The 129,519-nt window shown below is 46.1% G+C and overlaps 35 protein-coding genes across 35 annotated transcripts in view; 18 read left to right on the top strand and 17 right to left on the bottom strand.

The window, feature by feature from the left end:
• F5Y00DRAFT_254932 (MFS general substrate transporter) overlaps positions 1-1,701 on the top strand; it is a gene marked incomplete at both ends in the record, with an annotated part of 2,059 nt that extends 358 nt beyond the window's left edge. Inside the window, 7 exons of the mRNA XM_048010230.1 lie at position 1; positions 129-217; positions 289-393; positions 448-472; positions 611-972; positions 1,025-1,303; positions 1,357-1,701. The exon at position 1 is cut by the window's left edge and continues 82 nt beyond it. Of these exons, the coding sequence (XP_047861913.1) occupies position 1; positions 129-217; positions 289-393; positions 448-472; positions 611-972; positions 1,025-1,303; positions 1,357-1,701 (1,206 nt within the window). The remainder of the gene's footprint in view (positions 2-128; positions 218-288; positions 394-447; positions 473-610; positions 973-1,024; positions 1,304-1,356) is intronic.
• A 720-nt stretch (positions 1,702-2,421) lies between these two features.
• F5Y00DRAFT_245059 (uncharacterized protein) lies at positions 2,422-3,358 on the top strand. Its single transcript, XM_048008914.1, has 2 exons — positions 2,422-2,596; positions 2,790-3,358. Exon 2 carries the CDS (start codon positions 2,912-2,914, stop codon positions 3,104-3,106), a length of 195 nt encoding a protein of 64 aa, XP_047861912.1. The 5' UTR covers positions 2,422-2,596; positions 2,790-2,911; the 3' UTR covers positions 3,107-3,358.
• Positions 3,359-5,133: 1,775 nt separating this feature from the next.
• Positions 5,134-9,438, top strand: F5Y00DRAFT_272347 (SNF2 family N-terminal domain-containing protein; the record flags this gene model as incomplete). The annotated part of the gene is made up of 5 exons (XM_048012956.1): positions 5,134-5,299; positions 5,366-5,604; positions 5,664-7,011; positions 7,142-7,890; positions 7,951-9,438. 5 exons carry the CDS (start codon positions 5,134-5,136, stop codon positions 9,412-9,414), a joined length of 3,966 nt encoding a protein of 1,321 aa, XP_047861911.1. The 3' UTR covers positions 9,415-9,438.
• A 2,505-nt stretch (positions 9,439-11,943) lies between these two features.
• On the top strand, positions 11,944-13,487 carry F5Y00DRAFT_152942 (autophagy protein Apg5-domain-containing protein). The gene is made up of 4 exons (XM_048004558.1): positions 11,944-12,482; positions 12,594-12,681; positions 12,734-12,907; positions 12,987-13,487. The coding sequence occupies exons 1-4, from the start codon at positions 12,147-12,149 to the stop codon at positions 13,181-13,183; spliced, it is 795 nt and encodes a 264-aa protein (XP_047861910.1). The 5' UTR covers positions 11,944-12,146; the 3' UTR covers positions 13,184-13,487.
• A 2,367-nt stretch (positions 13,488-15,854) lies between these two features.
• On the bottom strand, positions 15,855-18,950 carry F5Y00DRAFT_254929 (uncharacterized protein; the record flags this gene model as incomplete). Its single annotated transcript, XM_048010229.1, has 6 exons — positions 15,855-16,206; positions 16,262-16,888; positions 16,943-17,050; positions 17,122-18,660; positions 18,730-18,839; positions 18,894-18,950. The coding sequence occupies 6 exons, from the start codon at positions 18,948-18,950 to the stop codon at positions 15,855-15,857; spliced, it is 2,793 nt and encodes a 930-aa protein (XP_047861909.1).
• Positions 18,951-22,108: 3,158 nt separating this feature from the next.
• On the top strand, positions 22,109-23,094 carry F5Y00DRAFT_245048 (uncharacterized protein). The gene has a single exon (XM_048008913.1). It carries the CDS (start codon positions 22,704-22,706, stop codon positions 22,884-22,886), a length of 183 nt encoding a protein of 60 aa, XP_047861908.1. The 5' UTR covers positions 22,109-22,703; the 3' UTR covers positions 22,887-23,094.
• Positions 23,095-32,147: 9,053 nt separating this feature from the next.
• On the bottom strand, positions 32,148-32,900 carry F5Y00DRAFT_265023 (uncharacterized protein; the record flags this gene model as incomplete). Its single annotated transcript, XM_048011745.1, has 2 exons — positions 32,148-32,650; positions 32,753-32,900. The coding sequence occupies 2 exons, from the start codon at positions 32,898-32,900 to the stop codon at positions 32,148-32,150; spliced, it is 651 nt and encodes a 216-aa protein (XP_047861907.1).
• Positions 32,901-33,289: 389 nt separating this feature from the next.
• Positions 33,290-35,423, top strand: F5Y00DRAFT_152802 (WD40 repeat-like protein). Its single transcript, XM_048004557.1, has 2 exons — positions 33,290-33,754; positions 33,848-35,423. Exons 1-2 carry the CDS (start codon positions 33,510-33,512, stop codon positions 35,040-35,042), a joined length of 1,440 nt encoding a protein of 479 aa, XP_047861906.1. The 5' UTR covers positions 33,290-33,509; the 3' UTR covers positions 35,043-35,423.
• A 12,755-nt stretch (positions 35,424-48,178) lies between these two features.
• On the bottom strand, positions 48,179-49,162 carry F5Y00DRAFT_152784 (uncharacterized protein). Its single transcript, XM_048004556.1, has 2 exons — positions 48,863-49,162; positions 48,179-48,811 (listed from the first exon to the last, which is right to left on the bottom strand). The coding sequence occupies exons 1-2, from the start codon at positions 49,026-49,028 to the stop codon at positions 48,213-48,215; spliced, it is 765 nt and encodes a 254-aa protein (XP_047861905.1). The 5' UTR covers positions 49,029-49,162; the 3' UTR covers positions 48,179-48,212.
• Positions 49,163-50,141: 979 nt separating this feature from the next.
• F5Y00DRAFT_152756 (uncharacterized protein) lies at positions 50,142-52,054 on the bottom strand. The gene is made up of 2 exons (XM_048004555.1): positions 51,252-52,054; positions 50,142-51,198 (listed from the first exon to the last, which is right to left on the bottom strand). The coding sequence occupies exons 1-2, from the start codon at positions 51,409-51,411 to the stop codon at positions 50,489-50,491; spliced, it is 870 nt and encodes a 289-aa protein (XP_047861904.1). The 5' UTR covers positions 51,412-52,054; the 3' UTR covers positions 50,142-50,488.
• A 3,764-nt stretch (positions 52,055-55,818) lies between these two features.
• On the top strand, positions 55,819-56,780 carry F5Y00DRAFT_265019 (uncharacterized protein; the record flags this gene model as incomplete). The annotated part of the gene is made up of 2 exons (XM_048011744.1): positions 55,819-56,008; positions 56,467-56,780. The coding sequence occupies 2 exons, from the start codon at positions 55,819-55,821 to the stop codon at positions 56,778-56,780; spliced, it is 504 nt and encodes a 167-aa protein (XP_047861903.1).
• Positions 56,781-57,590: 810 nt separating this feature from the next.
• On the bottom strand, positions 57,591-59,388 carry F5Y00DRAFT_245024 (Snf7-domain-containing protein). Its single transcript, XM_048008912.1, has 4 exons — positions 58,812-59,388; positions 58,545-58,749; positions 58,271-58,479; positions 57,591-58,198 (listed from the first exon to the last, which is right to left on the bottom strand). The coding sequence occupies exons 1-4, from the start codon at positions 58,993-58,995 to the stop codon at positions 58,119-58,121; spliced, it is 678 nt and encodes a 225-aa protein (XP_047861902.1). The 5' UTR covers positions 58,996-59,388; the 3' UTR covers positions 57,591-58,118.
• Positions 59,389-59,536: 148 nt separating this feature from the next.
• On the top strand, positions 59,537-60,791 carry F5Y00DRAFT_152710 (telomere capping, CST complex subunit-domain-containing protein). The gene has a single exon (XM_048004554.1). It carries the CDS (start codon positions 59,969-59,971, stop codon positions 60,356-60,358), a length of 390 nt encoding a protein of 129 aa, XP_047861901.1. The 5' UTR covers positions 59,537-59,968; the 3' UTR covers positions 60,359-60,791.
• Positions 60,792-61,348: 557 nt separating this feature from the next.
• On the bottom strand, positions 61,349-62,093 carry F5Y00DRAFT_152703 (uncharacterized protein). The gene is made up of 3 exons (XM_048004553.1): positions 61,860-62,093; positions 61,759-61,806; positions 61,349-61,708 (listed from the first exon to the last, which is right to left on the bottom strand). Exons 1-3 carry the CDS (start codon positions 61,980-61,982, stop codon positions 61,481-61,483), a joined length of 399 nt encoding a protein of 132 aa, XP_047861900.1. The 5' UTR covers positions 61,983-62,093; the 3' UTR covers positions 61,349-61,480.
• Positions 62,094-66,091: 3,998 nt separating this feature from the next.
• F5Y00DRAFT_245016 (marvel domain-containing protein) lies at positions 66,092-67,546 on the top strand. Its single transcript, XM_048008911.1, has 2 exons — positions 66,092-66,944; positions 67,004-67,546. The coding sequence occupies exons 1-2, from the start codon at positions 66,672-66,674 to the stop codon at positions 67,211-67,213; spliced, it is 483 nt and encodes a 160-aa protein (XP_047861899.1). The 5' UTR covers positions 66,092-66,671; the 3' UTR covers positions 67,214-67,546.
• Positions 67,547-68,732: 1,186 nt separating this feature from the next.
• F5Y00DRAFT_152639 (uncharacterized protein) lies at positions 68,733-70,497 on the top strand. The gene is made up of 3 exons (XM_048004552.1): positions 68,733-69,190; positions 69,254-70,133; positions 70,209-70,497. The coding sequence occupies exons 1-3, from the start codon at positions 69,046-69,048 to the stop codon at positions 70,363-70,365; spliced, it is 1,182 nt and encodes a 393-aa protein (XP_047861898.1). The 5' UTR covers positions 68,733-69,045; the 3' UTR covers positions 70,366-70,497.
• A 361-nt stretch (positions 70,498-70,858) lies between these two features.
• On the bottom strand, positions 70,859-72,051 carry F5Y00DRAFT_152604 (S-adenosyl-L-methionine-dependent methyltransferase). Its single transcript, XM_048004551.1, has 2 exons — positions 71,226-72,051; positions 70,859-71,135 (listed from the first exon to the last, which is right to left on the bottom strand). Exons 1-2 carry the CDS (start codon positions 71,971-71,973, stop codon positions 70,966-70,968), a joined length of 918 nt encoding a protein of 305 aa, XP_047861897.1. The 5' UTR covers positions 71,974-72,051; the 3' UTR covers positions 70,859-70,965.
• Positions 72,052-72,230: 179 nt separating this feature from the next.
• On the bottom strand, positions 72,231-74,055 carry F5Y00DRAFT_245012 (DnaJ-domain-containing protein). The gene is made up of 3 exons (XM_048008910.1): positions 73,650-74,055; positions 73,505-73,593; positions 72,231-73,443 (listed from the first exon to the last, which is right to left on the bottom strand). Exons 1-3 carry the CDS (start codon positions 73,728-73,730, stop codon positions 72,363-72,365), a joined length of 1,251 nt encoding a protein of 416 aa, XP_047861896.1. The 5' UTR covers positions 73,731-74,055; the 3' UTR covers positions 72,231-72,362.
• A 3,552-nt stretch (positions 74,056-77,607) lies between these two features.
• On the bottom strand, positions 77,608-78,255 carry F5Y00DRAFT_245010 (uncharacterized protein). The gene is made up of 2 exons (XM_048008909.1): positions 78,062-78,255; positions 77,608-77,969 (listed from the first exon to the last, which is right to left on the bottom strand). Exons 1-2 carry the CDS (start codon positions 78,189-78,191, stop codon positions 77,773-77,775), a joined length of 327 nt encoding a protein of 108 aa, XP_047861895.1. The 5' UTR covers positions 78,192-78,255; the 3' UTR covers positions 77,608-77,772.
• Positions 78,256-78,512: 257 nt separating this feature from the next.
• On the bottom strand, positions 78,513-79,760 carry F5Y00DRAFT_245007 (3-beta-hydroxysteroid-Delta(8),Delta(7)-isomerase). Its single transcript, XM_048008908.1, has 2 exons — positions 79,224-79,760; positions 78,513-79,169 (listed from the first exon to the last, which is right to left on the bottom strand). Exons 1-2 carry the CDS (start codon positions 79,486-79,488, stop codon positions 78,715-78,717), a joined length of 720 nt encoding a protein of 239 aa, XP_047861894.1. The 5' UTR covers positions 79,489-79,760; the 3' UTR covers positions 78,513-78,714.
• A 796-nt stretch (positions 79,761-80,556) lies between these two features.
• On the bottom strand, positions 80,557-81,626 carry F5Y00DRAFT_272339 (Metallo-dependent phosphatase; the record flags this gene model as incomplete). Its single annotated transcript, XM_048012955.1, has 1 exon — positions 80,557-81,626. The coding sequence occupies exon 1, from the start codon at positions 81,442-81,444 to the stop codon at positions 80,557-80,559; it is 888 nt and encodes a 295-aa protein (XP_047861893.1). The 5' UTR covers positions 81,445-81,626.
• A 268-nt stretch (positions 81,627-81,894) lies between these two features.
• Positions 81,895-87,176, bottom strand: F5Y00DRAFT_254920 (uncharacterized protein; the record flags this gene model as incomplete). The annotated part of the gene is made up of 8 exons (XM_048010228.1): positions 81,895-81,924; positions 82,178-82,819; positions 82,859-83,275; positions 83,357-83,635; positions 83,688-83,904; positions 83,935-84,702; positions 84,733-85,361; positions 85,416-87,176. 8 exons carry the CDS (start codon positions 87,174-87,176, stop codon positions 81,895-81,897), a joined length of 4,743 nt encoding a protein of 1,580 aa, XP_047861892.1.
• A 4,850-nt stretch (positions 87,177-92,026) lies between these two features.
• On the top strand, positions 92,027-95,877 carry F5Y00DRAFT_272334 (uncharacterized protein; the record flags this gene model as incomplete). Its single annotated transcript, XM_048012954.1, has 6 exons — positions 92,027-93,286; positions 93,344-93,540; positions 93,654-93,730; positions 93,782-94,345; positions 94,404-94,790; positions 94,882-95,877. The coding sequence occupies 6 exons, from the start codon at positions 92,027-92,029 to the stop codon at positions 95,439-95,441; spliced, it is 3,045 nt and encodes a 1,014-aa protein (XP_047861891.1). The 3' UTR covers positions 95,442-95,877.
• A 617-nt stretch (positions 95,878-96,494) lies between these two features.
• F5Y00DRAFT_254919 (carbohydrate esterase family 1 protein) lies at positions 96,495-97,829 on the top strand (the record flags this gene model as incomplete). The annotated part of the gene is made up of 1 exon (XM_048010227.1): positions 96,495-97,829. One exon carries the CDS (start codon positions 96,495-96,497, stop codon positions 97,827-97,829), a length of 1,335 nt encoding a protein of 444 aa, XP_047861890.1.
• A 1,563-nt stretch (positions 97,830-99,392) lies between these two features.
• On the top strand, positions 99,393-100,945 carry F5Y00DRAFT_244957 (uncharacterized protein). The gene has a single exon (XM_048008906.1). The coding sequence runs from the start codon at positions 100,058-100,060 to the stop codon at positions 100,319-100,321; it is 264 nt and encodes an 87-aa protein (XP_047861889.1). The 5' UTR covers positions 99,393-100,057; the 3' UTR covers positions 100,322-100,945.
• A 384-nt stretch (positions 100,946-101,329) lies between these two features.
• On the bottom strand, positions 101,330-103,958 carry F5Y00DRAFT_152070 (ABC1-domain-containing protein). The gene is made up of 3 exons (XM_048004549.1): positions 103,451-103,958; positions 103,229-103,379; positions 101,330-103,170 (listed from the first exon to the last, which is right to left on the bottom strand). The coding sequence occupies exons 1-3, from the start codon at positions 103,768-103,770 to the stop codon at positions 101,854-101,856; spliced, it is 1,788 nt and encodes a 595-aa protein (XP_047861888.1). The 5' UTR covers positions 103,771-103,958; the 3' UTR covers positions 101,330-101,853.
• A 552-nt stretch (positions 103,959-104,510) lies between these two features.
• F5Y00DRAFT_265001 (uncharacterized protein) lies at positions 104,511-105,244 on the top strand (the record flags this gene model as incomplete). Its single annotated transcript, XM_048011743.1, has 2 exons — positions 104,511-104,825; positions 104,888-105,244. The coding sequence occupies 2 exons, from the start codon at positions 104,511-104,513 to the stop codon at positions 105,242-105,244; spliced, it is 672 nt and encodes a 223-aa protein (XP_047861887.1).
• Positions 105,245-105,353: 109 nt separating this feature from the next.
• F5Y00DRAFT_152000 (Pex19 protein family-domain-containing protein) lies at positions 105,354-106,728 on the bottom strand. The gene is made up of 3 exons (XM_048004548.1): positions 106,215-106,728; positions 105,613-106,161; positions 105,354-105,561 (listed from the first exon to the last, which is right to left on the bottom strand). The coding sequence occupies exons 1-3, from the start codon at positions 106,575-106,577 to the stop codon at positions 105,463-105,465; spliced, it is 1,011 nt and encodes a 336-aa protein (XP_047861886.1). The 5' UTR covers positions 106,578-106,728; the 3' UTR covers positions 105,354-105,462.
• Positions 106,729-107,498: 770 nt separating this feature from the next.
• On the top strand, positions 107,499-108,182 carry F5Y00DRAFT_264999 (ubiquitin carrier protein; the record flags this gene model as incomplete). The annotated part of the gene is made up of 4 exons (XM_048011742.1): positions 107,499-107,533; positions 107,622-107,782; positions 107,846-107,869; positions 107,929-108,182. The coding sequence occupies 4 exons, from the start codon at positions 107,499-107,501 to the stop codon at positions 108,180-108,182; spliced, it is 474 nt and encodes a 157-aa protein (XP_047861885.1).
• A 981-nt stretch (positions 108,183-109,163) lies between these two features.
• F5Y00DRAFT_244946 (asparagine synthase) lies at positions 109,164-112,206 on the top strand. Its single transcript, XM_048008905.1, has 10 exons — positions 109,164-109,502; positions 109,659-109,709; positions 109,764-109,789; positions 109,856-109,882; positions 109,944-109,979; positions 110,046-110,194; positions 110,253-111,251; positions 111,315-111,598; positions 111,653-111,757; positions 111,818-112,206. Exons 1-10 carry the CDS (start codon positions 109,477-109,479, stop codon positions 111,858-111,860), a joined length of 1,746 nt encoding a protein of 581 aa, XP_047861884.1. The 5' UTR covers positions 109,164-109,476; the 3' UTR covers positions 111,861-112,206.
• Positions 112,207-112,267: 61 nt separating this feature from the next.
• Positions 112,268-114,261, top strand: F5Y00DRAFT_151876 (uncharacterized protein). The gene is made up of 5 exons (XM_048004547.1): positions 112,268-112,718; positions 112,869-112,991; positions 113,115-113,825; positions 113,891-114,010; positions 114,063-114,261. The coding sequence occupies exons 1-5, from the start codon at positions 112,674-112,676 to the stop codon at positions 114,090-114,092; spliced, it is 1,029 nt and encodes a 342-aa protein (XP_047861883.1). The 5' UTR covers positions 112,268-112,673; the 3' UTR covers positions 114,093-114,261.
• On the bottom strand, positions 113,804-115,702 carry F5Y00DRAFT_244939 (DnaJ-domain-containing protein). The gene is made up of 3 exons (XM_048008904.1): positions 115,258-115,702; positions 114,063-115,142; positions 113,804-114,010 (listed from the first exon to the last, which is right to left on the bottom strand). The coding sequence occupies exons 1-2, from the start codon at positions 115,503-115,505 to the stop codon at positions 114,431-114,433; spliced, it is 960 nt and encodes a 319-aa protein (XP_047861882.1). The 5' UTR covers positions 115,506-115,702; the 3' UTR covers positions 113,804-114,010; positions 114,063-114,430.
• A 172-nt stretch (positions 115,703-115,874) lies between these two features.
• F5Y00DRAFT_151866 (NAD(P)-binding protein) lies at positions 115,875-116,836 on the bottom strand. The gene has a single exon (XM_048004546.1). It carries the CDS (start codon positions 116,801-116,803, stop codon positions 116,075-116,077), a length of 729 nt encoding a protein of 242 aa, XP_047861881.1. The 5' UTR covers positions 116,804-116,836; the 3' UTR covers positions 115,875-116,074.
• Positions 116,837-117,344: 508 nt separating this feature from the next.
• Positions 117,345-120,175, top strand: F5Y00DRAFT_272325 (fungal-specific transcription factor domain-containing protein; the record flags this gene model as incomplete). The annotated part of the gene is made up of 3 exons (XM_048012953.1): positions 117,345-117,971; positions 118,039-118,422; positions 118,487-120,175. 3 exons carry the CDS (start codon positions 117,345-117,347, stop codon positions 120,173-120,175), a joined length of 2,700 nt encoding a protein of 899 aa, XP_047861880.1.
• Positions 120,176-124,720: 4,545 nt separating this feature from the next.
• F5Y00DRAFT_244932 (uncharacterized protein) lies at positions 124,721-126,173 on the bottom strand. Its single transcript, XM_048008903.1, has 4 exons — positions 125,741-126,173; positions 125,087-125,683; positions 124,923-125,034; positions 124,721-124,862 (listed from the first exon to the last, which is right to left on the bottom strand). Exons 1-3 carry the CDS (start codon positions 126,123-126,125, stop codon positions 124,952-124,954), a joined length of 1,065 nt encoding a protein of 354 aa, XP_047861879.1. The 5' UTR covers positions 126,126-126,173; the 3' UTR covers positions 124,721-124,862; positions 124,923-124,951.
• Positions 126,174-129,519: the final 3,346 nt, after the last annotated feature.

Here is a 129,519-nt window from a genome sequence, read left to right as displayed (position 1 = left end):
AGTACGTAATTTGGTGCGAAGACGAAGATATTAACGTTATTATATAGACCGCTGTGAGCATCTTATTCGTCGGGTTAGTATAAGGCCTCTCCATAGCGAGGAACGAAGCGTAGAATGAAAACTGACAGGGCTGGTTTTTAGCTATTTGCTCATGCAGATACCATCGAATATATTCCTGAACAAGATCGGCAAGCCGGCTATCTACCTCCCAGCATGTGTATGTTCCTAGTCGATTTCGATGTACCTAATACTTAAGTGGGCTTGTGATGAACTGACCAGCTATGATAGATGATGGTATGGGGTGTTATTTCGGCCGCTACAGCCGCAGTGACCAACTTCGGCGGGCTTATTGCCGTTCGTTTCTTTCTAGGTTTCGTTGAGGCGGCTTATTTTGTGAGCATTAAAGACTCTCGTTAAGGTTGGAAACTCCATCTAACAATCTTCTAGCCCGGTTGCCTCTATTATTTGAGCTGTTGGTGGTATGTTTATAGATCATTATGAGTTTCGCTCTATACAGCTGCTAACTTCTTTGTAGTACGTAATTTATTCCGCAACCATTCGATATAACGCCCTAGGATGTCATCCGTCAGATCTTACTAACATGTCTTAGATACGCGTAAAGAGCTAGGACTGCGCACGGCGTTTCTCTATTCGGGGGCGCTGATTTCAGGCGCGTTTTCTGGGTTAATATCAGCGGGAATAACGCAGAACATGAACGGCACAAGAGGCTTAGGCGCGTGGCAGTGGCTTTTCATCATCGAAGGCGTTATCACCGTCGGTATTGCATTCGCTGCCTTTTGGATCCTGCCTAACTTCCCTCGGACGACTACGTGGCTAAGCGAAGAGGAGAAGGCCCTCGCTGTTTGGCGTTTAGAAGAGGATATTGGCGAGGATGACTGGATCGACAGCGAGCATCAATCCCTATGGACTGGTGCTAGGCTAGCCTTTGCGGATTTGAAAACTTGGGTCTTGGTCAGTTGCAACGAGAGGGGTTCGAGTGTATAGATTTACTAACTGAGTCTAGTTGGTTCTCCTTTTCGGTATTGTTGCGAGCGGCTCTGTTACGAACTTCTTCCCGGCCGTGGTCAAGACTCTGGGTTACAGCAACGTGATTACGCTTCTCCTGACATGCCCCCCGTATGTGCTTACCGTTATAACAACCTTTATCAACGCGTGGCATGCGGATAGGACCGGTGAGCGCTACTGGCATATCATGCTGCCACTCGCTGTCGCCATGGCGGCGTTCATTCTTGCGGCGGCAACCACCAGTCTGGCACCCCGATATGTGGCCATGATGCTTATGGTAAATTAGCTTCACCCTTGTAACTTGATGATATCTCCCCTAACATTCAAAAGGTCCCGGGAGTCTACTGTGCCTTCGTCGTAGCTCTTGCTTGGATTAGCAACACGCTTCCTCGACCGCCAGCTAAACGTGCAGCCGCGCTCGCTTTCATCAACGCCGTTTCCAACTCATCGAGTATCTACGCTTCGTACATGTACGAGGACAGGATGGCACCTCGTTACATCATCGCGATGTCGGTTAACTGCGGTACTATATTTCTCTCCATGATCGCGGCCACCGTCATGCGAATCATACTCGTCCGGCTGAATAGGAAACTCGACCAGGGCATTTATGTCAAGGGAGCCATCAACGCACTTCCGGGAGCGGCGGCACAGCATGGGTTTAGGTTTAAGGTCTAAGGTTGTTATATCGAGATTTTTGATATATAAGGTGGAAAGCGTGAATGGGTGATAGCGTTGTCGTTCTACAGCATTTTTGAACCCGGATACTCCCGTGAAGCTTGTATATACTTCTCTTGAATGTGGCATACTTGGCAGGGGAGTGTAAAGCTCAAGGTCTATGTTACTGTTTCGTTCGCATAGCGAAATATTAAAATTAGGCCTGATATAAGTATTTCCCTGTGACCCTGTCCTATTGTAAGAACATAATACATTACCGCGCCAGGGTCGGAGGGGGACATGATCTCAGGGATTATATCACCTTATAAGATTATTTTAAAAATTTAAATATTATTATAATATCCCGACATTGTTACCAGGATAATATCGCACATCGAATCATCTTGAGTCTCCGTGACGATGTTTAATGAAAATAGCCTCATCTTTCCGAAGGACTATTGCGCTCAAACTTTTTTTATTATGTAAGGAAACTGATAAGGAAACTGATAAGGAAACTGATAAGGAAATATATCGCGAAATACCTCAGTAATTACGTAAGTACCTAATAAGCTGATAAGCACCCACATTTACAATTTTGATTGGCTAACTGACGATAGTATAATGGTATGCCTCCTGACGATATGCCTCCCCAAAAGGTAAGTATCTTATTTCTTAAAACCCTTGTATTTTACATATAATCTCGGAACTTCGTGACCTTATCTTTTTGAATATAATGTATTTTTTACATAATCGTCTCTAATTCGAAAGAATTGCCAAATCGCATGAGGGTCTCGTCAAGAACATTACTCATTTATAGGATCGTCAAAAGCTGTTCACCTAATTGAAATCATTTCGAATCGTCAGGATCATCCCTGAGATCATGTCCGCCTCCCACGCTGGCGCGCTAAAGTTTCTGGTAGCTCCACGTCCTTTCTCCACTCCTCTCATTCTCATCAACCTTCACTCCATCTCGACGACCTTGCCCATCCGGCGAGGACGTTTCTCCCCAAACTTTGCCCAACAGGCGAAGCAATTCATCAATTCTCATCCATCAACATTAGCCGAAAGATATCCATTTCCAATTGCTCGATTGCTTATACCATCTAGAGACCAAAGATGCCCCTGCCCCAATGTCAGAAGACAATACGAACATAGCGAATTGTTGTCCAGTAGCCGCTTTTCTCCACGAACATTATAATCTTCCCTGAGTAAAGAAGATATCATATTCCAGATGGTGCACGACGCTAAGCATCACTTCGGGCCCAAGAGAATGGCGCATGACCTGGACGCCTTCAGTATAAGAAGAATGGCAGCAAAGTTGGCGCAATACCTAGCGCACTGTCCAGAATGCCAGACAATGCAGACCGATCGGCGAAAACTCCTCGACGAGGTAGTTAAGAATTGGTGTATTCTCCGAGTTGTATGAAGTAGCTGCGTCGTCGACTCGAAACAAATCGGATAGCTGCCTCTTAACCAATTCGATTGGACGAGAAGTATCCCGGCTTCTTTAGCGTATTCTAACCTGGTTTGACACTTATCTGATGTATCATATTATGATATATATACCTTAATAGAAGCATGGACAGGCACATACTATTGGATAGCAGGCCTAGAAAGCTATCTGATATATGACTAGATCGAACAGGGAGAGACAGCGACTACCCAATCAAACTTTCTCAAAGACAAATGGCAAGTAATCTGATCGTCGAAGTTACCGATACCGACCAACGACATGCATGAACCAGGTTTTACCTTCACCGTGAACTTTTTACCAGATGATGGTTTTTATCTTTGTGACTTTCACCATTAATAGCATGTTCCCTCGAGACTCAATACACCTTAATATTCCTCCACAGGCATTCAATATTGGCCCATTAAAGAAACTTAACGGGGAGGCAGGTATTAGATCGGATGCAGTATGAATTCTATGCAACAACTCTTGTCTTTGATCGTCTACAAATATTTCTACCGTTCCATCATATATCACGGCCTCAAATACATGAATCTTTACCTAATCTTAACGAAACAGTTCTAGTATCTCCCAGCTTAAGGAATAGGACACGATGCTAAACGTATAATATAACCTAACGTGACTGACAACTCTGGTAAGTTGAGTTAAAGGTCCTACAACATTTCCATAGATTCCTATTTTACCTCGACATCGACGTCGCCGTTACTCTCTATCTTACCCATGCCTTCCTTTCCTTTACATTTTCGGTTATACTTGCCAGTATACTCGCCAAAAACAAGTCTTTTACACCACTTACCTTACAACTTACCTTACAACTGAACACCCGCACCTCATTTATCATTTATCCTGCTATACTTCCTAAGCTATCAAGAAGACACCTTAACACTAGCTTTCCTCTCATCTCAATATACAATTTCACACCTTCCATCTTTCATAAGCAAGCACAGCCTCTCCTTACTATGCACATACCAAGGTGACTGGACCGTGCAGTTCAACTGCAGCATCAACCCAAGAAGCAGCTCCAAGCTAATCAGGGAGTTTATAAACTTGCATCCTCATCTATTTCCTATTTTCCATTTCCTTGAACTTAAAAGGCAAGCCCTAGTTCTTCAAACCCTATCGTATTCTATTCACTTATCCAAGCTGTAAGTACACTTCCTCCCCGGTCCCTTTTGTGATTCCCGACCTCGTATCGTTATCATGTGAATCTTCATACCATTTCCCTTATTTATGAATTACCTATCCGCACTGCTTCGATCACTACTGGTCCCTCTCGTGTTAGAACTCAACTTAGTAGAGCATTCTACTCAACTACAGCTTGTGTGCCTTGATTCCTCCCTTCCAATACTGCTATGAGATTTCCAACTTATTCTCTTCCTGCCTTGGGAAACTTGCCAAGTCTACTAATAGCAGGTTCCAAGAAGTTTTCACGGCAAGAACGAGGAGATCTGCACTCGTCTCTTTAGACTGTCCCCATTCACATCATTTCTATCCTCCCTCCCAACACCCATACAGACTCGTCAATTTTCACACACTAACTATTGGACTATACTCATTTTATTAACAGTATTATTATATTCTTCATCGAAGAATTATAATTCCTCCCTTGATCTCCCCAACCAGTCCTCCAACCTAGAAAACACCTTGGCAAAGGTAAAAACTAGGTATAGGTATTAACGGTGCCAATATTTAAGAGTGATCGTTTACAATCGAATACAAACTTCGTCCGCTTTCCAATAGAAGGCCACCCTACAGTGAAGCCCCTTGCCTCATTTATTATACCGAATTAATGGCGTTTGCTAGTTCATTCCAACTTTTCTGATCATATCACACCTACCTTTCTACTTATCATACCTACCTTTCTAGTTTTATTATTCCCATATATTGCACAGACGACTTATAGTCCCGCGATATCGTGATATTGTTACATTGTGAGGTTGCGATATTACTCCTCATACCTGCTATCTCAACACTCCGTGACTATGGCTGAAGAAGATAAACCAGGGCAGCCCAGCCCGGGATCATCCCGACCTACGGTGCGTGGCTCGTCCATTTGGAGAAAACTTATCCAGCGAAACCTTCGGCGGACCCATGAGAAAGTTTTAGACCATGGAAGGCTGGACCCGTTTAGATTTTTGAAAGAGGAGGGTACGAGTATATGACCCTAAAGCTATATAAGGAAGCTTGCTAACATTCTCATTGCAAAATTCGCAGAAATAAAGGTCTTTTACTCCAACCACTCACCCCATCCTGATCGGATGATAGACAATCAGATCTTTGCCAGATGGGCTATCGAGGAAGCCCTGCGTGAATATTTGGCCGATACCCCATTCGAAATAACTGGTGGAATTATGCTGGGAAAATCTGTCAAGATGAATACCGGTAAACAAAAGGCCCTCCAGGAAATTACCGAGACCATCAAAGCCGAAAGCCAGCGTGAAATCGATGCTGAGGTAGGTGCTTTCGACCTGAGGCTGACCTCCCAGTTTGGCTCTAACATGTTAATCTCTAGGACCCGAACGGCCCCAAAGAGACCGACAGTGAGGTTGTTCAGGGAGTTGGAACGATAGCGCAATGCATAATTGCAGCATCTCCCAATAGTCTTGGGCCCCCGGTCGAAGCGAGCGCCATGTATCTACGAATGAAGAAATGCGGCGAATACGGCCGGAACAAGTTGGCAATATGGCAATCGCCTCTATTCCCTAAACTGGATGGCCAGGAGGGACGTAGAGGATTTCTCGACAACCAAATCACAGCAATCGTCTGGATATTATCGAGGTTCTTAGGAGAACTCCCGCGACTTAAGATAAAGCGTAAAGAGCTTTGGGATGCAACCAAGAAAAGATATATCCAAGAACCCGAAACACAGATCGAGAAGGAGAACAGAGAGAAGCTGCGCGGTCCCAAGTATTTCGGTGGCATCCTCGCGGATTCAATGGGCCTTGGGAAGACCTTAACTACCATTGCTACCTTAGACATCCTAGCAAGTCAGAGGTTGAACGTGCCAATAGAAGATGGCAAAGCGCGATACCGCCCAATCCTAATCCTGACGCCAAATACCACTGTTGCCACACAGTGGATGGACGAAATCAACCTGATTGGAAGCGAACGTGGGATCAAGCAAATCATAATATCCGGTCATGGCTTTCAGAAGAGAGAAGACCAGAAGAGAGACAGTCGGGAGAGAGGCGGCCAGGATCGGGTTTGCAGCCTCACTCGGAATGAATTTGACACGGCTTGGCCATCTTCGTTAAGTTATGTCTGGGATGAGGATAACTTTTTGGCGGCCAAGACTGTGATTATCATGTCAATTGATACGTTCTCTGGGAGAACGTGCTCCGTCCTGAAGGATGAAAATGGCAACGAAACATGGACTTCTACCTATGCAGACATGCGCCGACGGTTTTCGGTTGTAGTTATCGACGAAGCCTACAAGGTCCGGAACACGGCTACAAGGAACTGGAAGTCTGTGGCTCTCCTTAAACGCCAATTTACACTTTTAATAACAGCTACCCCGTGCCAGAACCATATAACGGACCTCCTAGGTCCCATCCAGATGCTTTGGGATAACCCGCAAGGGCACTTAAGCGAGAAAGGGGTGTTAGAAGACATCCAAGCAATATTTACGGATCCTCATGATTTACGATGTCTTGACAACTTATCACCTAGAGATGACCGCTACCTCATCGCGGGAAGCCCGGCTTTACTAGCAAAGTTGATCTACAAATTCAGGGGATCTTCTCCTATTGACATCCAGGAGACTCGAAAGTTTTTGAAATACTTTGAATCATTAGCGATTTTGCGAAGGGCGCCCAGTTCGCGATTGAATGTCGACTGGGAGAGTACTAAACAAATTTCTTGTGAGTAGCGCCTATATGGCTCTTCTTCCAGCATTCTAGAAGCCTTTTCACTTGCTATAAAGTCGTATGCTCCTAAAATATCGTTATTGCTAATTCATTAAGTAATGACTGCTGACTTCTAATTCTATAGTGGAAGGATTATTACCTACCGTCGATAACTATACAGTCAATATCCAACGCGACGAAGCTATAGAGAAGGAATACCAGGAAATACATATCAACTTACTGATTGATTACCTGAAAGCAGTCAGTAACTGGAGAAAAACCAAGAAAGACGCAGATGTGAAACCTGTACTCTGCTTGCACCGTCTATTCCAGCTCGCTGCCGCTTCTCTTGATGTGCATCGGCTTGATAAGCTCTTTGCACGCAACGGATTTGGCACTCTCTCCCAGGATGTCCATGCCATGCGTAAAGCAAATGTCAACTTCATGCATCTCTCCCCGTTTCTCCTCGAGAAGCATGATTCGAAGCCCAAAGTAGCCCTGGATTATATCAAGTTGGCGGTGCGCAAGTCGCCAATTTTGCGATACATCCTTTATTATATTAAGGAGAACCTCTTAGGTAGGGGACCGAACGGCAAGATCAAGAAGCTCTTGATTACCGAAGCAAGTCCTATGTTAGCATACTACTATGAGCTTGTTCTCCAGTTCCTCCTCATCCATTGTCGTACCCTTCATGCTGGTCTATCATCTGAGGAACGTAGAGAGCTTATCGCCGACTTCAACAGCGATTCAGACCATTCATGCCAGGTTCTGATACAGATGTACACCGTCGGCTTCGCGGGGTCAAACCTGCACAAAAGCTGTTCACAAGTCATAGTCGCATCGCAGGCTTTTAGTCTGTCTGTTCAATCTCAGGCTGTACACCGCGTCATTCGAGTAAGTGCTTATTGATTACTGGAATTACTTGAATATACTTTAGCAGCTAACGAAGATTAGGTCGGTCAAGAATCCGACGTAACGGTACATAGATTGAAGGTCAACAATTCATTCCATTCATTCCGCGAGAGTCGACAGGTCGAGAAGATTCTTCCTGAGCTAGGAACTCGAGCACAGGGGTCAATGAACGACGTCCTAGTGCAGGTGCTTAACCTCTTTCAATCTGAGATAGACGAAGTGTGGAAGACACCAGAGGCTCAGAAGCTCATAGCGGACGAGGACTTAATCTCCAGTCCTATGGCAAATTACGAGGAGCCGGACTCTAAGCGGATCAAACTGGAGGATGGAAGCGCTGTACAGACCGAAGCGGCCCGGGAACAACACATTGTGCGTATTAAACTACCCCTTAAGAGAAAGCGCGAGAGAGATGAACATGATATCTCGACTACCGGTCTGTTTAGGAGACGACGGGGGGATTTTCTCGCCCTCAAGTCTCGCTCTGACTATTACAAGGAATTCAAAGAATTTCCCATGGAGGTGAGGGGCTACTTCTGTCACAAGAAGAATAATCTTCGCAGGATGCTATCGTACGGCAGTGAAGACAATAACGCGACTACACGCGTATGGGCAGTCGAGGATCTTAATGACTCTCCTGTACTCGAGAGAGCTATGGAACTTATACTACGCATTCGGCTCGGGGCGAACAATATTGAGATGTTACCTCTGCCGCAAATCGACTTCTCGCTGGCCCCTCCGAGAAAGCTAAAGGAACTCGCGGGCCTACTAAGCGAAACTAAGGCCATAGAGCAGGATATTCAAGTCGCACAAGACGCGGACGCAAAGAAGTCAAAGAAAGATAAGGGCTTAGCCGTTCTAAAAGTAATGAACGACAGGATGCCCATGCATGAACTTGAGCAGATGCTTAAGGACAACGCTTTTGGCAATAAGTATAGCAAAACTCCTTCGAGCACATCTACGGCGCCTAGAATAATGAATGAGGATTCAGAGGCAGAGGAAGAAGATGATGATGAGAAGGAGGATTTTACCCGGGATGGATCGTCTCAGCCTAGGAAATTCTATGCTGACGACGATGAGAAAGATGACTTGTGGGAACGACTTGGAGCTGCGTCCGGTAGTGGCCAGGTCAAGACCACAATAGAAGACTCAGATGAGCTTACATTTTTGAGTTCCCAGCCGGTCCGCAAGGCCAAAGACCCATCTCATAACCCAAGTGACCTCGTAAATGATGAATCCACCAGGACCAAGATCAAACGAGAAGATTCGGTCGATAGCATGACGACATTTCCGAACGATGGCGCGTCCAGGCGCAAAATCAAGGAAGAGAGCCCTGAGAGAGGCGTAAGCAACGTGGCCAGACCGTCGGATAGCCTCACTACCGATACTCACGAATCGATCGTGATCGAGATTAGCGACGACGACGACGACTGGGTTCGTCCCGTATACCGTCGTATCATGGGATACACACGTTCGGCCGTTGGTTATCTCACGCCAGGATCATCTTGAGGGTTGACAGGCCCACATGGTGGCTATTCTCCCGGTTGGCTGCTGGATAACTAGTGCATGTTATGAACCTTGCGCCGCGCTGCCGCGGGCAAAGGGCAACAAGGGAGGCTAGATCTAGGTGGTTACTTGAGCACTGGTACATATATGCTTTAACTACGGAGAAGGGATGATACCTATAGGGAGTTTATGGTGGGTTGAATGTAACTTCTGATACACCTAGTTGCAGTAACTACCTACCTAATCTAACCTAGATGAATGTAGAGAGTCTGGGAGAATCAAGGAATCTCTAACTACCTACATCTAACTGATCTAGTTCGTCCTCAGTAGATTTGACATATGATACTAGCCACACATACTCTAGATACCTAATGTAACTACCGCACCTAACTGCCGCGTAGGGTAGCAGTCTGCCTCCGGCATAGAATACCGGCCTACGTGCCGTAACATAAGTGGGTTCGAATCCCACTGTGGTCAAACTAAACTGGTCCGACTTAGGTTTTTCCTTGGGCATGTTGGGCGCTGAGGGTGGTTCTATTTCCGTTAGTTATAAGAAAGCGTGCTCGACGGGGTTCCCCCTGATTAAGTTGGCTACTTGGCGCCGGCGTTAACCAGGTAGAGTAATGTTGTAGGCAGGTAGGGGCTGGGGATGCTATAGGTATAGTAGGAAGTGGAGGATTTCTTATGTTAGGCGAAACTCTAGCTCTGTTCCCTTAAGGGAGTATTCTAGAATTCTAAACGTCTAAAGCGCCATAGATGCGCCTGCTGTAGCTACCTACCTAGCTTATAGCAACTAATAACGAGATGTTAATGTTCTTATTATTATTATTATTATTATCCGGCATAGAATACCGTAGCGATCCTAAAGATAGTCCATACGTCAAAAAGACCCATCGAACCGATCACCATATTAGATACATGCAAGGTTATACATAGCAAACATACATACCCGCCTTATGCTTACAACCTGGAAGTTACTCGCATGCGGCATGCCCACTCGCCAAGCATACGATAAAAGGGGGGCTTTAACCAGACTTTTCGAACCCGCTCGGACGTCTTTAATTTGGTACCTAACCTAACCTAATCCTAACCTAATGTAAGATATAAATAAGTCTTAAACACTAGTATAATATAGCACCGCCAATAAGAATCGCACGATGGGTATTTTATAATATGTAGCGTGATTAGTAACAATAGAATAAGCAAATCAAGGCAAAACCAAGATTTCACTTTTGTCTTTACTTTTTTTTTCAACGATGTTTGCTTCGCACGGCAACATAAGTGCGATGCAGATATATGAATAATGACTTCAGTTTCTAATTCGGGTATGTATATCGAGATTGAGACGACAGCTCATTTATAATATATGCAAGGGACGAAATATCGGACGACCTACTAAGCTTGTATGTAAGTATGTAAAAGGACGTTGAAAAAGGTGGCGTACTTGTGGATATACTTGCCAGGATAATTGGTCTGTATGTATGTATGTACCTACCTAGGTATGTATGTAGTAGAGGTGCGCCAGGTATTTTGACTATTAGCTTGTCGCAAGTTTTCTTTCGCCATTGGAGCGGAAGCTTAGCTCGTACGTATGTACGTATTCGCTTTGCCTTATACACTAATTCCAACGTTGCGGTAGATGCGACGTCGCGTTATCCGTACCACGGTTCGGCGTATAAATAGTACAGAAAATGCCGGCCCGAAGGTGTGGAACCGAGATTGCGATAGGGCCGACGGGGATTATTGAAGGCCTAAGGATATAGGTTTATGTTTATGGATTATATGTTAATGTTAATGTTCATGTTCATGTTAATTGTTGATTTGTATACAAGGAAATACGAAATACGTTGGGCATGTGGCTTTGAGACAGACCATTGCATCATCACATGGTTTGCTCTGCATGTGTGTGATGTTTTAAGGGGACTCGATTTAAATATGTATACATGGACCATGTGGCTTCTACCTGGGTATTACGTATCTAACGTTAAGTACTTCCTACGTAGGATACTTGGTATTAACCTCCGATGTATCCGTAATTCGGAAGTAATAACAACAATAGCGGGTCGGGGACGGAGATACACCACGCTAGAAAGAAATCCTAAGACATAAGTAGAATAGCGAGGTAGGTACGGAATACACTAGTTAGTTAATGTATAGTTACCTAACCTTAGGTACCTAATGTTAAGTGGTACTGTACGAAGCAAAGCGGTAGTTAATAAAAAACCCCTGGACCAAACTCCGAACCGCGTACCTAAGTTGCACAATTTATGGTGTGGGCTCCGGAGTTGGCGGGGCCCGAACCAGAAGTTGGCTAGGAAGCACAACGCTAATCTTCTTTCGGATAGCTTAAAAGCTACCCCGCTCTTTCTTTTCAGCCTTACTTTTCGGTATATAGGTACCTCCAGACCTTTGGTATCCACCCTGCATGCAACGCCGATCGGCCGTCTTGGCCGGGGTGTCAAACGTTAGCAGGTTAGGTTACCTAAGGTACTCGGTAGGTAATGTTTCGTTTCGTTTCATTGCTTTAGTAGTCAGCATTACCTTAACGTTATTATCATTCGTCATCCATCATCCACCATTCACCATCCACCATTTACCACAAAGTTGCCAAAACACCATTCTATATACGTCTTAGACTAGTTAGACTAATAAACTAGGGTCGTCGCAAAGATGAGGTAGTAATTTAATTACTTACCTAACCAACCGCAGCATATACATACGGAACACCTAGAAACATGGCTTCGGCAGCGGCATCTTCTCCGTCCCCGTCCGCCATCCCACAGACCCTCTGGGATCTGCAGGTTCCAGTCCTCGTGACCCATGCGAGCGCGCCTAATGCGCCCTTTGTCGCATCGGTGCCGCGCTTCAGTTACCTAGCCCTGCTGCTGCCGCGCCTGTCCGCTTACTTCGGCTTGCCGTGCTCCAGCTTCCATTACGAGGACGTACTGCTGCGCAATCTTGCCGTCGGTTTGCTCGTCGACCTGTACCAGCCCACCTTGCCATGGCGTCTCACCGTTGCCGATGGCCTAAGTTGGGATATCGGTGATACTTTTCTAAATAGCGCCAAAGAGGCAAGTCTTGCTTTTCGTATTCGCCTTCGTACCCCCCTGTTTAGCTTCTTTTGCGGAGAGCTAGAAGATGCAAAGCAATAGACGGACAAGGGGTAAGCTAACTGGAACCAGGCCGACTTTATACGAAACGGCAATGCGCACCAGATCATGTCGCTATCCAAAGAGCATACCACCGCCCTATGGAACGCGGTGCAAGATAGTAAGGCTGTGACAACGCCCCACGGGAGCGGAGCTGACTCGTACGTCGCCAGATGACTACGCCTCCTTCGCCAAAGTCAACGCGCGCCTCCTCAACACCTCGCGCGGCCTGCGTAACGTGCCTATCCGCGTGTACATCCCGCACTCCCCCGACGACCCGGCCGCCGACAGCCAAGCCGGGTCGTTCAAGGTCGTGCAATCGCTCGTGCAGCCGCGCGTCAGCGAGCGTATGTTCCTCTTTACCCCTTTACCCCTATTAACCTCTTACTCGTAGCCAGTCTCACTAATATGCATAACCCGCACCAGGCCATCCCCAGACCCTCGGCGCTGCTCTCCGCAGCCTACTACCCAGCCTGTTCCCCAGCAGCCGGGACCCCGTGCTCGCGGACGCGGTCCTACACGGCGTTCGCGTGCCCTTTGGGGCTCCGCTTGAGGAGCTCATGCGCGAGGCGGCGTATCCGGATGGATGGCTGTGCCTCGTCGTCAAGCCGTTAGACGTGTAGTGACTTTTCCTAATGAACTAACTATCTAGGTAGATAGGGCCCTTAATATAGCGTATGCGTACGTGCTTTTTCGGTCATAGGGAGGTTTAGACGGTTTGCTATGTAAGGGGTAGGGCGCAACGGGTTGGAGGAACATTGCTACGATACCTTAGGTATTTAGAAGCGCGGGGACGAGTTATGTAGTACGAGCGGCACGGCTACGTTCCTGAGCAAGGCTATATAGCATGGCGTTATGCTGATCGGCTTGTTCCTACTTAGAATGTACTTTCATCGTGATATTACTTATTAAGGATATCTATCTTCATGACTTGTGACTTACAACTACTCTATAACGACATACATCGTGGTGTACATAATATATCAACCAAGGCTACCTTTGACACTGGTACTTAATCAAAGCCACTATCACCATACGCCCACCCCTATCCAGCTGGTCCATCCAGCAATTAGCCAGGCACTTTATCTAACCTAACCTAACCTATCCTATCCAGGTAATCAACCTAACGGCCGCGTTTCTCGCCACCGTTATATTGTCCCCATGTCCCACGTACCACGAAACCAGCCACACCAGCACATCCATGCATCCGGCGCAAGGAGATAAACACAAAAAGGTACCTTTAGGTAAGTATGCAAACAGCAGCAAATACTTACTTATAATTCTCCCGCACGTAAAGTAGATACTTGCGCGCATAAGTTCTGCTCCCTCTTCCGCACTTACGTACGATAGCCGTAGCGGTTTGCTTTCCTTTGCTTTGCTTTCTCGGCATACATACATAGGTACATATATGCCTCCATATCAAAACACATAATACAGTGTAATATACCCTCCCCAGCCGGGCGTCGGAATATCCCGTCAAGCCCGTCCCACCCTCCCCCGTCTCCACGTACTCCGTTTCGCAGACTCGAGAACCGATCGCGCACGTACCTACCGACCTATCTTCCACCTATCAACGTCCACTATGTATTATAACTAACCTTAGGTATTATACCTAAGCATGTATGTAACCAGGTAGGTTAGGTTATGTATGCATATGCTAGGAATCCCCAAATGCACCTCATTCCATCACCCATATATCTTGCTTGACTGCACGGATCGCGAAGTTAGGAGCCTGGTTTGTTTGTCGGTACGACCCGGTGCGATGCGATGCTATGCCTCTTTTTATTTTTTATTTTTTATTTTTAATTTGCTCCGCATTACCCCGGCTGCACATTAAATATTCATATATGTATAATTAAATGGATATAGCGAGTAACAGTATCTGGAGCTGGCTCCAAACGCTTGGCTATAGTCACACCAGAGTCCGGTGACAGACAAAGTCACAAATCATCTTCGATACGACAAATCTTCGATGCGCGCAATATTTTCTTTCCTTTGGCGGCGCCAACGCTATAACCTATCTCGCTGCTTAATAAGTACTTAGATAGGGAGATAGATTGTGATGTATGCTTATGGCCAAGCTCCGACGCCCCTTATTCCCCTAGCCGCCTATTCCTTCTCTCCTGACAACTTGCTATTATGCACAAAAGGAACGTGTAACCAAAACTCGGACGCAAATGCAACAGCGTGGAAAAAACGGCAAACCCAAAATAGCATATGTCGCACCTGTATAAGGCACATATATATATATATATATTTGAACGCATGATGCCTTTGTATTGATTGTATTGGTGTGCCTCGTCAAACCCGAGTAATCCATGTAAACCCACCGAATCCTGAATAACAAAACCGATGTGATATTCCCTCGATTCCCTGCGGGAGAACTAGGCCAATGTAGAAAAAGCGAACTCGTTTGTTCGTTTATCTTGCTGCCCGTATCAACGGGAGAGACGAAGACATGCTGGCCGCTCCAGGTACCGGGACTAGTAATAAATTCGCTCGACAGATGACGGAAAAGGGGTGACAATACATATGCAACCAGTCGAAAAGGGAAAGATAACCTAAGTGTCACGGACCGAACGGCCTTTTATCGCGGAGTGGCTCTTCTCCCGATAGGTATTAAGGGCGGGTGTCGCACGTAAACGCCGCACTATGCTATATTCTCAGACCTCCTCGAGCTATTTCTATCAGTAAGATGTACAGTATAACGTCGAGATAACCAAAATATGCGCAGTAAGCCTAGGATTCAAATTCAAAAAATATATACTCGTCGATGTTGATATATAAATGTATGTGCAAAGCAAGGGGTATCCTCAGCTTTCGAGTTCCGTAAACTTTTTTTCACAAGGGATCTTCCAATGCTGCCTCGATAAAAACGCCGGTATTGTATGCTCCAGTGGGCTGGTGCCACGAATGATGACGAAATGGAAATGAAAATTTGCCGGAGACCATGCACAGTTGTGTTTCTGTAGTGCGTAAAAATTGGTACCATAGAGCCAAACATGGTGTCGCGTCGGACAACCCAAAACGCCGTTGCCAGGTGCGAAAACCGCCAAAACTAGATTATTCTCTTCATATCTGCCGTATAGGCACCCCGTGCAAATCATCTAAGTGATAGTCCGTGCTCCAAAACTAGTATCGAAAATGTAGCCGTCGGAATCCGAACAGAAGTAGGTCCCATGACTGTTGAGACGACTTCTCGGAGACGGGACGGAAGAGCCCATAACACCATAACATCACTGGTCGATATCGTTTACGCATTCCATTTTTGTACAGTCCACCAAATCAAGTTACTCAAGGGATCGAATGTGACGGTGGCGGTAAATGCGGAGGCCGTCCAAGTGCGGATGATGGAGGAATATGATAGTTGTCGCCAGGATTGTGCATAGGAGGAAGAGGACCACCGCTCGAAAGGCTCGAAAAGCTCGAACTTGTAACCTCGTATTCATCCCGAATAAACCCCAGGTCTTTAGCTAGGCCGATCAAGATGTTCATATCAGCCCTTAGCGCGCTCGTGGGTTGGGCAATCGATTGAAAGAAGGAGATCGTCCGAGAGAAGAGGTTGCTTAATGTCTCCGCGTCGATAAACTTGTGTAGATACCTATCTCTGTAACATGCTGCTAGGGTTAGAAGATTTCCCCATTGACTGGAAATATGTTAGCGGCCGGGTACTATCATCTATATTAGCTGATTGAACTTACGCGTGAGCTGTTCCGAATACGTTGGTGATAATGATGCGTTGACTACTAGGTATGCCATGGAATGCTCGAGTGCTCTCGACGAGGGCATAGATTGCTAGGCTGGCATATTTGACGATCCTACTGTCTACTCCCTGGGGTACCTCCGCATATTCGGGAGTCTGTTGAGCGTCTGGAGACCCCGCTTGGTTGTGATACGGCCAAGGTTCTCGTTCAAGAATGGCCCTCAGAAAAGGTCGGTAGAGAATAACTTGCGAGCCCCAATACTTTGCACGAAGACGGGCTCCTAATATGTCGCTTGCTGGAGGGTCATTATCGTTCCATCGGTAGCTGTTTGGCACCCAACGGTTTCTCGAGTTCCTAAGCATCTCCTCGATCCGCTTAATACCTTCTTCGATCGCAGGGTCGTCTAACGTAATTCCGTTCTTGTGCTTGTTCTGCTTATCCGAATCGTAGAGCAGGGTATGCACTTGGTTAAGTTGTTTCCGAAGATACAACTGTGCAATGTAACCCGTTACTATGTGCTCTGAAAAACCTTGATTGACAGCATACTCCGAGTTTGGATATGGCATCCTATCTTCATATTGCAAGATACCTGACTGAGGAAGAGGTAGCTCGGCGAGGATGTCGCTATCATCTTAAGTGTTAGCGTATAATGACAGAAGCAATATTTGATAATATTACCTTTCTAATTGCAGGCATGTCCAGAAGGCAAACGCCAGCTGATTGTCCCTGCGTGACTGTCCGATGCTTCTACCTTGGTCGTGCCATTTCGATAGGCGGTCGAGGCTCCTAATCCATTTGTGTTAGTTACGCCAGGCATTTATAAAGTATCTCCCACACCCATAGTCTCTCCCACTTACGGTCTGAGTATGACTTGCAGATTTCGACTTGCAAGCGAGATGTATGACCAGCTCTCGAGTACACGGCCAAGTTGACCGTAATAAAGCCCTGCCAAAATATGCACATAAACGTGTTTTAAATTAAATCCTCCCATGTGGCTACCCATGATATCCATGGCAAGAGCAAAATACTCAAGGCCAGGTATCACGTCTAGATTTCGCCTGTGTGAATGTGGTCCCTTCGAAGCCGACGTATTTCCTTGGAAAGAGGGCCTTCGGCTCATAGGAACCCTCTCACCATCCTTAGGAGACGCCATATTAGATTGAGACTGAGATAAAAGTCCCGGGGGTGATCCTTGCAAAGGTGATGCTAGAACGCCGTTGCGAACAGAAGGTGAATGATGCATTGGCGAGTCCGACTCGTGAACCGGGTCTGGTATCCTGTCCTTGTGCAAGCAAATCTTGCCTAGAGCAAAAACCATCAAGACAAGAGCGCTATGGACACTTCGGAAAGGTCGGCCAGGCTTCACGAACGACGTCGATGGGGTTTGCTCGTCCGCAGCTGGTGATCGCTTCCTCTTCGTCCCCGCTTCAGAAAAAGACGGAGGTATTGCGCTCGGCTGGTTGACGAATCTCGCACTCGCACCGAGTTTGCTGTTCTGGTAACTTTGCGACTTCGGTAAAGACTCGAGAAATATTTTAACCATTGCGGTGAGCTCCCTCGGAATGATTATGGGATGCATATTAAGAATATTGTCCTTGAAACTCTGTACGTATTTCCAGATCTTGGTCGAATCCCACTCTGGATTTCCATCAACGTTAACAACACCTCCCCTATACTCGACACCGGGAGGAGGGGTTAGACTGCCCACTTGGCCCCATGCTTCTCCCATTGGCGAAGGAGACGCAACATCGGAACAGTCGTCTAGCACGTCAGTCATTGTATGGTCTGGTGGCGTTTCTTTGTCGGAAGCCCGAATGTCCTGGTCGAACCCCTCGCCTCTCCCAAAAACGCGGAGTATACCACGCTGCTGTTCCTGGCGGATTGGGTATTCGTCCGGATGAGATATTTTCTCGGCCTCCATCAGATGATGAACCATTCTCTTAATCGATGGCCACTTCAAAAGTAAACCAGCTAACGTGGTGTGATTTGGGGGCATAGCAGGTTTGCCAGGCGTTACGACCGGCCCCGGATTAGCTTCCATGTCGTCATCTTCTGTCGCTTGCAGCGTAAGTTGGGCCTCTTCTATAGTTAGACTGGGTTCTACAACAGTTCCCCCCGGCGATGACAATGTTTCCTCGGGCTGTGCTTTACTAGGCGTAGGGGAGGGAGAATTATGAAACTCTGCGCGCTCTTCTTCCTCGATCGACTCGACTTTCAAATCAGTCCCAGGATTAAGCTGCATGATTTTCGTTTCTAAATTAGCCACCCGTTGATTTTGACTCAGGTTGGCCTGTGTCAATCCGGCAAGTTGACTATTAATATTCGTAAGTTTATTATTTATTTCCTCCCTCATCGAGGCCAACATCTCTATTAAGTCCGCGGTAACCTTATCTGGCCTACAAAATGGTAAGTACCTTGTTCGCTTTTCATATTATTAGGTATGCATATATATATGTTTCACTCACTGTTTTGCAGGGGGATCTCGGTATTTACAGTCGATATTCTTCTCCCGGCAATTCTTACAAGGTTTAGTCTCATCGCATTTAGCTTTGAGCTGCCTACAACTATCGCAAGCCTAACACGCATCCCATATTAGTTGATATGTAACAACTTGCTTAGGGAGTACTACCTGTGAGGCACGCTGAGCTTTCCGCTTAGCGCTAGTCGCAATTTCTAATGGGTACATAGAAGCTGGGGGGCCGAAGACATGAGGACTATCGTATTGAGGATGCTGGGCGACTGGTGTTGGTGGAGGAGGGTGGTAGTTCTGCGGTGGTGGCCTATACATGGCTGGCGAGTGTGGCATCGAGGGACCACTATCGTAGCTCATATGCCGTCGCGGGTCGTCTTGATGATTCGGATGCGGAGGACCATGAGGGCCAGGCGGGAGATTATCTGTAACGTTGCCGGTCGAGTTCGGTCGGCGCAGCTGGGGGAGAGAATTATCCTCGCCAGGATCTCGCTTTACGACCGGTTCCCGCGGTCCATAGGGCGGAAAAGACGGATGCGCTGACGAGGGAGGCGGAGGAGGCTGTCTGTGAGGATCATGCATTGGCGGATATGGCTCATGTTCATGATGGCGACGGTCGTCAAGATGGTGATGAGCTGGTGGTAAAGAGGGCTCTGGAGGTCGCGAGAAGGGAGGCGGATGTTGATATGGCGGCGGCGCAGGATGGTGAGGGCCTGGTGCTGACGGGTGGTGTACGGCGGTAGGATGAGGGAGTGATACGGCCTGATGCGAAGACCACGACGGTCCGGTCTGCAAGAGCCGGGGACGTTTGGTCTCAGGCGGCCCAGGTTCCATGCTTGGGGTGTTATATGGGTAGAGTCATAGGCGGCGGGTAGATGCAAGCACAGGTCAGGCAAAAAAAAGGAACAACGGGGAATTTGGTCATGAGAAAGGCGATCAGGAAGGAGACCAAAAGGCCCCGAAGCAGGATGGAGCAATCGGCTCGTCGAGCGCCAAGCCCCCAAAGCTCAGACTGCGCGCTGGTCAGTTGGTGTGTGGAGGAGGGAACTCTGATGATGTCGCAGCTCTTATTGGTGTAGGTATGATGACATTGAAGGGTCGGTGTAATCGAGTAGGGGACAGGCTGCGAGCTCGTCAGTTCTCGAACGAGGCGCGTGGAGGCGGTCCCGGGTCCCTGGGTGAAGCTTTACGGTCCGGAGGAGCCCAAATCCAAAGATCAGCAGTTGGGCAGAGACGGAGCTACTACTAACTACTACTGTACAGTACAGGTTCCCGTCGAGGGGATTTCCAAGGATTTCTCGAGGGGCGTAAGGCAAAAAAAAAGGAACGACGTCGTCAAAAAACCTCAGGAGACGACGAGGTTTTGGTGGATTGTCAAACAAGGAAAACCGCGAGAGACAGCGTGAAGTAACCAAAGTGGGTAAAGAGGGTCATCAGCAACAAGCTTAGGTTATTTCGGCGTCCAAGAGGCGTTTTCCATGGGCAGCAAGAAGCCCTGCAAAGCTGGGGTGAGTATGTACACGCAGGATTGATACTGTACGGTAGCATGTACTATAGCATTGTACCGCGTAAGGTAGTCGAACCCTTGTCTTCATATAGTAATGAGCGCGCGTATCAACTAGGGTAAGCTACCTCCTAGGGCCTAGTCGTAGAGCAGGGGTCTTGGGTGGATGATGGATGATGGGGGACCGACGGGCAGGCGATCGATAAGTATTGTACAGTACTATGTCAGTACTATGTTTATTGCACCTTTATTACACCTCTTGGCAGAGTGGATGGCCAAATGTAGTAGACCGTCAGGTAGGAGGTAGGTAGTAGGTACCTACAGCTAGCAATGTAGGTAGCAGTGATTAGGTAGGTATGGTAACGGAGTATGCTGACACGTCTACTGCGCAGGCTCGTGATTGTTGCTGCTGTGGTTTTTGTTTCTATCGAGTGCTGGGTACGGCGAAGAAGCGTCCGTGTTGCTCAGAACCGAGGATATAACACATACGACCCATAACATATATATGTTAGGTACTATATGTACGTATGTACGTCTGTAAGTACGTACGTAGTGTATGTACGCTGCTGGAGAACGACAGCGGACTATTATGTACGTGTGTATTGCGCATACATGCCCAAGGTTGGTAGGTAGGCAGGTAGGTAAGTAGGCAGTTAGTTAGTTACCTTTACCTAAGTTAGTATTTCAGTCAAGTTAAGTAGTAAGTAGTAATAATAGTAATAACAGAGCGGTGAGAGAGACGACCGACAGAATTATGTATGTATGTAATAGCGAACTTGTTGCGATGGCCTCTTTTTTTTGGAGCCCGCTTTTCTGTGGAGGACTTCCCAAACCAAGGTTCTAATTGACGAATAACGGTTACTTCTACGCTTTTCAGCGAACCTACTATGTAACTGAATAGGAGCTAATGTTGATAGCGTCGTGGGTTCGGTGGAATTTAGCGACTCTGCTATTTCATAAGTATAGTATTAGGTATATAAGGTAGTGTAGAGCTATACGTACGAAGTATAGAGCTAAGAGCAGGACGAGCTACGAATTTGAACTCGTGCTACAAAACAGACATGGTAGGTAGTGTGTAGGTGGTATATTATGAATATTATAACAGCGCACAAGACAGTGGTCCAATCACAATGGAGAGCCAACGTGTGTCTTGTCTGGACGAAGGAGGGGAGCTCTATCGGTATCTGTATCTGCGGCGTGAGGGATGAGAGAGATATGCGAAAATGATCGGAAGCCGACCTGGAGCACGTAGATGGCACGTAGATTGTAGATGGTCCCGTTTGTGTTTGTGTTACTACAGGCTTAACATACAGATACAGGCTCTAACTACAGCGTGTTACCATACGTACACTAGAGGTACTAAACGTAGTGCCTTACATTTACGTACATTATGTACCTCGTACCTACTCTAAGCATAGACGATACATGCAGATTGAAGGTAACGAGGAAAGTACTCGCATAATACAAAATTTTTTTTATTTTTTTTTGGCAAGCGGCGCCTCGTGCTTGGCGTCATGTCTCTGTTCGGCCTGTCTCGCCTTACTTCATAGCGTGGTCCAGATAAGTTAGAGCCGGTGGAGCACGCTTTAATAGAGTCCGACCGACAACGGTCTCGTCACCTTCAAGACATAGGTACCCGTCCCTCCAGTAGGTTAGGTATGCTTAGTCGAGGTACATATCACCTGAACGCAGATGCCGGAGAGAACGTGGCTGCCGGCTACATGCCTGCCTATTTATATGTACCTATATATTGACAGTGCTTAGAACGGAAATGCACAGTATAGGATAAAGGTAATATATATAATTAAAATATGCAAATCATTATTTTTATGCGTAGATATATGCGCAATATTTAAAATAGAAAAATATTCGTATTTGTATCTAATGCTATGTTATTTAAAGATCAAAACTCTCAGACCTTCGACGGGAAAAAGCCATAAAGTTTTGTCTTATTCGCATATGGTCAAGCATGGATTAGTTTGCTTTCGACCCTGATCAGGTGTGAGTGCAACAGGGATATTCCTTACAACCTCTCACGCGTCTAAGCACGTCTCTGCGTCTACGTCTTTGCGAAGGCGGGGCAATCTTAGCAAGTGAACACACTCTCCGCTCGACGCCGTGTTTGACGACGAGGCGGATAGGTTCTCTTTCCCCCAAATCTCTACGTTAGTAAAACACACCCCCTAGACAAGATATATGCTTCATCAGTTTAACAAAGAGAATGGCTACGAATGATCAATAAGCTTATTCTAGAATCCATTCGACCGTCAGTGGGACTAGATTGACTCGGTATACTACCTAAGGTACATAATGTTAAACGCGACGCTTGACACATTGGTTTTGACTTGGTCGAATACCACCACATCTGCAGCTTTCTTTTGACAGGACCACTTCTCAACCAGACTTTTTCCCTTCTCAAGTCTGATTATTACACTACATTGGCTCAATAGCCCTGGAAGCGGCTGATGGGTACCTGCAAGTACAGACCTGCATGTCCCTGGGTTTGGTATTTAATGGTACCTAGTGCTTGGGTTGCGGGTATGCAATGTGTGAGCGGCACTTCTTTTCTGTCTCTGCTCATCTTCACCTCGTTCGAAGTTGCATCAGTTGTTTGCTATGTATTAGCTCTCGGGGATCGACTGCGCTAACAAGGGGCTTAGCCAACTACGTGCGTACGGCTTCCAACTCTTGTTGATTACGATACGTATAAGAGGGTCGATATATGACCACTATTGAATAATGAGAGACATAATTACGGTCCGTCACGAGGTTTTAATTTCACATTGCTTCGTGATGCTTAGTGAAACTATTTTCTTTAATGTATTAAGGTAGTTAATAGATACCTAATATACTTGATGATTTCTTTTTAACATAGGTATGTAAGTACGTAGATACAATCAAAATCAAACATTTTAAAGATAACTAGTCAGTTTCTAGCCATTAGATATGACAGCAGTAATTATTGCCCTCATTCTTTCCAAACAAACTTAGTTGGAACCACTTAGTCCATTGGTATGAGCGTTGACCGCTAGAATTCTAAAGCGTTTCCATTTTCTAAGCCTAACCTAACTAACTGCTTGCTAAGCCTTATACTGATGTACTAAAAAAACAAACTGGCGGTCTGTTAGTGATAGAATTGAGAATTTTACGAGTTAACCGTGACATCTTTATAAGATCGAGGGCAATTGCCGAGTTAATAGGAGGAGCAAAGACGGGATCTCTAAATAGTTGCAAGCTTCCGAGCGTAATGAGGATGGGGGCTTAGTGAGATGATAGGTAGGCATGTCAAACGGTTAGAATCAAGGTCGTCGATACGGATAAGCACCCCTCCTCCTCCCAATTCCACCAATCCCGAGAAATAACGATTCTGATACCACGCCGCAGTCGTACGCATTGAACTTCCCGCCTCCGTATGTACATATCGGACCCCAATCCAACCCATTTAAAAAACCGGATCATTACAGCGACCTGGCTTGGCTGGTGGTGAGGAGGCATACACTACGTAGATCGCTGTCAAGGAGCACGGTCCTCATGCGGGTAGAGTTGATGTGACATGCATGCATTCATGGTCATGCCGTGAGTAAGTAGGTACATTACATATTGGAATGACACCAATATGCTGTAATGGTTGACATGAGGATGGATATAAGCTTTTAGGAAATGGCCATTTTCCAACCACATTGCGAGCACAAGTATGGATAATAGTCTTGGTGCTATTGATGTACACTTCAGTTATATTCTAGTTATTATTATTATTTTCATAGTTAACTAGTTGATAGATGATCGGGTCTTTAAGGGATTGACTGGCAAGGGTATATTAATGGCTTTACGCGGCCTGCCCTTAGGTTACTTAGGCTACTCAGTGCCATACATGAGCATCGAACCACTCCTCATTAATGATTTTCATGACTTCCTTTTGTAGAAACCCCGCTAGATTTATTTACGACGTTATGTGGTAAGTCCGCTGTAGGCCAAATGCGTAGCAATATGATACTTAGGGCTAACAATATAAAGTAAGGCCTGGATACCATGTTATTCGTAATAGGATGTTGCTATTTAAACAGATGGTTAATAAGACTTATCATTGTAGATATTTACACGAGGTATTTAGTACGCTTAGTTACGATAGAAAGTAAGCTACCGTCTTGTCTTAAGTCTTTAATTGACTAAATTTAGGTGACGATCTAGCATGTAGAATCACGATATATTGAAGGATATATAAAAAGATGCGCATATATAAGAATACTCCCGAGTCTTGTGCCTTAGCCGCGTAACATATTCATGGGTAAAGTAACCTTAAAGAAATAATGTACCGAGCCAAAAGACGCCGATCGGAGGTTTCGGCCCATGGACCCGCAAAAAGGGATTCGATTGGTAAATCTCGAACGGTCGTTCCGATTTCCTATTGCGCGTGGTGTTTTTCAGTTACACATCTTCTTTACACGTGTTATTAAAAAATGAGACATGATAGTAGCAGTAACCACAGCTTATGCTCGATTATATGAAGATGACGACACGACCTAGTTATCAGTCGTGTTGATAGTAAAAATTCAAAATTCTCCTGCGTTACGTAGTGTCGATATTTAACGGAGACAAGTTTAAGTCCGGCATATACCGAGAGAGCCGTGTCTGTGGCTGATATATTGGCTATTCTTTACATAGTACTGAATCACTTAATCGTGGCTCGGATGTCTTTCATGAATCGAAACAGTCGTTATGTGACATCGGTCATGTTCAGCCTTGTGCCGCTAAATAATAGTTCCGAGACGCCTGGTGTCACTGAATCAACTACCAGACTACCCACGCGATAAATTTCAAGGCGAACGGTTAGCGTACAATACAATACCTTTGTAACTAACCTAGTTAGGTAGCTCCGTACTACTCCGCCAACTCCGTCGGTGAGATTATACGTAAATGTTAGGCAGCCTTACGTATACCGCCCGCTGTTATACCTTACTAGTTATCCTTGGCTGTTTCGAAGCTCGCCAGCTTCCTTTGTTGCGGTCTTTCAGAATCAATGCGTAAAGCGTAGATATTGCGAGATATCAACCGATGTCAAGCAGCTCATAGATAACGCGGAGTGTTATGATTCACTTAACTAGTTATAGGCAGGGAAGATGTTTGGCATACTTCTATCCGTGCTCTAGGTTGTACAGTACCCGTTACGCCCTGTATGCCCCGCAGCTTATTGTCGTCCCTTATTTGTCTAAATATTTCCATCCTTGCTAGCCACTAACAACGAGGTCATTACCTTGAAAGTTGCCGGATTTAGCGACCCGCAGAGACCTAATGTCCCTTCACACAGACATAACAGTCGCACTCATCCATGTCGAGGATGGAGCTTTGAATGGTAACTCATTAGCCGATGAATTCCCGTGTATATCATGCAACTTGTGTAGAGGTATACATACATGCCATTGTAACGCGTAGGTAGATCATGTTAGGTAAACGCTCTAAGATTTGTCGATGAAGCCCAACCTACCTAAGTTACGGGTCCGGCTAATATATTTAGAAGCCACGTGCGCAGAGAGTCAAGGCAATGTTAAGAATCCGTGATACCTAGGTTAGGCGATTTTCATCTGCTTCGGACCTAAGTTGCAAAGCTGAAGACCCCGAGACCCCGAAACGTTAAAAAGAACCGAACGTCATGATAATCCTCTTCGGTTAGGTTAAGTTCCCACTGATGCGCTACCGTATTTAGACGAGTTTCTACCGGGGCTATCTACACTAGGCTAACCTTGCGGCGGTCAATGAGCTTACGCCAATCCTTCTAAATATAATACGCGCTCCATGTATACCTAGGTAGGTATACTTAAGTCACGATAGATGATTGCTTTGATATTCGGGATCCCGTTGCTAATTCGGCCGAGTTTAATACACACATCATTATAAATTAGATGATAAGGAATAGTATTACTCTTTTTAATACATTATCTGATACGCCATCCCTTAAGTCATCAAGCAAAGGGATAAAACTATGTTAAGTCCGCTTTGAGTATTGCCTAGTACGGCAGTAAATCCGTAATAAGCGAATGAACGGGCATTCAACACCCAGCATCTAGTTCTTTTTTTGTGGCGCCCAATAAAGTTTTCGATCGAGCCCCGGAATCATGGCTATGGGAAGATCAATCTGAAGTAATGATCTCCTTTCGGTGATGTATTTCCCAGCCGAAAATTTTATTCGGATTTTTATCTTAAATGCCATGTTCCACTACGTCAATTCGACTTTCATGACCCAACTACCTTGTCAAGAGGGAAAATACGACCAAACTCCGTTGAAGATCTTATGTGCCACCATCATGTCCATTATACCATAATAGCGAAGCTTATAATGCACACGATTTTAGCAGCCACATGACTACCTAAGCAAATTTGCTTGCATCGTTTGTACTTGAGTTCATAATCTTAGAATGCGGACTTGGGGACATAGATTTTCCAAAGACCATCTACATACATGCCGCTTTTTTACCCGCCAAATCTCCGACTAAGGGGCAGTGGAGTCCCTTTCAAGAAATACATAATAAGAGTTACCTACGATGAACGAATCGAAACAGCAATACCGATACAATCATTCTTCCGCTAGGCTTACATTGCTTAATCCGACTTAGCTTGAAAGAAATTAGTGGTTCTAGCGGCATTCTACTGGCTTCGAGATCTCTTAGACAACATTGCGGGGGCTAGGTAGATCATGCTAAACCCCCCACAGGAATATCACCGAGGTGAGCTGTGTACCTTTTTATGTAGCTATTCACAAGCTTGTCGGTGTTACCTTTGTATGCAAGCTCAGGGTATGACCTCGTGTAAACTTAGGATACCTATGAATAGTAAACGGCAAAAAGCTGCAAGGCTACTAATAAATTTACTAAGTTGCTCTAGGTCTAAGAAGCGAGGCTGGCGTCTTAAGTCGATACATATCCTGACTTATATACATATATTTTAAGTTGCTATTAATATTATGTAGCATAACACATTTACACCACGTTCCATACAGCCGGATAGTTCTTACGAGGAATGCTAAAATTATGGGCCAACAACTTCTCTGCTGATACTCGATCATAGAATTAAATTACCTAGGTAGCATGTGTACGATGTCTCGCAAACGTCATCACGGCGATATGGAAGAGAGGAAAAAAATCATCGTTGGTCATAATTTGCGTAATTACCTACCTACCTAGGTACTAGGTAGAAACAAACCCATGGAAATGGAACTGCTATGTTCGTATGGGTATGCAAAGCTTTGATTACCGTGCGGTACATGATTTTCCGCAGATCACATCTAGACTTCTTCTATCCTTGTCAAGAACCCACAGGACCCCCGAAAGTCAACGATAAGACAAAGAAAAGCTACGAACAACCTACAATTCCCTATGTATAATACATGATGGTCTGAAGAAACGAAATAAGCATATGTGTGCCTAATCTTGTAAGAATCGTACGGCAGTAGCATGTAAGCCTTACTAGTATAGAATGTTAAATGTTTTCCTATTGTAGCAACACTTTGCCGAGATAGCAGCCGAAAGGATCATTACGACTAGTAACGAGCAGGGTCTACACTAGTGTATGTACGTGAACCACGTTCCAGGATTCAGCTAAGCATCGAATTTGTACGATACAATACATGCCATCAAGGTATGTATTGTACAATACATAGAAACGAATTCGCAACAATGATATCACGTGGTTTCCGACGTTACCAGTTACTTCTGAAGAGTGCTACACCAAGGTCCTTGCGCTTCAGGGGTCCTCCCCGCCTCTCGATGGGTTCGTTGGGTTCGTTACCCAAAACCGGCCCCAGGCCATCGTTGATTGGCCATTTAGACGGCGCAAAGTCCGCCACCAGGGGATTCAAGGGGCTCAAGGATATGTTTTGTACGACCCCTCTAGACCTTCTGGATCCTCTCCGCCGGTAAGGCATGAATGTGTTCGATCAAGCCTTTTACGATCGTTAATAGATGCCCAATAAGCTCGTAGTTTTACCAACCCGCAACAATTCCTACTTTTAGACAGATCTACCGGACAATTTGACGCGCCCTTTTTCGGTTTTCCCTTAATCAAATTGTCATGCAAGGGGGGCCACGAAATAATGACTGATCGCAAAAAAGAACGTAAGCTGACACAGGATAACAATACACACCCCATACCTACCTCCTCTTAACCATGCCCAACCATCGCAAGGACCAGCCTCGCAAGAAGACAATTGGATTGATCTGTCCAAGACAGGCATATAGGTATGCGCGTCTTTCTGCCACGCTAGGCTTGGATAACAATTGGTTGCCTCTCTACGAGGCGCGGCAAAGGCGTCGATCCGCTTAGCCTCGTTATAAGTTTCCCTTCCTGCCAAGAGCTTTCTTCAAGTATCTGGCCTAATTAATGTTCCCAAAGGAGCATCAATCCTAAGCCTCAGCTGGTGTTTGCACGCAAGCAACATATGAGAATATGAGAACTGACACCCCACGATTCTACCGGATATGGCATTCTTCTCGTCCTGACATTTTGCGTGCCTTGACGGTTTTTTCGGAGTTTCGAATTTGGTCGTTCGGATAACTACCCTCGTTTTGCTATACGACGACTGACAGATTTGTACCTAGTTGCGGAGTTTACGATCTATCAAAGTTACGGCCTCGACTATTAGAGATAATTACAACGTGTGTGAACTGTAAGGACAAGACGGTAGTTTACTTGCTTATATCGGTATCCTGCGTCGAGTCCTGGCAAATCAATGCAGCGCAATGCAGCCGCTGACTTACTTTGATTGAAATATATTGCCATCTAGTATGTCCTATTATCAGTCGGCAATAATGTTGATTGATGTTTACCTTTTCCCGTCTCATCTGCGACATGCTAAGTGATTAAAGGGCTTTTCGCTAATTGGCGACTTGTTTTCCACGCGTCGAGTACTCACGTTGGTGATTAACAGCGCAACTAATACGTGTTATAGGTAGGTTATAGATGAGGATCTCTATTTCGATGGTACCCAACACCCACCACTTGTGTTGGCGGATCTAAAAATCCCACTTTACCCCACGATACGCACCCATCTGAGAGTGTTATGTGCTTATCTCACCCGTCGTTTATTCCATAGGAGACGTGTTGCGGCTCCCCACCGGGTCATCTTTGTCACCTGTTTAATCCATTTTGATTACCAAGCTATTTCAAAGTTTGGAATGGGTTCTTACTACGTACAAGGCTTACAAGGCTTACACCTCCTTCGCCTTTAATTGCCTTTATTCGGCCTTATTCGAATAAAGCGTATCTACTCCATACGGGAACCCGCTTGGATGGCTGACCTCCTTTTTTCACGCCATCGATCTCGAGCAGCCGCCACGGGATAGTGTTTGGTCTTTCGTGCGCGTATTTATATGGTGCACATTAGGGCTGAGGGTCATATGTGTCTGATGATGATGAAACGCCTCCACGGGTTAGATCTGCCGTCTGATGAATGATCTTGCAGATATTACCTAGCTCGTCTTTGCGCCCGTCCCATTATTATTGTTGTTGTTATGTATTATTGAATGCCACCCTCTCATGCTGTGTTCGGGTTCTAACAGAAGACGGCTATTCCCTTGCCTCCTGGCAATAATAATGAGTACTCATAATAATATCAGCAAGGAAAAGCCCGCAGCCCGCAGCCCGCAATCCTTTTGCGGCGCAGACTGCGTTGCCTGGCTACATCATAGCAACACCCATACAGTAACCTCGGAGGATGTGGATCCAATGGGCTGGAGCCGAGCAGCGAGAAACGAGCGCTGATTGCGTCGGTATCAACCGATCAGAAAGATTTCGGTCCCGATCTCCTTTTTCCAACGTTACCAGCATGGCGTTACTATGTATATTATTTGCTACGTGATCTATGTAAATTGGATGGAGTTAAATTAAGATATCTTTTTATTTTTTATGTGAGGAATGATGACTTATGAGTTGTTAATGATGAATGATGAATGACCAGATATATCCTGGTTTAGGTATTTGCTAGTTAATACAGTAGTTAAGAGTTAATACAGTAGTTAAGTCATTTACTGGTAAGATCTTACTTTAGCAAACCCGAATCCATAATATTGGGACATTACCTTGCCGGTTAAAGAGGGGGAGATGCCTACCGACATGCCTACTGCCGCAAATAACTAGTCCGAGATGAGTAAAGCCGATTTATTTGTACCATGTATTGCCGTCTAACCCCGGGAAAAGGATATGTACATGGTAAAACGAATGTACCCAGGTACCCAACTTCCAAGACGGGCAACCTGAACTAATGGATTACCTGTTCCTACACAGCTACACCGGCTGACCGGTCAGGAAAACACCTCGACACCTACAAAATTAAGCTGGCTGGAAAATGCACAATTAGGGACATAGGGACATTGAGATTGGTGAGATTGACTGGATTCGGTATGTTTGGTTACAATTGGATAGGTATTGTACAACCCATCCGTACCATAAAATAAAAGAAGTCACGACAGGAGGCCTACATAATACATACATGTAATACATAAATACATAATACATAATGCATAACGAGTGATGATGCCGTTTAAAGACGTCGTCTATTGGATGTCAGCTCCATTTCTGAAAGCCTCCGAAACCCCCTTCTTTTCCTACCCATAACATTCCGTTGCCTCCAACCTGGTCCTTGGCTCCATCATATGCCATACCTACTTACATACCTAGCTTCCATCCATCATCTCTCCCCCCATACCTAACATGTCCTATTATATCTTTGTATGCATATATTTCGTAGTACGTTACCCAGAACGCTGCAGAGCAGTGCAGAGCAGATGTGATAAATCATATTTTGAAAAAGGTCACGAAGATGTTGCGGTGTGTTTTCCTACTCCATTCCCTTCGCCCGCCCGCAACGCCGTATTGGGAATATGGCATGATTAAGACGATTCCAATTCCAGGGTTCGGGATTTGAGACGGAGATAGGTCACGCTGCGAAATACCACCGCGGTCTGCGCTGCGCAGGGACTTGATTTATGTCATACCCAATCGCTTGCACCTGCACAGCTTGCAGCGGTATCAGAGCGCCTGGAACCTCTTAGGAGATCTGCATTGCGTCGCTGCTAGTCCAGAGACTGCGAGCCACGGCTCCGCAATTTTGTGACCTTTTGTGACCTATCTCTTTTGTATTCCAGGTGCCTGCCGCTTGGTGACTGACCATTCAGCCATTTTACAGTATGAGAATCCTCATTTTCGCCCAACCGATACTCTTACCTGTATGGACCAAAGACGGGATGGGCCTCATATCCTGCGGCCGCTGAAAACGTCTCCGACTTGACTCCGTGTGCACACACACATACGCGCACATTACGCACATTCACAAGCTCACATGCACGAGTAAATAGAGGTCGCGTGTGATCAACAAGAGACTACCTATCCAGTCAGCCAGTGAGCAGGCTTATTCGTTAGTCGGAATAAGCTCGAGATCATGATGATATTCTTCGGCAGCCTTGCCAGACTGGCGTCAGCTCGAAAGCGGCAATGAAGATCGTCCCAGCGATCTAGTTAAAGTGATGCAGAATGCTACTCCGCACCGAAGACCCTTTAACCTTTTCCCTGGTTCAAACGGTACTGGGTAGTCTCGGGTGGGTTTCGTTGGCTGACAAGGTGAGTGGATGCGTCCGTCAGTGGGATTCCCATACAATTACAAACCAACCTCCAACCTCCAACCCCAAATGAAGAAAAATCCTAGGAAAATATCGCTGGGCACCATCAGCCTTGTGTTATTAGAAATGGAAATCATGGGAAACGAACCCTGTCAAATGTCGATGCAACCCAAAGTCCCCGAGAAACATGCCGTCGGTCAACCCCCATAAGATATTCCACTCCAATTTTGTGAGTGCAGCTTTCGAGCTGAGAGGCCTCATTGACCTTATTGCGTTATTAAGATTACTACTCTGCCATCTCAACTGTCATCGCCCCGTTATCGACGCCTTGAAGCCCACAGTTTCATCATCATCGTCGTCATTATCCCCCGGTTCTTCGCCTTGCCTTACTGCCACACCCTCAGTGAATACTAGGTCTCCTGTCTTACCGAGAGTGTTCCGACTCGCCTCCTCGAGTAATATGCCAAAAGCTAGGAGCGCTGTCTCGTCCATGCTCTGCTCGTCGATATTTCGGGCATCAGTTTCACCTCGGGCCGCAGCAAGGGCCGCGTAGAAGTGGCTAGAGTAGCTATGAACCGCCTTGAGCATATCACTATCGGGCAGCGTGCCTCTACCACCGTCCGGCAATTCCTCATGAGCGTGATAGATGTCCTTTTCGGCATATCGCACAGGTGCACGGATGCGGCGGAATAGGACTTCTTCCGGCGCGAGAGTAGGATCGCGACGGTGGTCTCGCGAAGTCCGAGGATGATGAGAGGGCATCTCGGACTCGGATCCATCATCTAAAGGGAGAGTCGTGGTGACTCGGCCTAGCAATGCAGCCAGTCAACATCTGGCTAGATTGCCACGAATATGCGGTGGGAGGTGAGGGAGGTGAGTTGTAGACGAATAAGATATTTGAGATTACAAACCTGCTACGGCGTCGTAGACATTGGCATTTCTTCTCCTGCGCTTCCACCTACGATCGTCGAGGATATCAGCTTCGGTTCCGGCCTCTGTAACATTGCCCACTTCCGGAGGCGCTACGAAGCGTCTCTCTTTGGCTCTTTTAGATGTCATCTTCAATTCACATCTAGCCCGTCGATTGTGAAGCTTGACTCTGAAGTGCTATGTAAGTACCTGTTTGTGAAACTTTTAAATTGCGCTAGGCGATAGTAGTGTAGCTTTGCGAGTTGTATGTATTCTCATTTGCCTTCATCATAAGTCGAATCTCCACTTGCATCAAAACGCTAAGGGTCGTCGGTGATTACAGCGAAGTCATGAGGCGAAATAGTGTAATTTCTAGAAGTGTACTTTACTTAAAGTTGTCTTGAAATTGTGTATTCTGATTGCGTAAGGTAGATAGCGTAAACCTTATTCTAGGTACGTGTTTGTTGGTAGTTATTGTATTGTACAATACAATTAGGTACAATACTTTGGAATTTGCCTAGGTAGGCTTGGCGGGGGGCGCTAGAGCTACTGTACAATGCGTACCAACTACGTAATATTCCATTCCAGTGTTTCTCCCCGCCTAACAACATTGAAACCAGAAATGCGGCTCTGAATTTAGTACAACGACACTTACAAGTTACAAATCTCCAATTAACACTTGCAATTACTTCCCTGTCTTTATTATTGTACCGCTCTCATTCAAGTAAACTAGGCCATAGTGGTCTTCTATTCTAATGAATGAATCAATATCTTTTTGAGCGGTCAATTGGTAGCATTGGGCCTAATGTATTCGCCAGGCTACAGACGACACAACTCTTACACTCCTTTCGTCCTGCACCCGAGTTCCGCTTCAATGGCGGCGAGAGAGGTACTGCTGTTAGGGATGATGAGGAGGGATCAATAGCCCCAGATCCCACTTCTACGCTATGGTCGCATCAAGCTGGTGTTAACGCGTTAGCGCTCGATCGCTTCGACGGGAGAATGTGAGTATCTGCTTATACAGCTAACAGCTAAAAATAATAATCATAATAATATATCATTACATGTACTTTATCTACATAAGCTAACAATTTCAGCCTTGTGTCGGGAGGATTAGATGCCTCCATAAAGCTCTGGGACCTAGAGCAGTGTGGCAATCCCTCAAAGGCCCATACTCATACCCCTATCGCTAAGGTCTCGCGTTCGGACCGAACCCACAAGTTTGGCATCACGCATCTCTCTTTCTACCCCTTCGATTCGGCTGCTTTTCTCTCAACATCGTACGACCAAACTCTGAAGGTGTGGGCTACAGAAAGAGCTACAGCCTCTGCCTCCTTTAATCTCGGTTTCAAAGCATATACGCATGCCATATCACCAATTTCCTCACACCTCCTAGTCGCATGTGGAACGCAGCACCCTGCTGTGCGTTTGGTGGATCTACGCTCTGGCTCTAACGTTCAGACATTAGTACCCGGCCACTCAGGTGCCATTCTAGCCACTGCGTGGTCCCCCAGGCACGAGCATGTCCTCGCTACCGGTAGTGTAAACGGAACGGTCAAAGTCTGGGATATTCGCCGCGCTGGTGGGGTTATTGGAATGTTAGACCACGAAGATAGTCTAGGACTATATTACAACGGCCTTATAGATGCCAGTGGCAAAGTCAGAACTCGAGCCTCTGCGAGAGCGCATACTGCTCCTGTGAATGGCCTAACATGGACGGACGATGGAGCGTACATCGTGTCAGCGGGTCATGACCGACGTATTCGTGTGTGGGATGCCGCTACCGGGAAGAACACACTCGCGAGCTTTGGACCAAGCATCAGGAACAGCCAACTAGCGAGCATTACCATGTTTACATCACCAACGGGCCTAACTCATCCCGGTAAGGAATTACTCTTCTGGCCTAATGAGACCGAGATCCTCGTCTTGGACTTACATGATGGCCACGTGGTCACGAAACTGAGAGGAACTGGTCCAACTGTGGCGGGTGTTAGATCTGCCAGCGGTGCCCAACGCACTACCAAGAATCGAATTACTAGCATAGTCTGGAGGGGGGCAGGCGGCGGCGGCGGTTCAAGCGGTGTCGTCATGGGTGGTAGCAATATGACCGGTGCTATCTTTAGCGCTCACCTGGATGGTCAAATCAGGGCCTGGTTACCCCGCTTAGAAGGTGACGATTATGAGGATGAGGACGAGTCCTTAGACGAGGCCAGTAAGGACAAGGCCAAGAAACGGAAAGCTCTCGATGATGTCTTCAAGGATTTGATGGGCAAGAAGATCACATTTACCTAAGACTGGCGATAGAAGAATATGAGGGATGCGCCGTTCAAACTCGCCGGTTTTCGCAATGATAACACCAATCAGAATGCTTTGAAGGAATACGGCGGACTTGCTGGTTCAAGTAAGTTCCTATATGCATTACGACTTGGCTTCGTAGACGAGATGGAACCCAGACCCCTCCAGGGCCTATTGAGGGCCTAGCGAGCCTTATCATCATCTCACCGCTGCTCTTACAGATCTACAACGTCTTGGTCCCTCCTGCTGCCACCAGCTCCCTTTGAAATGCTCCACCCATATATAGCGGGACTCGTCGTCCTCAGGTACCTAACCTGAAAGGGAAGCTACAAATCCAACAAGATTGAGCGAGGAGAACTGCGAATCTCATGTTATGCAGATACGATAATGCCTTACTGAATAGCAACACATTGATAAATTGGACCCTTAGCAAACAGAATTAACCTAGAGAAGCTACGTTCTCGGGTTCTGGCTGGTTTGAGGCGAGAGATGTTTGGTCTGGGCAAGGACCAACATGTGTCTCTGCGTCGTGGTTAACGGGATGCCCTTATCATCTGTTGCATTCGATTTCTAGCCCCTTGACAAAAATATAGGCTATCCACGCATATATGTATGCATGACATCGCTAACATCCTAGCATATCAATACTATCAGTCAACTACGGCTCCCCCTTTAGCGGTCTTGGAAGTCGGTGTTTCTACATATCAATATGGGGGCAGGGCAATGACAGTCATGGTACCCCTAACTAACCTTCTCATATGCACCTGTCAAACTGCACGAACCTTGATAACTTCTACCTAGGTATATACCTAGATGTGATAGACCCATGGTTCATGTGTTCTGAAAGGCATATGTCACGTCATGTGAGGAGCCAATTTGCTACTGCTATTGGAAATGGAAATAAGCTGACCTAAGACTATTAGTTCACGCAGTTCTCTATGGACCACGTATTCCTACCAGTCTGCACATACACTTATATCCCAACCATCTATACGATATCGTACAATATTACACTTTATAGTTGAAACCCCAATTATTATCTCGGCTACCTATGCCGAGTTATTTTCCAAATAGAGAAACATACCCCTTAGCACTGCACGTTGGATGTACCTGCTAGTCTAAGCATACCGTTAAATAGAGGTGGAGTCAACTATGCAGCATGACTGTTATCAAATGCTATTGCACTTTACTTAGAAGTCGTTTATAATATCGTTACGAGGCTGACTAACTGATAAGAGTCCATCGACGTAGATCAACTTGCCCGCCTGTCTTATCCGAGTACTATGTACGTGCGGTACGCACTACCGCTCCGCTAAATAATACCGGGGACGGCATCTTGGGGCGTCACGTCACCGTGGACCTCGGACTCCGAACCGACTGGCCGTTTCTGCGTAGCCTGCGGGATGCTTCAGTATATAAGTACACAGTATATTAGATAATATTGTGAGAATTGGTTCATTGTCAACCTGGTTACTTCCAGTCTAAGTACCTACCCGTTACCTGGTAACGTGGGAATTATCCTGTTTAGGGGAACGACGGGTCCTGTCTAATGCATGTTTCGCAGGGCTGGAGTAAAAACTATTGCGCTTAGCTCCATAGAGATTGATGATTTAATTCTAGTGTTATATAGAAGCGGGCTTGTGTGATAGGCTAAGTACACTTATTTAGTATGTATATACCTACCTAGGAACCTAACTTATACTGTATCATACATGTTACCTACTATTTTCTACATCAGCCTTGAACTTAGGACGTATGGTTGTCTTTAAATGACATAAACTATGCTGTACAGCTTGAAGCTATTATTCGTAGACTTAGTGTAAGGGACATTAGGTGATTAAGGACTACTAGGTATTCTTTTAGTAGAGAGTGTATAGTGTTATATTATAAGTGTTATATTATGAGGCTGGCCGCAGGGATATGCCAAGCGTTAGTCAATATAATGGCCCCTCCTTTAATACTCGCACATACACATACATGGAGTCTTTAGGATATAGTCCCACCCTGAAAAAGTGAGGCTATAGCTTGACAGGTCGCGGGACGATCTATCATCTCAAACGTACCTACGGATCTCGTACCGAGGCTTAGGAAACCCCTTGAAGAATGGAGTCTGGAATAGGGCGAGGCGAGACTAGTCTGTAATGTATACCCACTTAGCGACACGCGAGAGGCGCCGGCGATGCGGCTAGTTGTAGATACCTTGTTGTAATTAATGCTACATCTCGGGAATGCTTCGCTTGCACGTGGGAGATTGGCTCAAGGTCTTTTGGGTAAAGTATAATTACAGTCTTGTAGGCTAGGGAGTTGTGTCGGTAAACCGTGCCGAGCGAGGCTGCCGGTGTTGCTCCGCATAGCTGTAAGATAGCGTTCCTCGTTTTACTTGGATTATAGGGGTTTGTCGGTATCGTATGTATAGAAGAAACGGCTATGGGCTGCTGTAGAGGGTATACGATAGAGCTCCTCTATGGATAGGTGAACTGGGAAAGCACCAAGTTTCTCCTATAGTTATTTATCATATTAGTAGAGTGACGAGAATAGTGCTCGTATAAAACTGATCTAATTACTATAATAAATACCTAGTAATTGTGGCATCTTTTAATAGTATGGCTGTTTTCCTTTGATATGGAGATTATGGGTTTGTAGAAGCTTTAGCTAAGGCTGGGTGATTATAGGAGAACTAAGGAAATAAATAATTTTGCGGACGATACTGACTCTAGCGATGGTAACGATAATAACACGCCGAGATAATAATAATAGGGGTCTGAATTGGGCTGCTAAAGCGTTCGTTTTACACACTAAGAAATGAACCTCTTATGTACCATAGCGGAGGTAGGCGGCTTCACGGAATGGTTCCGATTTTTAGAATGTGCCAACCTGATTACAATGAAGTACGTAAAAAAAACGATTCTATTTTGTACAATGGTTCCAAAAGTATGGAATGGTTTCGTATGGCGCAACGGTTTTGCTTTAGGGCCTCTGATTGGCCCAATTTTCGAGGAAAGTGGGGCAAAGGTTGAAAAAATTGAAAAAATGAAAACACTGACTGGGCCTCGAACCCACAGCTCCTGCGTTCGTACATTGTAGTACGTACCTTAAGCCCCACAAAGGGGATTTAAGGTTTAAACGTTTGAGCTAATGGGACGAGGTGGCCAGTCTCATCGAATTATTCGAAAATTCAATTGATTTTAATCCTTATAAGCTTTACTTTCTAAAAAGTAGAATTTTAACTTAGAAAAAAAAATTTTTTTTTTTATTTTTTTTAAAAAATTTTTTCACTAAGACAATTGGAACGATTACAATTCGAGTAACGATAGCTATAAAATGGAATGGTTTTACGGTTGGGGAACGGTTCTTCTAAAGTAAAAATATAAAAATGAAAATTAGCCCCACTTATATTTAGATCCGACCAATCAGAGGCCTTAAAACCTAAAAACGTTACTCCCCACGAAACCATTCCGTCGGTGGAACCATTCCGTGAAACCCCCTACCTCCGCTATGGTATTCATAACGGATATCTAGGCTAGGTAAGGTAGCTTCCTTCACAGCCCTTCACTTCAAGTTCATATGCTTGAAGAATACTAAAAACAACATCGTAAATAGGTACCTATGAAACCGTGATCCTCATACATGTTTTCATACATATCGTGACAATACAATTAAGAAGTAGCGTTTCATCATAACAAGAACTCGCGTAGGTTCTCATCCCGACATATGAAATGAAACGAAAACATGGTCTCATTAGCATTACAGGAGTTCGGAAATTCGTTAAATCATTTCGTGGTTTTTTTTCTTTTTTTTTTAATCTCACCGAACTTCTCCCTGGGTCCTGCCCCTAAGAAAAGAGTTTCTTGAAAGCGGCGCGAATCCCTCCGGATTTCTTCTTAGCCTCGGCGGCTTCGGTGGCCTCTCGAGCTTTCTGCCGCTCCTTTTGCCTCAACTGTCTATGCTCGTCCTTAGTCGGCGAGGGAGGAGTGGTTTTGGAGCTGGTGGACTCGAGTGAGCCGCTAATCTTTGCTTCGGACCTGCGTCTCTTAGGCGAGTCGTCCTGGGCCTGGTCATGGTCACGATCATGAGACCGATGGCTTCTGGGCCGGGGGATTTCCCCGGACTCTCGATGAGACCTGCTGGATTTGCCGGTGGTGGTACGTCTAAGAAGTCCTGATGATTTCGATGGCTCTTTGAATACTGGAGGAGGAACGTTGGTGCTGTTACTTCTGGTGCGAGGAACGTAGTTTGATGCCAAAGAGCTTTCGCCGTGCCTCATGTCGAAGAACCTCTTGTTTGAGGACGAAGCACTCTCCTTCGCGGGGTGTCTCTCGGAGTGAGATCGCTCGGAATACCTTTCGGACTGGGGTCTCTCAGAATATCTTTCCGAGAAGGACCTTTCAGAGTATTTTTCAGGTTGGGACCTTTCGGAATATTTTTCGGGCTGGGACCTTTCGGAACGCCTCTCAGTATGCGACCTTTCTGAGTGCGATATACTGTGCCGTCTTGAGCTACGGTGGGAAGAGTGCCGATCGCTTGGCGGCGCCTCCGAGTCCTTGCCCTTATTCTCTCGCATCCTATCGTACGCTTCGCGAGCAGCGCGTCGCTCCTCCTTACGCCTCTCATGGGCAGCTTGCTCTTCGGGGGTGCGACGCCTATGGTTTGAGGAATCGGTAGCACGCGAACTATCAACAGAAAAGCCGCTGTCTCTCTTAGGTGTCTGAGGGATCGAGCGATCGGAAGAAGACTTTATTGAGTTGCTGCTTTCAATACGGGTATTGCGAGGCTGAAGGTGTTCACCGCTGCTCTTAATGTCTTTCGATCGGGAAGAATGATGATGATGATGGTGGTGGTGGTGGTGGTGGCGTCGGGGCCTATGATGCCGCTCATCTGCGGATTTCTTTTCTTCATCGTCTGTAGACAGGTCAGCAACGGGCAATGAATAATCATTTTGGCCAACGCTCTGATTCCCTGCTACAACACCGGGTGGAAAAAAACCATCCGCTTCCTGGACGCTCTTCTGAGTCGGCTCTAGTATTTCACCTGTGTTGTTCTCGACTTGGGGACTACCTAAAAGAGAACTAGATGAAGGACTAAGCTCATGAGCTGCAGCATATAATATAACGGCGGTTGCTACCGCTTCCTCTGCTTGCTTAAGTGTTTGCCTGCGTCGCTTCCTAACGCTCTTCGCGCGCCCCAAGGCTCTTGCTTTGGAGTCTGTGAGATCTGGAAGAACGACCCCTGGAGTTTTTGAGCGAGGTTCTAGGTCGGCGAGGTTGATGAAACTCCAACTTGGTTGGGAGCCAAAGTCATGGTCATCTTCAGTCTGAGTACTCGAATGTACTAGCTGTGGCCTAAGCGTCCGCTTACTACTCTTTTGTGGAATTGATCCCCTTTCGATTACTGTAAATGATTCAGAGAGAGGTATAGTCGCTGATACTATCTCTGGTGACTCGGGTGTAATATCACGAGCCAACTCTTGTTGGGACTCGGCGGTTTGGTGGCTGGGGTAATTTCTAACGCTTTTGGTTTCACGGTCCGGTTCCTCTCCGGTAGGCATGGGTGTGTCGACAGGGTCGGCTGGCTTAGACGATTCCTCGTCGCCTTCGCTTGGAAGAGAGCTGATAGACTTCTCTAATGAACTGAGATCGTGGGATACGGCTACTAGTTCGGATTCTGCTGGTTTCTTCACGAAGACCTCTGCAGCGCTGAGTGGTTGACTAGACGCTGCTTGCTCATCGTCGCTCTCTACTAGGTGTCTGCGAGCAGGCGCTCCACCAGCAAATGTAAATGCGGTAGGCCTGAAAATTCCCAATTTGACCATATTTGAGTGGCCCCTTGCGGCCTCCAAGTTATTTGCTAGCATTTTCACACTCGTGGAAGCTAGTGGAACATCAGAGGCTTTTGTTACATCTAGTCCCTCGGGTATATCGGACGGAACGGTCCTGGATTTTTGCTGGGGAGACGAGTCCTTGCTTCCAGAATCTCGATCTGTTTCTAACGGCTCGGAGGCGGTCTCGCCGCTGATTCCAGGCTGGAATTCCTTCGAGAAGGTCAAGATATCGTGATCCTCATCCTTATTTGGTCCTTGCGGTGCAAGTTCTGGGCTGCCCTTAAGGTCCACACTGGAGATATCAATAAAGCTCGAATCCTGAAATTCTTCAATTGGCTCATCGTGGATAGATGTTTTAGGAGTTGTTTCTTGTGGTCCCTCACTAATCCGCTCCTGATTACCACTGAGTGGAAGTTCATTTCCGTTCGAAATATCTGCAGTGGTATCGGGAAGATCCTTCGAGCCAAGTGATCGGTTCTGGCTCTCGGTTGCATCCTGGACTTCCAGGGGAGAAACAGAACTGGGTTCGACATCATTTCCCTGTTCGCTTAGTGTCTCGGAGTGATCATGCGTCAATGATCTATTGATGCTTTCAATATCCTCCCGAGGCTCTGTAGATAGCTCGCCGGTATATAAACTTTCATCGGACTGGATTGGATTGGGCGTATCTGTGGCATCTTGACTGCCCTTCCCTGAAACCTCCACTTCCTCAACTGAAAACAAACGCTCTGGAACTGACTCGGGGGTATCATCAAAATCATTCGCTCCAACGCCAGGGGTATCTTCTACTAAACTTGAAAACAACTGATCCTCACCTTTCGAGGCCTTCCGGACTGGCCCACCGTCGGTCGGAATGGGTCCAACCGTATCCTTGCTCTCATCATCACTTCGTATTTTCTTGACTTTAATTTCCTCAACCGCTCTGGTATTTTCTTTGGGCGCTCTTATAGGCTCCGGCTTGTCATTAATGACATGTTCCACCTGAGCAGCTTTGCCGTCAAGATTTCTAGTCGCCTCTTCATTCTCCTGGGTTTGATCTGGCGCAATAGTATCACTAAGAGGCTCTTCCAGAACGGGTTTGATCCCAAGACTTGTAGCATTTTCTTGGATTCTTTGCGATTGATCTGACACAGCCGTTTCACTATGTGGTTGCTTGGAAATATTTTCGGCTTCTTCAGGTTTAGCTATGGGTGCATTTTTGGCTTCTGGTTGAGTTGCGTCGATGCTCTGATCTGTCTTGTCGGATGGAGGCTCTAAATCTTCGGCTACGGTAGGAGAGTCGTTTCCTGCTGCTTCGGGGCTGGGTGTATCCTTAAGGTTAAGCGTCTCGTCTGGGCCATGAGTGGGGTCCTCGTGGGTTGTGGTCTCTTTAATATCTGCAATCACATCCGCCCTAACTGGCTCACTGCTTTCGGTGGGCTGGGCCTGTCCTGGCTCTGTTTGAGCCCCATTGACAGCTTTATCATCGTTATTCTCCAGAAGCTGTGGGGAACTGATAGGAACTGATGGCACTTCACGTGTAATTTCCCCCTCTTCTGGACCGTTAACATCTTTATCGGGTGCGTGTTCCTCAGAATCCTGGGTACGAAGTTGTGTGCTCCCATCATCAACGGGAGGCTCTGAATCCATAGTAATAGGTTGCGTAGTATCGCCTGAAGATGTGTTTGGTGAAATTTCTGTCTTATCATCCGATTTAATAGAAATTTGATCTGCGGGATTAGGTTCTGGTGAAGGGGTTCGATCCTGGGTAGGGGGATCTGATGGATTGGAATCAGGTTCTCCGCTCTGGCCGTCTTGTATATGGACTGCCTCTGGTTCTCCTGAGACGGCCTTATCTCCGGGACCAGTGGCCTCTGCATCTTTGTTCTCTTGTGGCTGACTCGGAACAATAGATTCACTCGATAACTCGGCTTCTTGCGGGGAAACTTGTCCACCGGTGGCGGAATCCGGTAGGGAGGTATTGGGCTCCTCATTCTGGTTATCTTGTATATGGATTACCTCTGGTTCCTCTGGAATGGACTTATCTTCAGGACCTGTAACCTCGTCCAATTCATTCTCCTGGGGCTTATCTAGCACGACAGCAGTGCTCAGTAACTCTCCTTTTGTTTCTTCGCCCACGGTTTGTTCAGCGTTAGCCTTTCCAATAGGCTCGGAGACCGGCTCGTCAGGGGTTTGGCCTTCAGCGGGTTCAGAAACTATAGGCTCCTCATCCAATTCATTTGATGTGTCGCTAGGCTCTGTAGTCTCTACTTTATGATCTTGAGGTTCCTGTAGGTCAGATTCGGGTGGCTGATCAGGCAATTGTTCCGTGGGAAAATCAACTGCTACTGGAGTAGCATCGCTGGAATGATCTTCTAAAGTGCTAGGAGCAATAGGCGTGTCATGCTCTATAACCTCTTTGTCCTCAATAGGTGCCTGGCTCTCGATAGGGAATTGGCCCCCAGCAGAGATCTGGTCCTCTGTAGGCGTATCCTCCGTAGGTTTATCTTCCACCGGTTGGTCTTCTGTAGGCATTTGATCAACAGGGACTTGGCTCTCGGCAAGGGCTTCCTCTTGAATGGGCTCAGAAGCCTCGGGCTCCTTATCAACCTTATCTGCTAATTCAATAGCGGGCTCTTCCGGCACGGCTGGACTATTGTTATCTGTGGTTTCTTTTACCTCGTTTTCCTGAGGTTGAATTAACATAGGAAGTTCGGTCGGCATTTCTTCCTTTGGCTGGTCCTCCACGGTGGCTTGTTCTTTGGTGGAGATTGGGTCAACAGAGACATGGTCTTGGGAATCCTGAATTTCGACGGAAGCTTGGTCATCAACAGGGGTAACAGAAGTCTGTTCGACGAAATTATGCTCATCGGAAACTGTCTGGCTCTCCGTATTGGCCTTTTCTGGGATAGCTGATCCTCCTTGAATAACCTCATTCGGTGTTGGCTCTGGTTCCGGCTCTTCGATAACAGCCTGTTTATGATCAGGGGGGATTTGTGAGGACTCAGAACTTGCGCCCTCGTGGGAATCCAAATTTTGCTCGGATTTTGTTTCCTGAGCCAAGACCGACTCCGAAGGCGTCACAACTTGCGACTCGCCGTTCTCATGAATAGACGGCTGTAGGGGGTCGGTTAGAGATTCCGTTGGCAAAGGTGAGGGCGCGGGCTCCTGTTCCTGTGCTTTGTCGATAACCTCTTCTCCTTTATCCTCAGTCTCAGGTCCCTGCGAATTATGGGTGGGCGCCTGAGATATCAACTCCTTTGGCTCGGATAATATTGGAGCATCTGGCTCAGTCTGATCTAGGTTGGTTTGATCTTGTGAAATCGCCGACAGTATCTCAACGGGCTCTAGGGTTTCACGGGGAATCTCGTGAGCCTTATCCTGCTCCTCTGTACTATTTTCCCCCGCCTCTTCAGGCTTTTCGTTTTCGTCGGGCTGTTCGGCTTCTTCTAGAATTGGGCTTGATTTTGAATCCAACTGCTCTTCTTGACCAGGGTCGGAAGGAAGCGTAGACTGAAGGTCACCGTGTTTTTCTGTCTCGGGATCGACCGACACTGGCTCCGTTGGTTGGTCTGGAGAATACGTTTCCCCGGATATTTTCTCCTCCTCACCATTGGTCTCGCCGAGGTTTGTAGCCTCTTGAGGTATCTTTTCGCCATCCGACTCATTTCTAGGGAGTGAAGTTTGATCTAGTTGCTTCTCAGTTTCTGGCGAACTGGCTGGCACTTCCACGGGATCTTCTGGAAGGAGTTTGGGTGGGGATCCAGTCTCAAGATCTGGCTGGCTGCCAGATTCCTGTTTATCTTCCATCTGCTGAGACGACTCTGGCTCGGTTAGGACAATTGGACACGATTCGGCTTCGGCTGAAAGGGTAGTTTCAGTGAGATCAGACTCAGATTGGCCGGGAGAAACGTCATTCAAAACTGGCGCCTCGGATTTGGGAGCTCCCTGGTCGTTGAGAACAGCCTCGTTTGGTGGCGTTGGCTGAGTCACACCGTCGTCGGGACCATGCTCAATTGATGCCTCCCCTTCGACGCCCTCTTTTCCGACATCAGGGGGAGGCTCTGTTAAATCTTCCTTCGGAACCGGGTCCTCAGACTCGATGATTACTTCCGGGCCGGAGGCGCTGGGATCAATAGGCTTCTCCTTTTCTTTTATGCCGGTGCTTTGTGAATCGCTGTCGGCCTGGGGTTCTGATAATTCAGCATTGACATCTGCAGTTTGGTCATTAATAACCTCTGGGGCGGGTTCTTGGGGCGTTTTTTCTTCGTCCTTGGGAGTTTCCACACCATCGTGCGATTCAACCTTCTGTTCAGCGAGAATGCTAGCCTGCTGATCGGGTTCTTGTTTCTCGACCTCTTGTTCATGTTCCTCACCTACCTGAGATGGCGTAGTGTCTTCTGAAAGAGACGGCTCCACAGGTTTTGTGGTGTCTGCTTCGGCACTTGAACTGTTAGAATCATGAGGCTGCGCACTATCGGACGCATCATCATCCCCATTTTCTGGAAGCTCCTGAGATTCATCAGAAGGAGACGAACTCTCGCCTTCTCCTTGATGATCCTGACTAGTGGTCTCATTCGGGGTTATAATTTGATGTTCCTCACCAGGATTTGGTTGTGAGGAGTCATTCAGTTTCGCATCATTTAGTCGTTCCCGCTGTTCTGGGCTGTCCATAATCTGATTCCCTTCACCGTCTGTCTTATCGACGATAACAAACTCATCTTCGGATAATGAGTTGCTGGCATCGGTCAGATTCTTGTCATCTGAATCTGCTGGTAGCGACTTCAATGAGTTATCCTCGTTTGTGATAGGCTGCTCAGAAGGAGTTATTTCCTGAGCAGACTCTTGTATGGGCTCATCAGTGGACACCGGGGCGGATTCGGAAATTGGCTGCTCATCACTATCATTAGTATTGGATTGAGTATCTGGCTGATCAGATAGTTGCTTATTACTATCATTGATGGGTAGATTTACCTCTGGATCAGTGGGTTGCTCAGATTCTTCGGGAGACGTTTCCGGTAAGCCTTTTATATCATCTTGGGATGCTACTGGAATTTCACCTTGGAGATTGGGCTCCTGCGGTGGATTCGAATCATCGCTAACTGACTCTTGGGGAGCGGGCTCTTGAGAAGTATTTTTTGGAGGAACGGGATCTTGGGAGACCGCGTCTTGTGGGTCATTTTCTTGGGAAATAGATTCTTTGATAACGGTTTCTTGGGGATCTGAGCCTTGAGGAACGAGATCTTCAGCAGAAAGCTTTTGAGGGGCAGGATTTTCAGCAAGTTCTTCGGGGACAGCTTCTTGGAGGATAGGTTCTTGGGAAGCAGACTCTTCGGAAACAGGCTCCGGTGGAACAGTTTGTTCAGAACCGAGTTTCTGAGAGTCTGAGTCTTGAGTGGAGTCTTTGACAGCTTCTTCAGAGACCAGGTCTTCGGAGATAGTTTCATTAGGGATTGCTTCTTGGGGCACAGACTCTTCGGGGGTAGGTTCTTTGGAGACCAGTTCTTGAGAGGTATTTTCCTGAGGAGTGTCTTGGGAGATACTTTCTTCGGGGGCGGTTTCCTGAAGGACTTGATCTTCAGAAACAGGGGTAGTAGGTTCTTGAGGGGCCGGGTCTTCAGTAACAAGCTCTTTGGGGGCAGCTTCTTGGGAAGTGGACTCTTGGGGACTAGGTTCTTCACCAACCGTCTCTTTCGTGGCAGTTTCCTGAGAAACGGTGTCTTGAGAGTCGGAATTTGAGGAAATTGGTTCTTCCAAACCGTCCCCTCCAGAAGTAGGTTCTTGAGAGGCCGGTTCTTCCGAAACGGGCTCTGCGGGAATTGGCGCCTCAGGAGCAGAGTTTTCAGGAACAGGTTCCTGAGAAGCAGGTTCATCCTGTGCTGGGACAGCCTCAGCGGCGGGGATATTAACAGGCGACTCGGTCGCGGACAGGGACTCTGTAGCTGTTTGCTCGGGGATTATAGGCTCCTCTTTGGCTTCAGAGCCAAGAGCAATTTCAGGTTCTTGAGGTTTGACTGACTCCCCGGGAGCAGATTCGACGTTACTAACATCATTCGTATCCTCTATTGGTTCTGGAACTGCTTCGTCAGGTATCTTTGGATCCTCAGGCCCTTCTGTAGGCTCTGAACCTGCTTCAGGGAGCTTCTCTGCGTCGTCATTTGACTGGATAGCCGGAACCTCTGGAACATCGACAGCGACCGGGTCCGGGATATTTGCAACCTGTCCGGATTGCTCCGCCTGTTCCTGGCTTTCTACGGCGGCGGAATCGCCGGGATGCTCTTCGGTTGGGCCATCTGCTTGAGTGGCACTTTCACTCTCTGACGGTAGTTTCGCAGGCGTATCCACCGAGTTTGTATTGTCAGTTTCCTTTAGGTTTGCAGCATCCTCAGGGTCAGCCACAGCTTGGCTCTCGTCATCCTTGGCGCCTGGGAGTTCAGTCACTTCGCTATTATTGATCTGTTCTTGTGGCTCGGTCACTGGCTCGGCAGTAGCTGGTGTCGTCTCCTCAAGTTGGGGGGCATTTGGACTCTCTGGGGCGACCTCGGATGGCTCTGGATCGCTGGTAACATCCTGTTTGATAGTCTCACCACTAAGCTCATCTTTGTTGTTAGGTGGTAGCGCTTCTTCTCCAGTCGCGGTATTCTCGTCGTTCGGTTCCGTTTTAGGATCTTGAGGGCCCTCAGGGTTCTCAAGGTTTTCACCCGTGCTATTGGTAGGATTCCCATCTGGTAGTGTCTCATTGACGCCCTCAACCGTTTCGGCTTTCTGTGCCTCGGCCGGCTGTTCCGTTTCATCGCTTTCCTGAACCGGTTTTGCATCCGCACTTAGCTCGCCAGGGGGCTCGTTTGTCTCGACGGCAACGGCTGGGTTTGGCTCGCTATTAGATGCGCTTTCATGAGCAGCATCTTGAGAATCACTACTTTCTTCTTTTGAATTATCCTCGTGGACATCTTCTAACTTTTCCGGCTCGGGATTATCAGGCTCAGCTGCTGGCTCATCTGCGGCTTCCCCTGCTTGAGACTCTGATACAGCTCCCGCGTCTGTAGTTGCTGTGGTCTCCTGGTCATTTTTTTCGTCAGGAAGCTCTCCGTTGGCTTCACTAGCCACCTTTGGATCCTGCTCGCTTGTATCAAGCTTAGATTCCTCGGTACTGGGGGCTGGTGCGTTGGGCTCTTGTATATCTGCGGGCGTATCGCTGTCGGTAGTACTGATTGGATGTGTACCAGCAGCTACCTCCGATTTCTCTAATTGAGGAGACTCAGAGACCTCGACCTCGGGGGCCTAGAATATGTTAGTAACTCTAAGCGCGACCATCAAAAGCCCAGCCGTATACTGCCTAGGCTAGTATTTATATATGACGGTCTAAATTATCAGATTGGTAGACTCACAGTTTCCGAAGCCGGCTCTCTGGTCTCTTGTTCATTAGACTGTTCACCCGAAGGTATGCTTTCTGATTCGACAGGCGATGTGGTTTCAGCCTCTCCTACTTGCTTATCCGTCACTTCTGCTGCTTCATGCTCATTAGGTTGTTCGGGGGGTTCAGGAGGCTCAGAGGGCTCGGGAGGTTTAGATGAGCTCGAGTCAGTCGGCTGTGGTGACGGGGCCGCGTCCTCCGACTTATTAGCCTCGACCGGAGAAGGCTCGGCTGGAATAACTTCAGATGCTGGAAGGGGTGGGGGTTCTGACGATTCGGTGTTTGGTGTCATCTTCGTCTCATTTTTCGTCTTCTTTTTAGCCTTTTCCCTTTCCCTCTTTTTGGCTTGCTTCTTTTGCTGTGTTGTGAGTGGTTTACTGGGCTGCTTCACCGGAGTAGCTTCTTTGGGCGTAGGTGATTTAACCTTTTCTTTCTTTGCCTTAGGTAATGTTACGGGGGGTGAGGATATCGTGGGTGAAGATATCGCAGGTGGGGATCTGTGGAGTGCTGGAGGCTCAAACGGCTCTTCATTTACATCGTATGCCGGCTCATACTCTGTGGAGAGTGTTAGCGCAAACAATTCAATTGGATGATTAACTCTTATACCTTGGTCTACGGGCTCTTCTTCCTCTTCTTCTGATTCCTGAGTATTAAGATATGTTATTTGCGAGTAATTAGCTACCTGAACGTGCTCTGGGTAGCTAGCTACTTGGACATTTGCAAATGGATTGACCCGGGCAGGACTATACGAAATTCCTCCTTGGTCCGACATATTCCGTCGGTGCGCGCGAAAAGCACGTCTTGCCCGTGATTTAAAAACTATCTCAGTCCCAATGTTCCCTATGCAGAGTGACGAGTACGATTCGGGTATTTGCAGAGACTAGCAAGCTATTGGGCAACTGAGCTGCCAAATACAGCTATTGGGTATCTGGCTCAAACGAAATGCGACGGCTAGATGAAAATAGAGCAAACCATGTTAGGCTCTACCTATTAAAAATAATTACGGCTCTGGTGATGGATGGGAGGGGAATGAGTTAACTGGACAGATGATGGGCGTATGGGGTGTAAAAGAATTCTCTCAATGCGAGCTCGGAATGATAAATGACGTTTGGAAGAACGGGACCAACTATAAGACGTAGACATAATTGATGACTACCTAGGCTACATTACCTATCGAGCATAGGTATCGAGAGATGAACTACCTACTTAGATGAGACATACCCCACGGTTTGAACGAGGGAAAGTGGAGTGAGATCTCACGCTTCTGTGATCCATATCGTGCTCAAGAGCCGCGGATGGATACGATGGTATTGGCGCCACGTCGCGAGGGGGTTGGGCAAGGGTTGAGACAGATCTGGATCTGGGACCAGAGTAGTCAATCGCGAAATTTCCAAGTAAAGAACATAAATGGCAAACGTTACGACTCGACAAGGAAGTTGGTAGCGGTCCAAGAATCGATAGGGACTGCAAACAGACGGAATAAGAATGGGTCAGACCCACGTAGAAAAGATTCCGGGAGATGGGACTGGGCGGGATGAGGAGCTAGACGGAAGTTTGACAGCATGATGCATAACCACTTGGCCATGCTCGGGAGCGGATATTGAAAGATAGCGGGTGATAAGCCTAGACTCAAGGACTCAAGAAGGCTCATTGGGTTTCGACATGTCCTCCCTTCTCCAATAATGAAACGGTACAAGAAGCAAGTGTTTAAATCATCTCCGAATGGTCTCTGAATGGTCCCTGAATTGGTCCGCGGTGGGTGGGTGAAGCCGCCTAACCGACAGGACCAATGTAGTGTCGTGTGCAACGTGGTCGTCCTCGTTGGCTTTGATTTTGAGTAGATGGATGGATCCGACGGCAGCAAAACCAATCACTACGCAGGGCGAGCGGGGCGGGAACTGATGAAGCCTTATTGGGCCGACACAGTTGGTTGAGATCTGTCTTGTCTCTCGATTGTCCGGTTTAATTGAAGGACGCCCGCACCCGCCAGTATGGCAAGTGAGGAAATAATGCAGCTAACTCTGACGATTAGAAATAAAGTTGGAAGAGCTTCCGCGAGTTGCAAGACGAGTTTAAACAAAATTAATTGACAAATAATGGGGGTCAATTGGGGTTGATCATATTCCGTAGGTACATAGTTGGGGTGCCGGAGGGTAACGACTACCTATCGATAAGGCCCATCGATAAGGCCCGATACAGAGGTACCCAAGTACTTCCTCACATTACTCAATCTTAAACATAAACCCAAACATCTCGTGCATAGTCCTGCAACTCTGTAATACTTATAATATAATCGCTTTCTTGCGGACCAGGATCTCGTAGAAAGAGAAGCCGAAACGAAAGCACCAATGCACCTCTAGTGACATGATATGAATCGGTGGGGATATCCCGTGTAATGACGATACTTTGCCGTAATACTGGTTGGAGAGTATTACCACTGGTTACCCGTCGTGTATTTGTAGCTCCTTGGAGATTCTGTGACTCTTCTTCCCATCTCTCGATGATAATCCTTTGGTTCTGGTGATCAAACTTGGTGAGAAGCACAATCTTAACGTCGTGGTCTGACGCTGAAAACCACCACCTCATGTCATCTTGGAGGGCAGATAGAGACTCAGAATCTCCAGCTTCTATGACCAACGTTGGCCAGGCACCTATAGCATGACGTGTTGGTTTTGGGCCGCCGGATGAATCGCCTTCTCCGCCATCACCTCCAGGATGGCCTCGTGGTCGAAAGGTAGTGCTACCAATTGCTTTCCAACCTCTTGCTTGACCATTTCTAAAAAGCTTATGGTCATATATGCGATGGAGGTCAAGGTGAAGTGATTCATGTAGCTCGGTAGGGATCGTAACAATCAGGATACCCTCACTAGCATGGTACCGGCGGATACGAAAAGGGCGTTTTTCTCGGAGACACAGCTCCTCGAAATCAGAAAGAGGGACTTCTATTTATTAATTAGTAAATAATCCTTGAGAAGTAAGGGCCAAGGAAATATACTCTGAACTATGAGAAAGTCGCCCTGGACCTGTCCGACTGCCTTAAAGAGGTCTTCGATATTTGTGAATCGAATCGTAGGTATGCCATTTCTTTGATCTATATCTGAGGCCATTGTAGTGGGTAAATTTGAGACTGAGAAGGACGGGGATGCTGATTCCATCGTGAGGAGATAGGCTCAGAGCTAGAGGACCCCTCGCTAGGCGGTGGGATGGGCCAGAACTGTGAATTAACTTTTTGAGCGGCTGCCATTTTCAGAAGGCCCGACATCAACACGGTAACTAAGAGTGTAATTACGCCAACCGATTTCGAGCCCGACGATGTCCGATTTAATCTAAAATACCCTGTAGCATAACGAGTTGTGCTAGGTAATTGGAAAGTTTTGCCGGCGAAACTTTCCAATTATATACGTTAAAAACTAAAGCCGATGGCTTCGGTTTTAGGTTCCGAGTTTAGCGCAACAATGCCAAAGTGTTAAAGTGAGATATTGAGGCTATCGTGAGTTTACGGTATATGGTACGCTATTTGGGGGTACGTATTCTATTTTCGCTGCCGACTAACCGTATTTGGATCATTGGGAAATGCGTATTAAAAAAACAAAGCTTTCTAATAAATCGACTTGCTGGGTATTACTAATAATATTAATCTCTGCGAGCCTCACATGTACATAGCCCGGGTACATTTGTACGACGTAATATCGACACGTATCACTGAAACCGAGGGATATTATCTCCTTAGTTGTACAATGTCCATCGCGTGACAGTTATAAGATTACGAGAGATTGCAGCCTCGCCACCTCATATGTACTACCCGAAAGCATTCGAGGTCTCAGGTACTGACCACCATCATACTTGATCCTACCTATGCCGTAGTTCCATTTTCTTCATACAACTAACCAAGCCGCATATTCTACTTATGTAAAACCCTCAGCTCATGTTAATGAGTAATAATAGCATGATGTGCGAACTTCGTGTTCTCCTAGAAGCAGCGCCCAAATACTACCCTGCAGCATTATCACGGGGCATATCACGACATATTTCATACAGCAGAACCTATGTAGATATAAGAGCACACGTGAATACCCTACATTAGGTACCTAGGTAGGTAATATGTCAGGTATACATATTATGCCCTTTTCTCGCTACTCCCTTTCAAACAGCATATTTATATGGGGCTATGATGCAGGAATGTATTCCAGCCTTGGACTTTTCCACTTCTATCTTATAGCTCATCGTTATATGGGTTCTGGCTAGCCAACAGGCAGACAGGAAACAAGGGTGAAGCTTTCACGTTATTTATTAAGAGTAGTGCTAAACCGAGCTTCCTTTTAATGGGCCTTCTATAATATGTTATTTTGATAGAAGAGAAGGTAGTGTAAACTGCTCAAGACGGCATTCTAACGGCTGGGGTAATGCAGTTGGACCTTCTAGATGTCTTTGGACCTAAATATGCTAGAGTTGATTATATTATCGCTCGAGACTCTGTAGTTGAATTTCTTTTTGGAATTGACTACTAGCGGGGTGTCATTCACCCCCTAATTACGAGTTTTAACCTACCCTCTTCATCTAGATCAACCGCATGCGAGTTGAAGCTACTCGTGATTTACTACATAGTATCACAAGGTAGACTTAGAATAGATGGAAATAAGTGCGCGGTCTTTTCCTTAGGTATGTCTTAAGAACGCAGTTTACCGGTTTATCTTTGATTGGATGAATCCCAACTATCGGTGATATCAAGCATACATATACGTAGCCTGCTTCAAGCAGGCAAATGCCAGGCTGATAGTTAAGACTAAGCCAGAAAATACATATCCCGAAAGAACAGACTGTTTGCGTGCGAATAAACTATTGCTGTATTGATTCAGCAGCATATAAAGCCAATCCATATTCGAACCGGTTGTTACTATAGTTATTCTTAGTCATTATTACTACGTCGCCTTTAGGTAGATTTTTACCCCATGTTGTAACACACTATACGCCGTGTTACGCTTACGATGCTACCTAGGTATTCATATTAGGCTCTTACATAGGGTGGTTAAGTGTAGTTGAAAAGATCTCTCTGTAAAACTATCCCTTAAGATGTTTTCTAGCTTTATGACTCTTTGGGTTCGCACCTAGAGAGTTCATTTTTAATTAAAAGTCAATTCACGCCCTTTTCCCTTGTCTCTCGCAATTAATTTCATGTATAATATGTGATGTCTTGTGGTAAACAGCACTATTATTAAACTTTTGACCATGTAATTGCTATTATTGAACGAAATTTTCGAAAACGGGAAAAGTGTTAATACATGTATATTTAAGTGTCTTTTTGTCAGGAAAGGGTGCCCTAATGAGGTGAATCACGCATAGAGTGAATGTCTAGGGTAGGTAGACCAAGTAGTAGTTGTATTGAACTTAGTAACGCCTGGCCTTTCTAACCTGACGAGGGCGCTTCGCGCCTCTTATATACTCGTATAGACCCCTGTAGCCATCCTGACCCACTATACCCTGACACTTTTAGCATATGTATATTACAGTGTTTAACAAGAAACCCACCCTGTACTGACAATGGCGAGCTTAATGCTTAAGAAGCTGCCGGATTAAAATTTAACAGTGCTAGTATCGTTGTCAAAAAATCTAGAACTACGTCTCTTCTTTAGCTGTTAAGTCTAGTGGACATGGATGTAACTCTTTGAACATATTGATTAAGTAGGTACCTAGGTAGATATCGAGGCATAATTATCCCTAAACTTATAACCCTAGCACATTCACATTTAACGTAAAGCTACGTCTTTGGGCTTTCTACTATGACGCCTGTCTTACTATAACTGGCAACCTTCACGGAGTGTACTGCTACAACCTCTCATTCTTGCGTACATTATTCTAAGAAGATTTTAGGACTGCTCTAGAGGCTTCAGGGCTGTATAGGCGCTTGATTATAAATAGACGGTCCAAGAGAGCTTTGTGACCTATTGAAAACGAGAAGGGGTAATGATAATGGTACGGTCTGTCAGGCATACTCGAAGTCGACTTCAACATTATTAGGCGAGTTAGAGAGCTATACCAATGAGGCGGCTACGAGTCGTTACATAGGTCTTAGGACAGGGCTTCGTTTTAAACCCCTTTACTGAAGCGAGTTAGTAAAGTACAGGGAAAGTGCCTGGATATTGGTGAAAAATAGACCAACTCTAAACTTGCAGCAGCAGCGATGATGATGAGAGGCAACTGCCCTTCTCCTCTTCTCCCCGATTAGTAGTCCTTGCTGTGGGTTGGGTCGGGTTGAACTTTTGAAACTTCTTTAGGAAGGAAGGATGCTTCTTCTCAGAGAGGACTTGATACGTAACTTCTTCTTACCGTAGAATTGTTTCTGCCACCTTCCCTATTTCTAATACCAACCTGGCAGGTCCAAGCTGAAGAGCATAACATCATCTCCCCACCGTTATTAATCTAGAATATCCAGGACACAACTCATTATCCATCGCAACCCACCCAGGTTCATACATTCTACATTGCGATACTACTTTTTATTATTTCCGAGATGTTGGCAGGTGGTCCACGTCACCATCGTGAGTCACGGACATAGCATCAAGGGAAGGAACGAGGCCCCAGGGCTGGGTATATAAACAGACGTGGTCCCGTAGTCTTTCTAGATTCAACAACGCTTCCGCAATACAAGACCAGTTCCACACGAGAACATAAAGTGCCATTCAACGCGCTCTGCCCAAGTCTCAGTCACCTCGGCACGGACTACTACATCTTTAACTCGGCTACAACCTAAACAAACCACAATATAAACAACCACAACTAGCATCAACCCTAACAAACTACACTTCATTCAGCGAAAAACACCATAAATAATCCACTTCTATATTCGAAAAGCAATAACTATGGTTTCGAACTAATAAGATTTGCTCATCGCGATGGAAGAAGGCGATGGAAGAAGCCACTTGTGAAGGTCGTGAGGCACAGACAATCATTTTTGGGTATATCCATCATTCATCTTGCAGCACCTCCATCACGTTCACCATGGTAACCTAAGGTTGCCTAAACGAGGCACACAGTTACATACCCGTAACACAACCTGATATCCTGCTCATGGGCTTGCAATATAATCAACAAGCAACCTCTGAATGGGCGGCATCCAAACAAATGGCTCCTGAAAAAACAAACACCCCAACGTCAGACCAGCTAACATACATAAGAAATATCAGACGACCACGTTATTCTCGCGGCGACGAAGAATCCTACCACAAAGGAATTGTTCAAGGAATCTATATCCAAGGAGAAACGTCGCCTTTCCAGAGGTGCAACCCTAAACTACAGAATTTAGTTCTTATTACCCGAGCTCTAACCACGTGGGCGAGTCCGAGCCCGAGAGCCTGAGTCCGAGCCCGAGCCTGAGCCCGAGTTCGAGCCTGAGTCCGAGTCTAGGCTCCGGGACCACGAGCCTGTCAAAAATACTCATGTACACTTTCTTAGGTTGCTCCTTCCTTTTGTTTTCACTTTCTACGCGTATATAATTTCGCACCATTCACCCGAAATCCCTCTATCCTTCACATCAACAACAAATCTGCTACGTTGATTCAACTACCATGGCTGAATCTATGGACGAGGATGTTGGCGGACTCGCCGGCCAGTCAACCAACAAGGTTGTCAAGAAGGCTCGAATCAAGCCTCGTTCTAAGCCAACGACTCGCCAGTCCACCGGAGCTACTAAGAACGTTGCCAGAAGACTGTTCGAAACAGCCTCGTCTTCAGACGACAACATCGAACATCAGTCTGGTCAACTGGTCGAGGACCTGAAGGATATTCAACACCTCTAAGACTTGCCATCGAATCTACTGTGGTCTGGATATAGACTCAGGGCATCTGACGTCTCTTGAAACACCTTGAGACTCTTCTGAAAATAAGCTACGCTTGGGGGGGACAGCCACCGCGTCAGGGTTTACTCGTTCAGGGTTAAGGACCCTGACGCGGATGAGCAAGCGGCGTGGAGAGGTTCCAGAACTTAATGGCTATCAACGCCACCAGCACTCGGGCCATAGATCGCTTGCCACGAATGACAGAGCAACAAGAAGAACTTATCATCGAAACATTAACTACCAGATATAAAGCCGTACCTAGAATTACCTTAGTCCCCCAAGGCTTGAAACTTGAGGTTGGTTGGCTTAATTGACGGGTGCCTCACGGGAAAACACCTCTTTTATGTCGTGTGGATTTGCGCACTTAAGGGCCATCAGGCATCACACTACCGCAAGGAGTAGATCCACACAACCGGAGAAAGCCCCAACCCGGTCGAATTGTGGTAGAAGGCGACAATGACGATTGGTTGTCATACGAAATCGAGAAACTGCTAAAAAGACGTATTAATAGGCAAGGAACACCAACATTAGAATACCTTGTGCGATGGAAAGGATACGCACCAATGTACGACCAATGGTATGCGAGAGAATTTTACGGTGCAGCGTCCAGAATGAGCTTAGAAATGGTTGACAAATGGGAACTTCTGTCGTTCTTCTGCGACACTTCTGTGGTTGTTCTGCAAGACTTCTGACGTTCTTCTGCGACACACTTCTATCCGTGGAATCATTGCAAACCTGGGCTGCTGAGACTTCTGGACGACAGCAGAGACGTTCCCGATCCGATATTAGCCGATTCCAATGGGGTTAATGTCCAAGTCCATCGAATCGGGGTCCTCAGTCCAAGGGGGAAGGGTGACAGGCGTGTCGATATCCATGGTAATATCAAGACTGTCCTGGGTCACTAAAGATCGAATGAAAAAAGAAGGGGGAGGTATCGGGATTTCTGAAGGGAAGCACACCTTGCACATATGGCTTGGCTGGCTTGTAAGTTGGTTGGTTCATCAGCTACCTATTAAGGCGACAAATTCTCGAAGGTTCTGTTTGGCGTGTACCATTTAGGCGCCTGAGGCTTATTCAAGGAGGATATACCCAGGCCTTGGTTCTGTTAAAATGGAGAAATTTCAGAGTCACTCAGATTCCGGCAATCTTGTATTTCAGCATACCTACTCCATAGGGCTGTTGACTTGGGATTCTATTTTATTTCATCACAAAAAAATAACAATCAAAGTCTCCTATAGACTTGACTTAATTATCTATACTTTCTGGTTGCTTATGGCAAGCTCCCCAAGGAATCAGCCTAGATTATTATTTACTATCATGGATCAACTATAGAAAACCCTTAGCTCTAGCCAGTCTGATAAAATAATACGATATGAAAAATAGGTTCCGCGTAAAGAGATTCTTCATTGAATGAATGTAACGATTCTTTTAGGAGTAAAACAGGTAACTACTATTTGATTGAGTCAAGAGCTGTACTTATATCTCTCAAAGGACTCCTACCCGCCATTTATCGAGAGCCTGGATGGATTAAGGGGCTTCAGTGTCTACTTCCTAACCCTGTCTACAATCCCGATGAAGAGATAACAGGTGCTTACAACATGTCAATATCCGTACAAGTCACTAGCCTAGGTCGTGGAAGTATGTAGATGCTTTAAAAACTAGTCTCGCGCTGGTAATATTGATGCGAGCAAAGCTTACGTAGGTAGATAGACCACCATCTCCCATCCACCAACTGCACGTGCTGAAAATATGTAATTGCCAATGAAGCACCGTAGTCTCACAACGCCAACGCCGTAATCAGGAACTGGGGAAAACATGACTCGAAAGAGACTGCTATGCATCTAACAACTCACTTAGACCGGTATGGCCTGATCCAAGTCCCGGCCGCGGCGCAGCTCGGATGTATCGAGACCACGCCCTCTTCCTGCAATTCATCCATTCTAGACTCCTCTATTACTATTTCTCCTACCAAGATCCAAAGCTGCGGTTGTGGCTAACACGAAGGTAAGCAGACATCTTGGCTAGCTCGCTCAGATAGCCATTTCGGCTTGTAATTTCCGCAGTTCTTCTTCGTCGTCGTCTTCTGCAACGGCTTGTGGCTTGGTTTGGACTATTCGATAGCATTAGTATGATAGCATTGGTAGATGGAGGACAAAGTCCGTTAGGGGAGGTATAGGCTTACTCTCTTGGTTCCCGACTGCCGGCATCCTGTGGATAGCATCGGATACTGGTACGGTGCCTGATTCGAGCATCTTCTTGTCGAGTTGTTCTTGCATCATCGCTTCTAGTTCGTCGTTCAAATCTTCCTCGTCCACCGTCTCGCCGATGTGCGCGCTCGTGATAGCCGCGACGATTTCTTCGCTGAGCGCGTTCTGTTCTCGGAGTTTGTCCCTAACATATCCTGGTAAGCTGCCATATACACCGATAGTAATCGAAGTTCTAGCTGGAGGACGTACATAGTCTCGTCGACCTTTTCCGGTGTGAGTTTCCCGTGGATGTCGCTCATCGCCTCGCCTGCTCTCTGCATTGCGGCAAGCGTCTCGCGGTTAATATTAGCCGACTCGATAGCGTTGATCTGTTGTTCCAATGTCCCAATTTGCGATATCGTCTGCTCGAGGCTGTGCTCGTGCCCCTTCTTCCTCCGCAAGGCGGCCTTTGCGGCTAACCGCTTGCGTGTCAGCTCGGTCCGGTGGGGTTTCATTCATCGGCGAACAATAACTTACCGCTCTTATTCGTATTGACATTCTTTCGGGCGATGGCGTCCTGCTCTTCCATCTGTGCCATTAAATGTTTCTCGCGCTTCTGCAGCATCTCGAGCTGCGACCGTAGGCCGAGAATCGCATTTTTCGGGCTGTCCTTTTTCTTCTGAGCGGCGCTTCCACCGAACCAGGCCCAGACGCCAGACATGGTGAACAACGCGTACTTATCGAAGCCGAGGTTGATTGAGTTGAGCGTTGGGAATCGATAGGTATGACTTAGATAGGGGTCTCGATGTACGGATTGATAGCCGGTGAGATATCGATCGCGGGGTAGGATCACAGTAGAATCGTAGTGAAGGAGATGACGTCGCTTTTTCTTATTGTGCCTTAGAAGGCAGATCCGTCGACTACGTTTGTCTGGAGAGCGGGAGTTTGGGCGGTATCAAAAAGGCAAAAAAGAAGCTGTAACTGTCACGAGATTGTTGAGGCCTAGGCAGATAGATGGATATGATGCAAGTGGTTAACGCTTTAGGTAGGTCGATCAGGTAGCAGAATGGATAGAATGGATTGGATGACGCCGCAGCCGAGAAGGGAGACAGGGGGTAACAACGTGCCCACTGCCCACTGTCCACCACCGACGCCTGACCTTTTTTAGTAGCCGGCAGGCCGGTATTTAGCCGGATTAGTCAGTAATACAGTATACATACCTACCTCATATACACTATCCCAGGTGACCAGTAAGGTTTAAAGATGCATTAGTAGTGAGCCACTAGGTACACAGTAGCAATCGACTAATAAAGTCAGAGGCCGAGTTTATTTGTTGTTACCTTGGTACAGATAATAACCTGAAAGCATTGATTCTTCGTACATAGAAACCCCCTTTCTTATCTTGTACTAGATGAAGCTGCCGGCCTACCAATTGATTTTGATTTTCTTCTTCACCTCTTAAACTTCAACGGTGTTGACTACCTATACTCCATCTACTCTTAACCAATGTCTTATGGACCTCTTCCGTCGAGACGCTGCCTCCTCTCGCATCTTTCTAAAAGGCACGTGGGGGATAAGGTCAGGTTTCTTGGGTGGTAAGACCATTTGCTTTTTCCTCTTTCTCCTCATTTTATTTGCGAGCGAGCTTGGACACCTCCGCACCCTCTGCAGCCGTTTGGTATCATGTAAAGTTTATGATGACAGCTCTCAAGACCCCAGAGGCGGTCCTTGACCTACCTACTGGGCTTTCTCATACGGGCGTGTGCACTAATAACATTATTAGTGTAACTGGATACTCGACCCATTCAGCCACGTTGACTCTTCAACACGAGTATCCCAAAGGTACTAACACTAGAGTCGGTGCCGATGTTACACTTCTTCTCCAGAACCTCAACTCCGAACAGACGGATATTGGTCAATGGGTCCATGTAATAGGCTACATCACATCTATCGACCGGACGTTTGCTAAAGCCACGGTGGGATCTCATACAGAAAACATTGGGGTTCAGGCACTTGTTCTCTGGACAGCTCGTGACCTAGATATCTCATCATACGAGAATACTCTCATTTCCGAGGTTGAGTGACCACAACGGAAGACCCAGACTCAGACACAATTAGCCCGGGGAATTTCCCATGATTTCCAAACGAGCAGAATAAAGCAAGATACGATATGATGCATACCACTCGCGGAACCATCAATGTGTGTGCTTATAACGCTCCGGAACCTGGACGGTAGTCACCGAACGATCGAGGACCTGCGTGCATTCAAAGCCGCCAATCGTGCTTTGCTTGGACTCTTCTGAATTACAAAAAATATGCTTACGAATGGATTTATCCAGATGACGAGTCACTAGAGCACATTTTTATCATTTGGTACCATTACATTGTCAAAACTGATACTCATCGCGGACTGCTTTTTATCGAGAAGTTTGCTTACTGCAGATTCAAACGCAGGCGATGGGCTGGTGAGGTTGTTGATGGGCTTTACAGGCGCTGAAAGGCCATGCCAAGAGCTATCGCAGCCAACCCCGGCTTATATGCCAACTCAGCAAAGCTAAATACAATTGAAGCGCAGCTGTTCTACAAGAGATAAGCTCCGATCGATCTCCGGTGCTACCTTACTTCACATGAGCTCCGCTCTCGGCCGGTCACGACCTTCAGACCTCCTGAATGTTGTGGGTTATGCGGTAAACCCCGTTCATTGGTAGCTAGGTCGAATAAACAAAAAAGGGGCTATATAGAGCCTTATATCTACCTAACTGTCTCGACTTCTAGATGGCATGGTCCGCTTACCTGCACGACTTCTGCATGACATGCACAGAACCACGGGGTGAGATGCTTAGTGTAAGCCAATTGGGGACTAGGTCTCGCCAAAAAGAGCTTAAGCTTCTCTGGCTTGTTGCGGCAGGTTGAGTGCCTTATGTACCTAATGCAGACAACCATTGAACTATCACGTTTCAATCTCTAGGATCCACAGAGGCTTCAGCAATGCCAGATGGCAAACCCTCGCTGGAGGACAGCTACCTCGTGCAGCTTTCAATCTAGGAACAACCCATTCTCGACCAACTTGGAGCCGCCAAAGTCCCGCTCGGCGGTGGGACGCATGCCCTCGAGTCCTTTGCGTTGTGCTCCCGCCTGTCTCACGGCGCGTTTGCGTTACATCGGCGATCTGCCGCATCCCAGACAGTTTGCAAGTTCGCAAAACCTCACTTCCGGGACATCTCGCCCCCTTTCTTGTCATCGTATGGTCGCCGAGAATTATGACTTCTTCGATCTTTTCCGCGGCGCTTTGAACTCTCCCCGGATCCATTTGATATTAACACTGGCTGGTGTAATGGGCGCTTGAGCGGTCTCTCGGGATTCAATTGCGAGCGCGCTGCGGCCTGCTTCTCCCACATCTCCTTCGATTTCAAGCAGATGTCGTCAATCTGTTCCTGAGCGCATGTTAATATCGCTAAGGTTCGCGGAGGGTGGATCGCCCTACGTCTGTCAAGCATGGCCCGGGTGTAGAGATTAGGAAGCCGTCCTCTCCCTAAAAGCATGAGTCAATGTATTATTCGCAACTCGTCATTGTGGTTATCCTACTTCTCGGGTATACGGTCTAACGGTGGCATCTGGCCCCAGATAGTATTGGAGCTCCTGAGTGATGACCTTCTTGTGGATGTCAAGATGCGGAATCCAATATTTATTCATGGGAGAGGATGCCATATTTTGAGCGTATGCTGAGCAACGGAGGAGTCTCAGGAAATCACTTAAGATCAGCACGAAGTCGGTCAAAGGGGGCTATTTATGCGAGAAGGCTAAGAACAGTTGCGCCTCACACGCTTAGCGCCGACTGTTGAGCAGCGGCGCAACACTACCGAGAGTCTGGTGTATTTTATCTTCACACCGCCCACAACGTGAAAGAGAGGCTTTAACAGCCGTGTATTTATGTTGTCCGGCTTGCCATACCTTCGTCCCGAATGCGACTGTTGTCCGGTAGGTGCATACATACACAAGGGATGCAGGTTCGCCTCACTTACACGCCCCATTTTTCCACGAGGACGAATAAGCATCGCCCATCTGCTCATAGCACAGGGCATAGTATATCCACAACTTACACATTGGTATTGGCTCTCATTGCTCAATTTTCCTTTGCGGTCAGTACTGTATCTGGATCACATTGCAGTACTCCCCTGCCGGTACCGAACTCTTACCTCTTCTTACGAAACTTCGTTACGCATTCACGCCCGAGCATGTCTAGGTATACGTATGAGTGGGATGTTCTATCAAGGATTCTTCCTACTTTTGTGGCGTTTTTTTCTTATTCTTAACAGCAACCAATAAGAGCCTCGATAAACAAGGTATGCGCATTTCCTTGCCATAACGTCTCGATAAAGGTCAGCAGATATTAGGAAACGAATAGTGGCTAGCCTGCTTCGAATATCGTCTCCTATTCGCGACCCAGAGCCCTAGACTCAATATTACAACCATCTACCTTTGAGCTTCCTCCCCGACCCATGTTTCCCGCGACATCCGACCTGAATCAGGAAGTCACACCATTTATTGACTGCCTACCTAGTCCATGAATGCCTCATATCTTTCCTTATAAGGCTTTCAACCGACTCGGGATACATCGTCGCGACTTATTCCCTTGGCATAGCTCGTACGCAGGTTGCTTCTTATCAGCTGAAAGCTAGAGAAAGGTTCCCAGTTTCAGGCTAGTGTGACATCAAGTTATAAGAGAAATCCAATCATGAACTCGGAATTTGGCACCCCCAAACTCTTGGTCTTACGTAACACGGTACAGTTTCTCGTGCTACTCATCCCACGATCTGGTTTGTTCAACCTCTGCTGCTATGCTGGCAGTCTATGTGAGTATGACCGACTCCGCGAAATGACACTATAATGCGATGTATTATTCTATGTCTTTGTTTATTTTCTTCATTTAATGCCGATTGCATGCTTAGTATACTGCATGATTATATTATAGGATGGCTTATTCCAGGCGCAAGCAGCGCTTGTTAAGATTCAACTGCACGTACGCTGATTGCTTGCGGTTCAACAGGCCTTCGGATTCAGCATTGCAGTGCTTACCCGAACACCTAGTCATTCGTCGTAGGTATATTGTAGGTGAACGTGATCAGGATGTGTTACCGGTTACAGCAGTAGAGAGATGGGACGGTATCAGAACGTTACTTCTGGAGACAGCCTCTTCAGTCGCCTACGACACTCGTTTGCTCTGGCAGTAACCGGGAGGCCCTCCAGCTAGCAATTATTGACTCCTGCATCCCTTGTCTTTAGTAGGGGTGCCTTTCTTGAGTTTTGAGTTAGCTACCTGCTTGAGGCAGTCAATTAAACGGCGATCTCGGCTATCACTATACAAGTCGAGAAGGCCCCTTTTCGGTCTCGCACCTAATATTCATCTGATTATTGTATTGGTTTGGCGACAGCAGTATCCCGAGGGCGCCGCGCTCTTCACAATGGCAGGTTACTGCTTATTCTTTTTGCCGGTTTGATGTAGCTATCATTCGATTCTCGGTGCAAAAGTCATAATTAAAACCTATCAGCGGACGGAAAGGGACATTACGTGGCAAATCATTAGAAAGCAACACTTTTATGGCAGTGGCCTATTAAATTAGCTTAACAAACCAAATAAGAGCATTAACAAATGATCGTAATGCCATCGGGAAATCCCCAGCCTACGCGCATGAAAGCAATAATTCTGGGCCAAGCAACTGATACATTTCTTCGTGTTCTTCGGATCGTTCTCGGAAAGAAACGAAAAGGGGCATCACGTTCGTCACTATCCTAGTATCGATATCTCTTATCCTCCTACAACTACGAACACCCTGATTCTATCAACTCCCATCCACTTTGCGTTTATGCACTCATCGATCATGTTTTCTCGTAATTGCCTATAAATCTCTGTAGATTACCCTATAGTATCTTTTTGATATACTCTCAGATCCAATCACTATGCGTACAGCGCAGTGCCTTAAGTATTACGCAGTTTCTTGACTTCAACACGGCCTTGGTATCATCAAGGTTGATTATCGAAAGGCGTCTAGATGGACAGGGAGATAACGGCGAGAACGGAATATTCACACAGCTTATCCCAGCTTCCTGCGCCGTGCATGTAGTTCTGAGGGAACTTGCCACGTCCACGAGTACACAGAAATGACTCGCTGTTTCTGGAAAATGGAAGTGTCTCCCCATCCCGTATATACTCGCAGGTCTACCCTGAGGCCAAGGCGTAGATCAAGTTCTATGATTTTGAAGTCCCTTCCACTTCCGGGCGGGTTTACGAAGCCGAATACACACTTATAATCACACGTAGATCCCATCGTGGAGAATTATTTTGAAGTCTATGCCCCCTCTCCCCCCCTGTGTGAGTAGCGCGGACTGGTTGTCTCTCAGCTCCGATTCTGGACGTAACAAGTGATAAACACAGCATGACTGACCAAACAATCACAGTGCAGATAACGTAGGATCCGTATTGATAGCATTATATATATTGAAACCACCAAAATCGGTTGAGATAACTTCAAGAAGGCAGGAGGGTACAGAACAAAGCGACTAGCGGAGACGGCCCGTCCTAACTTAAGGAGTAGAAATTTTAAACAACTCGTCGAGATAGATACTTTCAGCTCGGATACAACCGAATGCTAACTGATACGCGTGGTATTTTTCTCTCCTTGAAGTGAAATGCCTAACCCCAAGGAGAAAGCAGTACCTAAAGCTCCGCTAAGTTCGGACGAATATTTGTTTTGCAGGCTGCCCGTGACGACGTTGGACAATCAGCTTCAATAGTGACACATACTACGGGTGGAATGCCCCGTTAATACTTCAAGGCTACCTGTCTCTATAATGCCGTAGGTATGTGATAGAGGAAATAAATAGCCTTCGATTTCCCAGGCCGCTCTCTAGATTATCTACGTGTAAGAAACCAAAGATAGGTAACTTTTATATAAGTCAAGGCTTCCTAGAATTAGCGATTACCTGACTCACACCTGCTGGCATATCGGGGGGCATATCGGGAATACCATACGTGAGTTTAAATGCTGCTGAAGACATCATTCGACTATTTTTCTATGTACTATACGTCTATATGAAGTGAATATTGCTGAGTGTGTATGTGCGTAAAGGGGGTCAAGTTACTGGGGTTGAGTATTGTTGGTATACGAACAGTTTTCCCTGCAACATAATCCTACATATTCCCCTTTCAAAGCTAAAGACTGAATTAAAACTAATTCTTTCAGTACTAGCTTTCGCCTCCTCGCATCCAAAGAGTGTTGCGCTTTAATTGAAAAACAGCCAGTAATTACACTAATGATGACTGGTCTAACTATTGAGTATTGCTCCCCTATTTGCTTCCCCAGTGTTTGGGATCAGCTAGGTGGATAGGGACTAATAGGAGATTTGACCTAGAGCAACCACACCAAAATGATTATCCTTTTAAGAGATAATAAACTTGTCAAGGGTTTTATCACAAGTCATAACGGCTTCTTCAAGCTTGTAAGTAAATGGTGAAAGTTAAATTTATATGTTCTCGCAGTTATTGGCAAATGTTAGAAAGCTCATTTCAAATCTAATTGGTTGAAATACTAAAGAGGTATTTTGCCGTGTTCCGCTATGTACCATTGTACAATGGCTGAATGGCTGCTCGGCTGCTTGGCTGCGTCAACGCGGGGCTTCTCCTTTCACTTGTACATAGCTGAGCCTTACCAATTACGTCAGCGTATATTATGCAGGTACGTACCCCAACAGGTACCTACATCAGGTACATCAGGTAACCAATTTACTTGTATGACCTCATCTTCTTGACAACGCAACACGCGGCACACAACCGGTGATTTGCTTGGCCACAACTTTCCACGCAATTCTCGAAAGAACCGGATTGAGTCTACAAGCCACATGACATTTATTTTATTCATTGTATTGGTTCTCGTTGAAGCCATGTTTTATCACAGATTCTGGGGTGATTGACCGATCCGCAACAAGGATCAAACATCTCGTCCTCTTGCAAATATACGTACGTACTGCACATATAGTCTTTAGATCCTGATTCGTGCATTCAGTTATACATTGTGATATGTCGGGTCCATGAGCCAAGGTAGCATTGCGTTTGTTCGGGACAAACAGAACAAGGTATCCCAACCCAAATATATCATGATGCCGGCCTATGTAGACAACTCACGTTGCGTCGTCATACCCCAGTCGCCCAAGTCGTGGCTTAGATCGAATAGTTCAAAATGCCATATAAATAAATACCTGATTAGCTGCCTAACAAAAGCTTTCCACCTGGTCTCTCTTTGTTAAAATACAATATTTTGTCGAGCTTCCTATCCTCCCATAAGCATCTACAAATCTACAAGCAGCCTTCTAATAGGGCGTCATCGTGTACATACAGCCAATATGATCTTGACGGACATCTTTTCCATGATCCTCCGCCTTGCGGAGTTGGTGTTTGGAGCTATTGTCGCTGGAATCAACGGACAGTATCTCCATGCCGTCCGAAATACCGACAGTTGGGACCAGGGCCGCTTCATCTACACCGAAGTGGTAGCTGGTCTCGCAATTTTCCTCTCCATCGTCTGGCTCTTCCCGTTTGCGGGCAGCTTCGTTCACTGGCCTGTCGACCTTCTCATTTCCATTTGTTGGTTCGTTGCCTTCGGTCTTTTAGTTAATGTAAGTCATCCTATAAATAATGTCGCGATAGAAGACTTAAGTTCTAATCATTCGAGTAGTACCTCGATGGTGGTTGTGGATACGCCTTCGATTGGGGTAATGTTTCCTTCCGCCGCGGTGATCAGTGTGGAAAATGGAAAGCTATCATTGCATTCTCCTTCTTGTCTGCCATTTGCTGGCTCATCTCAGCAATCGTCGGCATCGTCTGGGTCCGAGATCACGAGGCCCGGGCTTACCGTCGACGAAGATGGCGTGGATCCCGTGTCTAAGATACCTTACTCGAAATAGCGCAAAATCGATCGGGGTCCTATACCTCGTACTCTATAATACGCGTTGCACTTACGATTCGGGAGACATCACACCAAGTCCTTTTCCGGTCACTTTGGCGTATGGTTTAGTAAAGTCCAAAAAAATCATTTATTTTTCAATTTGATTAACGAATTTATGAGAATGAGGTATCTGGTTGGCGTTGTCGGATGTTTTTAGGATGCGGCTTGTGGCTGATGCTCTTTAATGACATTGATGATATTGAGCTGGAGCATGTAATAGCACTATGAGAGATACCCGTATTATTAATGAAACAATAATATTAATATTTACCATTGAAATTTCCACGAGACTGGATGCGAAGTATCTTGTAGGCTGGTGGGATAAACGATACCTCTTCCTCGTAAGTAGCAACTGGCTACACACTGCTATGGTATGGACCATGATCTAAGATGATTCCGAGTACTAGGTAATCCAGAGACTAAGGTAGACCCTGCAGCCCTGATCTAGCTTGAGCATCTCAATGGGTCAATCATGTATTGTTCCTGCCAAGCCAATCGCAACTTCATGCCCTCAATGCGTAATGAGATACTGACATCATATTGATGTAAGTTATGTGACATCTCACTTCAAAGTTATTTGACAAATAGTCTATATTCGTCCGCAGATATTTGTATAGAACCCATTTTATGATGAATAAATGCCGCGATCATCTGTAGATGAAACGGATATGGTATTCTACCTACTTGATGGGATTTCGTAAAGAGGGTGTCTCTTGTTGACGCTAGTTGAGAAGTTGGTAACGGGGAAGTCTATGACGGCGTCTGGTGGAGTCCACAGGGGTTAGGGGGGTCGAGACCCTGTGGCGGATTGGTCAATGTGACGCCACATCTTACAACTTTTGCACATCTTTTTAGACTCACTAGCCACCTTCACGGCTTTAATCCCTTACATGATCTTTCGGATGTCGGCAACATGATTCAAATATACTTCATATCGGAGTAAGGACAACAAAATACCAACTCTAAGCCACTAATATGGTCGAGCCCGTCGGCAAATTTCTTAGTTGGGAAGCTAATGTAAGAAAGAGGCTATGCACGCTCGATAAAATGGACCGGTTAAGAGTTACAGGATTCGGCTTTGTCCAAGAAGTTGTACCCTACACGAATCCCCCACATACATATCGTCATCTTCCTGCCCACCAGTAGCGTCCATGGATATAACCGCCACAGCATACCTACATATGAGCATTCACTATGTATGACGCCAGTGGACAAGCCACAGGGCAGTATACTAACATGTCCAAGTAGCCAAGGTAGCTAAGGACCCAAGGTAGCCAGTAAGGCTGGACCTGTGTCACTAGTTCCAGGCTTGATAGAGTACCTGGCGCTATATAGACTCTACTTACTTAACACCCGCGTCTGTCAGGGATCATGCATTCCCAATCAGGGGCGATGACGACCGATGAAGTCAGAGCTAGGTACTTTCACATCGTCTTGTAGCTTCGTACAGTATCTCGTATTGATTGGGCAAGTCTAGCCTTTGAAGGCGTAATCTTCGAGACAGAGGCTACGATACCTAACTTGATCGAGATTCCAGATGATGAAATATGCGGCAAATTGAGGGACTGCCTTGGAAAACAAAGGGTGAGGAGACATGTCGAGGCTGGCTTCGTATTAGTATAAGAAGTCGATAATCCCAGATCTCAACAACATTTTCTCTTCCATCATTATCAATAACAACATCAACAACATTTACTCATTATCTTAAAGATAGTCTTGATACCCTTTACTACTACATATATATTCACTAGCTATATCCACAACTATCCAATATGTCAGGCATAGTCAACAAGGTTAAGGAAGCCGTTACTGGCCACCACTCTTCTTCTACCAGTCACAACAGCGCCCCCGAGGGTACACACGGACCTCACAGCAACCGAACGGCCAATGCCGCAGACCCAAGAGTCGACAGCGATCGTATGTAATCAATCGTATTCCTATGATACTCTAGTATCGTAAGGCCACTAACATCTGATCTAGGTGACAACCGTGCCGCGCCCAGCTCAACCGTTGGTGGCTCTCACCCATACACCACTGGAGACAACTACACTCATGGCGGAACTGGCACTGCAACAACCGGTGCCCACCAAGAAGGTGTTTCTGGACCACACAACTCTCGTGTAGCTAATGCTGCCGACCCACGAATCGACTCAGACCGAGATGGCCGCTTTGCGGGCAACACCGCCGGCGACTATGGTGGCAGTGGCCGAGAAGGAGCTGGTGGACCCCACAACTCCCGACTAGGTAACGCTGTTGATCCTCGTGTCGACTCGGACCGAGACGGCTCTCGCACCGCCGGTAACACATACGGAAGCTCAGGCACTGCCGGAACTACTGGCGCCGGGTATACTCCCGCCGGCACCACGGGTAACAACTTTGGCAGCACTGGTGCTGGATACGGCTCTACTACCGGCACACACGGCTATGATTCGACTTCCGGTACAACCGGCACAACTGGCACCACCGGTAACTACGGACACGGTGTTGGTAACCATGGTGCTGGCGGTACTCATGCTTCTACGGGTACTCATGGTCTCACCGGAGCTCACGGTACTACTACCGGTACCACCGGCACTCACGGTCCTTCTGACACCTACAACACGAGCGGCACTCACGGTACGACTGGCACCCATGGTACAACTGGTACCCATGGTACTACCGGCGCATACGGTACGACCGGAACTCACGGCACGACTGGAACCCACGGTGCAACTGGAACTCACTCCACCCACTCCGGCCCAGGTCCTGCCCCCGACACCGCTGGTCCCCACAACAGCAACATCCTCAACAAGCTTGACCCCAGAGTCGACAGCGATCTCGACCACTCCCGGACCGTCGGCGGCGACAAGACTTACCAGTCGTAAGTACGCCACTGTCGCCTTTCGGCTTGCTATTCCCCATTTTTGGATAAACTTTTATTAACGGTTGCTGGAAGTGGAAACTATGCCAAGGATCCCACAGACGCCGCTCAGGTACCCCCCTCCACTCTACGTCGACATATCGGAGAGCCGACGATCGAGCACGGAAACCATGGAGACCACCAACGCCGGAATAGTGTGGCGTCGCACCAAGAGACGCATATGGGATTATAAGAGCGTTTTTTGGATTGGGTTATGATGGAATGAAAAATATTACGATACTGTAATTGTAAATTAGAGATATTTCCTTTGTGGCATGACGTCCCAGATGGGAAATGAACATATATTATATCTCTATTCTATGATATTTTCTCGTGGTCATCCTCACAGTCTTAGCTTTTCTGCATCATAGTCAACTGTATTTGTGATTTCGACCATTATGTTCGGCTAAAGGGGAACGTGAAACGAATAATAGCAAGATTGATGAGTTAAAAGAACATGCGAAAACTAATATGGCGTTACGAGGTTGTTTACCCCAATATAATAAATACCTCATACCCCTCTCTTTCAACGTCCCCCTTTCCGATGGTTATACGAAGCCATCTGAATTGCACATGTATCAGTCTTAACTTCATAGGAAATTAGATATCTATGGTCTTTTTACTAGATATATAGTTTCAATGAGAATATCTAAAACTATATCGTTCTAACTAACTAATCTAAACGAGGATGGTCCTATATGCATCATTATCATGGTTCAAGGAGAGTAGTAGTTACCAGTAAGACCAGTCCAGCTCGTTCCTTTCCTACCTATCCTGTAGTATATATATATATTTACTTCGTAAAAACCCCTAATCTGTGTGGGACGGCTTGATACCACGGCTCGGCTACGGGCTGAGCGACATCGATCTTCTCCCAGGGCCCTGCCTCCCGCAGCGTCTTCTCCGTCTGTCGGCAGAGCAGACAGCCGCCGATGAAGTGCGGCCAGAACACGTTGAGAAAACCTGTGTAGATCCCCGATGGTTAGTACGGTACTTGCTAGGTATATCTAACCTAGCAGGTGGTAGGTAGGAAAGTAAAGGGGGAAGACTCACGTTGATACGCCTTCATGTACCAGGTGTTCTCGCACCGCACGTGCTCGTATATGTACCACCGCCCCCCTTTCTTGAGGTACTGGTACAGCTCGCGGATATTCTTCTCCGGGTCGGGGATGCTGCACAGGCATAGGATACTCACGATGCAGTCCACGCTGCCCTTCTCCACGAGCCCGTCCCATCTCGTCGCGTCGTCTAGATCCTCGATTCCCACCGGCACGATCCGGTATACGTCTTCGAGCCCGGCATTGGCGATTGCCTGCCGTAGCGCCGGGTGCTGGTTCACGTTCGGCTCTATGCCGTATACGCGCGTGATAGGCCCGTCGACAGCAGCGCTGCTACCGACCTTGCGCCGCCTGGCCGCGCCGTCTGATTCTTCTGCGCGCACCTCGGCGATATCCTTGTACATATCGACCCAGAGCCCAGAGCCGGCGCCGACCTCGACGACCGTGCCAGCGAGCGCAGGGGCAACCTGCTCGTCGACCACGGCACCCTTAGTAGCACGGCCCTGCAGCAGTGGGATAACGCGCACAGCGGCGTCACGCCTGATATTCGGCCCTGCGATGCCCCCCCAGAAATCGCTGAACCAAGCTTCCTGCAACCTGGAGGGGGATAGCAGTTCGGCGAACTTGCGCTCGCGCAGGAGCCGGAGTATGGTCTTGGGGAGACATAATGCCGATACTAGTAGGAAGTTCCAGGGGAAGAGGAAGCCCAAGAAGGCGTCGAATGTGCGCCTGACGAGAGACATGATGGGATGAGTCAGTCACCCTTCAGGGGAAAGCTATACGTAGGTAGAGTAAGGGGGAGGGGAAAAAATAAAAAGGAAGTAAGAATTCTTGCTGGGTTGGCCCCTGGGGTTGGCGACTATTTATATGGCCGGGGAAGCGTAACCCTGATTTGACGTAACCCTATCCCCTATCTGACAGCCGCACCATGAAACAATATATTCGATTCATATACGACAGGAAATATCTCCAACTCGATTGGTTAGTTGGAGCACCCCATCCATCGCACCCACGCACCCACGACACGACACGACAAGACAAGACATACACAGTGCAGAGACTGTAAGCATATTAGCGTCTTATATGTGTAATATTTTCACATGATTCATCTCTCTATATTCTATAGGTATCATTACAGCTCGTCCTTTTCTTCCTTTATAGGTATGGCGCCTTCCGGTCTGCCGCTATCTTTTTGTAGGTCCACACCGACCTTGCCTCTCCATTTCTGGAACACGGACCAGAAGTCCTTTTCCATCCCGGACTCCATCTGGTCCGGTAGGATTACGACATACTCGACATACAGCTTGCCGAATTGGGTTTGGTGGTATACCGAATCCCCGTCCTCGCTCCATATAGGCATCCCTTCGCCTTCCACCGTTTCAACATGGCCAGGCTGCACGACCTCGCCGCGCTTCCGGCTTAACCTCACAACGTGACCATCTAGATGCGTTAAGTTGCGGGTCCACTCGCCCATCCAGGCTTCCCGAAGAGATAAGACTTCTCGCCAGAAAAGGTCGTTGCCTTTGCGCCGGAAGAAAGCGCCGTCCACATGATCGGGATTATCGTTCTCAAAATCAGGCTCCTTCTCGGTGAGCGTAACGACGAGGTCACCAGCAATCCAATCGGGGCTCGCATCGGCCTCGTTCTCGTATACAATCTTAGCATCTCGGGCAGCACCCCGCTCAATCTTAAGCGAAACGGTAGTTGGCTTGCGGATAACCCTGTTACCGCCGCAGACCGGGCACTTATGCTTGATCGTCTTGCCGCGGCCGCCGCAGGCATCGCAAGTAGTCTGAATCTGCTGGAACATGCCTGGTGCTAGCTGGTGCTTGATAATGCGCACGCCATGGCCGCCGCAGTGATGACACGTGTCTACAACACCGTCTTGCGATCCCGTCCCGTCGCACTCCTCGCAAATCTGCTGTTTCTCCCACTGGAACTCCGTATCCCGACCGTTGTAGAAGTCGCGTAGGGAAATTCCGACCTTGATCTCGATGTCGTGACCACGCGGCTGTCCCCTCTGGTAATGACCACCTCCACCGAAGAATCGGCTGAACAAGTCAAACGGATCATGGTGGTGTCCGCCCCCCTGGCTGCGCTGCTTTAGACCATCATGTCCGTACTGGTCGTAGATCTTTCGGGACTCCGGGTCGATTAGAGCCTCGTAGGCCTCGGCGACCTCGACGAACTTGTCCTTAGCTGTAGAGTCGCCTCTGGATATCGCATAAGCTACTAATTTACATCACTGTTTGTTTGAACGGTTCGTTGACTTACGGATTCTTGTCCGGGTGATATTTCTTGCTTAATTGTCGATATGCTGTTTTGATCTGCTTATCTGTCGCCTGACGGTCTACCCCAAGAATCTGATCATGACTAGTTAATACTGAATTGCTACCTAGACAACTTCAAAAGGACGTACTTTATAAAAGTCTTCAGCGCAAAATGCGAGCTGAGCCAGAATAAAGAGCAACCCGAGGGTTGCCCACTGGAATAGCATCATACCAAGCGAATGGCGGCTTGCGAAAGCCCGCTAAGTGACTGCGACAGAAAATGGTATCGTATATCAAAGACAACTAGAAATGATATTAAGTATGGGAGACTCTATGAAAAACAACGAAGGACAATTCTCCCATGGATATTGGAGGATCAGCATGGGAATTGGCCAACGTGGTATTTTGGAGGTATAAGGTATAAGTTGTATAAGTTGTAAAAGTTGTAAGAGATACCCAAGTGTCCAAGTAGAATAAATGCAGAGACGTAGCTCTAGTGAGGTAGCTACTACTACTATTAAAGGCCACTATTAAGAAAACCGTCTACCCTTGAAAAATACCAGCGTGTCAACGTGGTAAGAACTTCTAAGCAAGGTCTTAGACCCGCTTTGATAAGATAAGCCCTGCAACTTTAAAAAGCGGGTTTAACTTGGCGTTAATTGTAGTTGTGATTGGTTGTTATCTAAAGGAAGTGATCCAAAAAAAATACAAGGCAACTACGGTAAGCTTCCAACTACAACTGCTACATAGCATAGCGCGTTTATCAATTTTTACTTTCATTTCCAGCACTAAATCCAATCCTCCACCATCTCCGAAACAATCCCGAATAGCTTTGTTATTCACCTACATACGCCCCGGTGTCAGCCATATGTGAGCAAACCTCGTCTTCTGGTCCTGGAACGTGAGCCGGGATTTGCGTTCTCAGTAGCAACGCGGCCGCCATATCAGTTCTCTTAATCTATTCACTATCATAACTTCAAAGACCAATCATGAGCAACAAACGATACGCCTTTATTCCCATGGATGAAGGCGAAGTAGGCCCTCAGAAAGTCGAGAAGAAATCCAAACATAGGCGTCACGACGAAACAAGAAAATCTAGTTCTCATCGTGATTCATATCGCAAGTCGCATCGAACCCAGAGTCGGAGTCGTAGCCGCAGTCGTTCGCCACGTCGCGATTCGAATAGACATAAAACGAAATCGATCCGAAAACGCGCCGAGGATGACTTTGATGATAGATGGGGCGATGAGGAGCCAGGGAGCGAGCCTGAACCTTCGGACGACGGACGCGATGAAGAGCCCGAGTTCAAAGAATCCGCTCCCAAGCGCGTCAAGTTAAGTCATGATGAACGGGAGGGAGAGGATGACGGTGCTGATTCCGATACTGCGCGCGACATTGCCGAGCGAGAAGCCTTCGCTAAGCGTCTCAAGGAGCGAGATGGGGGCAAATCAAAGAGCGAAGGCAAAGCCGAAAGGGAAAGGCAGCGTCTGGCCGAAGAACTTTCTGCAACCAGAGCCGCTATGCCAGATTTACGAGAGCGCTCGAGACAGGATTATCTAAAGAAGAGGGAGGCAGAAAGATTAGCACTACTACGGAAACAAGTCGCAGAAGAGACAGCAGAGCTAAATAGTGGTGTGCGGTTATCCGAGCGAGAAAAAGCCGAGTTTGCGAAGAACCGTGAAATTTTACGATTAGCCGAAGAGCGATTGCGGATCGATGATCATCGGGATGGTTATTATATGCCGGAAGACTATATCACGGAGAAAGGCAAGATAGACAGGAAACGGAAAGAGGAGGCGCTGTATAAACGATATGTCGAAAGAGATGAGTACGGCCAAGAGAAATTTGTTACAGAACACGAAGAGTGGGAGAGGGAGCAGACACAAAAGGCAAAGGCTCAGATTAACAGGGCGGAAAGGGAGTATGAAGGGGATTATGCCCCTGTTCTTGATCCCGAGCAGTACATTCAGTGGAATATGGGCTCGACATTAGCAGGGGAGGGGAAGACATTGACCAAAGAACAGAGGTTTTTGGAAGCGCAAATTGAGGCCGCGGAGAAGAAAGCATTATCCATCGAAGAAACTCGAAAGAGCTTGCCAATATACAAATACCGAGACGAATTTATCGCCGCTATCGAGCAACACCAGATCTTAGTCCTTGTTGGTGAGACGGGCAGTGGAAAGACTACGCAACTGCCCCAGTATTTGCACGAGGCCGGTTATACGAAAGGTGGACTCAAAATAGGCTGTACACAGCCCCGAAGAGTTGCTGCTATGAGTGTAGCAGCTCGAGTTGCGGAAGAAATGGGAGTCAAGGTTGGCAACGAAGTCGGTTATTCGATTCGATTCGAAGACGCTACTAGTGATAAAACTATTCTGAAGTATATGACCGACGGCATGTTACTTCGAGAATTCATGACGGAGCCGGATCTTGCAGGTTACTCAGCCTTGATGATTGACGAGGCTCACGAGCGGACAGTTCATACCGATATTCTCCTTGCCTTAGTGAAGGATTTAGCCAGGGAACGACCGGACCTGAAACTGCTCATTTCTTCGGCCACGATGAATGCCGAAAAGTTTGCGCAGTATTTCGACGACGCTCCGATCTTTAACATTCCAGGACGACGGTACCCTGTCGACATCTACTATACTCCGGCACCTGAAGCAAACTACTTAACGGCTGCTATTACAACGATATTTCAAATTCATACCAGTCAAGGAAAAGGAGATATTCTGGTATTCTTGACAGGTCAAGATGAGATCGAAGCTGCAGAACAACAGCTAACAGAGACGGCAAGGAAGCTTGGAAATCGAGTAAAGGAGCTGATTGTTTGTCCCATCTACGCCAATCTGCCTTCAGAACTCCAGAGCAAGATCTTCGAGCCCACTCCGGACGGTGCTCGTAAGGTTGTACTTGCTACCAATATCGCCGAGACAAGTTTGACCATCGACGGAATCACGTATGTCATTGACCCGGGATACGTCAAGGAGAACATCTATAACCCAGCGACGGGGATGTCGAATCTCGTCGTCGTTCCATGTTCTCGAGCCTCTGCAAATCAGCGCAGTGGACGTGCCGGACGTGTTGGGCCTGGCAAGTGCTTTCGCCTTTATACTAGGTATGCCTACATGAACGAAATGGACGAATCGACCACGCCCGAGATTCAAAGAACCAACCTAAACAGCGTGGTGCTATTACTGAAGTCGCTTGGGATTAACCAACTACTCGAATTCGAATTCATGGATCCTCCCCCTACCGAATCTTTAATCGGGGCTCTAAATCAACTTTTCGCCTTGCAAGCTCTCAACCACAAAGGCGAGCTTACCAAGGTTGGTAGGCAGATGGCCGAGTTTCCTACGGATCCAATGCTCGCGAAAGCTGTTCTCGCCGCAGACAAGTTCAAATGCGTTGACGAAGTTTTGTCAATTGTATCAATGTTGAGCGAGGCTTCGGCTCTGTTTTTCCGGCCGAAAGACAAGAAGATACATGCCGATAGCGCCCGTAACCGCTTCACTGTCAAGGAGGGTGGCGACCATCTAACGCTGCTTAATATCTGGAACCAGTGGGTTGACAGCGACTTCTCTCCCATCTGGTCGCGGGAGAATTTCCTACAGCAGCGCTCTCTGACTCGTGCCCGGGATGTTCGTGATCAACTCGCCAAGCTCTGCGAGCGCGTAGAAGTAGCGCCGTCTACCTGCGGTTCGGCCAATATCGAGCCCATTAAAAAGGCTCTCACAGCAGGTTTCTTCCCGAACGCAGCCAAGCTACAGCGCAGCGGTGACAGCTATCGAACCGTCAAGAATAACACAACGGTGTGGATCCACCCCAGCTCGGTGTTGATGAAGTCAGATCCGCCGGAAAAGATGGTAATCTACTACGAGTTGGTGCTCACCAACAAAGAGTACATGCGCAGCTGCATGCCTATCAAACCGCATTGGCTAAACGAGGTCGCACCGCACTTCCACAAGAAAAAGGATTTGGAGGAGCTCGAGGAGAAGAAGATGCCTAAGGCACGCTCTGGGAGGTGATGAGCGGGCTACGTGTTTCTTGGATACAGGCAGACAATGAATTTAAACGCATGAGCGGAATTACTTGGTACTATGGGTTTACCCCGTTCAGTAAGCCGTCTATATAAGTGATATAATATTAGCTTAAATGAGATACATGATGATGTCTCATCCATCTCACTCCCATGTGAAGCAAACATGAAAACCACCTATAGCGCAGCCATAAGTAACGAGTCCGCTTCACGATGAATGACCATTAGGTCATTTATTTCAGCAAAGCCTCCTCGCCAGGCTTAGAAAACAACTCCTCGTGGCGTCGCAAGTCCATGGGCTTCTCCAGTAGAGGCACCACGAAGGGGTCGAAGGTCTTCCAGTACGGGTTCTCCAGGTGGTACTTCTGGCTCGCCTCGTTTTCGAAGCGCTCCACGATGGTGAATTCTTGAGGGTCGTTGATCGATTGCACTGTGGTGGGTTAGGGGTTGGGTTCAATACGCTTCGGTGAGGGGGGAGAGAGGTGTAGGTATATAGGTAAAGGGGGGGAGGTAGGTACTTACTGACGAACCAAGATATGGTCTCCCGGTCTTTGGAGTAGATGGCGGAGGCCTCGTTGAGCTTGGCGTGCAGCTTAGCGATGTTATCGGCGCCGGGCTTGGCGCGGAGGTGTACGACTATTGTGTAGACCATGGTTGTGGATGGTGGTGAGTGAGTTTGGGATATGAGATGGAGATGTAGATGTAATGTAGATGTGTTATACTATGTAATGAGGGGTTTTAGTGAGCTTTTACATACTCAGTGTAAGTGTAGCTAGTGTAAGTGTAGCTAGTGTAAGTGTAGCTAGAGCTAACCTCCACCTTACCTCCACATTAGAAACTCCGAGTTGCCGGTCTGACGTATATAAAGAAGAGAATTGGTGATATTTGATTGGTTAAAGCTAGGTACCTAGTTTATATTTTAGGCGTTGTTAATGCGATGCTACTGCGTGGGATTTCAGCCTCTTTTCTTCAAGTTAATACATAGGAGTAGGTATTAATATTGAGTACCTAACCTAAGGTATAATGTTTGGTAAACCCGTACCAAAAAGGTGCCAGAATAATGAAACAGGCTTTCTCATCTATACTCTTTCTCATCTATACTAAGCTGATTATCCCCACAATCACAACCGTACAGCGATACGTCAGGTACGTATTGTACAACATCCCACCAAGCCTTACTTCGTTTTCTCAGCCTTCTCGCTCCCCTGCACTTCCGCAAAAGCCCTCGCCGTCTCACGCGCGCTGCTCACAATCAGACACAGCGGAATCACGATCCAGAACGCATTCAGGAAAACGTAGTACCCCCAGAAGTACTCGAGCTCGGGGCGCGAGTACTCGCGCCCGAACGCGATGAAGTCGACCGTGCAGGTACCGTAGTACAGCACGTCGCCGTAGAGCTGGCCCAGGCTGACGATGGACTGCAGCGGGTGGCGTAGCGGGTGCTCGGCTGCGATGCACCACGCGATCGCGAATGATAGCGGGCCCCAGAACACGGCTGTTACTGTCTCCATACAGACTACGAAGGTATCCGCCGTGAGGTACCGCGAGTCGGAGAGGGAGTATTCCTTCCAGAGCTGCGCGAGCACGGCTGACCGGCTGGCTATGTCGCGTGCGTGCAGCGCGAAGTAACCTGGATTGTGTTAGTATATGATATGATATGATCTACATACGAGCTGTACGTTACCTTCTAAGCCGAGGTGGATGAACCCGCACAGGACAAACCACAGCGTCGTGAAGACGTCGCTAAGCGGGAGGTTAGGCCGCGCGTAACGCAGGTAGAACCACGTCGGACCGAGGATGCAGATGCATGTCGTCGTGAAGATGGCTAGAATCTCCTGCGTCGAGAGGGTCTTGGCCGCGTAGTCGGCGATTACAACGCCCAGAGGATAGTAGGGGTGTGAAGGCGTTTCCGAGCTTGCGCTTATCGTAGAATTCACAATATCCGCCATTTTGAAGGTTAGAGTCAAGAGTAATTGTGGTTTTTTTTAAGGGAATTGTGTATGTAGAAGCAAGATGGAGGTTTTTGTGGATTTTATTTATGTTCAGGGGTAAATTTGATAGTACATACAGTAGCTGCCAAGTTATAGTCGGGCCCCCGCGGATACCCGAACAGGGGCTTGGAAACTACCTAGGTAGGTACCTAGCGTTGTTGGTTACTGCCTGATTTGAAAGTGGTTTGATACTTGAAAGTTAATGATAGAATTTAGAATTATAATAGGGAATCTCTTATGTGTTGTTTTTTTATATGTTAATTATTATGGAGGATGAATAGTTGGCAGCCAACTATATTACCTCAGGAGGTATGTAGTTTATAGGTGCCTCCCCGGGTTTCCAAGAGATATATAGATAAATGATTGTATCCGATGATATACTCTTTTTAAACCAGGCACGCCCCTATTAAAGGCAAGATGTACGAAGACGAGGTAGGTACAGTTGGCGATCTTTGGTGAGAATCCAGAATGAGCTCGAATCTTGCCATATATCTATTTAAAAGATAGTAAACAGAGTTCCAGATCTTCATCTTGCATCGGCCGGAGACCAGGCGTCATCGTACTGCTAGGAGGCGTATATTTCCGTACGTACCGCCGAACATACACCTCGACAATTGATCGTCCAGACGAAGATGTTTACTTGATTGTCTTCAATTTATCGCTCAACACTCGGTAGAAATACCGGCCTGTACTGATAGGTGTAGGCAGAAAGGTCTCCGTAAGATACAGTGGAGTATGAGTATAACAAAGTCTAGTATACCTATAGATATCTCTCCCAGGGTAGTTTAGGCATTTAATAAATCACCCTCACTGTCATGATCCCACACTAGGTACCTATTTAGCCCCTTTTGCGATGGGAGTCTGCGTGATTAGATCCGTTCAGGACTCTACATTTAGATAGCCGTGATTCTAAAATAGACAAATAAACCATAGACTATAATATAATACCCTCTATACCACCAAGACGATGTAGTACCTCATGCCTCATATCTCATACCCCCTATGCAAAATCCCCCCCATCCCCCATCAAACCCACCTCCGCCACCTCATCTCCGCCTCCCCACCCAGCGGCGCCTCCGGCCCCGGCAAGATCTCCCGCAAAACATCGTTGATATCCTTCCCGCTGGCATGCACATCGCCCCACTGCTTCGGATACCCCAAACTGCACTCCTCAAACCTGACCCCCTTCTTCCAGTCCGTGCGCGGCACGTGCAAGTGTCCCGACACCACCACCTTGGCCGGGAAGCGCGTATGCCAGTCCTCCGTCGCCTTCGTCCCGCACCAGAGGCTGAACCGCGGCACCCGCGGTATATACACGAGGTCCTCGCGCAGCGGCCAGTGGTTCGCGATGACGAGCTTGGCATCGGGATGCTCGGCCACCGCGCGCGCGAGCTTGTCCTCGAACTTGCGCACCAGCGCCCGGCACCAGTCGTCGCGCGTCGCGTGCGGGTCCGGGTGCAGCAGGAACTCGTCCGTAGCCACCGTGTCCGTCTCCTCGGCCCAGCGCAGCGCGTCCTCGCGGCTGACGTCCGCGGGCCGGAAGCTGTAGTCGTACAGCGTGAAGATGGGCGCGATGACGGCGGGCCCGCCCTCGCCCTCCCAGCGCACGAAGTCGTCTTCGGGCGTGTGCACGCCGTGCTTGCGCGCTATGTCTACGCAGTACTCGTACTTGCTCTCGCCGCGCAGGTCCGGCCTGGACGACTGCATCGAGTACAGCTCATGGTTGCCGGGACACCAGAAGACCTCTTTGAAGTTACGCTTGGCCGCCGAGAAGGCTAGCTCCAGGTGCTCGGCCGTCTCGCCTATGTCACCGCATAAGATCAGACCGTCGTCCGGATGCGGTTTTAGTTCCTGGAGGGCTTTCCTGTTGAACTCGTAGCTCAGGTGGAGATCTCCGATAGCGTAGAGCTTCATAATGGCGCGGTTGCTAGCATTACTTCGTTGGCTGGTTGATGACGAAATGTGAATAAAAAGTTGACTTGCGGCGTCGGTAGCAAGTACAAGTGGCTAGACTCAATCTAGCAATTGTAACTCGTGGGATTATAGGCTTATCATTATGTCCGAAGAACCAATTATGTCTTGCTTACTTTGCTTACTTACCTCTTTGTACGTCCATTCGTATAAGTCAGGAAGTTGCTTCAATATGACATACCCTTTTTTTTATGCATTGAAACATGGTCTCCTTTTTCTAGACTTTGTTATAATTGCATATGTACATACAAATATCCATCTAGGACGATCATCACCGTTAATAGGGGCTACCCGAGGAATTACCTATCCAATTTATAATTCTCAATACCCGCCCCAACACTTGGCCAACATAACCAACACAACCAACACTTAACCAACACTAGTCAACATTTATTAGGTGATAATAGGTTCGGGATTGAAGATCTAGTTATTCTCATAGTATTAATACAGGTTTCATAGTACCATTCTCCTGTCCCGTCTTGGGTTTAACAACCTCCACCCCTACTGGGGCTCCTCTTTAATCTTGCTTCGTTACTTTTGAACTTCTGCGGCTAGATTTCCCGCTCGAACCAGCATCCTCGACTTCCGTACGTGCGGGCTTAACCTTGCTCATATACATATGAGCGCGGTGCTCTTGGGTTAGCCTTTCGAGTTCTGTGTCTGCTGACTTGCCTACGCCATGTTGCTCTGAACCGCCTAGCTCAGCGGGCTTGACCTTTGATTCGCTATGCGAGGTATGTTCACCTTGGATGGTATCCATGTCGATCACATAATCCCCCGTGTTAGGTTGGCCGCCTTGCAATTTTTGTCTTTTGAAGTCAGTATATGGCTGAACCTTGGAGGTCATATGAGATGAATGATCTTCCATTTGTATCCATTCATGTTCATCGCCCGAGTTGTCGTCCGATGCGTCGTCTATCGGTGAAACCTCCGCTTCCTCTGGCACGGCCTGGCCCATGACGCATTCGCGCTCGGCATAAACCTCACGGGGTAACGAGGAATGCTCATGTTCAAGTCCGGCCCCTGCTGGGCCTAACGGACCCATGTCATCCGAATCATCTCGGGAAGTGTTATCGTGATTACTGTCGTGACTGCGTTTGCTCCTCTTGCTTACTTTGCGGACGAGGTCCCCAACGACTTCTGCACCCCGGTGGACGTCACCTATAATTTCGTGGCGTTTCCGGTCAATTTCGTCGCGCGCTAAGTTCACTGTTTGACGATTGAGATGAACGCCTTCGTCGATCAATCGGTTCTTCTTGCGGATTTCGCTCCAGCGAGTCAAGGAACCCAGCTCGAGGATATTCATACGACGGAATTTCTCTGATGGGTGACCAAGAACGAGAGGCCTCTAGCCAACGTCTTCTTCGGGGATCTCGGTGACATCTTTAAGACCATTAGCTTTAGCAGCGGCTACTGCTGAGGCATGTCGAGCCAGACTATGTCGACGTTCTTCAGTCCATCTTTCCATCTCGAGGCTCTTTGAGTTGGGTATGATTTGTATCCTGCGAAAACGAGCAAACACGGCCAGTAGTAGGAGAGAGTGTATGAACAAGATGGATGCGACAATACCCGTTGCAGCCCTCTGCCCTAGATTCCGTGTGACTATGCCACCGATACCGGTTGCTCCCGCGGCAAGAATAAAGCCGATGCTGTGAATGATGTTCCATCCAGCAGTAACTCGGGGAAAAGATGAGTAATTGGTCCGTTTGGTACTATCTTTGCTTGATCTAGACCGACCCGTCATGCCCGGCTGAAAGTCAGAGCAATCCCATGTCTCCATCAGTATACCATTGCACTCAGCTATTGCAAGACACGATAAGAACCCGATCATAGCCGCAAATAAGCAAGGAAGTACGACATGGACAGGCGGGCCAGATGACACTACAGTGTATAGAATTCCGGCAATCGGGAGTACGATAATGAAAATAGAGCGCCGAACGAGGTGGGAGGTCCAAGTTACCGACTTCTCGAAGGTCATACTGTTTGTTGGCGGACCTGTCCATCGTGACCGTGAAAAGAGATTTGCCATTTGGAACGGCACTGCTGCAAGCGCTCCGATGGCGATGGAAGAGACCGCGGCACCTACGTACGGAGATCGGAAATGGTAGTGTCTAGACGACAAGGACCCTAGGAGCTTCGAATCGTTAGCGGACGATGCAATTTGATAAAATATGAAATTGACTTACAACGATGATTAAAACGACTTGAGCATATATCCACGCGGAATATATGGCCATAATACTGAAGCCCGGTTGACGAAGCATTTCAAGAGATAGAGCGACCCCGTGATACATCTCCTGTCCCCACCATTTGGGACCATCTTTGACTCGATGCATCATAATCTCCCCGCGAGCTACTCTTCGGGATATTCCTACAGGGGTCCTGACCTCGGCGACGGAGCGTCTCTAAGCTGAACGTCGAACTTCGGGGCACAGGACGTTAAGAAGGAGAACGAGTGCAATTAGCATGATGCTAATGTAAAGTCCCCACGATGGCTTTAGAGTGTCAATGACTACGGCACCGATCAGAAAGCCGATACCTAATGAGCCGATGAAACACCAGGTCCAGACGCCCAGCCAAATCCCGAGCCCTCCGCCATGTCTCCTTACGTCGTATTGGTCGACGACCTCTTGGTGCGGATTGCTGCTCATCAAGGATGCCCCAAAGAGGTCAGTTAGTATCGAATGAAAATTCATACTCGCGAAACCCAAAGCACATCCCATGATTGCTCTAGGAAGAAGTAACGCCCATCTCCAAACGCTCGTGTACGGTGATCTGGGTATGCTAACCGCAACAGCTTGCGGGAAGAGAAGCGGCAGAGCTACGGATAGGCTGCATAAGATGTATGGCTTCCGGCCGTGTAGCAGTGGCAACGGCCAGCAAAAAAACGTCGACAATGCCATTCCAAGGTATAATACTACGTTGCCGATAATTGAGTAATGGTGGAAATCTGCAATGAAGTATTGAATTGACGGAACCAAGCCTGCATAGATTCCTACCAGGATACCAATCAAGGCAGTACTGATGCACGCGACGGAGGCGACAAATCTCTTACGGATAGGAGACCAGTCGCGAGCGATTATAGGCTGTCGCTTCACCGACTTGGTAAGGCTGAATCGTTGTCCATCCCTGATACTGACATGAGACCTGCTCCGGAGGCTGACGTTGCGCAACTCGTGAATTCTCTTGGAAGCCGCCTTCCTTCGAGATCTTCCGAGTCTAGTAGTCAACACATTCCGGTTACCGTTATATGTCGACACTTCGATGCTTGGTATTTCCCCCCCTTGTTTATCATTGTTGTATTGGGTGGAAAAGTCTATCGTATCTTCAGATGTGCCGTCATTCAAGCTGTATACATCTGCATCTTTGCGGAAGCCCTCAGAAATGGTGGCCCATCGACGGGGTTGAAGCTCCATTCCTGGAGAGTTTTCGCTAAGGTTCTTGGAGCTGTGACGAGGGGTGATTGGTGGCTGGTGAAATACGCGAATATACTCCCTAACTTCTCTACTGTTGGGGACGGCCTTAGTACGAGGTCTTATGACCCCGGTGGGATCATCTTCCTCATATGCCTGAAGAGTTGGAGATACATATTGTCTCTTTAGCTTACTACCTGGTGGTGGAAGAGGCAAAATATGCTCCCCGTCGGAAACCTGATGGCGTACTTCGCAACTTTCTTTATAACTTTCATTAGGCTTCCGAAGGCCACGGATATTCGATCCATTTTTTATATCTGACCGCGCAATATTGCCGTTCCGCATGTCAGGTTCTATTGGACCTTCTTGGGTTGCCGGCTTCGAGGATGAAGTCTTAAGGTCACCAGCCTTTTCTTCAGCCGTATCTATGATGGTATCTGGCAGTTTCTCGACAAGGGTATGACGACGCGGACTTTTAACTAAATCTCTCCCATTGTTTACCTTGGCATCAGATAAGATGTGGGGGATGTTAAATGGTTCAGTTGCATTCTGTAGGCGGGAAATGAGGTCCTTGTCATCACCATGCCCGCAATGGTCGTTTTCGGTAGCTTCGTTGGCGAGAAAAAGTGCCTCGTCAAGTAGTTGCTCAAGGTTGTGCATAGCTGTGTCCATTATTCCAGCCTCCTTCGAAGTTTTCCCTGAGAAACTCGTCGCTCTAGAAGCCAACGCCTCGTCGTCGTTGTTGGGATAGTCGTCATGATCCTCGTGGCGAGGGTGGGATTTCTCCGGTAGTTGGGTAAGACTCGGAGGGTTTGGCTCTGGATGTCCGAAAAACTGACGAAGCCATGTTGCGGCATGCGCTGGGTCAATCCCTTCAGGTAATATACTTTGTTCCGCAGCATTTTCATCACCCCCTGGACGACGCGCATATGAAGTTGGAGAAACAGAAGCTGTATGAATTTCCGTTTCTTGTCCATTGTCCCGAAGAGGAACTCTGTCCTCTGAATGGCTAAACAATTTTCCAAGTGATGACAAGTTCGCATTGGCATGGCGGATAATCTCTTGATTGCCAATGAATTCCGTGAGTCTTGCAACGGTTTTGGAGGCAGTGTCGAGGCTTTTTTGAGAAGCTGAGTACTGACTAGCGCTCAATGAAGGATGATTTTCATTGCTAACATGAGGGATCGAGTCATCCACAGGTTCACCAGTCACCCCGGCCTTCTCACCCTCTTGATTCCTGAATCCTGGTAAGAATCCCCAGTACGAAGTAGATTTTGCTGAATCATCACCCTGTTGGACGTGCTTCTTGACGGATAACCTTGGAATCGAGTTTTCCTCTGTTATAAAAGCGGTAGATGCCGATTCATGATAAGGCTGTACCTTCTGGACCCAAATATGGCCGTCGTGGGGGTCGCTGTGATGTGTACTGTCTCTAGAATTATCTGGGGATAGATGGACTTTTGGCGCGAGACTATGGCCATGGTGGATATTCTCAACGTACGGTTCTTCTGGCGTGACATCTGCTCGGGCGTGTGCCCTGCTTTGATGGATTATCTTCTTTTGCTCGACTTTTTCACGAGCAGGTTGGACCTTCGAAATACGAAAGTGGCCGCCGTGCTTTTCGTTATGGTGAATTAACCCAATAGCCGGGCGAACCTTGGTAGCTGAGCTGTGGTTCTTGTGGATATGCTCGGAAACATCAACTATATCTTCGCATATGTCACCCCCTGAAAGAACGCGGCGGACCCGACCAGTTAATACAGGAGCAGAACGCACAGAAGCAGGCTTGCTTGGTGGGGTCCTGATGGGAGAATCGCGCTCAACAGCAAGCCCAGCATCGCAGAAGTCAGCACCTATAATTAAACCAGGGTGGTGGATTTCTGCGTGCTTGTCTGGAGGGTGTATTGTAGGATCAATGCACACTATTCCTGGTCGTCTTGTTTCGTCGGGAACAGGGGTTCCCGGTATTTGGCTTTCAAGGTCAGCCTTGGAAGACTTTCTTATAGGTATAGGTATGGATACACGAGAGAGCCTATGCGTCACGACTGCATCTCTCTCTGTAAGCTCTGGCGGTCCCTGTGTTAAGACTGGAGGTATCGGCAAGTCCCTGATCAATTGGTCTGTTGAATCCTCCGATTTCAACAATGTATGACGGTATGATCTAGACCCTGTAGAACGAACAGATATTGGGCGGGTTCTCGCAGCTTTCAACGAGGGGGTTGAATTGCTAGGACGCAAGCTCGTATTGAATTTGGGCTCCATGGGAGTATCTTGGAAGATAGTGTTGAAGGTAGCCATGCCCTATGATTGGTGAGTATAGGTTTTCGACGAGCTACCATATAGAGCTACCCGCAGAGATTATCGATAGACTGCCACGGTATTGACTGGTGGTGATAGAGAAGCCAACATAAAAGACAGGTCTCGTAAACACCGAAGCAGGGGTTATGGGAAGTTAGTCTTGAGACCATAGAAACTCGGGTAAGCTTCCAAAGGAGAAGTACGACCGCTAGTTGCTGATAAATAGGGCTGTTTGTGTACTAATAATAATATACATAGGGGTGAAAAGGGGCGACGCGAAGAGATTGATGCTTCCTAGTGAGGAGTTTGACGAAGGATGATGAGTTCAACTGACGATATTTGGATGTATGCTGGGTTAGGTATACGCGGAATTCCTACCTGTTTCCCAATGATGTTGTCATAAGTACGCTTTCCATCTTTACATCAGCTAATAATGCATAGTTCTTACCATTACTTTCGTCTAATGTGACAGGGTAGCTACAAGTTATAGGAAGGGCTTGCTCAAGTGGTAGAAGGTACAATCTAAGTTCCTTAAGATAGGTAAGTTTAGATACCGGCATTATCGTCATATACACGTATCCAAAGAATACCAAGATATTGAGGCAAAAATACGCTTATATATGATATATAAAACTACATGTCACTTGATATATTGCTGATAAATAAACGGTAATGTACTCCTCTGCACGTAAGTACAAAACTAGTGAAAAAAAGTTGCAAATTGTAAATTAAAAATACAAGAATGTTGTCAGGTCCGGTAAGCCCCTGATTACTTGTCGTTCTTGTCTACTTAGAATGATAACCCGTCATATCCCTCCTAACCACACTACCCTCTTGTTCAACAACTAAGCAAATGATGAATGGACCTTTAAGTATCGCAGCCTAAAGCAAGGTCTCCTCAATTACACCTTGATAGCCCATCACGCTGCACTATTTCATGGCGTCGGGGTAGGAGTGGGCAGCGGCGCTATTCATAAGTTAGAAACTAGCTCTAGGTATAGATTGGATGAGAACCGTGGAGTGAAACTAACATTCAGAAGTAGGACGGCCAGGACGGCCAGTAGGGTGGGGTCGACCCGGATGAGGGCGGCCTGTGGGACGAGGGCCACCTGTAGGACGAGGGCCACCTGTAGGGTGCGGGAAACCTGATCTCTGTTAGGTCAAATCATGATAGTAATAAGGAATTAGAACATACCACCTGGGCCACTTGGTTCACCACTTGGGCGAGGGACTGTTTGGACTATATTAGCTTGTTGCCAGTTGCAATTTCATAAGTCGTTAACTCACACCCGGGGACTATAGATTATATTAGCTTCTATTTATAGAGTTAAAATACAACAACTACTTACAGCCAGAACCAGTTGGGCGCGGTGGATGCGAGAAGCTAACAGTGGGAAGACCGCTGGGATGAGGGAGAGCTATATGATACACGTTAGCCTGCTTGCCTAGTAAACTCTATAGGGCTGATAGTGTTTACTCTTTACGTCTTCACCAGGGACTGTCGTATATGTTAGCTTTGTGTCGTCAAGACGCGAATACAGCCTAACTTACATGAGTTAGGAAGCTCCTGGTTGACAGGTGCTGCGACAGCGAGGCCGAGAAGTAGGAGAGCGATGATTCCCTTCATGATGATTATCTTAAGACGATTGAATAGACGATTGAATAGAACTTGGTAGTGATTTGACTTTATTTTCAGTTTTGAGAGATGATCATAGGGCTATATATACATGTTTTTGACTCTACGAAGAGATTTATCCTTTTCAAAATCACACCTCTCCAACCCATACCCATGATTACCCTCAGGGGATGAAGCTTTTCGGCAAATTGTCAAAGAGCTACAGATGAAGTCCGCAATGCATGCTCCTCACGACAACACAACTGTAGATCTTCTACCGATATGCCTACTTGAAGCCATAAGCTAGCATGGTGCAAGACCGGTCAAGACCGGTTAAGCAATGCAGGAACATCGGAATAAGCTTTGCCAAGGCTCAAAATAGAAAGGCTACATGGTATTGCAAGAGGCCCAGACCGCTGGTTGGTCAATTGATAGGAGAGATGTGCTTTGGTCTTCAGCCTGCCGGTTCCGACGCGTACGCTACCCATAGCTTGAAGCGATTCAGATCGACATTTTTAATTTACTTTCTCAATTAACCGAATTCCGTTCTGTACTTGATACTCCATTTGACGCGTCACTTAGAATATTAAGGGGAGGGCTATAAATGATTAGGATGCTATCCTTGTCTTATTTGCAATATATTATATCTTTGACGTAAGCATAACCTCTCGGATCGTGTGCCATGTCTATGATATATATTTTGGTGAAGCATCCGTCGTTGGCGTGAAGTTTTAGGTAGAGTACCTACCTACCTACCTAGGTAGGTAAGGTAGGTAGGTATCATTATTTTACCCATTTACCCTGTTTTCAGGACGTTGTTGATACATAGTTGGACTAAACAGGTGTTCCTTCAAAAGTGTGTGCTCCGTGTAGGCTTGGGGAATGCGGAGTGGAGCCATAGAATAGGAGTAGATGGAGATGAGGGAGCTTGTCAATTAAAACATGGTATACATCGGCCGAGTAGATGCAGTGTTTAATATGTTAGGGCCGGATAAACCACGATCAATCGACCAAAAACAACCTTAGACGCCTATCGTATACTTACCTAGGTTACATAATCTAAACATATTGCCCGAATTTATGAGGGTTATTTTATTGTCTTGGGCGACGTTTTTCAAAAGAGGAAGTTCGTTTGTGCATAACTAGTCCCTAAACGCTTTTTATTAAGGGTATTAAAGATGCCGTTTTTTAGGGTCTCGAAAATGCTAATACAGGGTGTAATATCTAGAAGTGTTTAGCCGTGTAATAGTAGTATAAATTCGGGCTATTGTGGCATCCCGAAGGGGTGCCCTCCAGTCCTAGCATACGCGATACCTCAATTCGGTAAGAGGTTTAGGATCTGGCAGCACTTGTTGAGATATGACTCTTCTATGTGAGCCCATCGAGTCATCTATAGGGTAGCTAGAAGTACTTGGTTAGATAAATCATATATCCCCGCGATTTGAGAAGATATTATGTATAAGGTAGGTAGGTAGGTATCCATCCTTTTCCAGCAAGTCGGTATAGAAATTAATCAATAGAGATGTCGAACTTCTGGACCTCAACGATGGGGCTCAATTCTTGTGGGTCAAAGGCAGCATATGTACATGATAAATTCGTTGAATACTCAAGCGCGTATACATATTGACCTGATAGGCCTTGCAGGTGGGCTGGATGCTGTACTGAGTAAGCTTACTCGATATGAGGCCTCAGCGTCTCTTCGTAAGATTTTATCGAATTTCATAAGATTGCGAATAATAATATAGTCGTTTTCTCATCGAAATATATTTTCGACGTGTGGTATAAGGTAATCACTTCCTATTCGTGCTTTATCCTTCGAACGTACACTAGTATGTAGACGCCGCATTTGACCAAATACGTATGAATACTGCGAAAACTAAGAAATGCAAAGTGGGAATGGATACATTTTGAAGGATGATGTAGGCTGTTACTATTGTTGGTGGAAAAGGCCACTAACTATGGTAATCCGTAAAAGTTGGCAGGATCCACTATAACTAACCGTCTCAATTCGCCGAGTCCCGATTTTGAGGGGGCCATCAATGCTTCTCTGCTTCTTCGTACAGGAAATATGACGACATTATTCCGACTTAATTTTCAAAGTACCTCGTACAGAACACGAGAATATTATGGAAGCTGGGAAGGCGCGGAAAACGTAAAGAATATTTGAGAAGCGGCTAGAGGAAAGTGCACATTATAGGCTGATAGGCCACGGGACCCAGTTGGCAGCCAGTTTGCATGGGTAAAAGCTGCATATGCACATAATTCAACCTCTTCACCAATTAAACCACAGCAAACGAAACTAGAAGTCATCACAGCCCCCAGCTCAGACAATCAGACAATGATCACAAGGTGATGAAAAAGTCTCATCTACATGTTATCATCATCAGCAAGTAGCCGCAATCATCTGTCTGCTTGGTCTGCTTGGTCCGTAATAGCGAAAGAAAGTCCTACAATATTCGCGGCTATGTTTTTGAGGTGTTCGATATGTATTCGACTGAGCGACATACCTAAGACGTATCAAGAATATTGATTAGGTCGAGAACCCCGCATCAATACATTAGAGCTGAGGGGTCTCGTCTTCTCCCATGCGGGTTGGCGCAAATAAAACCCTACCAAGATACACACTGACACATACGTATACGATACCAAGGCGCAGCATAAACGAACTGCATACGTGCTTCCAAGCTTTACCAGGAAATCCAAGAGACCTGGAGAACCGGCAAGCCTAGAGACTAAATAGCCACGAGGCAGGGCAAGCAAGTCAAATCTGGCCAGGGTTGACAGTTGACAAGAGACTAACAGCGTCACTCATCCTCTTTGCCCCCTCCACAAAAGCCCCGAACGCCAAGTAATCAACTGGGCTGGGCTGGTTTAGAGTCACAGTCGGCGCCCCTCGGAAACCCCATCATCCATTTGCCTGGTTTGCCCATCAGTCAGCATCTGTCGCTCTTCCCGATCATTCTCGAGCCCAACTTAATGGGTAGAAGTCCTGCGTGACACTCTCCATCATCCCACATCATCATCACCAGCCTTCCTTTTTTGCCGCGATATATATAGTTCCCGGTATTAGTGTTGTCTAGTTAGGTAGATACCTTTTATCCTCATAATTCGCCTTTATTTTCATCTTCATACTTATTAAAATCAATCATCTACGCTTCAGTGACGTCACTATCTCCCAGCTATTGGGATTTACAACGATATGTCTCAAGTTTATCGTGAGCGCGATGTGCGCTACACAAGGGAGGATGATCCTTCGTCTGATGACGATAGATATACATCTACAACCGTGAGGCGGTATAAAGTAGGAGGTGGAGGTCGAGTTGTTGAGCGGGATCGCATCGAGCGCTATGAAGAGGATGACGACCGAAGGTCAAGACACTCACACTCGCACTCACATTCCAATGTCGGCCGTTCCTCTGGCGAGACGCTGGAAGTAGATCGCCGTGTTGAGAGAACCTCTTATCCTGAGCGACCTAGATCGGCTTTCGATTCGCACGATCACGACCGGTATAGGACTGTCGAGTATGAGCGAGAACGCGACGTCGATCGGGATCATTACCCCGAGAGACACTCTCGCACCAAAGTTGTTGAAGAGATTAAGACATCCTCGCCATCACCTCGCGACCATTATTGGGACCGTCGGTCGGCTTATCCTTGGGATGACGTCCGGGAAGATGTTCGCACTGAGAAGCGGATCGTGCGCGAAGATGCAAACGGAGAGTTACAGCTTAAAGAGAAAACCGAGGAGTATAGAGAGGAGCCTCGCGACTATAAGGAGCGGGATCTCATGATTGAGCGTCGCGTTGAAGTAGACAGAGAACCTCATGACGTCGATATTGAGCGGTATCGAAAAGAGGTCGAGTATTACGCGGCACCAACTCCTCCACAGGCGCCTGTCGTTATTCGCCAGAAGTTTCCCGAACAAAAGGTTGTTATTCACGAAGCTCCCGCGCCTGCCCCCGTCATACTTCCGCGGCAGGAACCGACGTATATCGTCTTAAGGGACGAGCGTCGACAAGTAGCGCCCCGCCCAGAACCTCGAGAGGAGGAAGACTATCATTATCGTCGGGAAGACCGACGGCGTCGTGACGAGCGACAGTACGAAAGCGACGGCTATGATGAAGACTATTATATTAAGAGGACAATCATAACACGAGAACGTAGCTCTAGCTCTGACCGTCACAAGAAGCGACATCTAGCTGAAGGTGCCCTTGCCGGTGCCGGCCTCACCGCCCTACTATCCGGTCATGGTGGTAAAAATAGCGAGTACCCCGAGCATAGAGGGCGCAAGGTTCTCGCTGGTGCTGCTTTAGGCGCCATAGGTTCCGAGGCCGTACGTCGTGCAAAGAGCGCATACGAGGATAGGCACGAGGACAGGTATGAAGATCACTACGACGACAGTTATCGACATCAACACCGAAGCAAGTCACGGAGTAGACTAACAACCGGATTGGCTATCGTAAGTATCACAAACATCCAAGCGAGCAGTGAGCCAATCAATGCTAACAATATAAAGGGTGCTGCCGCTCTAGCTGTTGCTGGCGGACTCAAATATATGCAGAATAACAAGGTCGAGAAAGAAGAGGCCAATCGTGGACGTGCACGGCGCCGTTATTCTACTGACGGGTATTCGACTTCTCGAAGTCGGTCAGGCCGTGGCCGAAGCCGAAGCAAATCCAAGTCCAAAGCGGCCAAGGCAGCTTTAGCAACCGGGTAAGTTAAGGATTTCCGAGCTCCATTTTCTTACGTCTTCTCAACTCTATCATTTACCTCCCCCTTCGGCAATTACAATCGAGTGCCAAATTACTGATTATGGAATGCATTAGTGCTGTTGCTGGTATAGTGAAGCATTATAGGTCTAAGTCTCGAGGGAAATCTCGATCCAAATCTCGCCTAAGGACTGGTAAGTAAAAAAGTCCATTACCTAGGCGAGGCAGTATCTCTAATTCGCTAGGTGCCGAAATTGCGGCTGCTGGCTTGACTGGCGCTGCGGCAGAAAAGCTCTGGGAGCGTCACAAGGAAAAGAAAGAGTCGAAGGAACGCGAACATCATAGAGATTCAGATGACGAGTACTACGATAGAGATCGAGGCTACTCAAGAAGCCGATCCCGCTCCAGGTCACTTAGTCGCCATTCGCATTCACGAGACTCTACGGCTGATAGAGAATTAGGCCTGGTTCCCGTAGTTCCCGGAGTAGAGTACGGGAGTAAGCCCATCGAGGGCTACGAGTCTGCTACCGAGGAGCCGCGACGCCGCCGTAAACACGATCATCGCTCACCTTCCACGTCCGATCGAGAGGCTCGCAAGAAAAGGAGTCGTAGCAGGCTGCGCGGCGTCACGGCCGCCGGAATCGGTACCGCAGCGGCGGCAATGGGTATCAAAAAGTATCAAGACCGCCAGAAGAGTAAGGAACGAGAAGGTAAATCTAGGGAGGCAAGCCGAGACAGGTCGCTAGACAGGGAAGATCGAGACAAAGAAAAACGTAAAGCCAGGCGATCCCGTGATCGTGAGCGAAGGCGTACGTATCAAGAAGAAGAAAACTAGAATGAAAGCACCTAGCTAAAAATATGAAATAGGCTACGAAGAGGAAGCACCAGACGATCCATACTATGATTATCACACGGCGATGCCCCCATCACCACTCCATGCTTCCGGTGGGGCATACTATCCACCTCCTCCCGCCTCGGAACCTACGGGTCCACCCCCTGCCGGCCCGGCTGGCTTTACACAGCATCCAAATCCATCTACCCCTAACGTGAATGCTTATAGCCCCTACCCTCCCTATAATCCTCAAGACTATGCGGGAGTACCTTCGATGAATCTACCTCCTCCTCCCGGACCTCCACTATCCGGGCCACCACGTGGTATGGATAGCCGAACCGGACCAGAAAATGTGAGTCATCCACGCTCCGGTGACATACAATCCCATCCTGATGCCTCTCGGAGCACGGCTACTGAGCAGGGTGCGTCTCCTTGAGTTTATTCCTTTTCGTATTACCTATCAAGTGTCTGCGACATAATCCAAATCCCCATAATTTCTAACTCGATTCGCAGATGGTTTAAAACATCGTCAGCGATCTTCTTCCAGCCTTCGGTCGAGAAGTGTTGATGCAGAACCTCCTGCTGCTAAAGTCAAATTCGTGCCTCTCTCACCGAAGTCTTCTCGAACTCTCCGAAGACATCGCCGACGGATGGGGGAACGATCGGAGGAGGAAATTGAGGAGGAACTAGCCCTTCTTCAACGGCCTCGAAATCTACGGAGGCGCTCAGGCTCAGACGTGTCATCTAACCGGCCGCGTGTCCAGCGACGTAGGGTGCGCGGTGACGAATCACCGGTTTCTGACGATAGCGAAATCGAGTACCTACCTGATCGTTTTGACCCTTCTGGACAGCCACTTGAAACTACCAATACTGCCGTTGACAGGTTTCCAAGACAAGGCAGTTTTGAATATCTCCCACGCAACGACGATGACTGGCACATCCGCGGGGCATGGAGATCGCTCGGTGATCCGGATCCCGCTTTGGTCAGCGACATCGCACAAACTCTTGGAGGATTACTACGACCCGGGGGTAGCTTAATGAATATGTTCGGAAATGCGCTAAGAGATATATGATTTTAGACGGCGGTGAGTTGGATAGAAAGCGAGGATCGGCGATGTTTTTTTTTCATTTGGCTTGACAACTTTCTTAGCGAAAGCATAATGAGATACGTGGCTAAAGTTACGATTTATGAGCCGGTTTTATTTTTATGGCAGATTCTTTTGTTTTATTTTGGCTTTCTGGATATTACCTAGAGTTTATGTTGTTGACTTTGGATTTGGATTTGGGTTAATCGATGGTACCCTTAAGAGATGAGATGAGCGCGTTATGATTTCGTCAACGATTAATGATTATCATTATGTTTCTCGCTATAATTTATGAATGCTTTTATTCCCGAATATGTTCAAGTATTGGACACCCTTATGCCTTGTGTCTTATTCATAGAGTCATATATTGTACGGCTAGTATATGCTAGGTATTATATTAAATTCTTAAGCTGTTAAAAGACATTATAATAGTTGTAGGAACCGAGAAGATCAAGTTTTCAATTACTAAAGCAAGCCCTATGCATATAACTATGAACTTGCCCTTCAGATTCTTCTCATCAATTGCCGGCATTAGTTACCTCACAATAGGACCGATTCCAAGTTAGAACAAGGTACCATATGATCTTCTATTCTCGTATTACTATATCATACCCTTATATACCGAGCCTAGAAGTATAAACATTCTTAAGAGCGTCATAGGTTTGGTTTGGAGACAGAATGCGGGGAAATCAAGGAGAGGAGTATCCCCGGCAGGCAAGGTGACATTGCGGAGGGATAACCATGGGGATCCCACTCAAGGTCCATACCTTAAAGAGCATTCAGCCGAGATGATGGCAAGGATTAGGTTAGCACCGCGAGCGAGTCGGGACTGCTGATCGTCACGATGCATAGTACGGGACCTTAGAGGACGGCTCTGGATTACGGGAACCGGGTTTCTTTCGGGTGATCTTCTTCGTCTTTGCCAAGTAAACATCGATGTCCTCGACTTTATAAAAGGTCACGAAGTGGCTAGAATAGTAGCGATGCTTTACCATGCTATCTAGATAGATATTACCTTTTCCTGATGCGAGATAAGCCAAGATGATCAAGCAAGGGCTTCTTAGCTTGCTGGCGCTATGCTCGGCGAGAGCAACTGCTTCAGTGACCGTGCGGAAGACGGATAGGGGCACAACTGGCTACGAGGTTGACTTCAAATACGTCAACACTACAGCCAGCCGTGTGCTCATCGGCGGAGGATTGCAGCCGTTTTCAGATCACTTTCACACGACATTAAACACCCGCGCATGGTATGATCCCCATGATTATAAACCCGGGGACTTCTACGTATCATTCGGAGAGACGCCCGACGACTACCAGTGGCCGTATGAGATGGCGAACGAAGGTGATGGTGTGTGGACCTATACGACGCCTCTCCCATCGGGAATATATAGTTATGCGTACCTGATAGACTGCAACTACGCACCAAACTGCAGCATCGTCACCGGCCAACTCGTCACCGATCCAGACCTGCCCCCGTTCCAAAACGTCCAAGGAGATCAAGTAGCATCTAGCTTCCAGGTACCATTCGACGCGCGGTTTCAAGGCACCGACGATATAAGCGCCAACTTCGACTACGCACTACCTGCCCCCGCCGAGTTCCGGGGTACCGTCAAATCCGTCAACTATTCATCGCCTGGGTCTATCCATCCGGAGCCCGACGTGCACCACTTCGGTCTTTACCTCCCGGCAGAGTACGGCAGGGTACAAGGGAAGAAGTACCCGCTTCTTTACCTATCGCACGGCGCCGGCGGCAACGGGAACGACTGGGAAAACCTCGGTCGGATGTCGAGTATCATAGACAATTTAATCGCCGAAGGCCACATCGAGCCTACGGTCGTAGTTATGCCGTCATTTTACAATCTAGACGACAGCTTACCGCGCTTCATCATGGGGAACGCGTCGACCACGTGGGAGTTACCGACGTCGCAGCATATCCGCGAGAACTACCAGAGATACCTATTCCCGTGGGTAGAACAGCACCTCGACGTATGCTCCGCGCCGTCGTGCCGGGCCTTCGCGGGCCTGTCGTGGGGCGGCCGTCTGACGTACGAGATGTACGTCAACGCGACGGACTACTTCGACTGGTTCGGGATGTTCTCGCCGGCGACGTCGGGGCCGTACGTCGACGCGGAGGGTCTAGCGGCGAATCCGGCGCTGGCTAGAAAGGGGCTGTTCGTGGCGTACGGGCTGTACGACTCGGTGTTCGACGCGGGGCGGGACGTGCAGGCCGCGCTCGACGCGCTGGATATCAGGTTCCTGTCGCGGATCACGCCGTTCGGCGGGCACTACTGGAATACGTGGCAGGACGAGCTGTGGTGGTTCGGGGTCAAAGCGCTGTGGAAGCCGTTTCCGTACACGCAACGGACGGGGCGGTAGGGTTTGATCTATATAGTCTATGTGTCTACATACATAGTAGCTCAGGATAGTAGCTGTGTTTATCTATACCTATGTACGTATATATGGGGATGAATATCGTATTATGTTCGTTCGACAGCGCGTGGTTTTAATATTTATTTGAGATAAAAACGTGGTAGATCTCTGCAAGGACCAATAGTGCAATCTTAGTACTCCTGTCGCCACCGACAACCGATAGTCACACTATGTCGAAAGGTGAATTGTATGTACATACTGACCTACATAGCAATATGTATATATATCTTAGAGGTTTCCTCGGCTATTGACTTTTAGTTTGAAAAAATATCAGAATAGTCTTCCGGAAGATTACCGTGATAAAAGGGGTATCTGCATGCCGTCCCAGCCCGTACGGCTGTGTGCTGAAAGCTAATTAGTATTAAATGATGGCGGTCGTATGATTTAAAAGAGCATGCGAGATGGGTTTAGTAGTTGCGTTTCTGCATAGGATAGAGAAGATAAAAAAATGAATATTCTGCGCCTACTTTATCGTTTTCTCTCTGTAATATCAAGTTTAACTTACATTATGTAACTAACCTAAGTCAGTTACACGTGGTTGGAACTCGTTCTCGAGGACTTAGTTTCATATTATCTTTGAAACAAACTAGCAGAAAACGTTGCGTGTGTGTTCTATTTTTATTAATTATGCCATTCGATGATCTATTACATAGGTAGGGCTGACGGAGGTAAGAACACAACGACGGAGATAGTAGTGAGTAACGCTGTGCTCTTTTTACGAGAGAATGCGCGTTGGATATTCTGTATCCGCAAGATGCGGCTCATATGACACTGCATGCATATGGATTATAGATGATTGATTTGTAAACCATGGAAGTTGAGTTGTCAGACAGCTTTATTTACATAGAAATGGTGATGGCTTCAATTTAGTACGGGATGACGTACCCCGACAACCGAGCCCCAAGCCGGCGGCTTATCATTATACCTGCGGGGCTGAATCGGAAGGTGAGATAATGAATATACAAACAAGGCAATTCATTCCAACTTGCAAACGCTAGACAGTAGTATCGTGTGGTCGCGTGCAGTGTGTAAAAGCATCAGCCAATCCGAGTTCCTTTAATCCTGTATTCCTATGTATAAGGTTAGGTACCTGCTTCTATAATCCAGGTGTTTGCGTGTTAGTGATTAATAAGGTTGTATGGACGGGCTATGTACAGTACGTAGTGGAATACGAATCACCGGAAAGGGAACTTCCAGGTGGTGTGGTCGTACGATCGGATCAGCTCACACAGAGTTGTACAAAGTCACGAAAGGTTCGTTAAGCTGCTGTGTAATGCGAATTAGGCAGTTCTTGATTCGTCGGAAGGTCTTACAGTAGCCATTTTAGGGATGTAGTGACCTGATATAGCGGGGACACCCGGTAGTTACGACAGCCGACTAACACCACTGGGGTTGCCCGCTGGATCACTAGGTACCTACCTAGTGTAGGTACCGAACCCAGCTGTAGCTAGCAATTGGCTGCCTTTATCCCTTTTCTCAGGGGATTTATTTTTTTATTCCACCAACTCACCTGTTCCCCATGTATGTAAATCCACCATCCTCTACCCTGCAGTGCTTCCTTAGTGTATGTACATGCAAACTGGCCAGTTAATAAGATGCGTCAGTCAAAATATAGGTTAGTAGCCAGCTGAACATTACTCACGTACCTTATTCAGGTATTCACCCTTCTGACTCCCACGTTCTACATACGTTCTACGCTCCACGATACTTGTAGATCACAAGTCACAAGTGTTTCTATTTCTATTTTGGGAATGTTCAGTTAGGTAGGATTTAATATCCAACCTACAGGCAAATAAATAAATAAATAAAACTCCCCTACCTCCCCCCATACCTATTCCATTTTCCTCTTTCCTTTCTAGTATCTCCCCATCGATAACATCTCGTCCATCTCGTCTGTCTACCGGCTTCCCTTTCTCGAGCTTATCACCCATACCGCCAAGCTATTATCGAACGATACCTTTCGTACTTAAGCTGGAAGCCAGCAGCTTTTGATACTCTTCTCTCTTCCTCCTCAAGCTATACCTACCCTCCATACAAGCGTATTCAGTATCCTATTCTATCTAGTCGCCCTACTTCACGACGTCTTGCGAGATTCTTTTCTTGCATCCGACCCATCGATATTATCTCTACTTCAGATCGAGGTCACGAGCCCCTCTATTACCACCCATCCCACCATGTCGCCTACCTATACCATGTCTGCACACCTGTGCAAACAAATTCAGAAATCGTTCCAGACGCGCCAGACTTCACCCGAGCCGCTAAGCCCAACCGCTACGTACCTACCGGCATACTTGCGCCGGTCACCTTCGCCTCAGCCTGAGAAGCGCACCAGCGTAGATAGTGATCGCAGCGACACCAGCACTCACACCGTTTCGACAGGTTCAAGTTCAAATTCAAGTTCAAGTTCAAGTTCCAGCTGGAGGTGGGGTGGTCGCTAAGTACTAAGTGCCAAGTGCCAAGTGCCGAATTGGCCTATGATTACGAAGCAGTAGCGAGAAACATTCGAGGAGAGGAGTGGAGATAATTGGCGATGACGTACCGGCGATTGGAGCGTCGAATGGAATTGATACCCCTTTATTAAACCGAGATTTGGCGAACTTTCTTTCTACTAGCAACTGCAATTAGCAGACCACCTAACGTACGACGGACGAATAAATGGCGCCATCTATTCTCCCCATTACGCAACACACAGCATGTTAGGTACCTAAGTCACGGACGAGACGATACGGGACTATAGCACGGAAAGCCAGCGTGATGCTGTGTACAATGCATTGGTCGCGCAAAGCAGCCCATTGCTTGGCTACTATGTTATGGAGGATGCAGTTTTGCTATCGCCTAGCCTTGGGAACTACCCGCATTGGATTTGGAGGTTATGGATATTTCTTTAGGAGAGGAAGATACCGTGATGCATTACGAGAATGAAATTACATCCAAAGTGATGTGAAGTCTGCATTATAAGCGAGTCTTGCCGCAGACCAGGTATTAGGTTGGGGTTATTAGGTTAGGAAGTGTATAAATGAGCTCTTCCCATCATTCATATGAATACGTAATTATTGTTCCCATCGTTGCGTTTGCCTTATAAGTGACTATCGCCTAATAAATGACTATCTACCGATTTTATGATGATTTCTAAATATTAGTCCCGTCGTCATATTTTAAACGTTACGTCTCGAGACAAGTTTACTATTTGAAGCGTATTAATACCTTAGGTAGGTAGTCATCATATTCAATCCTAAACTCTCGCAAATAAGACACCTGGTTTTCAACATGGGGATTCACATGGAAAAGACATGGGAGAAGCATATGTATGCCACGACGGTGCCAGCTAGCTACGCTGTACCCAGGCGTGACGCATCCGCACGGGTTCTTGCTTGCTTATAAACGCGGAATTCAACGAATCACATCGTGCCCCAGCGTTACCTGGATGTCCATGATACCGGCCACGTTGGCCCAATGAGAGGGTGCATGATGAGGATGCGGCTACTTTTGGAACGTGCGTTATGTAGCTTGGTGGTAATAAATACGTCTTATAAGATCAAGCATGGCAAAGTCTTATTGCACACGCAAAGATACGAGTACACGGTACACTGATTAGAGGGAACGGGCGGTATATGATATTAGGGGTAAATAACACACGATCATAAATACTGCTAGTTATCGAAAAAGCCAAAAGTCTTGTCTAGTAGCATATATATAACATTACTCACATGCATCTCATTAAATTCGTATTCATCCACCTACCCCTCGACGCCGCTTAATGCTCATGCCCCCCCCGTCCCTCCGTCCCTCCGTCCCTCTCTCCCCCTATGTTTATCTATCGATCTATCAAGGTATCCAGCCACCCGCGACTCGCCTCGTCACGAGGAAACAAAAAAAAAGTCTCGCTTCTAAAGTAGACTAACCTAGGTAGGTAGACATGCTGCCGCCCGCGCAATACAGGTATTATGATGTAATAGGGGGTGAATATTATTTATAGTGATACAGCGCTCCCGTAATGAACCGTGTTCATGCCCACGATCCTCTTGACCGTGAGCCACAGCTCGAAGGCCTCGAGCTTCAGCTCCACACGCAGGTACCCCACCCACGCGGCCACGAACCGTAGCGCGTTGCCCGGCCATAGCAGGGTGCCGGGCCGCTCCCGGATTTCCTCGACCTGCTCGCGGAACACCGTGCGCGCGCAGTACCGGGCTAGGATCATAAAGCTCCGCATCGGGCCCTGGCGGGTATGCAGGTTCTCGTCGAGGCTGCGCGTTAGGTCGTTTGTCTTTAGGATGAGGAGGATGATCCGGGGCACTTGTCCGAGCATAGTCACGAGATCTGATAATAGGCCTTCTTGCAGCGCGTCGCCCATAGTCTTCTTTTCTTCGTCGGATCGCGATTTTAAGATGGACGACTTAACCACCGTATAATCGCGGCCTGTGATAGCGCTGGCAAACAGAGGGAACTGCTCATCCGTGATCCCGGCTACCTCGTGTGCGTATCGCTTCATGGCAGACATGTCTCCATCGATAACTGCTAGCCACATCTTGGCATAAGATCGTTGCAGGCTCTCGGGAATATCCCGATACAGTCCGTGGTCGTATATAATAATTTCGAAGTTGGCACCTCCTCGTCTCTTTGGAGTCGCCTTCCGGATAGCGAGGTTGCCACCGTGGGGGTCGCAGTGTAGCGGCGCACCCTTACCGAATATCATTTCGTTGAAGATGTGGGCTAGCGTGGCAGAGACCTCGTCGCGGTCGATATGATTCGAGTCTAAATATTCGAGGTCGTCAAGACGATGGCCCGATTCGTTCGCCATGACCAAGATCCGCTTCTTCGCCCAAAGGACATCGGGAATCACGAGTGGTAGTTCGGGATGTTGCGCAAAGTATTTTTGCGTTCGAATCGCGTTCGCAGCCTCGAGCTCAAAGTCAAGTTCCTGGGGTAGGGAAACCTCCATCTCGGAAGCTAACCACTCCAGATCGTATTCGGGGAACCACTTCTTCAAGGTTGAGAAAGTAAACTTGGTTAAGGCAAGATCGAGAGGTGCCCATTGTGCTAAACCTGGATGTTGGACTTTTACGGCAACTTTTTGACCATTTTCTTTCACCGTCGCTAGATGAACCTGAGCAAGAGAGGCAGCCCCTATTGGCTGTTCTGAAAATTCAGAGAAATAGTCTTTAAGCTCTTCACCCGTATCGGCGCGGAACATTTCCTCGATCGATTGGAACGAAGATACTGGACATTTGTCTTGCAGTGGTATAAAGGTATCGGTCCATTCGCGGGGGAGTAGGTAAGTCATGGCACTCTATCTCGGAAGTCAGCTAACATTCTTATGTAGCGTGTCATAATGTATGAGGCATTACCAGGTGCTGTCCCAATTTAATAAATATTCCTCCATTTTTTTCGAGCACTTTGAGCGTCCGCTCCGCACACCTCTTGTGGCATGCTCTTAGTATATGATCTTTTTCATCGTAATCTTCTGTATTGTCACGTTGGTTTAAGGAAGTTCGGTAACTGAGATGAGTTAGTTTTTTACCCCCTTTTCTTTTTTTCTCTTCTTGGGTATAGTTATAATCAGGACATACTCATTGATGCATAATGCCAGCGTTGCAGCAACTCTTCCCGAACGTTCTGTAGCATCGTATCCAGCTTTAATATCGTCTGTAAACGCCAAGACGCCTGCGCCGGCCGCGGCTGTGGTAGCAGCGGTCAACACAGTAACTCTTGTCTTGGGATGCTTATGGGTTTTCCTCGAGTAGCCAGAAGAGCCGGTCGTATATTGTCTCGTGATAGAACGCTGCGTTGTCCTAACGTGGGTTACGAATAGTTGGGTGCGGCAATTCGAACATGTCCATGACCTGTTGCTGGCAAGGCGGCCGAGCAAATTGATCGAGGGGCATTTCATGGTGGCGCGGTTCTAGTCATTTGAAGGGGGTTTGTTTAAGTAAATAGAATAACATAGGTACCTAAACAAATTAATATTATGAATAAGACGACAATGAAGACATGTTGTCCTTCTAAATCTCAATCGGTGGAGAACTTGACCGCCCGCGATTAATTGTTGAACCTTCAATTAGGTGGTCGGTATGTTGGGATAGCCGACTAATAAAATTTCACTATCGTTTTTTTTTTTTCTTGCTCCATCTGTCGGACATGCAATCCCCGGCTCGTGGAAGACCTCGGCGTCATAGGGACAGGGGTAAAAGAATGTTCTTTCTCCTATTTGGACGATCTGGATCGTGCCATGCAAGGTTCTAGGGTTTTTATGGCTTGACACACCTTCTTTTAAGTTACCTACCTAGGTACCTACTAGTATATGCACAAAATAAGGGGGTTTTATACCGTTAATTAGCATATCTTACATAATAATGACCCCGAAGCGCGAACTATTCCAATATCCGTCAATTTACATTGTCCCGCAATGCTCTTTACGCGTTACGCCCCGCTTATGTACAATTGAAGGGACCGCGTTGCTTTCTAACCCGCGTTACCCGCGTTTCACTTTGTTAAGCTCGCATTGAAATAGTCTAAGCAGTCACTTTACTCTGCCTTAGCCACATCGTCCCACACAAACAATTAATCTACGCATCGTCCTGCTCAAATCCAGCATCATATAACATCATAACAGACGAAATGTTAGCCACAATGCCGATATTTAATATCGACTTCTCAACGCCACACCGGCCTACACGTTCATCGCCGCTCTCCTCTTCTCCCATCAGACCGAGTTCTCCACCATTAGGTCCTCGGGATCCTAACACGCTTCGTCGACTCGATACTCAGTCTTCGCCTATACAAGCACCACCTTCTAAATTCAAGTTTGCTTCGCGTAATGCAAAGCCAAACCCGTTAAAACTGAACCGAGAAAATGCGCAAGAGAGTAGGCGGAACTTATTTTTGCGAAATGTACGGAAGCGGGCGGACGACAAGAAGTGGGAGAGAAGAGGAGGCGACCAAGAGGTATGATTGGCCCTGCTAGGCTAGTTAAAACGGAATGCTATCGATACTAACAGACTTTGAAGGCCTTGAAGCTCGAGTGGTCCATGTTAGATAGGCAGCGACGAGACCAAAAGAACGCCGATCTTGACGGTATGGTATTTGAAGATGAAATCGAAGATATTGCCCAACTCCAACACGAAGCAATAGATAACCCGGATGACATGATGATCGACGCCATAGCGCAGGAAGAGGAAGAGGAACTGGACGCAATGTTGTCCATGTTCGAGGCCCAGACCCAATCATCTCAGCCACCCGTAGGCGCGGCATCGCCGGCGATTTCCGATGATGAAGACTATGACCACCTCTTCATGGATTTCTTATCGCAGCAAGAGCAGAATAGTCAGGGCTTTATATCCTCAGGACAAATGGATATGTCTTGAAGTTTTATTGGGTTTGATAGGTTGAATGGGTTGCATCAGTCCACAGACAGGAGTTCTTCGGCAAGAATAGGTTTATTGTTGGGGCGTATTAGGATTAGGGACTTTATGACAGGGTATGGTAGGGTATGATATCACATCGTCTGTGTACATGCCAATTTTGGTCTGGCCCCGAGAAGGTCATGTATAAACAGTTGAGGAACTAAATTCCTTGTATATTATCACTGAGGCGCGCACGACTCATCAGGCGCATCTAGCACTTCCTTGGCTGATGGCATATCTCCAACTAGATCATGAGGAGGAGAACCTGCTGCTTGCATCTATTGCTCCCCAGTTAGTAAATAGCATAATGACACAATTAGGTAACTCACCTTTTGCATCCTATCCACGATGTATTCTCGATCCGCCGCGTTCGAATCAGCATATGTGGGTTGCTCGAATCTAGCTACCATCTCTGCGACCAGGGTTTGTTGTTCCTGGAAGCGCTTTAAATCATCCTTTGGTAAGGTGTCCTTGTTCTTCTCCATCCATGCGGGGAATTTGTCATTCAATTCCTTCATAGGCTCGTATAGAATCTCCTTGTTAGTGAGTTGTTCCATCATCCCCATTAACACTTTGGAGAAGTCCTCCTCGTTACCTCCCTCGCTAGGAAGATCTTTCATCGCCTTAATCATCTCAGCAATAAAATCATCCTCGGAGCCTTCAGCAGTAGCTGCTGCTGTTGCCTGGTCGCCGGACTCTTGCATCCTGGCCATCGTCCGCCGGATCGTCTCCTGGAATGAGGCATCCTGACTTATGTCCGAGGCTGCTTTATCGGACGATTGTGGAATCGATTCTGATCCGCCCCCTGAGCTTTCTGGGCCATCACCATCTCCTCTGAGCCCCTTGAATATATTCTCAAACTGGGCTTGCATGTCTGGCTATGTCATGTTAGGCTAAACATGCTCTTACCCTTGGTTGAAGGATGACTAACCGAATCGTCCAATCCGCTCATTAGTTCTGCCATCCCAGCCTGTAGATGCTTCTGAAATTCCTCTTCAGACAAATCATCAAGCCCATCTAGTGGATTCTCTGTGTCTAATGATGCGCTTGCTCCGGCAGGCGTCGACGTCTTCACAGCAGCTTTCTCAGAGATACTAGGTCCTGGGATTGCTTGATTTGCGCCTGGTTTTGCGCTGGAAAACTCTTCCAGCATATCATCGAGGTCATCTAGGTCATCCTCATCGGGGTCTGGGACGTCTTCCAGGTCGGGTACTGAAGCAGTGGGTTGATCTACCTTTGATGGTGCATTTTGCCCATCTGGATTAGTACCCGCGGCCGCCTTTTCTGCCTCCATACCGCCGTATCCTGCGCTTGTCTCGCAGATTACAAACCAAAACGTCGTGTGAAATTAACTCTTATAGTTACGAGCCTAAAGAGATGGGCGTGTAGGATACCCAAGTCCGTCACACAATAAAGGTACCTTGGTCAAAGATGCGAAATGCCAATAATAGTAACGGATGATTGACCCCGACAAGAATAATGATGAAAGTGTACCTATATAATTTAAGAAACAAGGCTAAGTGATAGAGGCGCAAAATCGCAAGTAAAGAAGATCGATAGTTTGGGCGATGCACTTTGCGATTTGGATCAACGAATATGCACGAGATGCCGAGGCCTTTTAGTTGTAAGATGCTTGACGGAAGGTCAGTTTCGAAAACGTATTATACTTTATGGCTTGGCATCTCCTACTTTATCCGTTTCAAATTGGAACTATTAGTTTCTCTCGGTGGCTTTCAGGTGGGATGTCTGATAAGATAAAGACGCACATAACCCCGCTAACCTAGAGGCCGGATAGGGCATACCTTAGGTACAAGGTACAATACCTAAAACTTACCTCCCTCGGAGTTTAGGTAGTAGAGGTACCTACCTGTGGGAGGCTAGCCCCTACCTAAGGACCCCTGCAAGAAGGCAGGCTCGATTAACATCTATTCACGTTCACGCATCATCTTCTTTACCCTTGGGGTCTTACAACGAATGCACTTGCCATTCTTTTCATCCTTTTTACCTTCTTCAGCCTACGCAACCCTCCGGCCGATTCAACAACCGAACTCTTAACTACTTCATTCTTTTTCTAGCACTTTGCCGCAGCCTTAGACAAACGAACATCTACCACTCCACCCTCAAACTCCATCGCCCACTTACGAACCAAGAAGTCTGACTGCTATAAGAACCACAAGACTTACGCAATCATCACTAGGCTATTTATTCTATAAAGATGTCTCTATGTCAATTGCGCCTTGGAGAGGAGAGGTATGTCAAGCTTTAACGTCGCAAGACCCTTACACGGCGTGCCAGAAGATTAGCCGCTCACATTACTAACGTGTCTGTAATGTCGTAGAAAGCAATGGAGGAAGGACCATCCTTTCGGATTTTGGGCACGACCAGTCAAGAATTCTCAAGGCGTTCTTGACCTAAAGATCTGGGAATGCGGTATCCCCGGCAAGGAAAAGACAATGTGGGAAGGCGGTCTCTTTAAACTGACGATGACGTTCCCTGACGGTAGGTGTTGAGTGGTGTATGGAATACCGAGAAAACGAGTTGTGCTGACCGATACTGTTTCAGAGTACCCTACGAAGCCCCCGAAATGTAAATTTATTATCTGGACCATTTACAAACTCGTGAAGCCAATACTAACTGTCATATAGGCAAGTTTACGCCGCCTTTGTTCCACCCCAATGTCTATCCATCGGGCACCGTCTGCCTTTCGATCCTAAACGAGGACGAAGGCTGGAAGCCGGCGATCACTGTCAAGCAGATCGCACTCGGCATCCAAGACCTCCTAGACAATCCCAATCCGGAGTCTCCCGCACAAGCTGAAGCATACAACCTCTTTAAGCGAGACAAGGCCGAATACGAGCGACGTGTGAGGCGAACTGTTAAGGAGAACCCTGCCTCTTAGAGCGCTCAACCGGTGCTGGCGGGGTGGGTGTCTTGGGGAGGAAATTCTATACTTGGTGTACTTTCGGCATCGGAGTTCAGGGTCACGGATACCAGATACGGATGGCTGCTTTCTGCATTTGGGCCCTTCGGAGTTGGCACAGGAGGGCTATGTGAAGATGTTAAGCAGCATTTAGCGTTGCGGCTACGGCAGTTAACCGGTTTTCTTAGCTGGGTAATGATGTAGTCTTTGCCGCGAAGAATAGTGCTACGTGGGATGCGAAGCAGCCAAGTATGTACCTAAGTATAGATTTACGATCTATGCAAGCCATGATTTTTATAATGATTATTATTGTGCCTTACCTACCGTACCTAGGTAGGTAGGTACCTAATGTTTCATAGCCGATTGCCTTCATATTGGTATTCTACTTCCATGAGGCTATCAGCCGTAAAGCGGTTCCATGGTCAGCTACTTGTCCGAATGGAATAGGCTGGCTGGTTGGTTCAGACCCCAACTTATCCGCCTAATACGAAATATGGTTCGACCTAACCTATTAGGAAAGAGTTTGATATCCTCTTGCAGATTTCTGGGTTACGAAGAGTGATAAGACATCCGATCGCACGTGTTTATTTGCTTCGATATTTGAACTATATTAATTCCGGTTCATCTGATTCGTAGGGAATTGGAAATGGATGGCATAAGGTGAGCAGTAAGTCTAACCAAAGTAGTATATAATAATTAACTAGTTCCCACATTTTGGACATATAACCATACCTTTTATAGAAGTATAAATATCTACAATCTTATTTGCCGTCTTATGTCTCGATAGGTAATGTGAATATCACGGCTCAATAGACATCGCGTGGTTGGCCAGTAATAGTATTATTAGTCGTTTCTTAAAGCTCCGTCCGAAGTCGGCTTTTGTTTTCGGCGTGACACTTTTTTTTTCCGGCGTGACGGTTCTACTAGCAAAAAGATTGTCGTCAGGCTAAGATAAACCCCCCTACCTTAGGTAGGTTTTAAGTATAACGGGTCAAATTTGGCATTAGAAGGCGGATATGATAATAAAAAGTACATCAAAAGTACATATTGATAGCTACCTCCTAGATAAAATTTTGTGACTCAAAATCTCCGGGTCGCTCTTACCTCTCCACGTTTCTCTGAGTTTAAGTTTGAGTCGCGTGGTCCATCTTTTTTTCTTTCCAATTCTGACAAAAATACCATCTTCTACCTTAGTTATACTCCTTCCAAAAGTCTTTCCATCATATTCTGCATTCTACCAACTACACTTTGATTACACTTTGAGACTGATAAGATGTGTGGGATATTTGCGTGCCACTGGTAAGTTTACCTTTTTCCCTACATGGATTAAGCAATCAATGTCATGGAGGGGCAATTGACAATCGCCAAAACCCCACCAAAAATAATTATCGATTGGATTTACTTGTGATGCCATTGGAAGAGCGCCATATATATTAATAAGACGTTTGCGCCTAGTCACCCCGACGTCCAGAAATTCAAGCCAACGGCCTTGAAACTGGCAAAGCAGTACGTATAATATATACTTAAGCTCTATGACTACAATTGACATGTTCTACGCAGAATTCGGCACAGAGGCCCCGACTGGAGTGAGTTGCCTCATAGAGAACCTGGTGATATTATCGATATATTCTGATCACTTCCCTATGTTGTAGGTGGAAGCGTTATCTGCAACAACACAAGTAAGGTTTACCTATTAGAGTAAATTAGTACTGGGGTGACCTCTAACCAACACGTTTCTAGTCTTGTGCCACGAAAGGTTGAGCATTGTTGGCGTCGGTATGTATCTCTTATCAAATATCAAATTTTCAACTTAACGAAACCTCTTTACTTACAAGGCCGCAGAGTCCGGCGCACAACCCCTAACCAATGCGGACGAGACTATAATACTTGCCGTCAATGGCGAGATCTACAACCATCGGTTAATTCGAAAAAGTCTCAAGACCCCTTATCACTTCAAGACTGCTTCTGACTGCGAGGTTATCATTCCCTTGGTGAGGATACCTTTAATATTTTGTCTTTACCATGTCACATTGTCTAATGAGTCCGTAGTATATGGAACATGGACTCGACGCTCCCAAGTACTTAGATGGTATGTTCTCATTTGTGCTATACGACAAGAACCTCGATCGAACTATTGCGGCCCGCGATCCCATCGGTGTCACCACGCTATACCAAGGTTGGTCCTCCACGGAGCCGGGCACTACCTACTTCGCTTCGGAGCTGAAATGTCTGCACTCCGTCTGCGATAAGATTCGCGCCTTTCCCCCGGGACACATCTATGATACCAAAACCAACGAGACCACTCGATATTTCCAGCCGACTTGGTGGGACGAATCGAAAATCCCGGATACTCCCTTAGATCTGAAGCTCGTTCGAGAAACGCTAGAGCGATCTGTGAGGAAACGGCTCATGGCCGAAGTTCCTTATGGTGTACTGTTGTCCGGTGGTCTTGATTCGAGTTTGGTTGCAGCCATTGCTCAAAGAGAAACCCTGAGGCTCAAGAAGGCCGCATTAGCCGCTGCCAATGGTACCACTACTGATCCGACTGAGGACCCTGACAAGGGTGAGGGCTTAGTCGGTATCGACGATGAGAACAAGCTCTCTACTGTAACATACCTCCCGCAGCTTAACTCTTTCTCAATCGGTTTACCCGGCTCCCCCGACAATGAGGCTGCCGTCAAGGTAGCCAAGTTCCTCGGCACAAAACATCACGTCATGACCTTCACTATTGAGGATGGTCTTAACGCATTATCTGATGTCATCTACCATCTCGAGACGTATGACGTAACCACAATCCGTGCCTCAACACCTATGTACCTGCTATCGCGAAAGATCAAGGCCATGGGAATTAAGATGGTGCTTAGTGGCGAAGGGAGTGATGAGATTTTCGGAGGATACCTCTACTTCCATGCCGCGCCGGATAAGAAGGCTTTCCACGAAGAGACCGTCCGCCGAGTTAAGAACCTCCATCTTGCGGATTGCCTACGAGCCAACAAGTCTACTTCGGCTTGGGGTCTCGAGGCTCGTGTTCCCTTCCTTGACAAGCAGGTATGTTTATTATGGCCATCCGCCTGTCATTCTAGTCTGCACCTTTATTAACGTACTTTATAGTTCCTCGAAACCTGCATGAACATCGACCCCCAGGAGAAGATGATTACCAAGGAACGAATCGAGAAATGGATTCTGCGAAAAGCGTTCGATACTTCTGACGACCCCAGCGCCGAGCCGTACTTACCGGACGAGATCCTTTGGAGACAGAAGGAGCAATTCTCTGATGGTGTCGGTTATGGTTGGATCGATGCTCTAAAGGATAACGCCGAACTTCATGTCACTGATGAGATGATGAAGAACCCCAAGCCTGAGTGGGGCAACGATATTCCCGATACCAAGGAGGCGTATGTTTTCCTTCTTCTATGTCTTACGTAGGATTTTACTAAATCTTTTGACAGTTACTGGTACCGCACAATGTTCGACGAGCATTTCCCTCCTCACTGCGCTTCCACTGTGATGCGATGGACCCCGACTTGGTCAAAGCAGACCGATCCTAGCGGACGGTAAGTTATTATGATTCTGATGTATTTATCGAAGTTGTTTTGTACTAATATATAATGCAGAGCTATCTCGACGCACGTCGCCAAGTATAACGAAACCGAATAAATATGGCCCTGCTATATTGGGTAAATGATACGAAACAAGTAGAGACGCATGGTTCAAGGCTTCAATAGTCTAGATAAGAGGGGCAATTTACTAGGGATAGAATCGCATGACTCAGGTAGCGATGTTGAATTGCACCATTATGGGGAATCCTGAGCAAGTATGAGGAGATTAAGACTGGTTGGTCTCTTGGTAGGGGTATGAAGTTAGACCTTGGCTGTGACAATACCAATAGAAATTTGCCTTGCCAGCAAGCATATTCGTCTTACTATATACTATAGTGTGCTTGAGGACGAAAATAAATCAGACTAATTCTTGTCATTGTGAAGTACTATGATAACCTAACCCAAAGAAACTACTGCAATGAATACATAGAGCATTGAACCGATCCTGGTTGTAGTCTCACGGTTATGGTGCTTTAAACCACTCTCAGTGTAGACAATTCCCACGTGGACAGGGGCTAATTGGACAGTAAATGTGATAATAACTGCAAAGTCGATGTTTATTGGGACTACCAGGTGGCACATCCTGTCATTATGCATTCTGCCGGCTGTCACTTCTCCAACTAGCTTCCCGCTCAGCCGCTCTAGTCGGAATCTACTGAATTTGGGTTGCCGATAAGAACCCGGCAAGGAAAGAGCCAAAGAAAACAAATTTGTACCTCGCTGCTGTCCTACGAAGTTGTTGAGGCTTGCGTTCTTCCAATCCGAACTTATCTTGTACCAATTCCACATCCACAAAACTTTTTCTTCTTTTCCCACCACCCAACCTTTAACTCAACCACGAATACTCGCACTGCGAACCAATCTGCCCAAGATGTCTATCCCCGCCTTCGCTGATATTTCCAAGTCGGCAAATGACGTGAGTAAAAAAACAAAAAACAGAAAAAACAAACAGCTCCGATGCCGAAGCTGTCCCACTTCGGCTGTTGCCGCTGAATATTCGACAAATTTCCCGCAGCTCGAGCTTCGATTTCGTTGCGCAGATACGTTCTAACCATAACAATTATAGTTGCTGAACAAGGACTTCTACCACCTCTCCGCGGGAACCATCGAGGTTAAAAGCAACACCCCCAACAATGTCGCCTTCAAGGTCACTGGCAAGAGCAGCCACGAGAAGGCTACCAGCGGTGCCGTACGTATCCTCAGCCCAACCTTGCCTTGTCAGCTAGCTGCCAATGGAAGACAATTCCTACGTGCAAGCTATGGGGGTAATCCCGCGACGAAGTATACTTAAGACTAACAAACGCGCTTGCAGATCGAGGGCAAATACACAGACAAGTCTCTCGGTAATACAACCACTATTTTTCCAACCCAAACTATTAAGTCGCACACCAAAAAGAGACGTCGAGCGAGTTCACTCACAGCATCGTTGTGCGGAATAAAAGCTCCAAGCTGGCCTCTCGATTTCTCTATCTTCCTAAGTCAACAAGGCTCACAATTACTAATGCTATACCGACGCGCAGGCCTCACTCTGACTCAGACCTGGAACACGGCCAACGCCCTCGACACCAAGGTTGAGCTCGCCGATACTCTCGCCAAGGGATTAAAGGCCGAGTCCATCTTCTCCTTCCTACCCGCCACCCAAAAGAAGGGCGTCAAGCTCAACCTTACATTCAAGCAATCCGCTTTCCACGGCCGCGCCTTCTTCGACCTCCTCAACGGCCCCACTGCCAATGTCGACGCTGTTATCGGTCACGAAGGTTTCCTTGCTGGTGCCTCGGCTGGATATGATGTCCAGAAGGCTGCTGTTACCGGCTACAGCGCCGCCGTCGGCTACATTGCCCCTCAGTACAGCGCTGCCGTCACTGCCACTGACAACCTGAGCGTCTTTGCGGCAAGCTACTACCACAAAGTGAACAGCCAGGTCGAGGCCGGTGCTAAGGCTACCTGGAACTCCAAGAGCGGAAGCGCCGTCGGTCTCGAGGTTGCCAGCAAGTACCGTCTTGACCCCGTCTCCTTCGCCAAGGTCTGTTCAATTCTCGATCCAACCAGGCTCTGTAACTTAGGAAATTGCTAACGGAATAAAATTAGGCCAAGATCAACGACCGTGGAGTTGCTGCCGTCTCCTACAACGTTCTTCTCCGCCCTGGCGTTACCCTAGGTCTCGGCGCTTCTTTCGACACCCAGAAGCTGGAGCAGGCCACCCACAAGGTTCGTATCACTGACGCTTGATTGTAGTTTTCCAAATCTAACAGAGGAACAGGTCGGCGCCAGCTTCACCTTCGAGAGCTAGATTAGTTAGTCCAAGGCTAAAGGAGTATTTTCGGACTTTTGTAGACGAATTCCCGGGAATCATGCCCAATACCCTTTCGTCATTATTTGTATGCTCTACAAAACAAGCAGGATTCTTCTCATACGAGTCAAAATATCTCAATTGTAGACTTAGACGTCTCGGACGTTCGATGCCGTCCAGATGCTAATATTCGCATCGTTCTGAATATACAGAACTCTTTGCGCTTCTGTAATCATGGGAGATTTCTTTGTCTCCGCATTCTCCTTCAAAATTTTACTCGCTGTGACGTATAGTAAATGCAGGCGGTCGATTCTACTGCGCCGCCGAACTAACGAATCCTATTTCCCCTTCCTCTCCAACTTTTTATCCCCACCCCCACTACCCCGATTCCATATCCTACTGATCACGAATGGACCCAACACGCTCAGCACCAGCACACCGCCAATCAGGAAGAACATGCCGGCGGTACTCCGCTCCGGCTCGACGTTGATGTACTGACTGTCGAGGTGCGCGCGCCGCACCGCTCGCCGACTATCAATATGCCGGCCCGTGCGCTCATGCGATACCCGGTCGAAGTGCGGGACGTCATCTTCAGCGCCGCGGCCAAAGGGTGTTTGCCCTGGTCCCATACCCCCTGAGCCGAAGGAGTCCGTGCCTGCGGAGGAGGTATGAGACGTAGAAGAAGAAGAAGCGGACCCAGTACTCTCATCGTGCGCGGCGCGGCGCTTGGCGCCGTGGGAGCCCCAGCCGCCGCTGCGGAAGAAACTCGGTGGGGGACCCTGGAAAGTGCCGCGGCGGCGGCTTAGGCCCGAAGCGGGGCGGCCGCCGGCGGGGTTGGTGCTGCTGTAGGAGCCGCGGTGGTGGGGGTGAGAGGAAGGGGAGGAGGAGGAGGGGTGGTTTAGGCGCAAGGTGTCCCTGTCGTAGGCGGCGCGCTTGGCGGGGATGGAGAGTATGGAGTAGGCTTCGCTTATGCGCATGAAGCGTCGGGAGGCGTGCGGGTTGGAGGGGTTGACGTCGGGGTGGTGGGATTTGGAGAGGGCGTAGAAGGACCTGTGTGTTTTGTTAGAGGGTGGTGGGAGCAGGTTAGGTATGTAAATACATAGGGGGTTAACACCTGCAATGGGATATTATGTAGCTGGCAGGGACAGGAATTAGAAATGCTCACTTTTTAATATCAGCAGGCGTTGCGCCCGGCTGTAGTTTTAGTGTCTCATAGTGGTTCCGGGAGTTGTCGATCTGCTCATCTCGGAGGCCCGCGGTGCTGTGGAACGGCTTCTGCTGTCGTTGCTGCTGCTGCTTGACTGTCGAGCTGGCAGTTGGTGCTACAAGAAAAGAGGCGTATAGTAGATATCGGCGCGGTCGGACTGCGTGAGCGGCCAAAGTGGTCCCGGACACTGCGCAGCGGAATGTCATGCCTCATCCCGAACCGATGTCGTTTTAGTTCTGAGAGAGGATCCGGGATGTATCTATCTTGTTATGAGATGCTGAAAGCGTATTTTGGGAGAATGAGGAAAGGCCAATTGGGTGTGGGAGGTGAAAATGTATAAGATTTTAAGAAGTTTGATGGCTGTGAAGCGACGCCACCGATAGTCGGGAACGAATAGGTGACGACATCAATTGATGGGATTCTAGCGTGTTTCCGTAGTTCCGCTTTTACTCAGTTATGGAGATCTTATCAGATGTGGCGGTGCTTATGTGGCTTGTTTGTTGGTGGTTAAGGTTATGAGGGCTTTGATCCGATGTTAGGTAACATCTTGAATCGAACCGTTTATATCTCCAAGGGGTATTTCAAGCAATGCAGAACTTGTAAGACTATATAATTATATCTAACTGATTATGTGGTTTGTTATAGTTGTTTGTTTCTCTAAATACAATACAATCAGGTATTCTAAATTTCCATCCTTTGCTAACATCTAAACACTCAAAATTTACTGTACAACTGTACAACTATATACATCGCGTCCGGACTCCAAGCATTTCCTCTAGTAGACGATCGTCGCGGTCTTGTTAAGATATCTCTGGTCCTTCTGTATTACAAGATTCCGTGCTATCCACTTTCCCGCATCCTCTCTCGAGATGTTATATCCGATAGCTTTAGATTCGATACCGGTTTTTGGGTCCTCGATGCCAGCGCGGATTGGCTTGTCTGTCTCGCCGTCGGTCAGGAACATAGCCGCCCGCACGACGGTGAAGTCTTCACCACTCGTGGCGAGTTTATCTTCCATGATTTTCTTGTCTGCGCCAGGGACCTTGAGAAAGAGGGAGCATAACGGGACGTAGGCGACAGGTATGTCCCGCCCGAACTTGGACATGCCGGCACTACTGCATACGATGATGTGTGGTCTGCCAATGACACCTTGCTCTCTGAGTGTGGCGATAGAATCAAGAACAGTTGTGATTCCCTTCTCACAGACGTGTGGATCGTCAATAGTCATTTTTGAAGGGATAGGCTTTCCTCCGATAGTGAAAACTATCTCATCAACAAGTTTACCATCCGAAGCCTCGAGACAGCGAGTGACGGTTGCAGAATCATGCGCATTTCCTTGTATGACTTTAAGGTTGGGCGCATTCTCACTTGTCAATACTGAGGTAAGCTTGGACGGGTTACGGCAGAGGGCGACGCATTGGTAACCGGCAGCGAGTGAGTGCTTTAGCGCCGAAAGACCTATACCCGTACTTGCGCCGAAGAAAGCAACTGACTTGGAAGCCATGGTCCGGGTTAGTGAATAATGAGTAAAATATTGGGTTTAAAGTGTAGTAGTAATTTTCTCTGTATGAGTGGTGACTTGATTATACGAGCGGTTGACACGAAGTTGCTGTTACAAAGATTAAGTAGTGTTGGCTGTCGAAGTGTCTTATACAATATTGGACAAGTCTATCATATACATATTATCTTTATCGTCTCTAATTCCGAATGACTCCTATAATTACTTAGACGCTTACCTGTTTGTTTTGTAAGATGAGGCTATTCGGGTGCTGGCAAGTTCTCGCGAAGTTCTCGGAGTAGGTGCGGGTAACTCGGGGCGCAATTGCCCCGGCTTGGCACACCTACGCCCGGGTGCTAGCCCCTATTCGGTGCTGACGCTGACGGAAGCCACTCCTTTTTGGTTTTATGACTTAGGCACTTTAACTACATGAACCATATACCCAAATTTGTAGACAATGTAAGGAAAGACCACATGAAACTCTGGCCGAAGAGCTGATTCGTCGTAGCGTAATCCATAATAAAATAGATAGGTACTCTACTTACATATGTCGCACGTCCCGACTATCAAATATGCGACAGCTACCCCGGATGCTTCAGGGGGATTAGCGTCGACTGGCCTTGGCGTCGGCCAATCCTCCGAAACTAACGCGAACGCTTCCCGACCCGGCACCTCTCTGGGAACATCCGCGACACCTGGACCAAAGCCACGCAGTTGTGTCACGTGCCGCACACGAAAGGTACGATGTGACAAGACATCACCATGTTCAAATTGCCGCCGCGCAAGAATCCCTTGCGTTTTTCCTTCGTCGGACAAGCCCCCGCGATGGGCTCGTCGGCTGGAGCGCATTGCGAATAATGCTAAGGCTGAGCAAGAGGCCGGCCCGGGTGTCAGTCAAGTTATGGACAGACTTCGAAACCTCGAAGACCTTGTGAAAGAACTTAGTAGTCAGTTGGAGCAAGCGCATAGCGCTGCAAATACGAGCAGCCATGGCTCACCTTCAGCAAACTCGCCGGGGAGTTCTAGCCATGATCATGATGCGGATCGTCAAACGGCTTCGCCACCTTTTACGAATTCTTCTAATCTATCGAAGCAGTTTGGTAGGCTTGTTCTAGGGGATGCTGGCCAGAGTCACTACGTAAGCAATGGCTTCTGGTCGCGCGTTAACGACGAGGTAAGGCGAGACAAACAATGACAACTATCGAGGCTGTTCGAGTTCGAGTTGCTGATATATATAATAGATTGAAGGCCTCAAAATGGAAACTGAAGGTCTTGCTAGTGGGGACTACGACAGTTCCGAGGACGAGGATTCACTTAGCAAGACCCCGTTTACCCAGGAACTAGATAGGACGCCCTCACAACGCCACGCGTTCCTGTTCGGCCACAATCTTAGCCCTCATCAGCCTAATATTCGCGAGTTGCACCCGCCGCTATCCCAGATTTCCTTTAGCGTGAATGTTTTCTATCAAAACGTCAATGTCTTAACTCAGGTGGTTCATATGCCTACATTGAACAAGATGGTGCAGAGTATACAAGATAGTGGCACATCAATCCTCACACCGGCCAACGAGGCTCTAATGTTTGCTATATATTATTCTGCCATAACCTCCATGGAGGAGGAAGATGTAAGCTTCTCATCAAACTATATACTTATAATAAATACCTACTCATATATCGTGTGCTCTACAGGTCGTAGCCAATCTTGGCTCTTCTAAATCCGAACTTAACCTGAAGTACCGTCTAGGGTTAGAGTACGCGCTTGCAAAAGCAGACTTTCTAAATGTTCCCGACGTAGTTCTTATACAGGCGTTTGCTATATTCTTATGTTTGGCTCGTCGATATGATAGCCCAAGGTTTGTTTATATGATGACAGGACTTGTCATAAGGATGGCTCTAGCTCTAGGGTTGCATCGTGACGGTAGCCATTTCCCCAACCTTACCCCCTTTGAAGCCGAAATGCGACGAAGACTATGGTGGCACGTGTGTCTCCTTGATGTGAGGGCTTCTGAGGACCAAGGAATGGACCTCACTATCATCCCCGGCAGTTTCGACACGCGGCAGCCTTTAAACATTAACGATGATGACATCGACCCTGAAAAAAAGGAAATGCCCAAGGAAAGAGAGGGTATAACCGATATGACCTTCTCTCTCATGACTAGCTCTCAGTGCGAAGTAACGAGGGAAATGATGGCTGTGAGTCTTAAAGACGGGGTACCGCAGATAGATGTCCAGGATCGCCTACTAAACGAGTACTACGAGAGGCTAGAGAAAACATACCTCCAATACTCCAGCGCAGAGGGAAACGTCACATACTGGGTGGTTGTCGTTATCGCACGACTTGTAATGGCCAAGATGAGCCTAATAGTCTACTTCCCCGTGCTTTTCTCGCCCGAAAGCGAGCACGCTTCCGACGAAATGCGCAATAGGCTGTTCATAGCTGCGATTGAAGTAGCCGAGTATAACCACACGCTCAATGCTGAGCAGGCCTGTCGCCAATGGCGCTGGATTTACCAGACATATACACATTGGTATGCCGTCGTGTATCTCCTAATTGAAATGGCACGTCGCCCCTGGTCGCCTCTTGTCGAACGCGCGTGGGTTGCGCTCCATAGCAACTGGCTTATCCCCCCTCGCAGCAGTAATGATAAGAACCTGCGCTTCTGGGTTCCTCTCCGGAAACTTATGGCTAAGGCCCGGCGGCATCGCGAAGCCGAGATTGAGCGGCTCCGGTCTAACCCGCAGGCAGCGCGGCAGTTGGAGACGGAGGACAGGGGTGTTACCCAACCGAGTAGCTCGGGCCCGTTTCCGGGTCCCGACAGCGCCGAGACTTTCCGTGAGCGATGGCGGCAGCTCGTAACGGTACCACGGAGCCTGGGGCATTATACACAGACGGCTCTTCAGCTCAGTAGAGGGGTTGTAGTGCCGCCTGGTGTTACATATTCTGCAGAAACTAATGGACCGGGATTCGGCTCCGTTTCTTCGTATTATCCAAGCGCCTCGGTACCCGGGTTCGCGTATCCCCAGTCTGGAATACCGCAGGGAAGCGGAATTTTTCCGCCAAATATTTCCGGCGGGAGTTTCCCCGGGCCGAACTTTGGTTTTCAACAGAATCCTCATAGCTCGGCTACACTGGGAATCCAATCGGCTGGTCCGGCCTACGGATCATCTTCTTTAACTTCTAATATGGACTTAGGACCAGGCTTCGGGGCTTGGCTGTGGGCTGATGCGGACCCGTCGGTTGACGTGTTTGCCGATGTGGATTTGGAGACGGCGGATCTGAATGTAGACTTGGACGGCGAGGTTGATTGGAATAATTGGGTGGCGTCGGCGAATGGGATGAATTGGCTGGGGGATCCGGCGGGTGGGAATCGAAGATAATGCTAACCTTCAGCAACATAATCCAATGGAGGATATATATCTCTTATGTGGTATTGTATTAAGAAACTATATTAAGAGCTTCGGTTACGGGGACGGACCCCTGAGTTTACGACTTGCGGCATGTAAGTATTCTGACTAGGTTAATATGATTTGGTTATACTGTACACCCTTCTAGGTTACGTAGCTACTAAAACCCGTAACCCGGAGCCCGATGGCTGTCTCCCGCTTTCAAAGTGAAATCCCGAGCTTGCCATCTCAAGCAGGTCTGCCCAATCGACCATCTCGCGGTCACTCGCGTTAAACAGCATCATCATGTTAAGATTACCAGTTCGTACTAGCGGTGCCAAGCTTGGCGATAATTCCTCGGGCCCCGGTACCACAACGTCGTTAAGGATTACATGCGAGCCGTATTTCAAAGCTGGAATGAGTGCCCGAAGCATGCACACGGCATACTTGTCGGGGCAATTGTGGAAACAGGCCCGGAACAAATGCACGTCGGCTCCGTGCACGGGCTGCTCAGTAAAGAAATCGTGCTTGATGAATCGCACGCGCTCGCCGACATCAGCCGGCTTACATGCATCTGCATTGCGAATCGTCGGCTCGCCGATATCCTGAACAGCCAGGTTGCGCGATGGAAAGGTGCGTGCCAACGCTATTGCTGCCTCGCCATGAGACCCCGTATGTCGACCACAGTGGAGCTCGCTGGGAGGTTGCCTCACGCTCAACCGTCGAGAAGATGCCGTACGTGAAGTTCCGGGCGCGTAGCGTATAAATGCATACCTGCAGCGAAGCGGGCGGCACGATCTGAGTGTGCTACGAGGAAGTCAAACATTGGAAGGTTGGTATTATTAGCGACGGCAAAACCAGTCTCGTTGGGCTCCTCAGATCCGGGCCAACGAGCCATAGCTTCGCAAGTGTGGTAGGCCGCGATCCAGCAGTCATCTGCGCACCAACGGACCGACGCCTCTAAATCGGCATCCTCGGCAAGTAAGCGCGAAGCGGCGCTGTGAGCGATGACGCCTGGGCGAGGCTCGCAGAATATATGCTGCGTTATTGCGTGGAGGATTAGTCCTTGGATGGATCAAGGGGGGCATCTCCTGTATCACCACGCATAATAACCCTTAATGAGGTAGATATGAAGCTCCAATTGTCATATACTACGCCGTTGATGTAATAGACGGAGATGGACGGATCTTTTGAGAAAATTGATATTAATAAAATGCGAGTGAGTTCATTTACATTAGGTAAATTATGCTGGGCTTGCTAGCTTTTAAACCATATCTTAACAAAACGAAGCTTTTAAAGCACAACTTACTCTCTGGATATCCTTATATTTCAAGTTATTAGGAGACTGACGTAGATAAGTTATTACTGTTATGCTGTATAGTTCAGGTACTTAATATACTTATGAAAGGTGCTTAGGGCATCAGGCTTTTTATGGCATTCCTTTGGCTTTCCATTTTATTATGCCTATGGTTTATTTATTTATTTATTTACATTAGGATGTGTTGTGTGTTGAATACGAGTAAAAGTTTCCTATTTGGGACACATGCCTTGCTACCTTACAGATAATTTTCTTGCCTTATAGGAAGCAGTAAAAGATGAACAGGTCTGCGTATGCATATGTTTAAGACTTCTTTATTACTGAGGTCTCGAAGGTATTAAAAGTATTGTCCAGCCGTGTAATAGCAGTAAATCCGGGCTATCGTAGGGGTACCCTCCAGTTTAATAAGGGGTAAGTCGCTAATATGTAGCAATAATGAAAATAGCATAGAAACATGGTGCGGTGTAAACCTTAGGCTTTTGTGTTGCCCGGGGGGTAACCTCTAGTTTTAGCTATCTCCTGTTCTAGAAATTTAACAACTTGAATAGATTAAACGGCGATTGAGTGACAGATGAAAGAAATGCGAGGTCAATTAGATGTAGCTTCGTTTTTGTATGACCAAATTAAAAAGTTGTTCTCGTCGTAAGTTGCAAATAAGCTTCCAGTTCGACTTGCAATTATCTTCATATCAGAAGTTAAGTCGTTAATTTGGAGTCTGAGGTAAGAATCGTGAGTTTTCATATCCTGGACCTGTACGCCGCCGTCTATATATCTGAATATAACAGCATTGGAGTTTGGTCCAAAAGCGTAAGATTCGCTATAAGACTATAATACTTCAGCTTCTTGAATACCAAAATTGGCTTGTTCAGCGAGAGACTTACATGATGATAAGTCCCGAGGACTATGCTGTGAAGGCGTTGACCCCCTAGCGTCCGAAACTCAAAACCCTCAAACGTCGTACAACAAATAACGTCCTCATCGTAAGGAGAGAAGGAAATATTGGTTATCCCATTACCCTGCCTTTGTTTCTCATGATGTTGGACGATATTTCCAGTATGTATGTCCCAAACCCAAACTTCACCATATGATGATCCTGCAACTATGTATTTATCATTAGGAGATATAGTAACTGCACCGATACGAGCAGGATCCACATTAAAGGTTCTTTCTATAGTATGTTTATTAACGTCCCAAAATTCAATTTTATCGGAATGGACATGGGAAGATAATATACGTCCGTCTTTGGTGAAATGGGTTGATTTAATGTAACCAGATTGAGCATTGAACTTATGACGAAGCTGTCTGCTTGCAATATCCCAAATCTAAATCGTTTAGTACCTCATCAGGTAGTTTCTAGGGAGGGGCTAACTTACGTAGATTTCATTATGGTAACTGGCAGCAACCAACCATTTACTATCCGGACTGAATGTCCGAAGGGTCATGGATTGGCTCTCGGGTCCATTATACAAAATGTAGGCCTGCCTCGTCATAATATCGTAAAGCTGGATGGTATCTTCATGGACTGAAGCAACATATTTATCACAACCACTGAATATGGCGGATATAGGCTTTGTAATTCGGGGTATGTGGTGTAAATCCACGTCATATAGGCGGGGGGTATGTTGATTGAATATCACAAACCAGTGGGTCCCTAGCTTTACGCAATCGGGAGGAAAGCCACTCTTGTACGGATCCGTTTGTTTGCTGTCCTGAGGCGAAGTTGCAATGGCCGGTAACAATTCTTCTTGGATGAGAGATTCGTGGCCCTGAAAAACAGCAATGGCTAAAATCTCTCGAGTAACTGGACCGGCCTGCGCCTCCTGTATAAGATATCGGACGACATGAGCATGTCCTTTCTGGACTGCGTGTTCGAGTGGCGTTAATCTAGATCTTGACTCAGTATAGTTGTCGGGTGCGCGTAGATCAACTTGTATCTCCCCCGTTTTAAACAGCAGCTCGACGATGGATAAATTGCCGACTTGACAAGCAGTTGTGAACGGTGAGACCCCGTTTGCATCGGCTAAATTTGGTAGACATTTCTCCTGAGTAAGAAAAAGGCGAACGATTTCAAGGTTCCCTTCCTGGACCGCAGTATGTAGTGGCGTCATTCCAAAAGAATCATTGGTCCCTTTATTCACATCGAAGCCATTCTCGAGTAGCAACTTGCAAACTTGTAAGTGACCTTTACGTATCGCTGTATGTAGTGGGTTACAGTTCAACTGTAGACGATGAATGTCTTCTGAAGATTTAAGAAATGTTTGAATCGTAGCTACGTGACCTCGCCTAACAGCTTCCGCAAATGTTAGGGTCTTTTTGCGACGGAGTTCAGGGAACTCCAATTTACCATCGGCCTCATGGTGGTAGAGTTTTACATGCTGGTTCAGTTTCTGCTGAGTGTCAAATCCGAGGATATATATAGGACATTCCTCGAAATTGCAGCGAAAGGGAAGGCAATGGCGATCATAATGCCGTTCGCGTTCTTCAATGCTTTCGAATCCAGTTGCAAAATATTCACACCATGGTTTAGGACATTTGTATATGGCCATTGCACCATAAAGGTTCGCCAATATCTGCCGATTTGCCGATTCTAGATCAGCGTATTTCAGTGTCTCTATAGTCTCCCGAATGTGGACTGTCTGTTGTTCGATGGTGAAATACGTGTTCCTCTCCTTTCCATCATCAGGAAGGCCTTTGAGGATTTCGACAATTTCTTCGTCATAGGCAGTATCATGCTCACTCAGCTTCAATAAAGAGCTGTAAGACTTAAGAAGAGTCCCAACTGCTCTTATTGTTACCCGGAACGTACTTTGGTCCAGTTTTCCGACAGCTTCGGTACATTCCTTAGCATGGTAGAACCAATGCTGGACAGCGTAGTCTTGAAGGCCGTAGTATCCGTTGATAGCGTGGCTATAGACACTCCTCCGGTCAATTCCACACTTAAACGGTTTAGATGCTAGATACTTCGAGAAAAAGCAAGTAAGTCTAGCATGCTCGAGGCTAGTATCGAGCAATTTTCTTCGAATGAGGTATCTTTCAAAATTAGTTACGACCTAAGAGCTGTGTATGCCGACTTACTCTCGAGCGGTTTCATGAACAATACTGATAATACCCTCTGGGCTGTCCTTTCCATCGTTGGCAGGATGTAAATCGACAAGGGATCTACAGAGTTCCTTGCATGTGACTCTAAGTCTTTGTTCTTCATATTCAACGGCCCCATGATCCGGGATAATACAGAAGCTAGACTGAATCTCGCGCCATCTGAGGGGCCGTGCGGCACAAACAATCCAGCCCAATATTTTCTTGGCATCTTCGCGTTCAGAAGGAGAAGACTCTTCGAAAATGCGCACAATTACCCTTTCGTATCTATAGCAAGAATATTAATTAGCTTTATTCTATTCTTGATCTTAAGAGCTAATGTCATACGCTTTATTAATCTCTTCTGGGAATGTGTCTCATTGCATTTCTCTGTTTAAGCCGGCGAGCTTTGTTTGACTCAATAAGTTGTTTAAGACCACACGGGCGTAGAGGAACATGCCTGTGATTTCGTTAATACCAGTCAAGGGTCTAATTTATTCGGTGTGTATTACCATTTGCGCTATTCGCTACACGGAGAGCGATGCTTTCTTGAACCTCGTGGGTAATATCAAACTTTTTTCCTATTCGTTCACAGAAATGTGAGCAATAGCCTTCGATATCTTTGGTATGGGGAGTGTCGTCTAAATTTATGGATGGTTTATCGGCAAGGAGACCGTATGGGATACCATCCCGCTGGCCGCTCAGCAAAATGCGCAATGAGGTGGCAGTGTTCTCTGAGAGTCCTTTTATGAGTGATAAGAACCATCGTACTGATTTCTCCGCTTCTTTATCGGCGCTTTCATCGAGGCCGTCAATTACGATGTAAGAAGTTTGATGGCTTCCCAAGGCTTCCTTAACAAGTCCTTCTAGTGTTCTTGTCAGCCGTAGTGATGTTGGATCCATTGCCGATATTTTACTGAACAAGTGATCCGACGTGGCGGGGTCCTGGATGATGAGCTGATCTAAAATGCCGCGAAGAAGACTATTGTGTGACTCTTTACTAGGTTGCTGATACTTGAAATAAAAGTAGGCGACACAGTGACTAGCCGTCCCTGAACGCCTACTGTCTAGGAGCTTCCTAATCACCGCTGATACTAAAGTTGTTTTGCCTGGGATACGATTAGTTCCAGTAACTTATACCAAGATCAGATTAGGATTATATATACCTGCACCTGGGATCCCGTTGATATATAGGATATTATGTCCCGAAGTATGATTATACCAAGCTTGGAACTCCTTGTTTTCCAAAATCCATTGGCCCGAGCTGTCGATAAGTCTATTATCCGCAGCCATCTCTTGGTCAATCTGATAGTTTGGAGCATTCAACATTTCTCTAATGCGGGATACTCGTTCCTTGTGCTTCTCTAGGCGTTCTTTGTCCCTTTCCAGCTGGGATTCCGTATACTTAGACAAAATATCCTTGCGTAGCTGGTGAATCTCGTCAAGAGTTGCGGAGCTTTTCTCACTTTCCAATAACTCTCGTCGTTTGAACAAACTATTCAAGATTGGACCAAACCTGCTATCGAAGGTTTTCCATATCGAATGGTACATGTCTTTCCACGCTGCAGAATTTTAGCAGTCATATACGCAGTGTTACACAGATAACATGGTTAAGACTTGTTAATTAAAATACGAATGTAATTAAAAATTAATAAACGGTTAAAATAATTATTTTTAAAATTATTGGATAATATGCATTATAAAACAATATAAGATAATATAAAGTAAAATATAAAATAATTAATATATAATTAAAAAAACGGTTAAATACGAAATTATATTTTTTAAAATTATTTATAAATAATATTTTAATTTTTTTAAATTAAAATAAAAAGATTATTAAAGATTTTAAAATTTTAAAAAATTATTAATAAATTAAATTTATTTTAAATTTTAAATATAAATTTTATTATAAATAATTTTTTATTATTTTAAAAAAAGTTAATTTTTTAAAAATATATATATATTTTAAAATATTAATTATTATTTTTTATATTAACATTTTAATTTAATAATTTATAAATTTAAAAATTTTTTTTAAAATTCTTTTTTTTATTTATAATTTTTTTATAATTTTAATATTAATCCTTTTATTAAATTTATTAATTTAAAATTTTATAAAATTAAAATATTTTTAAATATTTAATTTTATATTTTTTAAAATTATTTTTTTTTTATATAATTAAAAAATAAATAATTTAATATTTTTAAATTTAAATTTTTTTATAAAAGATTTAATATAAATAAATATATAAAATGTAACGTTATTATTTTAAAATTAAAAAAAAGTATTTTTTTTTAATATTTTTTAAATAATATTTCTTTTTATATTATATATAATAAAAAGAAAAAAAAAAGATATTTTATTCGATTTAATATATTAAAATTATTATTTAATTAATTAATTAATATAAATTTTATATATTTAAATAAAAATAATATTTTTATTTTATACCGTTTTTAAAATTATAATATAATTATATATAAAATATTTAAAATTAAAAAAATTAATATTAAAATATATAATTTTTTTAAATAATTAATTTAATTATATATATAAATAAAAAAATCTTATAAATCTTTATAAAATTTTATTAATATAATAAAAAAAAATAAAAGAAATTTTAATTAATTTAAATAAATTTATTTATAATTATAAAATATATATAACTTTATAATATAAATATAATAAGTTAATATTATTATTTTAATTAATTAAATTATTTAATTTAAATAATAAATAAAATAATTTAATTTATTATTTTTAAAAAAAATAAAATTAATTATTATTAAAAACGTAATTATACGTTAATTACGCACCGAACACGTGCTAGTCATATAATAACTTACGTAACTTATATACGCTTATATATAAACGTTATTTCCTTTAAAAATAACGCATTTAAATCTTAAAAAATATATGATTAATAAACTTTTTTTTCTTTTATTATTACGGTATATTTATTTTTAACTTTAAAAGTTTTAACGTTAAACTTTATTTACCGACAATTATTATTTATTTTATTAAAAATAATAATATTTAATAATTTATAATTATTAAATTTAAAAATTTCGTTAAAAATTAATATATTACTTTTTTTACTTTTTAAATTTAATAAAAAGTTTAATAATAATTAATAAAATAAATAATTATTTAAATTATAAAAAAAAAAATTTAAATTATAAAAAAAAAAATATAAATATAAAATCTTTTAATTAAAAATTATATTAATTTAATATAATTAAATAAAATTTTTAAAAAATAAATAAAAAAACTTTAAGTTTATATTAAAATTATTTTAATTAAATTTTAAAAAAAATTTAAAAATAATTAAAATATTTTAATAAATTTAATTATTTAAAATATAAATAAAAAAATTATATTTAAACCTTTTATTAATTAATTATTTTAAATTTATTAATTAACCATTTTTAAAAAATTTTTAATAAAATATTTTAATTTAAAAAAAAAATTTAAGATTTATTATTTATTTAAATATTATAAAAGATATAAGTTTAATAAATATTAAAAGATATTTATATATAATTTAAAATTATATAAACGGGATTTTTTATTATATTAAAAAAAAATGATTAAAAATTTTCTTTTTAAATAACTTTAAAAATTTTTAAAAATAATCTTAAAAATTTAAATAATAATAATAATAATTAAAATCTATTTAATTCCTTTTAAAAACTGTTTTATAAATTATTATAATAAAATTTTAAATAAATTTAAATTAAATTTAAAATTTTAATATAATAATTTAATAAAAAATAAATTTTTATAAATGTTAAAAAAGTTTATTAAATTTATTTTTATTATTATTAATTTAATATATTTTAATAAGTTTTTTATTTATAATAATAAAGATTTATTTAAATTTTATGTTTAATAATTAAAAATTAAATTATATTTAAAAATATACGTAAAAAGTTTTTATAAAAATTATATTTATATTAATTAAATAAAGTTATTATTTATTAAAAAAGTATAATTATAATATTAATAACGTTTTAATTAAATAAAACGGTTTCATTTTATAAATTAATAAATTAATTATATATTAATTTTAAAAAAATATTTTAAAGATTTTTTAAAAAAATATTATAACTTTAAAAAAATATAACTTAATATATTATAAAATTTATAAATTTTAATAAAATAATTTAATAATTTAAAATAATTTTTTAAAATTATATTATTAAAACTTTTTTAAATAAAATTATTAAATTAATTTATTTTAAATAAAAAAAGATTTTAAATATTAATAAAAAATTTTTTACAATAATTTAAAAAGCTAAATAAATTTATAAAAATATATTTATTAACTTAAGTTTTTTATTAATAAAAAAAAAACTTATTTTAATATTAAAATATTTAAAATTAAATTAAAATAATTATGGTAAAAAAATTTATTTTAATTTAAACTTAAATCGATTTTTAAAAAAAAAAGATAAATTAAAAATAAACAAAAAATTTAAATTTAATTTTAAGAATTAAAAATAATTATTAAATAAAAAAACTTTATTTAAAATTAATTAAATAAATATTAATTAATATAAAAAAAAAAAAAGATATATTAATATTATAAATAAAATAATTATAAAATATTATTATATTTTACAAAAAAAAATGTTAATAATAAAAAATTTTTACTTATTTTAAAAAAGATTTCTTTTATTAAATAAAAATAAAATTTTAAAAAATAATTAATTTTATTAATATAAAAAAAAATTAAAATTAATTTTATAATAAAAGAAATTAAATATTTTTATTTTATTATAAAAATTAAAAATTTAAATTTAAATTTTTAAACGTTTTTTATATTATATTTTATAAAATATTAAAATTTTATTAAAATAAATATTTTATTTATTTAATTATTATTAAAAAAATAATTAATAAATTTAAAAATTTAAATAAAAAAATAAAATAAAAATT

Source organism: Daldinia vernicosa (genome assembly GCF_022497035.1).
Source record: "Daldinia vernicosa strain CBS 139.73 unplaced genomic scaffold F5Y00scaffold_49, whole genome shotgun sequence".
Classification (NCBI taxonomy): domain Eukaryota; kingdom Fungi; phylum Ascomycota; class Sordariomycetes; order Xylariales; family Hypoxylaceae; genus Daldinia; species Daldinia vernicosa.
This window is presented reverse-complemented; position numbering and strand designations above follow the sequence as displayed.

What these genes read in the sequence shown, in the direction of transcription:
- F5Y00DRAFT_245059 (XM_048008914.1), top strand. Translation starts at nt 2,912, where the DNA reads ATGGTGCACGACGCTAAGCATCACTTCGGGCCCAAGAGAATGGCGCAT.
- F5Y00DRAFT_152942 (XM_048004558.1), top strand. Translation starts at nt 12,147, where the DNA reads ATGGCTTCGGCAGCGGCATCTTCTCCGTCCCCGTCCGCCATCCCACAG. An exon ending in TTCTAAATAGCGCCAAAGAG is followed by an intron (nt 12,483 to 12,593) that starts GCAAGTCTTGCT and finishes AACTGGAACCAG; the next exon opens with GCCGACTTTATACGAAACGG. An exon ending in ATGGAACGCGGTGCAAGATA is followed by an intron (nt 12,682 to 12,733) that starts GTAAGGCTGTGA and finishes GTACGTCGCCAG; the next exon opens with ATGACTACGCCTCCTTCGCC.
- F5Y00DRAFT_245048 (XM_048008913.1), top strand. Translation starts at nt 22,704, where the DNA reads ATGGGTACCTGCAAGTACAGACCTGCATGTCCCTGGGTTTGGTATTTA.
- F5Y00DRAFT_152802 (XM_048004557.1), top strand. Translation starts at nt 33,510, where the DNA reads ATGAATCAATATCTTTTTGAGCGGTCAATTGGTAGCATTGGGCCTAAT. An exon ending in GATCGCTTCGACGGGAGAAT is followed by an intron (nt 33,755 to 33,847) that starts GTGAGTATCTGC and finishes TAACAATTTCAG; the next exon opens with CCTTGTGTCGGGAGGATTAG.
- F5Y00DRAFT_152784 (XM_048004556.1), bottom strand. Translation starts at nt 49,028, where the DNA reads ATGTCGGACCAAGGAGGAATTTCGTATAGTCCTGCCCGGGTCAATCCA. An exon ending in AGAAGAGCCCGTAGACCAAG is followed by an intron (nt 48,812 to 48,862) that starts GTATAAGAGTTA and finishes CACTCTCCACAG; the next exon opens with AGTATGAGCCGGCATACGAT.
- F5Y00DRAFT_152756 (XM_048004555.1), bottom strand. Translation starts at nt 51,411, where the DNA reads ATGGAATCAGCATCCCCGTCCTTCTCAGTCTCAAATTTACCCACTACA. An exon ending in CGACTTTCTCATAGTTCAGA is followed by an intron (nt 51,199 to 51,251) that starts GTATATTTCCTT and finishes ATTAATAAATAG; the next exon opens with AAGTCCCTCTTTCTGATTTC.
- F5Y00DRAFT_245024 (XM_048008912.1), bottom strand. Translation starts at nt 58,995, where the DNA reads ATGTCTGGCGTCTGGGCCTGGTTCGGTGGAAGCGCCGCTCAGAAGAAA. An exon ending in GAAAAGGTCGACGAGACTAT is followed by an intron (nt 58,480 to 58,544) that starts GTACGTCCTCCA and finishes AGGATATGTTAG; the next exon opens with GGACAAACTCCGAGAACAGA. An exon ending in GGCAGTCGGGAACCAAGAGA is followed by an intron (nt 58,199 to 58,270) that starts GTAAGCCTATAC and finishes GCTATCGAATAG; the next exon opens with TCCAAACCAAGCCACAAGCC.
- F5Y00DRAFT_152710 (XM_048004554.1), top strand. Translation starts at nt 59,969, where the DNA reads ATGATGACAGCTCTCAAGACCCCAGAGGCGGTCCTTGACCTACCTACT.
- F5Y00DRAFT_152703 (XM_048004553.1), bottom strand. Translation starts at nt 61,982, where the DNA reads ATGGCATCCTCTCCCATGAATAAATATTGGATTCCGCATCTTGACATC. An exon ending in TTAGACCGTATACCCGAGAA is followed by an intron (nt 61,807 to 61,859) that starts GTAGGATAACCA and finishes TCATGCTTTTAG; the next exon opens with GGAGAGGACGGCTTCCTAAT. An exon ending in CCGGGCCATGCTTGACAGAC is followed by an intron (nt 61,709 to 61,758) that starts GTAGGGCGATCC and finishes ACATGCGCTCAG; the next exon opens with GAACAGATTGACGACATCTG.
- F5Y00DRAFT_245016 (XM_048008911.1), top strand. Translation starts at nt 66,672, where the DNA reads ATGATCTTGACGGACATCTTTTCCATGATCCTCCGCCTTGCGGAGTTG. An exon ending in CCTTCGGTCTTTTAGTTAAT is followed by an intron (nt 66,945 to 67,003) that starts GTAAGTCATCCT and finishes TCATTCGAGTAG; the next exon opens with TACCTCGATGGTGGTTGTGG.
- F5Y00DRAFT_152639 (XM_048004552.1), top strand. Translation starts at nt 69,046, where the DNA reads ATGTCAGGCATAGTCAACAAGGTTAAGGAAGCCGTTACTGGCCACCAC. An exon ending in CCCAAGAGTCGACAGCGATC is followed by an intron (nt 69,191 to 69,253) that starts GTATGTAATCAA and finishes CATCTGATCTAG; the next exon opens with GTGACAACCGTGCCGCGCCC. An exon ending in GGCGACAAGACTTACCAGTC is followed by an intron (nt 70,134 to 70,208) that starts GTAAGTACGCCA and finishes GGTTGCTGGAAG; the next exon opens with TGGAAACTATGCCAAGGATC.
- F5Y00DRAFT_152604 (XM_048004551.1), bottom strand. Translation starts at nt 71,973, where the DNA reads ATGTCTCTCGTCAGGCGCACATTCGACGCCTTCTTGGGCTTCCTCTTC. An exon ending in GTACATGAAGGCGTATCAAC is followed by an intron (nt 71,136 to 71,225) that starts GTGAGTCTTCCC and finishes GGATCTACACAG; the next exon opens with GTTTTCTCAACGTGTTCTGG.
- F5Y00DRAFT_245012 (XM_048008910.1), bottom strand. Translation starts at nt 73,730, where the DNA reads ATGATGCTATTCCAGTGGGCAACCCTCGGGTTGCTCTTTATTCTGGCT. An exon ending in GCGCTGAAGACTTTTATAAA is followed by an intron (nt 73,594 to 73,649) that starts GTACGTCCTTTT and finishes AGTCATGATCAG; the next exon opens with ATTCTTGGGGTAGACCGTCA. An exon ending in TATCACCCGGACAAGAATCC is followed by an intron (nt 73,444 to 73,504) that starts GTAAGTCAACGA and finishes TGCGATATCCAG; the next exon opens with AGGCGACTCTACAGCTAAGG.
- F5Y00DRAFT_245010 (XM_048008909.1), bottom strand. Translation starts at nt 78,191, where the DNA reads ATGGTCTACACAATAGTCGTACACCTCCGCGCCAAGCCCGGCGCCGAT. An exon ending in GACCATATCTTGGTTCGTCA is followed by an intron (nt 77,970 to 78,061) that starts GTAAGTACCTAC and finishes AACCCACCACAG; the next exon opens with TGCAATCGATCAACGACCCT.
- F5Y00DRAFT_245007 (XM_048008908.1), bottom strand. Translation starts at nt 79,488, where the DNA reads ATGGCGGATATTGTGAATTCTACGATAAGCGCAAGCTCGGAAACGCCT. An exon ending in CATCCACCTCGGCTTAGAAG is followed by an intron (nt 79,170 to 79,223) that starts GTAACGTACAGC and finishes AACACAATCCAG; the next exon opens with GTTACTTCGCGCTGCACGCA.
- F5Y00DRAFT_244957 (XM_048008906.1), top strand. Translation starts at nt 100,058, where the DNA reads ATGTCGCCTACCTATACCATGTCTGCACACCTGTGCAAACAAATTCAG.
- F5Y00DRAFT_152070 (XM_048004549.1), bottom strand. Translation starts at nt 103,770, where the DNA reads ATGAAATGCCCCTCGATCAATTTGCTCGGCCGCCTTGCCAGCAACAGG. An exon ending in CTGGCATTATGCATCAATGA is followed by an intron (nt 103,380 to 103,450) that starts GTATGTCCTGAT and finishes AACTCATCTCAG; the next exon opens with TTACCGAACTTCCTTAAACC. An exon ending in TTAAATTGGGACAGCACCTG is followed by an intron (nt 103,171 to 103,228) that starts GTAATGCCTCAT and finishes CTTCCGAGATAG; the next exon opens with AGTGCCATGACTTACCTACT.
- F5Y00DRAFT_152000 (XM_048004548.1), bottom strand. Translation starts at nt 106,577, where the DNA reads ATGGAGGCAGAAAAGGCGGCCGCGGGTACTAATCCAGATGGGCAAAAT. An exon ending in TGAGCGGATTGGACGATTCG is followed by an intron (nt 106,162 to 106,214) that starts GTTAGTCATCCT and finishes AACATGACATAG; the next exon opens with CCAGACATGCAAGCCCAGTT. An exon ending in TCGTGGATAGGATGCAAAAG is followed by an intron (nt 105,562 to 105,612) that starts GTGAGTTACCTA and finishes GGGGAGCAATAG; the next exon opens with ATGCAAGCAGCAGGTTCTCC.
- F5Y00DRAFT_244946 (XM_048008905.1), top strand. Translation starts at nt 109,477, where the DNA reads ATGTGTGGGATATTTGCGTGCCACTG. An exon ending in GCACAGAGGCCCCGACTGGA is followed by an intron (nt 109,790 to 109,855) that starts GTGAGTTGCCTC and finishes CCTATGTTGTAG; the next exon opens with GTGGAAGCGTTATCTGCAAC. An exon ending in CAGACCGATCCTAGCGGACG is followed by an intron (nt 111,758 to 111,817) that starts GTAAGTTATTAT and finishes TATATAATGCAG; the next exon opens with AGCTATCTCGACGCACGTCG.
- F5Y00DRAFT_151876 (XM_048004547.1), top strand. Translation starts at nt 112,674, where the DNA reads ATGTCTATCCCCGCCTTCGCTGATATTTCCAAGTCGGCAAATGAC. An exon ending in AGAAGGCTACCAGCGGTGCC is followed by an intron (nt 112,992 to 113,114) that starts GTACGTATCCTC and finishes ACGCGCTTGCAG; the next exon opens with ATCGAGGGCAAATACACAGA. An exon ending in TGGAGCAGGCCACCCACAAG is followed by an intron (nt 114,011 to 114,062) that starts GTTCGTATCACT and finishes ACAGAGGAACAG; the next exon opens with GTCGGCGCCAGCTTCACCTT.
- F5Y00DRAFT_244939 (XM_048008904.1), bottom strand. Translation starts at nt 115,505, where the DNA reads ATGACATTCCGCTGCGCAGTGTCCGGGACCACTTTGGCCGCTCACGCA. An exon ending in ACGCCTGCTGATATTAAAAA is followed by an intron (nt 115,143 to 115,257) that starts GTGAGCATTTCT and finishes CAAAACACACAG; the next exon opens with GTCCTTCTACGCCCTCTCCA.
- F5Y00DRAFT_151866 (XM_048004546.1), bottom strand. Translation starts at nt 116,803, where the DNA reads ATGGCTTCCAAGTCAGTTGCTTTCTTCGGCGCAAGTACGGGTATAGGT.
- F5Y00DRAFT_244932 (XM_048008903.1), bottom strand. Translation starts at nt 126,125, where the DNA reads ATGTACCATTCGATATGGAAAACCTTCGATAGCAGGTTTGGTCCAATC. An exon ending in CAACGGGATCCCAGGTGCAG is followed by an intron (nt 125,684 to 125,740) that starts GTATATATAATC and finishes ATCGTATCCCAG; the next exon opens with GCAAAACAACTTTAGTATCA. An exon ending in TGTAGCGAATAGCGCAAATG is followed by an intron (nt 125,035 to 125,086) that starts GTAATACACACC and finishes ACGAAATCACAG; the next exon opens with GCATGTTCCTCTACGCCCGT.